Consider the following 144179-nt stretch of genomic DNA (forward strand, 5'->3'; position numbering starts at 1 on the left):
CCACACCTGGCGCTTTCTTTTTAAAAGTAATTTTCATTTATTTGTTTATGAGAGACAGAGAGAGAGAGAGAGAGAGGGAGGGAGAGGGAGAGAGAGAAAGAAAGAATGGGCACACCAGGGTCTCTAGCCACTGCAAATGAGCTCCAGATGCATGTTCCACTTTGTGCATCTGGTTTACATGGGTTCTGGGAAGTTGAACCTGGGCCCTTAGGCTTTACAGGCAAATGCCTTAACTGCTAAGCCATCTCTCCAAGCCTCTTTCTCTCTGCTTTCTTACATTCACCTTGTGCATGACACACGGACACTCACCACACACACACACACCCCCTTCCCTCACATACTGGCTTTTCTGGTTCTCTGGAAAACCATAATACAACTGTACAATGCTTAAGAGTAGAAGTAATGATAGAATTTTCCAGAGCATTTGGATGTTGAGAATAAAGCACCCAGCACTACTCACACGCCCGTCCCAATGTGGCAGGGCAATCACATCTGCGTTTTTCAAAGTGTGGTTCTAGGCCTGTCAGCAGCACTGCATCTTGAAAACTGGGGGGGGGTGGCTGGAGAGACGGCTTAGTGGTTAAGCGCTCGCCTGTGAAGCCTGTGAAGCCTAAGGACCCCGGTTCGAGGCTCGGTTCCCCAGGTCCCACGTTAGCTAGATGCACAAGGGGGCGCACACGTCTGGAGTTCGTTTGCAGAGGCTGGAAGCCCTGGCGCGCCCATTCTCTCTCTCTCCCTCTATCTGTCTTTCTCTCTCTATCTGTCTTTCTCTGTGTCTGTCGCTCTCAAATAAATAAATAAATTAATTAAAAAAAAAACTGGGGGAGTGGGGGTACAGCTCAGTGTGGTTCAGCGGCAGAGCTCTTGCTTAGCCGGCACAAAGTCCTACGTTCAATCCTCCAGTACTGCCAAAAAATTTTAAATTTGTTTTTACAATGGACTAGAATAGAAAATAGTGTGGTATGTCTGGGATGGTGTATGTTTTCATAAAACCTGTTTCAACTATTTGCTGGGTCACAGTATTACACATCAGAGAAGAGCTATTTTAGGGAGCCTGGCTTGGAGAGGAGGGGGATTTCACAGTTGTGGCTGCTCTAATAAGCCCTGGATGACTTACTCAGTGCTGGGCTTGAAGCCAGGACCTTGGGCATGCTAGGCAAGTGCTGTACCACTGAGCTACATCTCCAACTGACATCTTACAACTCTTTAGTTGAAGTCAGCCATCTCTAATTCATCACTGCCACCCAAAATGTGGCAATGGGTAAAGATGGAATTATATGGGAGCCAGGATGTCCAGGTCCTCTCAGAACTGCTAGAGCACCTCCCTGTCTCCTTTCCTAAGGAGCAAGGTCATCTCTACCCTGCTCATGTTATTTATTTGACAGAGAAAGAGCGGGGAGGGAAGGAGGGAGGGAGAGGGAGAGACAGAGAGAGAGAGAGAGAGAGAGAGAGAGAGAGAGAGAGAGAGAGAGAGAGAGAGGGAGAGGGAGAGAATGGGCACACCAGGCTGTTTGGCTCCTGCAAACGAACTCCAGACGCTAGTGCCCCCTTGTGCATCTGGCTTACATGGGTCCTGGGGAATCAAACCTGGGTCCTTTGGCTTTGTAGGCAAATGCTTTAACCGCTAAGCCATCCCTCCAGCCCCCTGATCATGTTTTATTTATTTATTTATTTTATTTTATTTATTTATTTTTTTCGAGGTAGGTTTTCACTCTAGTCCAGGCTGAGCTGGAATTCACTCGGTAGTCTCAAGGTGGCTTTGAACTCTCCTCCTACCTCTGCCTCCCGATTGCTGGGATTAAAGGCGTGTACCACCATGCCCGGCTTTGCTCATGTTTTAATGACTTATTTTCTGCTTCCGGTTATTTCGGTCAGAGACCTTGCTTTGCTTCACTCACACTCTGATAATGATGTAAAGGTCCAAATACTTGCAAGTGAAGTTAGTCTGAACTAACCTGAGCTCTATGGTAAAGTGCGGTGTGTGTGTGTGTGGGGGGTGGTTGGACCGAGGAGTCTTTGCTCTGGTTCCGCATCCCTTGTGCGCGGTCCGCCATTCCAATGCTTCTGGCCCTTGTACTGCCTGGTGGTTTGAATGGATGTTCCCCCCAACAGAGTCAAGAGTTTACCAAAGCTTTAGATTTCTAGCCGCCTGGAGCAGTGGGACAAGCTGAATCCCTTTCCTTTAAGCTTGTTTCAGGTGAGAACCAGGCCCCTCAAATCAAATCACACTCTCCAAACCGAGCGATGCAAGGCAAGCTGAGTCTGTCAGGTGCTCCTCTCTCCACGTTCAGAGCCACAGTACCCTGACAGCCTCCGAGAGCTTCGCAGCCCCCCACCGTGGAAGGGGAGCACTCACGAAGCCATGGCCCCTGCACCACAGGCGCTCCCGGACCCCACGGGTGGTAGCATATGAAAACGCCTTCCAGCTTTGGCATGAGCTCTGTGATTTGGTGGAAGGGGGTGTTCTCATTTACTCTCCTTCGAAATACAAGCACTTGGCCCCCTTGAATGTCATCTCTTATTTTTCCCACGAGGCACCATACAGAGAGGCATCTTTCTGGGACTAACAGGAAACTGTCAGCCTTGGGCTCAGCAGCTAAGGCACCTGCCTGCAAAGCCTAACGGATCTGGGTTCAGTTCCTCCAGTGTCCACATAAAGCCAGATGCACAGGATGGCACAGGCACCTGGAATTCATTTGCAGCAGCTGGAGGCCCTGGCACACCCATTCATTGTCTTTCTCTCACACACATACTGTTTCTCCCTGTCTCTCTCTCCTTGCAAATAAGGAAATAAATAAAAATTTAAAATGTCAGCCGCACTGTAATTGTTAAAGCATCTTAGAGTGGTCAAGCATCTTATTATGTAAGTTGGCACCATAAGTCTTGCTTACCATGCCTCATCTTGCATCTTCCAAATTTACCCAAGATTAAGAAGTTATTGGAAAAGGAGACATAAAGGGAAGAGAAAGGAAGGGAGAAGGGTACTTAATAGGTTGATATTGTATATATGTAAGTACAATGATTGAGATGGGGAGGTAATATGATGGAGAATGGAATTTCAAAGGGGAAAGTGTCGGGGGGGGAGGGAGGGAATTACCATGGGATATTTTTTTATAATCATGGAAAATGTTAATAAAAATTAAAAAAAAATTTTTTTAAAAGAAGTTATTGGCTGGAGAGATGGCTTAGGGGTTAAGGCACTTGTCTGCAAAGCCAAGGGACCCGGGTTTCATTCCCCAGTACCCACGTAAAGCCATATGCACAAGTTGGTGCATGTGTCTGGAGTTTGTTTGCAGTGGCTAGAAGCCCTGGAATTCCCATTCTACCTGCTCCTCTCCCTTTCTCTCGCTCTGCTGGCAAATAAATAAGTAATTCAGGCCAAGCATGGTGGTGACACTTCACAATCCTAGCTCTTGGGAGGCAGAAGCAGGATTAGCATGAGTTTGAGGTCAGCCTTGGCTAGAAAGCCAGAACCAGTCTAGCCAGGGTTACACAGCAAGGCCACGACTCCAAACCAAACCCATCTCCTGACTGCTTTGCTGGCGCGCGAACTCCTCGCTCACTGTCACCATTCCCCGTTTCCTGAGAGGCAAAGACCCCAGAGACAGCGAGGAGCCAACAGGCCAGGCGAGGTGGCTGTTAACATCGCATCCGAGCAGCACTCAAGCCCACCTGCCCTCGCTTGCTGCCACCACTCTGCTCCCTTCCGCCGCCAGGGAGCGCTTCCGGTTGTTTCTCACACCCGGTGGGGTGTCCCTGGCTGTCTGTCCTCTGCAACTGTACTCAATATTCTGAGCTCTCCCCAGAGGTGGTCGCAGCAGACAGCAGGCCAGTTACGTGACATTGGCAAGGCCCCCCCACCCCCCACCCCCCACCGTCATCATCCTTACTAAAACTGGGACATCTTCTGGTGGGCACCAACACACTTGGCGGCTTTTACAGACGAACTGAACCCCAACCCCTTCAGGCTGACTGGCTTCATAGGACAGCACCAACAGTGCAGGCCACTTCCTTGCTGGCAAATGCAGTGAGGACACTCACGGTTCCAAACGGGGGCAGGGGAGGGGGCAGAATACAGCTGCTATCTAAGACCAAGGGAAATGGACTCTCCATCCTTCATTCCCACCCCGACTCAGGCCAGCACAAATATATAGGTTTTTGAGGTAGGGTCTCACTCTAGCCCAGGCTGACCTGAAATCCACTATAGAGTCTCAGGATGGCCTCGAACTCACAGCAGTCCTCCTACCTTTGCCTCCCGAGTGCTGGGATTAAAGGCGTGCATCACCATGCCTGGCACAAATATATTTTTAAAGAAATACATAAAAGGACAATGTAGGGCTGGAGAGATGGCTTAGCGATGAAGCGCTTGCCTGTGAAACCTAAGGACCCTGGTGGGAGGCTTGATTCCCCAGGACCCATGTTAGCCAGATGCACAAGGGAGCGCACACATCTGGAGTTTGTTTGCAGTGGCTGAAGGCCCCGGTGTGGCCATTCTCTCTTTCTAACTCTTTCTCTGTCTGTCGCTCTCAAATAAATAAAAATGAATGAAAAAAAATTTTTAAAAAGGACAATGTAGTGAAACATTTTCATCACAAAGGCTAACATGGATTCAGTTTTCAAGTGTAAGCATACAAACCTGAAAAATTAAGCCTATCAAGGAATTATACCAGCAAGTTAAGACGAATAATTCTATGCCATTTATTCAGGTACTTCAGAAAATATTTGATCATTTCTTTCAAAATGTACATTTAAAAAATCCGTACAAAACTGTAGTTTCTAAAATCAGACAGAAACAGTGAAAAAGGATTCTGAAAAAATTTCACCAAAAGTAAAAAGACACCCTCCCTCCCAACCCTTTTATATGAAAGCATAAATACGGCAGGTACAAATTTTCCTTGAGTTCTTGGTTGAAATTTGGTCCGTAACATGAACAGGCTAACATAGAAAAAAAAAAAGAAAAAGTCGACTTGTCCATAATTGCATTGAGTTGCTCAGGGCACCAGCAGCCTCAGCTCATCCTTCAGGTGTTTATTAAACAGAGGAACTGAGAAGTGAGGTTTACATCTGGTCACACGTCACACACGCATCTGTACTCAAGGGAACAGCGGAACGGGGGACAGGGCTCTCCACTGTGGCAGATCTCAGAAGTTATCTCATTCCTCTCCACGGGAACAGGACACTGAATTGCTACAGAGTGACAATGCCACCATGAGCACCACAGCAGATCTTGTTCCCAGACACTGACAGCGTCCCAGCCTCAGGGGGGTGTTTTTGCTTTAAAAAAATGTTTTTTAACAGGGTTTCTTTTTAAACTACTAAGAACGTCTATGATGATACTATCCATTCTACAAGAGGGACGCCGACTTCCACGCGGGGAACATGACAATGACAGCAACGAGAGGAAAGCGGCTGACATTTCTTGTGTAAGGAATGATGACCAGCCCTCCCATGGGTCCGCTCTCTCCGCTACCGTGGGTCATGTCTTAAGGGACAGAAAGGCCCGTGGAGAAGAACCAGTGACTGGGAGGGCTATTGCACAACCCGGAAGAGCAGGACAGGCAGGCAAAGGGGGACGGAGGAGGCTGCGCTGCTGACAAGCGTGAATCCTGAACCAGGAGCTCCCTCTGCCTCGGCAGTCACCAGACACACCCACCGCCGAACAAGGCTGACCCTCAGAGCCAGGAGACACCTTCCTCACGGGAGCTCTGGGTTGAACAGAAGGGAAGCCACGGAAAGAGGCTGAGCAAGGGTTCTGTTTTCCAAGCCGGCGTGGTGGTGAGACTGGAGAGCAGAGCTTGCTATGCGAGGCCATGGACGGGGGAAGGGAGGAGGCAAGGGCTTCCTGCTACTGGGCCACCGCACAGGGGACAGGGAGACCAGGAAGCAAGCAGAGAACACACCACACTTACTGCCATGAGTGCAAGGGAGGAGGGGCGTGGTGTCAAGACAAATGAGGCAAACTGTCGACCACATCCCTTGTGCATGCGGCTGTACCAAGGTTCGGCACCCATCAGCCCTAGAGCCCTGACAGTAGGGGTCTGGCTACCCAGTACCAGCGAAGGCCACACGGCAACGTAAGGCACTAATTAAAGAAAAGAGCGCGGATCTGCTTGTCCTGCAAGGACCAAGTCTGCCAGGGTTACTGAGCAAGGAAGTCTGAACACTTTTCTTCACAGCAGTGCTGATCCAGGGTCTTGTCAGAGCTCAGGGAGGGAGTGAATACTTAGAAGGCTGAAGGCTGAGAAGTTGGCAATGGCTTCCTCCCAGGGCCAACCATGGGCTGGAGAGGGATCCTACCGAGGTCTTCAAAAGAACCAATGAATGCACTCTCCAGCAGCTCCCCAAGTCCCTTCCTGTGCAAAGAGGCTGTGAACTCGGGAGGCTGAGGAACAGGGAAGATCATCCCACTGCCCTGACTCCCAAGCCTCCAGGACGCTCCCCACCAGCGAAGAGCAGAAGCCCTAAGGGATCTAGAACGGAAGTCTGTCTGCCTGGGACATGGAGGTCTTCAGGCAGGAAGTCATGACTGAACTGCTCTACCTTCTCCCATTCCAGGCCTCGATCAAACCGAGAAGGCTGAAGCCTATACCAGCATCCACACCAAGCTCCTCCCCAGTGCCCAGGGGGTAGCAAGCCCTCTAGGCATCTGTGGAGCCCATGTGCACAATGGACTTGCCGGAGGCAAGTGCTCTCTGCTCCTACCATTTCCTTCTTTGCCACGTACCGGAGTCCGCAGGGTACTGAGAAGCCACAAAAGAAAACCTAGATGTACAATTGGCCCCACCTCCCGGGGCCTTTAGAGCCCGGGGGATGCAAGAGAAGCATCGTGATGGTGTCAGAGCACAGGTGTCTAGTTTACTAGGTGTGTGCTGGAAAGTTCTGCCTTGGGACAAGAGAGATGACATTGCAGCAGCCACGCAGACTAGATGCAAGGAGGACGTGCCAGTGTGGCAAAAATAATGAAAGCTATTGCCATCACCAATCATCCAAGGAGGAGGGGGCAGCTGGCAGCAGGGGAGCCTCCACAGGCTGCTCCTAACCACTGGCACCTGCTGGTGTCCCCCGCCAGAGAACGCCACTCAGGGATGTCGAGGCAGCAGCTACTGAGGTAGAGGTGGACATCTGCTCTCGGCAGAAGCTGTGGAGCCGGCCTCTTAAACCCCGAGGACCAGGGCTGATCCTTCACTGGGGCCTCGGTACTGCGTGGACAGGGAAGTCTGCACACAAGCGAAGTGTAGCCAGTGCCCAGATCACAAGCAGCTAGCCCAGCATGCTCACGGGAAGGCGCGAAACTCAGTGACTGCAATTCTGGCAGCAACGTGACAAGGTCTTAGCTTTGCTACAATACAGCGTTCCAGGAAGATGTGTGTGTGTGTGTGTGTGTATGTGTGTAACAAAGTCCCCTACAGTTACCTCTAAGGCCCCCAAGCATCCCCCAAGGCCAGGTCAGTGACACGTCACTATTATTGGCCTCACACTTTTTCTTTTAAAATCAAGTAAGATTTTACTAACTCCCATCACTAGCCAAACTTCTGTCCTTAAAAAAAAAAAAAAAAAAAAAAACCACCAAAAAACAAACTACATCGATTGCAGCCACTAAGCTCCTGGTACCACATCCAGGAAGCTGGCAATAGAGGGTGACTGTGAGAACCCAAGTGTTCTGGGATGTAGCCACAAAATGTCCTTACATGCTCTGCTGAGCCCAAGTCCTCAACTGCTCTGCCCGTGGCGACCTCTCCAAGCTCGCACCCACATGTCTCAAACATCCATCAAAGCTACAACTCCATGGTTCAGCCTGGACCCACCTTGGGGAGGGCCCTGGGAGGCTTCTGAGCCATTGGGCTGTACTTGGGAGCTACCACAGCACCAGGCAGGCCAGGCCAGCTCAGCTACCCCGGGAAGGCAGGGCAGCAATGGCTCAAGGTCTGCAGGGCGGCCCGGGGAAGGACAGGGAAATACGCTCTTCACAACTGCTGCCTGGCTTCCTACGAGCACACCGAAGAAAGCCCAGGGAGTTTATCCCTATTCTGTACGCTGATCCTGGACAGAGAGAGAATCACACTGTCATGTTTAGAAACAAATTCCTCAGTTACTGGTAAGACTCGGAAAAGAGGAGCTGCCTTGACCCATGCTGCCTTTTTTGGATTAAAAACCCAAAGTCTGTCTGGTGAGGACGAGGTGACATTAGTTTTCCTGTGCCACCAAGAACTGCTCCCCTTTGTCTCAACACACAGTGTTCAGGAGTCCTTCGTTAGGGCTCTCAAGAGCCCACCTCCCCTTCTGGAAAGCCTCACAAGGCACTATCATGACCTGGCGACCTCATCTTGAGAGGAAAGAATCCTGGAGGAGGTGGGGGGTGTGGGGGGGTTACAGGGCTCCTGTAGACATGGCTGGGTCTTCCCAGGCAACCTGAAGGGTGATCCTGAGACACCCCGGATTTCAGACTCTACGTGGTCAACAAATATCAGCAAATGACAACGTCAGAGAACACTCGACAAATGAGGCCCGGCGCAGGGTGGCCAGGGAGTCCTCCCTGGGGGACGGGGCAAGGCGCGGGGCTGGACCCCTGGAGGCTTCGTGCTTCTGCCGCGAGGGACATGAAGTCAAGGTAGCGAGTGTGGCCCTGGTGGGGCAGGCTGGTTCTGGACCTGGGAACTGCGCATCTCAGGCAGGTCTGTAGCTGCGATTTGGTTTGGTTTCGCTTTGAAAGCTGGTGAATGGCTGAAGAAAGCACAGGCAGCGGCTGAAATAAGGTCTGGGTGAGCTTTCTGGAAGAGCCTACTGGAGCTCCGAGTGCTCTCGCTGTGGAAAGACCTGTCTCCAGGGCACAGGCGGGCTCACTGCCAGTCAGAATGCAGCATGTGAGTTCTCGGGAGTCCTGGACTCTGGGTAATTAACACTGTCCTCGTGGGTTAAGTGACCATGTTCCAAAGCCCAACGCCTTGGCATCACACAGCAGAGACTGCTGGGGTGGCCTCAGGATGTTGTGGGTGGAAATAGAATCCTACATTGTGTCAGTTGGGATGGAAACAGAATCCTACATCTTGTCGGTCGGTCAGCACCAAGAAGGCTATGGTCCAAGAGGGCTGGCCTCTCCTTCCCTTGTCTGTCCACACAAGGGACCGCCAAGGGCCTGCCACTGGCCCCCGCTGAAGCTCCTTGGCACGAGGCACGCTGATTGACAGGTCCTGGGCTGATGCGCAGGACTGGAATCTCAGCTCCCTCCCCTTGTAAAAAATCAGACACGGGGAAATTGCACATCGAAATCAGGAAGTGAAGAGAAAAAGCAGCGGTCATGAAGGAAGAGAAGCGAGTGAGCAGAGAGACAACCATGGGGCTAGAGGATCCTGGGAAAAGCCAACACTGGGCAGAGGTGAGGCCATGAGGTGGTGAGAGAGAGAGAGGGAGAGAGAGGGGAGGGGAGAGAGGGAGGTAGGGAGAGGGAGGGGGGAGGGGGAGATTTTTGGCTTTGCTGAGAATGGTTTGTGGTAGAGGAGGAAGAGGAAGGCAAGAAGTCAGAGAGAACCCCTGTGGAGACGGAGGCGGGCTTCAGGTGTTAGGCGGAGCGTGGTGAGGAGCACGTGGAGAGGCAGCTCGGGCCGGGCTTTGTGCCATCCTGCTGGGCCCCGCCAAGAGGATTCCTGTTCACAACACTTTGGCCTTAGGGAGACTTGAGTTTCTTAGTCCGTGGGGAGGTTCCATTCTCTGCTTTCACCAGTCCATTTTCATGGTAACCTGGGGAATGGAGAAAGACCCAGATGGGGTTTGCCGTGGGGACTAAGGCTGCAGCCACCAGGCCCTGCACTACAGCAAGTATCCAGCAGGCTGCCCGTGGGGCACCAGCTTGCAGCTTCCCACAACCAACAGAATCCAGCAGACTCCTGCCTTGCCCGCTTGATCTCTCTCTTTTTATTTTTTAATATTTTAAAAAATTATTTATTTGAGAGCAACAGACAGAGAAAGAAAGAAAGGCCACTGCAAACAAACTCCAGATGTGTGCGCCCCCTTGTGCATCTGGCTAATGTGGGTCCTGGGGAATAGAGCCTGGAACTGGAGTCCTCAGGCTTCACAGGCAAGAGCTTAACCACTAAGCCATCTCTCCAGCGCAGGGGCTTGGTCTCTTATAATTGCCCTTTGGTGGGGCAGAGGGGGGCCACAGCCCACTGAGCTCTGCCATTTTCCTCAATCCCTTTCATGGCCCCGCGGGGCACCAGGCTGTCTCAGCGACGACTCTCAGGAATGGAGGCAGGAAAAGAGAACGAGCTGCTATGGAGAAAAGGCCTGCCGCTGCCCTGGCAGAAGAAGAGCTGCGCTACCTTGTACTGTGAAAAATCCCTCCACCACCACGTGTCCTGTCTGCCACGGGCACACTGCAATCTCTACCCTGCTCCACGAGGCCAGGCACATGCCCACTTCAAATGCACACAAACCCTTGCCAGGTGGGCGTTTGCCTAAAAGGCAAGGGGGGGGGGTCACAAAAGGGTCCCTGGTACAGACAGACCCCACCCCGCACCGCAGGCTGGGCAGGAAATATAAAACTAGGATGTCCTGTGGAGGATATGCAGGAGCCAAGGGGTACGGAGGCCCCCTCCTGCCATGGCACCCCTCCCCCCGGCGTCACTGCGAGTCACTGCTGAAGACAGAGTGAGGCGGGGCGGGTTGAGATGTGAGGACACAGGCTCTGTGTAACACAGGGTTCAGGCAGCAGCAGCAGCAGCAGCGGAATCTGGCCGCGATCCAGAAGCCACCAGGAGGACACACTTCCCGCCAGAGGTCCCCACCCAGCGCTGCCCCACCCTGGCCCCCAGTGGCTCAGGCTCCTGTAGGCCCTGCGGGGGGCCAGCCCGCCCACCCTGGTCCCTTGGCTCATGCCCAGCCACACGCACGCGAGTCAGGGAAGCCCCAGGCCCAGGGAAGTGGTCAGGACGGAGGAGGCAGCACTGGTGTGTGGAGGACCAAGAGCCAGATCCTGGCTCCTCTCCCCCCTCCCCACCCCCACCACAGCCCTGGCACTCACCACATTCCCTCTTGAGGAGCCTGGCTGGGAGCCTGGGGGCGGCTGGGCCTCTCCGCTTGGCGCTCTGCTCGTTCCAGTACTCCCGCCAGTGCCGCAGCTGGGAGTGGATGAACCGCCACATGAGCCAGGCCTGGGCAGCGCACACCAGCAGCAGCATGCAGAGCCTGTGGGCGGGGGCAGAAGGGGGCTCGAGGGTAAGGCGCAGGCCCATGGCTTGCGGGGCGCTGCCACCACCGGGGTTGGGTGTGTGTTGGTCAGTCAGCACATGCACACACGTGTCAAGCGGCAGAGGTGGTAACAGGTGTACACTCATGTTTACCGCCACGCACCATCCTCCATGCCACAGAGCCGCGGCGTGGCACACGGTAGGACTCGGGTGAACTCCACGCATATCAGAATTCAAATCAAGTGAATTAACAGGGGTGGAATAAAATAAAATAATTCTCTTCTAGCGTGCCATAAACCCCATGCCATCTGGAGCCTAGCTGGGCGGAACACACGACGTCCCGGCCCTCTTCCTTACGTATGGGGAGGCCACTGGCCAAGCCACGAAGGACGTGACGGTGACACGATCAGCTGAGAGGCCAACAGTATCTTACACACCGTGAAGCGCTGCACCAAGGTGAGGGCTTTGTACTACACACAAAGACCCCGGCTCCACCTGGGCACGCCGGGCTGGCAGCTGATGAAGGTTTTGATGGAAGTAGAAAGCTGGCTTACTTTATCCCAGGCCCAATGTCCAGAGATTACCAGCTCAATACACTGTGTGGGAGACTCAAAGACCTCCTGGCTTCCTGGGGAAGTTGTGCCGAGTTTCAGGAGAATCTAGCAGTGCTCAGAGAGCCCATGTTTGTCACCTTGGGCTCCTGCCCACTCACCTGCAAGGCAAGGTGTTGAAGTTCCCCTTCTCGGGGTCGAACATCTGGTTTTCCATGCGAGCCAGCCCGAAGCCAATGGCCAGCACGGCAAGGGTGAGGATGAAGAGGCGCGTGACCCCAAACACAGCCGCCCAGGCGTTAAACCTGTGCGCAGAGGACGAAAGGGAATGCTGCCCTTAAGGGTCTCAAAAGAACCTTCACCCACTTGTCCTGATGCCACCCTGGGCTGGCCTGAGGAAGGTGGGGATTCTGAGAGCTACCTAGACCGAGATGTTCCAAGGCACAATCAGCAGAGGGCGCTGTCTGTAGGCAAGTGGGCAGCGTACACCCAGCGTGCAACCCCTGGGGCCTGGGGGAGGCCGGGGCCCCGCCCCTCAAGGCTTCTGGGTACACCAGCTCTGTCCCCCCTCCCCCCCGGCCCCCCCCCCCCCCCCCCCCGCACACACCAGCAGCAGCACTTACAGCTTCTCGTTGTTCTCATCTGCAAAGTAGAAGAGTCGAGCCATGTGGAAGAGGAACTCGGTGGAATACTGCAGCAGCAGCAAGATCAGGCCCAGGCGGCTCAGGCTGGGGGGCGGGGGGGGGGGGTGGGGAGACAAGCCTTACTCTCCCCGCAAGGTGCCCCGCGGCAGAAGCCAAGATGCCTGATCCTGGGGACTCTCTCGTCCCCGTACAATTCAGTTTAACTGCTGTATGTTATCTCCAGGAAGATTTCCTGGACTGATTTCCCCACCTTGGACCTGTTTTTGTGTGCGCTGAGTACCCCTGTTTGTTCCCACAGTGAACACGACTCGGGCTCCAAACAGCATGTGGCACCTTGCGCTCTCGCTCAGCTGGAACCTACCACATTAAGGGGAGCCCAGAACTTGGATGGTAGAAACACGAAGGGATCCTGATGTCTGACTGACTTCCCACTATCTGGGTCCTCCCAGAGGCAGCCCCTGGCAAAGCAGCAAACTCTCCCTCAGTGTGATCCTCATGCATTCTGCTGAGAAGACGCAGGCTGGCCACGACAGACCTATCCTGCAGGCAAACTGAGTATCCAACACCAGAGCGCGACAGCCATGGCTCTCAGCCACCACAGAAAGGAGCCGGAGCTCAAGAGGACGGCTGCTGCCCTCCTGAATGCTGTCAACGCAAGTCAGTCATCCTCACAAGATGCCTGTTCTGAGGGCCGGGGCAAGGGACGTCCAGGCACCACAGAAAGCACTCAGAGGGCAGCCCAGACAAAGTGTAAGGGGTTCTAGCCTGCACGCTGAAAGCTCGAAGAAAGTCGAAATTATCAATGGCATGGCCATTTATTTATTTTGCTTATTAAAATTTTTTTACTTATTTATTTGAGAGAGAGAAAGAGGCAAGTGTAAATAAAGAGAATGAGCATGCCAGGGCCTCTAGCCACTTCTAATGAACTCCAGACACACGTGACACCATGTGCATCTGGCTTACATGGGCCATGGGGAATCAAACCCATACTGCTGAGCTCTGCAGCCAAGTATGGCCATTTATTAACAGGACTACATTCATAAAGACACCCTCAGGCTGGAGGGGTGGCTTAGCAGTTAATGCACTTGCCAGCAAAGGCAAAGAACCAAGGATCGATTCCCTAGTACCCCTGTAAAGCCAGATGCATAAGGTGGCACATGCGTCTGGAGTTCATTTGCAATGGCTAGAGGCCCTGGCGTGCCCTTTCTCTCTATCTGCCCTTCTTTCTCTCTCTCTCAAATAAATATAAATACTAAAAAAGAGACCCTCAAAATCTTAACACTATGGCAACTCGCTCTACTTCTAGAACCACCACAAAGCAAACTACTCTCCACTGTAAGAAAAGCCAGCCCCAGGGCTACAAGCGGCATCTTGGCACTGTGAGGCAGGAGCCCAGCTTCTCGCTGTCTCTGACCTGCATGCCTGTGGCTCAAAGGCGGTGAACTGGAAGTCTTCTCTGCCTCGGGTTGCGATGGTGAACGCGCTGGCATCCCATGGCCACCGGTACCCGCCCTATCGTGGGGCTTATCACACCTGCCCGACATCTAACCGGCCTTCTACCCTCTCATAGTCCCAAATCTTAATGGTTCCCAGCAAACATGGCATCCCACTGGGTGACAGTGGGCAGACACACGGGCATAAAAGGCCACAGAGGTGTGGCTGGCTCGGGGTCTCACTCACTTTAAGAGGTATGCTCCAGCTACGTGGACCAGATACAGGGAAATATACTGCAGCTGGCGGGGAATTTCCTCCTGGAAAGGAGAAAGGCAGAACATAAATGCGCTCATTCCCTAACTGAAGATGCAGGAGACAGAATACGGAGGGACACGTTAGGACTGGGTCCTTCTACCCTGTCCGGGCCTGGGCAGCTTGAACACATAGTCCGATGTCACATCAGTACCCTGTACGCTGCGTTGCGGAAACATCTGATGGCACAGCAGCGGGCAAGGGCCTGAAGACAGCACACGCCCTGGGGAAGAGGGCGGGGAAGGAAACTACTAACAGGATTGGGGATGACAAGGTCCTCTTCCACCCAGTGCCTAGAGGTTAGAGCTCGCCCAAAGCCACACACCTGGCAGAGGAGGCAAGATCCTAATGTTGGCGGTTGCCTCCAATGGGTGGGAGCTCCGTGCGGCACTTCCACACAGACTGTCCCAGTATTACGTAAGTCCTAACGCGTTCCCATCAGCAGCCACCGCTCCGTGCTTCCAGAGGGCAGGAAGGGAGAAGAGCAGGCGAGGAGCGGAAGGAAGCACAGGGGCCTCTCAGGGAGCGGGGGAAGCAATACTCACCTTCCGTACCTTCTGGAAGTAAAGCTCAGGAAACGCGTGCAGCCAGTAGGCCAGCTGGCACAGGTAGAAAAACTTCACCTGGAAGCTGGAGGCAAGGCAGAGAGTCACACAGATAGGAGGGAGCAGAACACCCCACCCCCGGCCCGGGGCGCTCGCCAAGCACACACGAGGAGGGGTCGAGGCCAAGCGATGAGTAAGTAGTTCCGAGAGCAAGACAGGGAGCTGGTGTGACACAGCGCTGTGGGTAGACATGGTGGCCATGAGACAGACTCAACGATGACAGACTCTAAGCTGTCCACTGCCCCATCCGTGGGCAGGTGCGTCAGCCCCGCAAGGATGGAAGGGAAGATGTGCTGTGAACATAAGGGGGCCAACCGGGGAGACAGGAAGCCACAGATCTTGATGCAGAGGCTTTGCATGTAGACTAGGAACATCTTTGGGGCTAGTGTAGATGATGCTTGCCTGGGATTTTACAGGCTTACTGAACACTACCCCAGTTCCTTTTTTTTGAGGTAGGGTCTCACTCTAGCCCAGGCTGACCTGGAATCCACTATGTAGTCTCAGGGTGGCCTTGAACTCATGGAGATCTTCCTACCTCTGCCTCCCAAGTGCTGGGATTAAAGGAGCGTGCCACTGCGCCCGGCCCCAGCCCCAGTTCTACAAGTTCAGGGCATAATCTGGTCTGCAGGGCGGCTGGCCACACCGAGTCTTGTCAAAAAATACTCACGAGAGGTACACGTGTGGGTAATCTTCCCAGAGGCTTCTTGGGTTCGTTAAGTATCCTTCCTATGATGGGTGAAGAGAGAGAATGTTTAGAGGTGTGGACGTGCAACATACTGAGGATCTGTGACTGGCCCGTAAGTCAGGAACAAGTCCGCCTGCATCAGCTCCGGACAGGAATGAACGGGAAACGGAAAGCAGAGTCGGTGTGTGTGGGACCCGCGGGCCCTCGCCCCACTCGCCCCACAGCACGAGTGCCATGACCCAGGGCAGCGCCGCGTTCTGAGGTCTGGAAACCCGTGTCTGACCCCAACGGGCCTGGCAGTTACAGCTCATTCAGTCTCCCCAGGCTTCCACTGGCTGGTATGTGAAGAGAGGACAAAAGCACTGCCCTTGGGGTTGGGGAGATGGCTCATGTGGGATCGCTTGCTGTGCAAGCAGGGGGACTGAGCTCAATTCCCAACACCCATGTAACAGGCTGGACACGCGTGGCTGTACTTCCACGGCTGAGGAAGGCAGACGGAATTGGACTGCCAGGGCTTGCTGGTCAGCCCGTCCAACCAAAGAGCAGTTCAGAGAGAGACTCTGTCTGAGGGAAATAAGGTGGAGGACCCAACGTCTTCCTCTGGCTGCTAAACACATGTACACAAGGTGCACACCTCTGCACACACACACACACACACACACACACACACACACACACTACTTTTACAGTCATTGTTGGAAATAATGTGATATTCATATGGCGATGTCAACGTGCCGTCTGACATGCGTGTACTCAGGAAATGTTTCCTCAATAAAAGAGCAAACGCACCACTATCACCACCCATAGGAGATGCTGAGGGCCTGGTGTCTTTTCACACCACCGCGACCTTTAAAACAATGGTAGGGGGCTGGAGAGATGGCTCAGTGACGGTACGGGCTTGCGTGCACACACACCCTGGTGACTTGGGTTCGATTCTCTAGCAGCCATGTAAACCCAGATGTGCCAAGAGACACAAGCATCACTCCTTGTCCCTTTCTGTCTCTCTCTCTCTCTCAAATGTAATTTCTTTTCTTTGTTTTTCAAAGGCAGGGCCTCATCCTGGCCCAAGCTGACCCAGAACTCAGGCTGGCCTCAAGCTCACGGAGATCCTCCTACTTCGGCCTCCCGTGTGCTGGCATGAAAGGTGTGTGCCACCACACCTGGCCAAAGCATTTTTTAAAAAACAACGGAAACAATGGCAGGACCTTTGGGTTCCCTATGTGCCTGGATTTTGACTTCTGGCATCACCATTGCCAGGAGACCCCATCACTCCAGAAGTTCCTTCACACTGGGGCACTTTCTTGCCTTCCTTTATATCTCTGGCTTCCAGCCTGGTGGCTTGTACACAGTGGAAGAAGTGAGCTGAAAACTCCATCACAAAACACTCAGACATGCTGGGTGGAACTGAGCACACAGAAGTTCCGATGCACAGGGAAGGTCACAGGAAGAAAAGGAACTCCCAGGGGTTCATGGCAGTCCAGGCAGTAGTGCCTCAGAGCCGCAAGAAGATGGTGCTCTGGGCAGCGGAACCCAAGTCATGAGCTACAACCGGGACCCTTAAAGGGCCACGGCGTCAGAGAAAGGACAGCCTAGAAGGTGTCTGCAGGCTCAGCCAGGCCCAGGACGAAAACAAGAACATTTCCTCTAACAGTCTGCAACACCAGGTTTGCCCTTACAAGGTTCAGGAGTCCAAGTACTTATCACCTGTGTGGTCCAGAAACAACTGGAACAAGAAATGAAGATTAATGGTGGTATGGGCCAGTGACTCCCTGGCCCACAACCCCAGCCAAAGATGCAAGCATTCTCAGAGATGGGAAAGATGAGTTTACAGTCCAAGATTACAAAACACAGGAGGAAACAATCTACCTCCAGCAAAGGTCAGCTGACCCAAGAGACCAACAACAACTGTTGGCTGAGAGGGCTGAAGAAGGCTTAGTGGTGAAGGCACTGGCCCGAGAAACCCAAGAATCCAGGTTCAACTCCCCAGAATCCACATCAGCTAGATGCACAAGGTGGCACAGGCATCTGCAGTTCATTTGTGGTAGCTGGAGACCTTGGCATGCCCATTCTCATTTATTTTCCTCTCTAATATTTTTTTTTTTTGAGGAATCCATGCTTTATTTGTCTATAATTATGAAAGTTGTCAATAAGAGGAAAAACTTAAAAATTTTTAAAAAGGATTATTGGTTGATATGGTTCTAAGAAGTGACAGAGGAGTGCTCAGCACTGAGACATCTCTATCACAACTTCCAAGGCTCAGGGTCCATTGTGGAAGAGGTGGCGGAAAGAATGTAAGAGCCAAAGGAAGAGCAGGACGCCTTACAATGTACTCTTCCAACTACAAAATGGCCTGGATATCCATGACCTCACAGAGCCTGACACTTATCTACACAAGGCTCCCATAATAGGAGGAAAAGAAGATGACATCAAAATAAAAGAGACGAATTGGGAGGGAGAGGGGATATGATGGAGGCTGGATTTGTGAAAGGAAAGTAGGGATGGGAAGGGACTAATTAATCATGGTCTATAATTACGGAAGCTGACAATAAAAAAATGGAAAAAATAAGATTTTAATATCAAAAAAGAACTGTTGGCTGAAAGAAGCTTTCAACACTTTCTCTCTTCTGGAGAAAAGAGGGGAGATGATGAGCGTGACCTCACATAGAAAAGAGGATGAGGGGATAGATATGAAAGACGTTCCGGAATGAGCTTTCGCAGTGACACAGCAGAAATCTGAGCCAGGCCCCCAACTTCCTGACCTCAGAACTTCAGGAAACCTGAAAATCAGCTGAGCTGGCAGCTTGGATGTGAAGGCTGAGAACCTCAGCTGTTCACCCCGAGATTCAGGGCTTTTCAAGGGTTTGGAGAAAGAGTCACAACAGCTAGTGGGAACCGCTGTTGTCTGTTGGATCTGGGGTTGTATTTCCAAGTGAGGGCTGCTCTCCCACCCTCACGTCACCGAGCACCCTCTGACCCACAGCGCTGTCCGTAGTCCCCGAGCCTCCAGCAGCACGGTGACCTGAGAGGGCCGATCAGATACCTGAACCAGTGTGGACACGGAACCGCAGACTGGAAAGACGAGGTCTCATCCCAACCCCCTACAGACTGGGTTATAAGCTCTCTTCATGCTGCCTTCCCCTCCCAGTGGTCACACAGACTTGGGGTACAGAGGTGACAGGCTCAGAATAACAGGGTGATGGTGGGGTGGTAGTGAGCTTTCACACAACCACACTGCTGCTGTCTGTCCTTCTAGATCTGCTGTGTGAGATCTTTGACCTCAGGCCCAGTGACACCTGGCCATGGCCACTCTGCCTCATTCCAGGGAAACCAGAGGGCGAGAGGCCCCTTCCTAGAGGAAGCAGCTATATACTTAACAGGAAGAGGGGTGCATCTGGGACTGAGCCGGAGAGAGGCACTTCTGCCAAGAATTCTAGCCAAGAGAAGCAGTGCGGCCTGGACGGGCTTGTGATTTTAAACAGGAACCGCTCGTTTGGCCTCTACTTAGAAGACAAAGAGGTCAGAACTTTGAAGACCACGAGCCAACAAACTCCTCAGAAACAAATGTTGCCTGCCTGTGACCGTCCAGTCGGCTGGGACTGGAGGAGGCAGGGCTAAGAGCCAGAGGAGAAATGACTCACTGCCCCGAGGACAGCCTTTTCCAGGCCTGAGTCTAGGCAGCTGTCTGCGGAGGGAGCCGAGAGCGGGCTGGGGGTGGGCGGCCTCCGCGTCCGGGCACGCCGAGGCACCTGGGTTCCAGGGTCACTGCGACACAGTGAGCACCTGTAACCCCTTCCAGCCCAGAGCCTAGACCCAGGGAGGCGGCGTTGGGAGAGCAGGTGAAGTCCTCTGTCCTCTCCCAGTTGTGCACACGAGCCCCGTGCACAAGCCTTCCATCTGGATGCTCAAACAAGGAGAGCCCCGACAGGACACAGCCAGCTGCGACCTGGAGTCACACAGCCCTGTCTGTCCCTCTTGTCCATCAGGAAGCACCAAGTACTGCAACCAGCCGGCAAGTCACAAACAGACCCGATTTGGAGTTCCTGGCAGCGGGTTCTCACCGGCCAGTGGATGGGGGCGGGGGGCTAATGCCTGCCCCTGAGCCTCCAGTGGGGTGTTTTGATTTTCCTCCTTCCCTTCCTCCTCTATTCCCCCTAAACAGTGAGCATTCTGTCAAAGACAGATCAGCCTGGGCTAGAGTGAGATCCTACCTCATAAAACAAAACAAAACAAAACAAAATTAGAGGCTGACGTTCTTAGAAAATCAATGGTTGGTCCAACTGCCCCCCCCCCCCCCCCCGCCAGCTCTCTACTTGTACACACGCCAAGAAAAACATCTGCATAAATACCCAAATGAAGCTGGTATTTCTAGCAGAAGGGATTTGGGGTACATTTTTTTTTATTTCTTTTTTAAAGACATATTTATTTATTTATGATAGAGAGAGGGAGAGAGACAGTGAGTGAGAATGGGCACACCATTTGCCACTGCAAATGAACTCCAGATGCATGTGCCACCATGTGCATCTGGCTTACTTGGGACGTGGAGAACTGAACCTGGGTCCGTAGGCTAAACCATCTCTCCAGCCCATTTTTTAAAAATTTCTTTTTGAACTTTCATATATTACTTCAATAAAACCTGCTTCTTCAATTCATTACTTACTTACTTACTTACTTACTTACTTAATTAATTTATTTTTTGAGGTAGGGTCTCACTTGAACCCAGGCTGACCTAGAATTCACTATGTAGTCTCAGGCTGGCCTTGCACTCATGGTGATCCTCCTACCTTTGCCTCCCAAGTGCTGGGATTAAAGGTGTGTACCACCGTGCCCAGCCTTCATTACTTTAAAAATTGGTGAGGTGCTGGACAGATGGCACAGTGGTTAAGGGGCTTGCCTGTAAAGCCTAACAACCCAGGTTCGATTCCCCAGTACCCAAGTAAAACCAGATGCACAAAGTGGCACGTGCATCTGGAGTCTGTTTGTAGTGGCTGGAGGCCCTAGTGTGCCTATTCTCTTGTCTCTCTTTCTGCTTGAAAATAGATATTTAAAAAACAAAGAAAGCATGAAAGAAGTGTGGGCTGGAGATATAGCTTAGCAGTTAAGGCATGTGTCTGTGAAGCCTAAGGGACCCAAGTTCAATTCCTCACTGTCCACATAAGCCAGGCGCACTGGGTGGCGTATACATCTGGAGTTCACTGGCAGTGGCTGGAGGCCCTGCTGTGCCTATTCTCTCTCTATATGCCTTTCTTAGTCTCTCTCAAATGAATAAATGAAATTGCTTTCAAAAAAGAAATGTGTTGGGCTGGAGAGATGGCTTAGCGGGTAAGTGCTTGCCTATGAAGCCTAAGGACCCTGGTTCGAGGCTCAACTCCCCAGGATCCACGTTAGCCAAAATGCACAAGGGGGCGCACGCGTCTGGAGTTCATCTGCAGTGGCTGGAGGCCCTGGCGCGCCCATTCTGTCTCTCTATATATCTGTCTCTTTCTCTCTGTCTGTTGTTTTCAAATAAATAAAAAATAAACAAAAAAAATAAAAAAAAAGAAATGTGGTAAGTTAAAAAAGAAAGCGGTTGAAAACTGGAAAAAGAGATGCCTGTGCAGCTTGCTCACTGTCCTCCCCGCAGGTGCCCACTGGGCACAGCAGGTGCCACGCGCGGTGCTGGTGGGCGGGCAGGGGCGGGGGCCTGCTGGCAGGCAGCCCTGTGTCTGAGGCACTTACACACCCAGTGTACCACGCGCACCCGCAAAGCAGCGGCCACGACAGGGAGGGTGCTCTGAGTAAGAGACGTTTAGAGGAAGACGGCGGAGCAGAGCCAGCCTCGGAGAAGACCGTGAGCAGAGCTCGGGAGCCAAGGAGACCTGCGGGCAAAGCCCAGGGGGCAGGAATGGCCGGCGGAACGGCAGGAGCCGAGGCAGCAGTGCACCCAGTGGCCTCAGATGCTGCCACAGGCCAGCGGGGCCCAGGCCACACCAGCAAGGAAGAGAATCTCACTGAAGCTGGAGGGGGGCTTATTTTAAGCAGGGGAATGCGTGGTCTGGCTTAGGTTTAAACAAATCCATGTGGCTGAGCAGACAGTGGACTGGATAGGAGGCCCCATAGTCGAAATGGCCTCTCTGGGAAGGGACACATCGGTGGGACAGACAAGAGGTAATAGGGACAGGGGTTTTGCAGCCTTGACACCAAGGGCATCTGCAGCCAGGGGAGTTTACCCTCCTGCCCTGCATACCCCAAGATAGGATCATCCCTAGGATACTAACTAGATGCCAGGACCATATCACCTACATCCTGCCAGGGCAAGGCCCACACACAGCACTGGGGGAGTCAGTGCAGGTAGAAAACAGAGGGAAGAGGGCTGGAGAGATGGCTTAGCAGTTAAGGCACTTGCCTGCAAAGCCTAAGGACCCAGGTTCAATTTCCTGTACCCATGTGTGGTAGTTTGAATAGATGGCTCCCAATATAGTCAGTGTTTTATTAGCTTGTAGTTTGCATCTGCAGCCACCGGAGGCGGCATCACTGGGCGGATTAGAGTCCAGCCCTAAGGTGTGGTGATGGGTTTGAAATTCCAATCTAAGATACGCAAAGTATGCCTAGCCAGAGTTCCTGAAGCATGCTGTGTAGCTTTTGGCTTAGGGCTTCTCTTTCTCTTTCTCTCCCTGCTTGGACCTTTAAGAGAGGGACAACTTCTATCATTATGGAACTTCCGCTGGATCTATAAGCCTCAATACATATCCCTTCCTCCATAACTGTGCCTGGTCTGGAAGTTCACCTCAGCGAACCTGAAGCTGTCTGCCACTCCACATAAGCCAGATGCAAAGTGGTGCACGCACTTGGAGTTCCGTTTGCAGTGGCTGGAACTCATGTGGATGGTCAGAGAAGAGGCCAGGGCGCGGGTAAAATGGTGGTGTTAGGAAGGGCTCTGCGTGGGCCCTTGGTCTCCATGTTGCACTGAGCACGTTGAGTGGGGAATAGGTTCTCACCGAAGTAAAAAACACAGGAGCTTCCCCAAGAAAAACTCTATATACTGGGGCTGGAGAGATGTCTTAGCGGATAAGGTGCTTTGCCTGTGAAGCCTAAGGACCCAGGTTTGATTACCCAGTACTCACGTAAGCCAGATGCACAAGGGGGCACATGTGTCTGGAGTCTGCAGTGGTTAGAGGCCCTGGCATGCCCATTCTCTCTCTCTGCCTCTTTCTCTCTCTGTCTCAAATAAATAAAAACTCTATATATCCCCAAATTTCCCACTGGACAGAGAAAAGCAGAGACACAGCAGTTGAGCAGTTCTCATTCTGGAAAAGCAGCTAAGAAACTTGCTTCTGGCTCCCTAAGCCTGGACTCCATGTGTCACAGCTGGAGTGGAATGTCTGGGGATGAGGCTGAGAGGGTAGAAGTGATTCTGAGATGAGGCCACGCTCCCCAGGAAAGCCCAGTTTTGAGGTTTTCAGAGGTGGGTATTGATTCAACCTCGGCAGGCTGGGAGAGCCCTGGGATCTGGAAAGCCGGCCAGCGGACCCTGCGCTCTGCACCAGGACGGGGCCCTGTTCGCGCAGGGTGACTCCATCCCCGGGGAGTGAATGCAGGAGGCTGGTTTGTGGGGATGTGAGCCTCAGTTCGCTCATTTACAACTCCTGAGGTACCGCTCAGAAAAACCGTTCTGTGATAAAATGGTAATAAAGGCAAAGCAAAACCCAAAAGGGACATGTTGGCTCATGTTTTGAGAATATCAATTCCATGTTTGGCTCTGGAGGAAAAAAAAAAAAAGAGTCCCTTACAGGGAAGCTGGAGGAGACAGGGGCAGGGGAGCGGGGGAGGTTCTGGGAAGGCAGAAACAAGAGCCTCAGCAGTCACCCCACAGTCTTGCTGAATTTTTCAAGCCCAGGCCTGGATTTCTCATGGGACCTGGCTATACACAAGAGGTGCTCCAGGTGAAGATGGGTGCTAAAATGCCTCCTAGAATAGGCAAGGTCTTGTGCATTGAACCCCTAAGCACTGTCTAGATTCTTTTAAAAACTTTTTTTTTTTTTTCTGGTTTTTCAAGGTACGGTCTCACTTTAGCTCAGCAGGCTGACCTGGAATTCTCTATGTAGTCTCAGGGTGGCCCCAAACTCATGGCAATCTTCCTACCTCTGCCTCCCGAGTGCTGGGATTAAAGGCGTGCGCCCCCATGCCCAGCAAAAACATTTTTTAAATTTAATTATTTGCCGAGGGGATGGGGGAGAGAACGTGGGTACACCAGGACCTCTTGTCACTGCAAACGAACTCCAGACACATGTGCCACTTTGTGAACCTGGTTCTAAGTGGGTACTAGGGAATGGAACCCAGGCTGGCAGGCTCTGCAAGCAAGTGCCTTTAACGGCTGAGCCATCTCTCCAGATCCACCTTCTTTGTATGAAGGAATTCTGCTCTATCAAAGGACTTCACGAGCAGAAGGGTGACCCTGGCCTCACATATGACGGGTCAACACTGTATAATACAAAGTGTGCTGGACTTTACTATAGTTAATACATGAAATGTCACCTAAAACTTATGCGTTGAGGGCATGGGCTCCAGCGTAATGTTGGGGGGTGGGGCTTTGGAGAAGTGCCTGAACCATCACTTTTGATTCATAATCTGATGACGCTACTGGGAAGTGGAAGAAACAAGGAGGCGGGGCGTGGTTGTAGGAAGGAGGTCACTGGAAGCTTGTCCACACACTGCCCCTGGTCTCTGCCCCCCTTTCCCTGGTTCCTGCCCACCAGGACATAAGCCACCTACTCTACCACACACTCCCCAATGACTCGATTCCAGCTCAAAGCAATGGAGCCAGCTGACCATGGAGTAACACCTTTGAAGCCGAGTCAAAATACATCTTTCCCCCTTCAGGCTATTTGGCGGGTTATTTTGTCACAGTCATACAAAGCTGTCTAACACAGTCTTGGAGCCAGACCTCCAAGTCCAAGCCACCTGTGACATTTGGAAATATGGTACTATGAGCACACTGCAAAAAAACTGAGCTTGGAAAGACGGGCGCGGTGGCGCACGCCTTTAACCCCAGCACCTGAGAGGCAGAGGTAGGAGGAGCACCATGAGTTCAAGGCCACCCTGAGACTACACAGTGAATTCCAGGTCAACCTGGACTAGATAGAGCAAGATCCTACCTCCAAAAACAAAGTGTGTGTGGGAGAACGGGGGGAAGAAAACAAAAAAGAACAAACAAACGAACGAAAAAAACCGAGCTTGGGACTCTTAAGTCAACATCAAGGGTACAGAGTATAAAATGCTTCTAGCAGGGGCTGGGGGTACAGCTCAGAGGTAGAGCATTTGCCTGGCATGTGCAAGGCTCTGAGTCAATCCCTAGCATCATGAGATGGTATTTACACAGGGCCAGGAAAACAACGCAGTGCTGTGCAGACAGATGGTGCCGCTGGGTATCATCACTGTTCGCATCAGGTAGTAATTACAACCAAGGGCTTACTTCTGGACAAGGGGACTCTCTCCAGCTACTAAGCTGTGTTTCCACCGTTTCGTCTAGCCCCTCACCACAATTCCAGGAGAACACCGAAGAATTTCAGTTCTAAGACACTTGCCCTTACCCTGCCTCCCCCAGGCCCTTCAAGGCGATGTCCTCAGCGATGGAGGGGCGGCCTGGCGGCTCCACTCCCCCCTTCAGCAGCCGGGAGGACCACTCACCGTCACCACCACGTACAAGCACCACACCACTGAGCTGAGATGAAAGATGACCAGCTGTCCAGACTCATTGAACTTGCTGTGTTTGACCTTGGAGAGATGAAGCCGTTTGCTGATTTTCTGAAGAAGAAAGAAAACCACACATATTAATATGTGACTACATTCAGATTGGGCGTATTTCGAACCCCTGTTTCCTCTCCATGAGGGGCCTGAGCGTTGTTAGAAGTTTGCAGTCTGCTACAGCGCACGATATTTAACATACGTAAGCTGACTGTGAGCACTGCTCTTAATTTCGGACGAGCATTTTGAGAAAGCAGCAAGATTAATGTCCTTAGCCTATACAGAAAGAAAACATTCTCCAGTCACGCTGCGTATGACAGACCCGTAAGGGTACAGCTTTCTCCCGTGTAATTCTGCTGCTCCATGTGCTGACTAAAGGCTGAAAAGGGGGATGGAGAGATGGCTTAGTGGTTAAGGCGCTTGCCTGCAAAGTCTAAGGACCCAGGTTCAATTCCCCTGTATCCACATAAGCCAGATGCACAAGGTGGCACATTTTGGCAGTGGCTAGAGGCCTTGGAATGCCCATTCTCTCCCTGCCCCTCTACCTCTTTCAAATAAATAAATAGAATACACACACACACACACACACACACACACACACACACACACACACATAAAAGGCTGAAAGGGGAGAAAGTACGGTGCAGAAGCCCAGCCTCTGGGATGAACCAGAGATACAAATTAGGGGGCAGAAGGAAACGGAGCTGTGGTTACCCACCTTAAATGTAGCCGCCCCCACCAGCTTCCTATCTCACACACCAGCCACATCACTTACGTCCAGTATGTACTCCTGAACCACGGCGTGCAAGATGACGGTGATGAAAACGTAGAACAAGATGGTGCCCAGGTCCTTCGGGCCGTAGTGGTAGTGGACCGTCTCGCCATCTGCGGGGTAAAAGGGTCCCATTAGCACCCTCAAAGGTGAAGAAGTGGGAACAACGTGGAAAGAGACGGGAAACATAAGGTGCTGTCCAACGCCACTGGTCAGTCACCTTCTTGCTGCTGGGACAAAGCCTCCAACCAAAGGCAGCTGATGGGAGGAAAGGGTTTATTTTGTGACTGTCTCGAGGGGAAGCTCCATGATGGCAGGGGAAAGCCTGGCATAAGCAGAGCCTGGGCATCACCTCTGCCACAGCGCGTGGACAACAGCAGCAGGAGAGTAAGCCCAACAAACACTGGGCTAGTAAACCTCAAGGCCCACCCGCAGCGACCCTCCTTCTCCAGCAAGTTGCCATCAGCTGGGAGCAAGAATTTGAAACACATGCATTTATGGGAGACGTCTGGTTCAAGCCACCACATTACTCATCGACAGACCAGACTCAGAAGAAAGTTTCTGGCCCGGCATCCTGCCTAACCTCTGGGACTTGGCCTCGGGAAGTGCTAGTGGGGATGGCCATGGGGAATCAAATGCATCATCTGACTGGGCATGGCTGTGCTCACTGCAAGGCTCTGGAATTTGGGCAGGAGAGCCCAGGGCTTAGGAATGAGGGGTTCAAGACCATTACACCCTGGTTGTATGTGTATGGATAAGTGAGTGACCTCAGCTGCCTGCCCTGTAAAACGGGAGTCTCGTCAGGCCTTATCAAGGAAGCACAAGGAGAGTTTTAAGGGGGAAGACCCGGAAGCTGCATTTGTATCCCAGCTCTGCCCTTTACTTCCTGAATGTGTGCGTGGGGCGCCTCGGTCTGTGAGTGTGATTTCTGTGCCTTTATAATATTTTATCTATTTATTTGGCAGAGAAAGAGGGAGGGAGAGAGAATGGGCGTGCCAGGGCCTCCAACCACTGCAAATGAACTCCAGATGCGTGCGCCCCCTTGTGCAGCTGGCTAACGTGGGTCCTGGGGAATCGAACCTGGGTCCTTTGGCTTTGCAGGCAAATACCTTAACGGCTAAGCCATCCTCCCATCCCTTCTGTGCCTTTAAAATGAGGGCCACAACGCCTTCATCACAGGGTTCCTGCAGGAAGGAGATGGATGACTATTAACCACTGTGAAGGTCAATCAACTTGGTGCACTTCTGGATGGGCCTACGCGGAAGGTGGTTTCCAAAACAGTTGGCCACCGTGCCATGGGCTGGGGTTCCAGACTGAATCAAAGGAGAGGGGAGCTGAGCACCAGCGCTCACCAACCTCGGCTTCCTCACGACAGATGCAACGTGGCCAGCCACCTCCTGCTGCCTCGGCCTCCCCCCCACGGTGGACAGTACCCTCAAACTGAGCTACATGAACCCTTCCTTCCCTTCCTTAAGTCTTTCTTTCTCTCTCTCTCTTTTTTTTTTTTTTTGTTTCTTTAGTTTAGCTTAGTTTTTTGTTTTTTTTTTTTGAGGCAGGGTTTTGCTCTAGCTCAGGCTGACCTGGAAGGCGCTATACAGTCTCAGGATGGCTTTGAACTCACAGCGATCCTCCTACCTCTGCCTCCCGAGTGCTGGGATTAAAGGCGTGTGCCAACACGCCCGGCTTCCTTAGTGTTGTTTACGTCAGCCCTTTTGCCAGAGCGATGAGAAAAGGAAAAGTGGTTGGTCTAGCTTTGGGCCCACAGTAAGTGTTCTATGTGCCTCTGCTGTTGCTTACATCGTTGAGCTACCGTAAGGATTCAAGGAGTTTCATTTCTACGTCGGATAATTATAATGGTAATTATCCAACTAGATGCCTGACTTATAGTAGGCATCTAACACATGGTGGGTTATTATACAATAGTATTGTTAGGCAGAATCTCGCCTACAGAAGGCTTGCAAAACTCCACCACTGAAGCCTTTCTCTGTGCTACACATTCTTTAAAATCTGAAGGCTGGAGAGATGGCTTAGCAGTTAAGATGCTTGCCTACGAAGCCTAAGAACCCATGTTTGACTCTCCAGATCCCACGTAAGCCAGATGCTCAAAGGTGAGGCAAGTGCAAAGTTACACATGCCCACTAGGTGGCACAAACGTCTAGAGTTTGATTGCAGGGGCTGGGGCCCTGGTATGCCAATTCTCTTTCTTGCTCTTGCTTAAACAAAAGGGGGGGGGGATGGAGAGATGGTTTATCAGTGAAGGCACTTGCCTGCAAAGCCTAAGGACCCAGGTTCAATTCCCCAGAACCCATGTAAGCCAGATGCACAAGGTAGTGCATATGTCTAGTGTTTGTCTGCAGTGGCTATAGACCCTGGCATGCCTGTTCTCTCTCTCTTAAATAAATAAATAAACTATTTGACAATTTTTTTGAGGTAAAGTCTTGGTATGTAGGACTTGAACTCCTGGCAATCCTACTGTCTCAGACTCTTGTGTGCTCGGTCACCTGATTCCAGAGCTGCCACACCTAACTGGCAGAGGGGTTGATGTCTGGGCTCCAGCAGACAGGCTGTAGGGTTGCAGAAGCTTGGCAACATCTCCCTGGGTCTCTGAGCTCTGTAAGTGCCCTCCCCCAGTGACACCCTGGCTGCCTCTCCAGTGTCCTGCTTTCCCCTGAGTCACACATGCATGAGTCATCTCTCTGCTGAGATGCATTTACCAGAAGGTAGGCTGGGGTCAGTTTGTTTCAGGGCAGCCAGAGAAAGAAGCAAAACAGAAGCGGGCTGCTCGGGGATTCACCACCAACCTCAAGCACCTCGGTTGGGAGGATGTGACAGTGGCCGTGTCAGGGGCAGGACATGAACTTTGACACCAGAGGCTTTCCTTTTCCATCTTCCTCCTCCTCCTCTCTACAAACACCTACTCTTGACAGGCACTGGGCTGATGTTGAAATAGCAAGATAAAAGGCAATGCCCCGGGGTCTAAGTCCAGCAGGGGACTGACAAACGCTATAGTCACACTGCAGACAGGCCATGTGGTCAAGAGACAAACAACAGGCAAGGCTGGGCTGCAGCTGGAACCAGCTGGGGCCACTGGCCAGCCAAGTCTAGTCTGGGCTGCTATGGCAAATCAGCAACGAGCAGGTGGTGTGGGCACCCAAGGCCCAGGCGGTGGCATCTGTGGAGTACTTGGGAAAGGAGCTGGAGATGGGCGAGGACGAGGCTGCCACTGTGTGCCACTGAGGGCAGCATAGAGATGTCCACCTAAACACGCAAAGGTGGGACTCTGCAGCAGTAAGCCAAGCAGGCCTGGGATAAGGGCCCGTGAGCCAGGGCCATGAGATCTGCACTCAAGCAGGAGAGACGAGACGGGAGGAAGAGGACTGCCCAGGATGGAGGAGAGGTAGCGCTGGCCACCTTAGGGGGTCCGGCACAGAGGAGGCAGCAGAAGAGGAGAAGACAGGCACGCGAGGTGTCATCTCCGTTCCACACCACCTGCAGGGCCCAGTCTCCCTGCTTCTTCACGGGAGAGGGGCAAAGGACACAGGTAGAAGGCAGCACATTTTGCAACTATTTAAAAACAAAACAAAACACTAAACATAAAAAACAAAAACCAAAAACTGGGGCTGGAAGGATACCTTAGCGGTTAAGGCATTTGCCTGCAAAGCTAAAGGACCCAGGTTCGATTCCCCAGGACCCACGTTAGCCAGATGCACAAGGGGGCGCACGCGTCTGGAGTTCGTTTGCAGAGGCTGGAGGCCCTGGCGCACACATTCTCTCTCCCTCTTTCTCTGTCAAATAAATAAATAAATAAATAAATAAATAAATAAATAAATAAATAAATAAATAAAAATAAAAGAGAAACAAAAACAAAATAAACATGCAGTTCCATCATCAAGACCATTGCTATTAGGCAAACTGGGATTTACACCCAACTAAATGAGCACAGTCTAAAATCGGTGAGCTAACACGTGTGTGGCGACTCATGCTTATCATCCCAGTACCTGGGCAGCAGAGGCAGGAGGATCATAACATAAAGAGTCCCAAGCCAGACTAGGCTACATAGTGAAATCTTGACTCAAAAAAAGAAACCCTGAATGAATGAATGAGTGGAAGAAGTAACACTTGAGACTTCACATTATCCATTCCAAAGCCTTCTGAGGGTCCTAGCCAGAGAAAATAAAGAGCAAAACGATGCGCGTGGGGCAACATTCCGGCACGGCTTTGCTACTGAGGCCTGCACACACGGCGTTCATCAGCCACAAACCACAGGCAGGGGTTCAGGGTGGGTACCAGGGATGTGTCGGTGGGCAGTGGGCACCACTGCTGTCCTCTGAGAGCGTAGCACCCAATTTGCATGCACTTAGCAAAACAGGGACCAAAGTGCCACCCACTCAACATAATAACTCAATTACACTACGGGCAAACATTTGAATAGACAGTATTTTCCCAAAGGCCCTCAGATGGCCAATAAGGACATGAAAGGGTCCCTAATACTGCTGATCACTAGGGACATGCACATCAAACCCCACCACAGCTGTAGTTTAAAAAATAAAGTTGAATGCAGAATGTGGTGGTTCGCATGTAATCCCCTAAAAGACTCAGCTGTTTTTTTTTTTTTTTTTCCCCCAAGGTACCATCTCACTCTGGTCCAGGCTAACCTGGAACTCACTCTGTATTCCCAGGGTGGCCTTGGACTCACGGCGATCCTCCTACCTCTGCCTTCCGAGTGCTGGGATTAAAGGCATGCGCCACCACGCCCGGCTCAAAAGGTCTGCATCCAGTTGCCTGGCTAGAGGAGGTCTCACCAGGAACAGATCTGATTCCCTGATTCCCAGCCCAAAGGCACTTCTTCCCTACTGACGTGCTGGTGTGACACTGGCTGTCTGATCCTGCCACACATTCTTTGCCATGATGGACACCCTGTTGAAACCACGAGCCAAAATAAAGCCATTCCTCCTCCCGTAAACTGCTTCTGACGGGGGGGGGGGTGTTGCAGCAATAATAGGGTGACTGATGCATACGGTTGGTGAGGATGTGGAGAAACTGGAACTGTGCGCTTTCTTGGTGGGAATATAACGTGGTGCAGCCACAACAGAAAAGCTTGCTCACAAAATGAAAAGTAAGATTCACTAGAGGGTTTGTGAATTCTACTACGGGGTATAACTTCAAAAGAATTGAAAACATGGTGTCAGGGACCAGAGACAGGTCAGTCATTGAGGTGCTGGTCATGCAAGCACGGAGACCTGAATTCCGACCCTCAGCTCCCACATACAAGACGGAGGCAACGGTGCGTACCCACAATCCTCGCACTGTGAAGGGGGAGACAGGGAGACATGCCCCAACATGGGACAAACCTTGGCATTATACTAAGTGAAAGAAGTGTCACAAAATGATAAGATGTTAGGGTTCTACAGATATGAGTTCCCTAGAGTGGTCAGATTCATAAGGGGAGTAAACAGAATGGTGGTTACCCAGGGCAGGAGGAAGCAATGAGGAGTAGCTGCTTAATGGCTAGAGCTTCACATTTTTCAAGAGGTTTGTGCGGAGATTGGCAGCACAAAAAGATGTGAATGTATTTAACATTAATGAACTATCCACTTAAAATGATTAAGACGGTAAGTTTCGTCAGGTATTTTGCCACAACTTAAGACATAATGCATGACAGTGGACAGGTATGGAAAGTACTCTGAAATGGGCTCCCATGGGGGTCCAGTGGCTTGTGACACAAAGCCCTTTACAGAGCTCTGTGGACGGCTCTCAAAGTGATGACAGTATGGAGGGTTTATGAAGACCAACTTGGGGTCAAAAAGCAACAAGGAGCTGGGCACGGTGGCATATACTCAGCACTTGGGGGGCAGAGGTAGGAGGATCACTGTGAGTTGGAGGCCACCCTGAAACTACATAATGAATTCCAGGTCTGCCTGGACTGGAGTGAGACCCTACCTCAAACAAACAAAAATAAAAACACAAAAACCAAACAATAGTAGTAAAAAAAAGAAAGAAAGAAAGAAAGAAAGAAAGAAAGAAAGAAAGAAAGAAAGAAAGAAAGAAAGACAGACAAACAAACCCAAGGCTGAGGAGCAAGATGGCAGTTAGGCAATGCCTGCACGTCTTCCAGGAGGAGAGGACACAGGGAGGTAGAGTATTATGTGATGTGATCCTAGGAACCAGTCACGAGATGGGCAAAGGCATCGGATACAGAAACGGTTCAGATTCAAGAGACACGCCCATTTCTCAGGTCTATTTCCAGTGCCACCGCCAGCCCAGCCTCCAAAATGCCAGCCTGAGGTCAACACAACCTGCCCCCACCCTGGGCTTCATTTCATCTCTGACAACAGGCTGCTCCTCTGACCTCATCCTTCCATTGCAATAATGAGCGTGACAACCAGATTCTCAAAGGCTACTCTCTGATTTACACAAATCATCTTCACTGATTCTCCCCACCTGCTATCTCATTTTTATTAGTTTATTTTTGACAATTTCATAATGCATATGTTTTGATCATATTCATTCCCCATCATTTTCCTCTCCCCCCTCCAACTAAACCTCTGCTTCCCACCTAGTTTTCCCTTTTTCTACTTGGCCTAGTTTGTTTTGTTTCTTTATTTATTATGGCTCACTGAGTTTAGTTAGGGTTGCTCGGATGAGCACGGGTAAAGCGTCACGTGCTGGAGCATGGACAACTTATCAGTGACTTGTTTTGCTCAAGAAAATGTCTCCCCTCCCTTAAAACCATAAACTGCCAATATCCTTCAGGAGCGGTGGAGCCTCGTGACAGACTGCTTACGCAGTCAACTCAGAGTTGCTGTGAGCTCATGAGTGCCAAAGCCATTCCACAGCACTCCTCCCCAGCCTCCAGCTCTTACCATTCTTTCTGCCCCCTAAGCCTTGGAGGGAATGTCTACTTTGCAATTAAGCACTCATGTGAGTCTCTGTAGTAACTGCTGCCCTCTGCAAAAAGAAGTTTCTCTAGGGCAGGAGGGATGGCTCAGAGGTTAAGACCTTGTCTGCAAAGCCAAAGGACACAGGTTTGATTCCCCAGGACCCACTTAAGACATATAAGACACAAGGTGGTGCATGTGTCTGGAGTTTGTTTGTAGTGGCTGGATGGCCCTGACATGCCTGTTCTTCTGTCAAATAAATAAAAATTAACAAAGATGTTTCTCCAACAAAAGCTGCAAGCAACACTCAACCACAAGCATGGACATGGATATGTTGAAGGCAATTGGATGGGCTTAACATGTCTTTTAATAAAACAACAGTAATCGCTTCCCACGAGTTTACGGAACCAAGAATGAATTACTTGCTCTCGAGCAATGCTCAAGTCCAACTAGAAAGCAGTTGGTCACCCCCGTAACGCCACACCACTACCGCATCAACGGACGCATCTTGCCTCTGACGCTTTCTTCCTTATCTGCCATGTTCCTAATTTTGATTAGAGTTGAAAAGCAAACTGGTTTGACAATGCCTTTCTAAAGAGCCGTAGGGACAGGACTTTTGCTTAAACAAGGCGATAACTGCTGGTTTTAATTTAACATTTTCTATTGTTTACTGATTTTCATAAAACTGCTCTCATGGGGCTAGGGAGATGGCTCTGTCAGCATACAAATCTGAGTTCGGATTCCTACCACTCGCGTACAAAGAGCCAGTCTCAGCACTGCCCTCCTGTAATGCCAGCACTGGAGAGGTGGGGCTTACCGGCCAGCTAGTGTAGCCAAATCAGTGAGCTCCAGGTTTAGTGAGAGCTCCTGTCGTGGGCTACAGAGATGGCTTAGTGGTTAAGGCGCTTGCCTGAGAAGCCTAAGGACCCATGTCCAACTCTCCAGATCCCACGTACACCAGATGCATGAAGTTGAGGCAAGTGCAAGGTCACACATGCCCTCTAGGTGGTGCAAATGTCCAAAGTTCAATTGCAGTGGCTGAGGCCCTGGCACGCCAATTCTCTCTATCTTGTCTCATGCTCTCTCTAAAATAAAACAAAATAATTAAAATTAAAAAAAAGATGGCTGGAGAGATGGCTTAGTGGTTAAGCACTTGCCTGTGAAGCCTAAGGACCCCGGTTCGAGACTCGGTTCCCCAGGTCCCACGTTAGCCAGATGCGCAAGGGGGCGCACGCGTCTGGAGTTCGTTTGCAGAGGCTAGAAGCCCTGACGCGCCCATTCTCTCTCTCTCCCTCTATCTGTCTTTCTCTCTGTGTCTGTTGCTCTCAAATAAAAAAAAATTTTAAAAATTTAAAAAAGAAGATCCTGTCTTAAAAATATTAGGTGGCACACGCCTTTAATACCAGCACTTGGGAGGCAGAAGTAGGAGGATCACTGTCAGTTTGAGGCCAGCCTGTAACTACATAATACAAGGCCAAAAAAGAAAACGATGCCATCACAGTAGAAAAGGACTAGCTGGAAAGAAGGGATTCAGTAGAGGGAAGATTGGGAGGCAGAAAAGAGTGGTGGTCGGGGGAGATTATGATCATGGTACATTGTCCATGTTATGGAAGTTTTCAATAACAAAATTTAAAAGAGAATAGCGTGGCAAACAACTGAAGAAGACACCCAGTGTTAACTTCTGGCCTCTGCCTGCCCATGTCCACACACCTCTCCAACACACACAGCAAATCAAACAAGTCTGCTTGCATCCCCAAGCTAGACTCCTGGTCCTGGCAGATCATCCGTGTCCTGCATGGTGGATTTTCATGAAGCACGTTAGTGACCTACTAGAAGTTTCTAGAAGGGTAAATTCAGTCTACCTCTGGACTGCTGGATCAGAGAGATCATGAGTCACAGCAATGCCTACAGGGATAAGGAACAAGCTGGTCCAGACGTCTTCAGGCACACCACACTTCGGACATGGAAGCCTACTGTACAAAGAGCAACACTCGTTACCATCTGGCTCTTCCATTCCTTTTACTTCTGTACTGCTTCTCTGAGAGAGAAACAACTTCAAGAAAGACTTCTTTTTTAACATTACTAAGGGAAACGTAACAGTTCAGATGGGGAGAAATGGCGAGTGACTGCCTCAGCGTCAGGGACACAGGGAAGAAGAACGGATGGAGACCATGGAAAATGGCTGAGCCCGGGTCAGTGCGTGAGGAAGCAGTGAGGAGCTTCCCATCCACTGCGGCCAAGAGCAAGAGCCCGCGGTGGGCCAGGGCCTGCTCTGAAGAGCAAAGGGAGACCACTGGTTTGAAAATGTTGGTGACTAACTCAGAAAATTTAAGAACACTGTCTGGGCCAGCAGTAAACAGGCCAACAAAAGCACATCAGCAGGACAGCTCTGACCACAAGCCACCAGTTAACCTGTGGCCTAGCTGACCCCTGACACCTTCCCAATGCTTAGTCTTCTTGCTGCAGACGCTGGTGGAACATGTGGATACGCGCTCGTGTGAGAATGCACCTCGTTCTTGAAAAGGGCACTGGCGGCCCGCTCCAAGGGAGGGGATGCATCCTTGATACTGCAAACCTACAACAGGGGGAGCCATGAGCCCTAGGGGTGTAATGTCTGCTGCTGTCTGGCTAAATGTATGTACTATGCTCACCACACTGCCCAGTGAGCACTTCTCTTAATGTTCATACCCTTATATTAATGCTACTCTCACTTTTTTGTTAGAGAACTTTCTCTTTTCAGATGGCAGTGACCTTGGGATGACTCAGAAGGCACCATGGTGCTAAGAAGAAGTGACAGAGGAGTGCTCAGCACTGAAATATCTCTATCACACCTTCCATGGCTCAGGGTCCATTGCGGAAGAGGTGGTAGAAAGAATGTAAGAGCTAAAGGAAGGGTAGGATTACAACGTGTTCCTTCAGCCACAAAATGGATATCCATGACCTCACAGTGCCTGTGACACTACCTACACAAGACCATCATAAGAGGAGGAAAAGACGATGACATCAAAATAAAAGAAAGACTGATTGAGAGGGGGAGGAGATATGATGGAGAGTGGAGTTTCAAAAGGGAAAGTGGGAAGAGGGAGGGAATTACCATGGGATATGGTTACAATTGTGGAAATTTTTAATTATATACATAAAAAGAAAAAGGTACCTTCTCAACCATAATCTTCCCCCGCAGATGGTCACATCACATCCTATCAAATAGCTCTGCTTGTATCTGGTCACAGTTTAAGAGACCTTGTGACCAGACATGGAGTGCAGGTCTTTAATCGCAGCACCTGGGAGGCTAAGGCAGGGGGATCCTAAGTTCAAGGCCAGTTGGGACTACATAGTGACCATCAGCCCAGCCTTCATTATGTAGCAAGACCCTGTCTCAAAAATAAACAGGTCAACAAACAGGTCCTGAAAAAAAAAAAAATCAATGATCACTAAGAGGCTCAGCTATTCTGGTGACCTCTATGAACAGCTAGCCATGCCTTTGATCAGTATCATTAACCTTGACTTCCTGTTTGTTTCCTAGGACCAACAGATTTCTGACTTCCTTTAACCTTACTACTGGTAAGCAGCCCTCACACGGTCCAGTCCTGTCTGCATCCTGCCCTCCTGTCTCTCAGGCTGTCTCCAGGCCTGGGCAGCAACTCACCTGTTCTGTTACCCCATCTTCTCTTCGTTCCTCACAGGCTCCCTCTCTACCAGTGAAGTTCTTCCTTGGAAAGGGGGCTGCCTGAAGACCATCTGTCTATTCTCCCTGCCTTCGCTACCTCCAATCCCCACACTGCACTCACGCATGTGGCGATAGTAGAGTTCTGTGCAGACAGCCAACTTTGTCTCACGTCACTTCACACCTTTTCTTCTATATATAAATCCAAAATCTAAGCCAGGTGTGATGGCTCAAGCCTTTAATCCCAGCACTCGGGACACTGAGGTAGGAGAACTGCGGTTAGTTCAATGCTAGCCTGGGCCACAGATCAAGTTTCAGGTCAACCCTCCCTAGAATGAGATGCTGTCTCAAAATTCGAAAATATTACTTTTTTTTCTTTTTCTTTCTTTTCTTTTGAGGTAGGGGCTCACTCTAGATCAGGCTGACCTGGAATTCACCATGTAGCTCAGGGTGGCCTCGAGCTCATGGAGATCCTCCTACCTTTGCCTCATGAGTGCTGGGATTAAAGGCATGTGCCACCTCACCCAGCATGAAAATATTATGTTTTAAATTCAGATTACAGATGAAAAAATTACCCTGAGCAAAGTCAAGAGGCAAATGGGGGAGGGGAGAGCTGGAGGGATAGTTCAGTGGTTAAAGGCACTTACTTGTAAACCCTGATAACCCTGGTTTGATTCCCCAGTACCCATGTAAAGCCAGATGGCAAAGTGGCAATTGCAGTGGCAAGAGGCCCTGGCATGGCCCTTCTCTCTTTCTCTCTCTCTTTCCCTCTAAAAGATAAATATATTAAAAGAGAGAGAGAAAAATGGAGAGATGGCTTAGCAGCTAATGTACTTGCCTGTGAAGCCTAAGGACCTATATTCAATTCTCTAGGTCCCATGTAAGCCATACATACAAGGTGATGCACACAGCTGTAGTTCGACTGCAGTGGTTGGAGGTCCTATTTTGCCAATTTTCTCTTGTGCACGCACATTCTCATTCTCATTAAAAAAAAAATAAGGCCACTTGGATTTCCATGAGAAAGAGTTGATGAGACCCTAGTATATAGAGCTAACAGGTGAAACTGTATCTAGGGTAAGCATCGAGCCCAAGATCTTAAAGGGAGGCACAGTTTGAACTTTCTCAGGAGCTACTTTAAAGCTGTGAGTATGAAGGATAGTTAGACATTAAAAGTACAAGCCTAAAGCCAAATGGGTCTTTTTTTTTAAATCTAACAAATAATTATAAAAGGCCTTATGGTCAATAGTGATGAAAGCCTCGGCATCTCCAAGGATATCTTGCCCTAATAAGTTAGCTGAAGAGATAGCTCAGCCATTAAGGCATGCCTGCAAAGCCTAACAACTGGGGTTCAATTCCCTGGTACCCACTTAAAGCCAGATGCACAAATTGGCACATGCATCTAGAGTTCATTTGCAGTGACTGGAGGCTCTGGCATGGTCTCTTGTCTCTTTCCATCTCTCCTTGCAAACAAATAAAGGAAAGATCTGATCAGAAGCTGGACACATCTCTAATGAGTGCATGCTAGAGCATGGTGGTGCACGCCTTGAATCCCAGCACTGAGGAGGCAGACGTAGGAGGGTTGTCATGAATTCAAGGCCACCTGAGACTACAGAGTGAATTGCAGGTCAGCCTGGGCTACAGCAAGACCTTACCTTGAAAAAACAGAGAAATGGAGAGGTAAAGACTTAAAAATAAATAAATAAATAAAAAAGGTAAGGTAGGGTTCAGGTCAAAAGTCATTTGCAGGGTCAGGGAAGTAAGATGTTCCCAGCCATCTCAGACTTCAAGCGGGTTAACCATTAGCCCCAGCAGCTTTGAGGTTCTGCTCCTTTAAGCCCATAGAAGCAACACGCTGCATAGGAGAAATGCTGTAGGGAATTCAATCAAATCAAGCCCAGGCGGGAAGGAGACAGTTCTAGATCGCAAGGATATGTTCCATTTGTGAAAATTCATCAAGCTGAGTATTTGCAACTTGTCCAGCCTTCTTTACAACTGTGATTCTGTTGTGGGGATGAGGAGTCAAGTCCAGACTTAACTATAAAACCTGGGTTGAGGCTCCGCATGGCCATATTTACAACTGTGGTTATTCTTTTTTCTTTTTGTGTGTGTGTGTGTGTTAGGTTTTTTGAGGTAGGGTCTCACTCTAGCCCAGGATGACCTGGAATTCACTATGTAGTCTCAGGGTGGCCTTGAACTCACGGCGATCCTCCTATCTCTGCCTCCCGAGTGCTGGGATTAAAGGCATGTGTCACCATGCCCTGCTTTCTTAACTTTTTTTTGAAAAAAATATTTATTTGTATGTGTGCATGAATGTGTGTACATACGTGACCATGCCAAGATCTCCAGCTGCTGCAAATAAATGCCAGACGCATGTGCCACTTTGGGTCAAGCTTTATGTGGACGCTGGGGAATTGAACCTGAGTCAGTGGGCTTTGCAAACAAGTGCTTTCAACTCCTGAGCCACATCTCCAGCCCTGTATTTTTCTCTTCATCAAATAGCTCTTGGTGGCCACTCTGCACCTCCCTGGTTGGCACCGCCACGTGGTAAGCCTGGCCCTTTGGTTGCTTTCCCCAGGCTCTGCTACTGTGTGGGCAATGAGCACCCCAGCCCTTCCTCTGTTCGTACCGGCACATCCTAGCAAATGTCAACCAGCTCTCTGAGCATAGTTCCACCCACAAAAAAAAAAAAAAAAAAAGAAGAAGAAAGAAAGAAAGAAAGGAAAAAGAAAAAAAAAAAAGAAAAAGACCAGGCCAGTATAGTCTGGGTGTCTCAAAATCTCACCCTGTAGTAAGGGCCACAGGTCCAGGACTAGTAGTTGGACGTGGAAATCAGGCTTCGCTTCCATCCCCACAGCCACGGCTGCACACCTGTCTCTTCCCTTTCTTGTCATCCCTGAGCTCATCTTACACACATCAGTGAGGAACGTAATAATGCCAGCCTTTCAAGGGTATGGCATAAGCGGGTGACGGCTCTAATACCAGCCAGGCAGCAGAGGAACAAGAACCGCTCTGAACTCTTTAGACAGAGGCCTTGGGCTGAGTGAGGCTTTAAAACCATCTGCCTGAGGCTGGTTTTACGTGTGTGTGTGGGGAGGTGGTCTTACCCCAGAAGGGGTTAGGAGGACAATAGCCAAACTATGGCATAGGAGGGTCCAAGCCTTCTACCTTTACCTGCAGATAAGCCCAGCATGGCAGATGGAAATGATCAAGCTGACAGAAATTATCAGGGCAGGCGATGGAGCCCTGTCGCCTCTGACCACTGCAGAAGCAGCCCTTGCCTGGGAGAGATCCTTCTACGTAAGACCTTTGGGTCTAGGCGTACAGTGGCAGGTAGATTTGGCAAGGTAAGGTAAAGCCACCTTTCCACCCTGGATTTGATGAAATCCACAGGGAATATTCCCTGCCTCTCCCATTCCTTCCCACATGAAACAGGCATAGGAAAACCAAAATTGGGAAAGGACAGGAAGATACAAATGGGTAACTGGATTTGATGGGTATCTTTTGAAAGCAAAGGGAAAAACTACACTGGCTTCTCAAACCTTATTGAGCATAAAATCTTCTCAACTTTGGATGGGCACCTGAGGATCCTGCTTCAGGTAGAATCCAATGCAGAAGGCCCGGGAGAGTCTGCAATTTCAGTGAGCTCCCGGTCTTGCTGGTGGTGTTGGTATACAGAAAATGTGTGGTTGCCAGGCGGGTGGCACACACCTTTAATCCTAGCACCTAGGAGGCTAAGGTAGGAGGACGTTACGAGTTCCAAGGCCATCCTGGACTACAGAGTAAGCTCTAGATCGGCCTGGACTAGAGTGAGACCTTGCCTAAAATAGAAAAGAAAGAACAGGAGAGATTGCTCAGTAGTTATATGCGCTTCCTGCCTAAGTGTGAGGACCCAAAGGGACCCGAAACTGGCCACGTTTGAATCTCCAGAGCCCACGTAAACAACTGTGTGCAGCTGTATGCGCCTGTCATCCCAGTCCCGCGAAGGACAGAGACGGGGAACACCCAGACTGGCCAAAGGCTGCAAGCTCCGGCGTCCGCAAGAGAGTCTGGCCCAAAGGAGCACAGGCAGAAGAATGAATCCTGCCCCACAGGTGAGCACATGGGGAGCCCCCAGGGTACAGGCACGTGCATACAAAACACACATGCCACATTACATACACATAAGCAAAATAATAAAGAAAATGTGTGTTGTAAGTACTTAGAGGACTCGAAGTTGAGACAGTCGTCACGGGTTTCCATTTTGCACAAGACAGACCTCAGGTGCCCAAGACAATCTGGCATATCAGAGGCACAGGACCGATACCCACGCACACAAGATACTGGGCCTCTGGGGCTCACCTCCGCTACAGCAGAAGGGGGGCCAGCAGGCCTTGAGTCTGCCTACCAAAAGAACCAAACTACTATCATAGTCTTAAATATTTTTGGCCTTGATGCCAGCTATTTCATAGCATTTTATTTATTTTTAAATTAAATTTAATTTTTATATGAGAGAGAGAGAGGACAGAATGGGGACACCAGGGCCTCCAGCCACCGCAAACGAACCTACTCCAAATGCGTGTACCACCTTGTTCCTCTGGCTTACATGGGACTTGGATAACTGAATCTGGGTCCTTAGGCTTTTCAGGCAAGCGCCTTAACCGCCAAGCCATCTCTCCTGTAGCACTTTAAAGAAACAAGACTCAAAAGTACCCAATGAAAACTGGCCGTCTGGTCTTTGCCAAAGCTGGCCAAGAATGTATGGGCTGTAAGATAAAGCGCCTGCCAGTTAAATTAAAATTTCAGATAAACAATGAATGACTTTCCCTGGGCATGGCAGCATATACACATAGCACTCAGGAGGACTGCCATGAGTTCAAGGCCAGCCCAGGCCACTTAGCAAGATCCAGCTCTCCCGCTGCCCATCTTTAAGTCAACCTCAAGGACACCAGGGAGCCCTTTCCATGTCCATCTCTGTGCAAGGAGCTCGGTGTTCTTAATTTGCTCAACAGGATGAATCCAAATCATACGGTTACAGCTGCTGGCATGAGCTGGACTGTTTCTCCTAAAGTTAGTATGTTGATGTCCTACCTCCTAGCACCCGAGAATGTGACCCCACTTGAAAACAGTCTTCGCTGACGTATTAGTTAAGATGAGGCCACTGTGGAGAAAGGAAATTCGGATGCAGAGACTGACATGCGCATGGAATGAACGTCATGTGATGGCCTGAAGCAGATGGACGGACCCTAGTACCCTCAAGGGAGAGTGGCCCTGGGTCCCAGGGATCTCAGACATCTCTCTCCAAACCAAAAGACAATAAAGTGTGGGCATGCTTTTGTCAGGTATCCCTAGGAGGTCAAGGTTTGACGCTGGAAGGGAGGGAGTAGAGAAAAGCAGACTTAAGGGAAGACGACCAGGTAAGAAAGGGTCTTACTAGTCCCACATTACACGCTGTCTTCCACAGAACTTGCAGACATCAGCCAGGAAGGCTCAGGGATTCACAAATGAGCTGGAGACTGCAGCTCATGCCAGCTGTCCAGAGACTACAATCCTAGGAGAGCGGAGTAGGAGGATTGCTGTGAGTTCAAGGTCCACCTGGGCTACATTGTTTCAAGCCATCCTGTTCTGCCCTATGAACCCTTGTGCTAAAACAAAACAAATAAACAAACAACAAACAACAGGAACAGACCACTTTGTATAGAAACAGTCACTCGACTAAAATTCAGGGTTTTTTTTTTTTTTCTTTTTTTTTAGATAGGGTCTCATTCTAGCCCAGGCTGACCTGGAATTCACTATGTAGTCTCAGGGTGGCCTCAAACTCATGGCGATCCTCCCAACTCTGCCTCCCAAGGGCTGGGATTAAAGGTGTACATCATCACACCTGGCAAAATACAGGGTTTTTTGTTTGCTTGCTTTTTAATATTTTATTTATTTTCAAGGAAAGAAAGGGGGAGAAAGAGAGAGAGAGAATGAATGAATGAATGAATACAGGTGTGCCAGGACTTCTGGCCACTGCAAATGAACTTGCTATATGCACCACTTTGTGCATCTGGCTTTATGTGGATACTGGGAAATTGAACCCAGATCCTTAGGCTTTGCAGAGCCTTAACCACTAAGCTCTCTCTCCAGCCCTCAAAATTCAGTTTTGAACTTTTCTTTTTGACTTTTGGTATTTGAAGGTAGGGTCTCACTCTAGCCCAGGCTGACCTGTGGAATTCACTATGTAGTCTCAAGGTGGCCTTGAACTCTTAGTGATCATCCTAGCTCCCCTCCTGAAAATTCAGTTTTAAAAACCAAAATCTTATAAGTCAGAGTTTACCCTGGGTCTACAAAAATTTTTTTTTTCTAAGGACTTCTAGACTTTCTAAAGACATTTAAAAGGGAGAGGGTATTAGAAATCACAACCTTAACAAACCCATTATTGTAAAAGTATGTGGGTTCCCCCCCTCCCCCGGTGAGAAGTTTGCTTTCTTGCAGGTCTAACCAATGAAACATTACTATATTGGGCTGGTGATTAAGGTGCTCAAAAAAACGTAACAAATTATGCAGGCTGTTCTGATTTCATTGTCTCTCTTGATTATTTGCTTGTCATATTTCAAATAACCCCAAATGGCAAGATTTAAAAAGCAGATAGACAACTGAACAATACTTTATCTTCCCCTTCTAAAGTAACTGAAACTCCCTCGGTCCTGCAGAGATTCTAATGAGCTTGTACCCAGGCCTGTAGAGGTTTCCAGAAGCACGATTCAGTTGTTCCATCCTGGAAACTGCCAACCCTGGCTGGCTCCTGGCATGCTGGTTGGTATTTAATCACATACCAGGTTCTTTCTTTCTCATTGAGGGTCTTTCCATAGGCTGATCCCTGTGTTAATTCAGGAATGTTCTTTCTTCTATGCTCCCAACAGTTCCCTCCCGCCCCTCCTCCCCACCTCAAAAGTCAGTTTCTGAGAAACATGTCTTCACACATACTCTTCCTGGCCATGTGGGTTAGTGTGTTTCCTTTACCTATTGCAACTATCAGGGCTGCCTCCCACCCCCCGCACCCAGGTAGGGTCTCACTCTGGCCCAGGCTGACCTGGAATTCACTATGTAGTCTCAGGGTGGCCTCGAACTCACGGCGATCCTCCTGCCTCTGCCTCCCTCCCGAGTGCTGGGATTGAAGGCATGTGCCACACACTTCCTCCCCTTAAATTGCTTTACAGCCAGGTCACGATAGGCACAGACGTATTTCTCTAGCTTAACCAGTTAACTAAAGAAACCAATGAGGGCATGGCAACAGCACAATGGAGACTCCGTGGGAAGCTCGGGCTGAGGCTGGAACGCGCTGCCCACACTTCTCAACTGAGACGGGTGCCTGCAAAGGTATTCCTCATTCATTCACTTCTCTAGAAAGGCCCTTACTGCAGCAAAAGGATGAGCAGAACGCATGCGTGTCCACTTGCATTAGGCTCTTCTGGGCTGCCATGACACTACCTGACAGAAACAAAAGGCCAGACAGGAGGACCGCAAGGTAAGAGGCCAGCCTAGTCTACATAGAGAAGCCCAGACAAGCCAGGGACCATATGATCTCATCCCCCAAACACAAAATAATTTCTTGTAGTTTATCATAGAATAATCTAGAAAAATCAGTAGCAAAAAAAAAAAAAAATCACAGAAATTACATAAATACTTGGAGGCTGAACAATGAACTCTTGAATGAACACTGGATCACTGAAGAAACCAGGGAGGAAACTAACAATTACTAGAATCCAATGAAAATGCTAGCTGAACATACCAGAACTCCAGATACAGCTGAGGCAGTTCCAAGAGGGAAAGTGTACAGTTATAAGCACTCGTTAAAATAAAACAAAACAATGCCGGGCGTGGTGGCACATCCCTTTAATCCCAGCACTCAGGAGGCACAGGTGATAGGATCACTGTGAGTTCGAGGCCATCTCTGAGAGTACATAGTGAATTCCAGGTCACCCTGAGCTAGTGTGCAAATCTACTTTGAAAGAAGAGAGAAAGAAAGGAAGAAAGGAAGGAAGAAAGAAAGAAAGGGAAAGAAAGCAAAACAAAACAAAACAAAACACAAAGATCTCAATAAATAACTGAACAATGTACCTCAAGGTCTTACTTAGAAAAACAAGAACAAGCCAAACCCAAACAAGTGATTAACCCCTAGCAAACTTTGGAGACCGAGGGAGTTTAGAAAAGGGAGAGAGAAAAGGTCCACATTAATAAAATCACAAGAGAAAAAGAGAATATTACAACAAATTCCAAAGAAATTCACAGATTATTAGGTAATACTTTGGAAACTTACATTCAAAAAAACGGAAACTAGGAAATATATAAATCCCTAGAAACATATGGCCTAACAAAATTAAATCAGACACATGCAACTCAAGCAGATTCCTAACAAACAAGATTGAAAAACAGTATTAAAAGAATCCCCATAAAAGATACCCTGCTTGGAAAGCCCTATGGAAGCCTCTGGAGAACACACCAACAGCATGAACCCTGCAGACGACAAAACCAACCAGTGGGACAAGAAGTGCATACTTGTGGCCGGAGAGATGGCTCAGCAGTTAAGGCACTTTCCTGCAAAGCCAAATGACCTGGGTTCGATTCCCCAGGACCCATGTTAAGCCAGATACACAAGGGGGCACACACATCTGGAGTTTGTTTGATGGCAGAGAAAACAGAGAACCAAGATCCATCGGTCATACAAGAAGATAGCAAATTGCCTACCATGACATGTGTCACCACTACCACAGGTGCCAGGGCCCAGGAGAAACTAGAGAGGAAGTGGTGACATGAATATTGCTCTCGCTGCTGGCCTGACAATCAGTTCCAGGGTGATGATGACAGACACAGTGATCAATCAACAACTATCAAAGCAGCAATCTAGAGGCTACAGAGAACTCAACACTAAACCAGACTGCCAACAGGCCTGCCATGGATCAGGGACATTGTGGAAGAGAAGGCAGAAAGGTTACAAGAGCCACAGAGTGGGTAGGGATACCCTTAGGCACAGTCACCCCCACCCTCTGCTCCACTACCCTACCAGGACTGACTGAGGCCTTCATGACCCCCACAGTCAATACGATAACCCCACTGAAGAGGAATCCCAGAGAAATGGGAGCAGGGGTAAGAGGATAAAAGTATAACCTGTTAGAAATATATATATATATAAGAAAGAGAGAAAGAAAGCCCTAAGTCATATGGATTCCCTCCTGAATCCTACCAAATCCTTAAGGAAGTGCTAACACTAATGCTCCTCAAATTGTTACACAAAATCAAAAAATAATGAACATTACCACACTCATTCTATGAAGTCAGCATTATCCTGAGACTAAAACCAGGTAAGCATACAACAAATAAAGAAAATAAGCCAGAGGCTGTGGTGCACGCCTTTAATCCCAGCATTTAGGAGGCAGAGGTAGGAGGATTGCTGTGAGTTCAAGGCCAGTCTGAAACTACATAGTGCATTCCATGTCAGCCTGGGCTAGAGTGAGACACTACATAAAAAAAAAAAAAAAAAAGATAAAGAAAGAAAATGATATAGAACAATTTCCCTGAAGAACATAAAAAGTTCTCAATAAAATTCTTGTTAATTGTATTAGAAACATAGTAAGAAGATTATACATTATGGCAAAGATGGTTTCATCCTAGGGATGCAAGGATGGTTCAAGATAAGCAAATCAATAGATGTAATACTTAGACTTAGGATAGAAACCACATGATCCTCTCAACAGATGGAGAAAAGACCTTGGACAAAGTTAAACATTCTGTTATTATAAAAGCTCTGAAGAAACTTAGAATGCAAGAAATCTCAGCATAATAAGGCTATACCTACCTAATAAACCTGTAAGCAACATTATGCCAACGTGGAAAAGCCTGCCCTCTAAAATCAGGAATGACACCAGGGTGCCTACTCCCTCGATTCTTATTTATTTATTTATTTATTTGAGAGCGAGACACAGAGAGAAAGACAGATAGAGGGAGAGGGAGAGACAATGGGCGCGCCAAGGCTTCCAGCCTCTGCAAACGAACTCCAGATGCATACGCCCCCTTGTGCATCTGGCTAACATGGGACCTGGGGAACTGAGCCTCGAACCGGGATCCTTAGGCTTCACAGGCAAGCACTTAACTGCTAAGCCATTTCTCCAGCCCCAAACTGATAAATATTTTAAGCAAAGTAGGATGCAAAATCAACATACAAAAATAAGCAGCCTTCCTATAAACCAGTATGAACTTTCCAAAAAGATAAATCGTTCACAAAATAGCTTCCAAAAAAGAAAAAAATAGGGCTGGAGAGATGGCTTAGCGGTTAAGCGCTTGCCTGTGAAGCTTAAGGACCCTGCTTCGAGGCTCGATTCCCCAGGACCCACGTTAGCCAGATGGACGAGGGGGCGCAGGTGTCTGGGAGCGCATGCATCTGGAGTTTGTTTGCAGTGGCTGGAGGCCCTGGCATACCCATTCTCTCTGACTCTCTCTATCTGCCTCTTTCTCTCTCTCTCTGCCTGTTGCTCTCAAATAAATAAATAAACAAAAGTAATTTTTTAAGAGAAAAGAAAAAATAAAAATAACAGGCTAGAGAAATGGCTCAGTAATTATGGGTGCTTCCTGTGTAGGCATGAGAGTCTGAGACCAGCTGAGTTCAAATCTCCCAGCCCCATGTAAACAGCTGGGCATGGTCACACATGTCTGTAACCCTAGCTCTATCTATATTCTCTATTTTTCTACTTCCTTTATGCCATGAGGCGAACAGCTCTTCCCTGTCACATGTTTCCACCACCATGATGGCTCAAGTGACCATGGTCTGAAAACTTAGGCCAAAATCAATCTCTCCTCAAGCTGTTTCTTTTCATTATGTGCTTACACTGATGATAAAAGTTACTAACACAGCCATCTCAATTTACTGGTTATGGGCCAATAGCTGGCTGCAGGTGAGTAGCGGCCCCCCTTTCAGAAGGACCCTTTCTCCCCAGCCCAGCTGCAAATGTATCTGGCTCTGCTGCTCCCTGACTCACAGTTACACTAGACAAGAAACTGCTAGTGAGGGGCATGTGGTACCTGGAACCATGCCAGCTAGCCTCCCTGCAGCATCTCAAACACAGAGGGCTGGAGGGATGGCTTAGCGGTTAAGGCGTTTGCCTGCAAAGCCAAAGGACCCTAGTTTGATTCCCCAGGACCCACGTTAGCCGGATGCACAAGGGGGCGCACGTGTCTGGAGTTCATTTGCAGTAACCTGGAGTGCCCCCCTTTTTTCTCTCTTTCTGTCTCTGTCAAATGAATAAATAAATAAAAATAAAATATTTTAAAAAATATTCCCAGACTGCAGACCACCTTAGATGCAACAGCTAGGGCCAGTGTCCTTCATGCCACGGTCCCATGCCAAGACGGTTTACTTCTCCACCCAGTCAGAGAACAGCACTCCCTGCCCTCCATGTTTCCTTGCCGTCAAATACAACATATGGCCTGCTATCCTCAGTGAGTAACTTAAAAGGAAGTCCACCCTCCGAAATTGAATCAGTGGTCACAGGGCCTCAAATCTATCCCCAACAGAAGTCAACTCCACATGCATTAGGGGAACAAGACAGAATCATATGAAACACTCATGGTCACCACTATGCTTCTAGTCACTACAGACGGGGAACAGGGGGCATGAAGCTCATGGCTAAAGACACCACACATCACTGTGACCCCGAGAGTGGGTGCAGTCCGGAGGTTAATGTAAGTTTCTGAAAGGTCACGGGTACAGAAAAAAGGAAGTTTTCCAAGTCCTTTGGGGTGAAGAGGGCCAAGAGAGATACACACCAGTGTTTTTCTTACCTGCTGTAGGCACGCTAATGTTATACTGAGGTAAAATAAATAGAAAGGCAGTCTTGGCTGTGACCTGGAAAACAAAGGGAAAAGTTCCAGTTTATTGTCATGGTCACATTAAAAGAAACAAGTAGAGCCTCCTCCCAGCTCTGGGGACCCATCCCCTTTACATGCCAGATCCCAGACCTTATAGAAGGAAGGCTTTCTTTTTAATATTGATGAATTTGTTTGCAAGCACAGAGAAGACAGGCAGAGAGAGAATGCGTGTGCTGGGGCTTCCAGCCCCTTCAAACGAACTCCAGACGAATGTGCCACTTTGTGCACCTGGCTTTGCATAGGTACTAAGGAATCGAAGCCTGGGTCATTTAGGCTTTGCAGGCAAACACCTTAACTACTAAGCCGACTCTCTCCAGCCTGGATGAAAAGGTTTTATCTAACAGAGTCAGCACCAGTTTTTATTCCAGGTTTTCTTAATGACATCCTACCCAATATTTACACTAAAAACAAGCAAACAAAAAAACCTTGGGTCCCAAACGTATTCACTGCAGTTGGCATGGAACAGCTGGGCTGGGCAGGCTGAGCGCTCACAGCAAGGCGTACACATTCTCTGACATCCACCCACCCAGGCTGTTTCAGTTCTACGCACCCAGCACCGCACAAGTGTGCACCACAGCTTCCTAGAACTCCCACGCTGGGACTTCCCCAGCCTTTCGGTTCCTGCACACCACACACTCCTGAAACCTAAACCTGACCTTCAGGGACACAGTGTTCCAGCTGCAAATTTCACATCTACCCTGCTGCGGGGCGAGGGGCAAGAAGACCTCACGGCTGGGATGTGTTTTCGAAACTGTCTTTCAGTTTTAGTTGTGCTGTGAAAAGACTGTGGTCATCATCTGGGCTATTAATAGTCGACTCAGTACTGAGAGACAGTTCAGCCAGCAGGGATGAGATGATAAAATGTGGGGATCAGAAGCTTAGACTCAGGAATCCACTACCTGAGTTCAAATGCTAGCTCTGCCATCTATGTAACCATGAATCTGTTTGCATTCCAGTCTAGCTCCTTGTCCATAAATCAGGGCCATATGTAGTCCTTCAGCTGATCTGGGTACTGTACAGGCTGGGTTAGCACTGGCTCGTCTACTGGCAATGTTTAAGACTTCATGGGGGAGCTGGAGAGATGGCTTAGTGGTTAAGCGCTTGCCTGTGAAGCCTAAGGACCCCAGTTTGAGGTTCGATTCCCCAGGACCCACTTTAGCCAGATGCACAAGGGAGTGCACACGTCTGGAGTTCGTTTGCAGTGGCTGGAAGCCCTGGCGTGCTCATTCCCCCTTTCTTCCTATCTGCCTCTTTCCCCCTCTCTCTCTTTCTCTCTGTGACTCTCAAATAAATAAATAAAAATGAACAAAAAATTTTTTAAAAAAAGACTTCACAGGGGGCTGGATAGATGGCTCAGCAGGTTAAGATGTTTGCCCGCAGAGCCTAACAACCCAAGCTGGACTCCCCAGTACCTATATAAAGACAGATGCACAGTAGCACATGCATCTGGAGTTCATTTGCAGCAGCTGGAGGCCCTGGCGTGCCCATTCTCTATGTCTGTCTGTCTCCTCTATCTTTCTCTTTCTCTCCCTGCCTGCAAATAAATAAAAATACTTAAAAAATAAACAAAACAAGCAAAAACAACTCCAAGGCCTGAGAGATGGCTTAGTGGTAAAGGCACTTTGCCTGTGAAGCCTGAGGACCCCGGTTCTATCCCCCGTACCCATGTGAGCCAGATGTAGTGTGGTTCATGTGTGTGGAGTTCATTTGCAGTGGCTAGAGGCCCTGGCATGCTCATTCTCTCTCTGTGTCATAAATGAATGAGCAAATGAATAAATAACTCTGCAGGGGTGAAAACCACCCCACTCCGCTCCACACTGCTGAGGCATGCATCAAGGCCACGTGAGGAGAAGCCACCTCCCCAGAGGCCTCCGAAGAAATCCCACCAACAAGAGGCTCTTGGCTCTTTCCCAAACATGAGGTTAGAAGGACGCAGACCGGAAGCAGGGAGAACGCACGCTGTAGCTGAAGGGGTGCAGATGTAACATGAAGGATGTACCACACAGACCCCCAACTCTAGACATGCCAATGAGAGCTGACTGTCCTTAGCCTCTCTATGGAGATAACCCACTCCTTTAAAAAGTAAAGATCTTCACAGTTAAGAAGACCCATTATTGTGCAGTGAGAAGTCATTAACTTCTCTTTAATTTTTTAAAAATTATCTTATTTTTATTTATTTATTTGAGAGAGAGCAAGAGGCAGTGAGAAAGAGAGAAAAAATGGGTGTGCCAGGGCTTCCAGCCACTGCAAACAAAGTCCAGATGTGTGCGCCACCTTGTGCATCTGGCTTACGTGCATACTGGGGAATTGAACTGAGGTCCTTTGGCTTTGCAGGCAAGCACCTGAACCGCTAAGCTGTCTCTCCAGCCCCAACTTCTCTTTTTATAAATTTATTGTTATTTATTTGAGAGAGGAACAGATAGAGACAGAGAGAGTGGGCACACCAAGGCCTTTAGCCACTGCAAAGGAACTCCAGACACATTAGCCACTGTGTGCATGTGGCTCACGCGGGTACTGGGGAATGGAACTTGGGCCCATAAGGCTTTGCAGGGAAACGCCTTAACCAGCTAAGCTATCTCTCCAGCCCTTGTTGACTTTGGGTAGCAGCAAGGTATGCAGTCTTGCTGTTATTTGTGTGAATGCCTTAGACATGGTCTGCTGAGCTTGCAAGGAAAGCCTGGCTGAGATTAGACATCAGAGGAAGCTGTAGGAAACAAAACATTATCCAAACACACAGGTCCTTCCCAGGCCCCCTTTCCCCAAGCGTCATTACTTTGCTTCTTGAAACCTTGTTGGACTTTGTCTACCCCCCCCCCCTTCCTGTGCAACTGCCTATATTCCTTACAGTCAGAGCGCCCGGCTTCAACCACAGAGCTCGAGTCACTACTTCTTGGTGGGGGAGGGGCTAGCCCCTCTCGCTGTGCATCTTTCTTCTCCAACACCACTCCCTAGAGCTCATCAGCCAGAATCTCGCTTGTCCTTCAAGACCACCCTCAACAGTGACCCCTCCTCAAGGCGTTCCCTGGGTGTTTCCGGGAATGGCCTCTCTTTCACTGGAAGCAGTCTGTACCACACACCCCGGCTCCCTTTCCACCCGGCTGTCATGGCTCTCACCAGGCTACCCAAAATTTCTATTTCCAAGCCATACCCCAGCTCCCAGAGGTCCTGCCACCTGGTTGATCTTCATCAGATGCCCATGTGCAGACAGCTAGTGCTCCTTGAATGAGAAATCACAGGTGAGCCTGCTGCATTAGAATGCATCTGTCCCCACTGTCTAGTGGGGGGCTGCCCCTGGGGCCACCACTCAGTCTGCCCTCGGTCACCAACAGCCTCGAGGCTTGTCCAGTTGCTAACGCCCCGGCTCCAGCTTCGCCACCAAGCCCCTGCTAACCGTCCCAACTCAGCAGCTCCCGCTCTCTGCATATGGCCCCCAGTGACTAACCCTGACCCCAACAGCTCAGTGGTTCAGCAACAACTCCTTTCAGTGTAAACTCTTCCTCACAGACTCAAGGCCCTTCGGGGAAGGGTCAGAGGAACAAGAGGAAAAGCAGAAGAGAGGAGAAAGGCGTGCAGAAAACAGTGACCAGGCATTCCACCAGACCACAGCATTTGTCACTGAAGATGCAGTGGAATGGGAGGTTCTGCAGGGTTTTCGCTATCTCTCATCCACTCTCCCCTTCCTAAAAACACCACCAGTTTACTGAAGGAAGCACCTCTACCTAGCTGAGTGCGAGAATAGGGTATGTGTGGAATCCCTTTTGGTACCATTTTCCTCCTGGGAGAATAGACAGAGAGAGAGAAAGAGAGAGAGAGAGAGAGAGAGAGAGAGAGAGAGAGAGAGGGAGGGAGAGAGGAGACCCTCTCCCCAAGACAGAGTTGAGCTAGTCAGACACCCCTCTCGTCTTGGGATCCCCTGAGTGGGGCTGGAAGGTGTACAGTTCATTGCCACAAGGCCACTGTGGTTTCTGCTGTCCTGACCCTGGAGTGCCCGCGGGTCATCGGCTCGGTGAACTCTCCTAGAGAGCCTCCTTCAGCTGGCTCAAGTCCATTACTAAGAAGCACAGTTACTCAACCCTGACTCCTTGCAAGAGCTTGCAAAAGTTCTATTTCCAAGCCATACCCCAGCCAATTAAACCGACCTTTGCAGTGGTGCTGGGTCAGCACCCTTGCTCCTGAGAGTGTTCTCACATGCGATGCGGCCAGTTTGACATCATGACAATAAAAAAAAAAGAAAAAGAAAAAGAAAAAAAAAAAAACAGGGACACAAGCATGTGGTATGTGGACTCCACATAACCTTTTTTTTTTGTTGTTGTTCATTTTTTTAATTTATTTATTTGAGAGCAACAGACACAGAGAGAAAGACAGATAGAGGGAGAGAGAGAATGGGCGCGCCAGGGCTTCCAGCCTCTGCAAACGAACTCCAGACGCGTGCGCCCCCTTGTGCATCTGGCTAACGTGGGACCTGGGGAACCGAGCCTCGAACCGCGGTCCATAGGCTTCAGAGGCGAGCGCTTAACCGCTAAGCCATCTCTCTAGCCCTCCACATAACTTTTGATCTAGCCCCGTATATAGTTAATTCTCATTAGTCACAGGTCTACTAAGTCACTGCGGACAATGAGTTAGTGGACGCTGAAGAACTGCATTTATGAGGAGTAACACAGGGTTTGGTTCCTCCAGGATCCTGGCCACATTTCACCCACAGGTCAACAGACCCCTTTGCTTTATGTAAAGTCCTACTGAAACCCACCTCACTTATACTTAACACATGCAGTTAGTTCACTAACACTGGGCTTGCAGTCAACAACACTGCAGCTCAGGCCGAAAAGCAGCGGCCTAACACAAGTATTTTCCCTCTAAGGCACATCACTGCCTTCCTGGGCACTAGACAGCACTTCAGTATGACATTTGGCGGTGGTGCAGGGCTGGTGGAGGTCATCGTAAATAGTGAAATCCCAAGAAAAAAGACAAAAGAGCAAAAACGATGGCACTAAGCAGACTGCAATAAATAAACAAAATTAAATTAAATAAAATGAAATAAAAAAGACAGCTCTTTTGCAGGATGAGAGCGGATCAAGAAGGCAGGCGGCATAACCTTGTGTCCTGCGCTGGGGAGGTACAACATTGGGTGACTCAGTTGTTTGCACCTGTGTACATCTGCGAATGACTGTGAGAGGCAAGTAATGATTTGGGGGATACAAGTTAAGTCTCAGTGAGTAAGCAAATATGCAAGACTAAAATCCACAAATAGTGAGGGCTGAATGCATTAGGGCAAACTTGAATGTCAGTACCATTAAAGTCAAGAGGTTCCCCCCCCCCCGCCCCGAGATTTAGTAAGCAGAATATACTCATAATATAATTTTCCTGTTTTTTTTGTGCGCGCGCGCGTGTTCGACTCTATGGAATTTTACTTGCGTTTTCTAAGCACACGTTTCTTCACGGGAATACGTGTTGTAGAAAAGTGGCACACTTGCTTGCCTTGATACTCTCCAATGCACGCATCACACGGACACAGCCGTCAAGCAGGAGGGAGAGCTCGTGCTCGGCGATCTGCTCCACAGCCTGTCACCTGCCCACGGGGTTCTGTGCAACTCTTTTTCTCACTGGGTCCCTATTTCAGTGCTACCCATGGAGTAGGTGTCTCATAAGATACCCGTTTGATGAACTCATAGTGCAGGCAGCTGGAATATCTGGTAACCACAGATGAATGCTTAACACATGTTTTCTGAACATGAGTCTACAAGAACAGAATGTGGGATCCCGAATTAAGGCGAAAATACTAGATTCCAGTAGTTTTCCAGTGCTACCATCCTGGTTGTGGCGGCAGAAACCGACTGTAAGTGATGCCAGCCCTGGCGGTAGCCTAGCTCAGCCAGGTGGTGCGAGGTTCACCGTCTCACAGGCGGAAAAGTACACCAGGCGCGGAGAGGTGAAGCGGCCTCCCAGACCTCCAGAGCACAGGCAACAGTCAACTCGATGGTTCACAAGCCTGCTGAAAACAAGCTCAGCAGACACACAAGACAGCACATAACATAGTCACAGAAAAAGAAAAACTGGAAGAATGAAACCAAAACAAATAAAGCATACAGCAAAGGTGGGAAGAAGGAGCCAGCAATGAGGCTGATGTACAAAACTGCATCCCGAGCAGTCCGACTCATCACCTGAAGTTGGCCAGAAATTGCAGTTTAAGCTTTTTCATAGTCATCTGAAGGGGGAAAATGCGATGAGCCCCAGAATTCACCACACAGGAGAGAGAAGAGGAGGAGAGGAAGGGAGAAGGGAGAGGAAGTGAAAGAGGGGGGAGGGAGGGAAGAACAGGAAGAGGAGGAGAAAGGGGAGCAGCAGCACTTGGCCAAACAGAGCAACCCCTCGTAAAAACCACTCTGCTTTGAAAGGCCCCTCTGGCCCCCCCAAATCTTCACCCTGTTACTCCCTCCTGACCTTAGGTCAGGGACCAAACAGCTAACAAGTCCCTCTGTGCCGGGCTGGTTGGGTTCATGAAGTACAGAGGCTGAGAAACAGGGGCCTATTAAAAATGTCATTCCAATTATTTCTCATTCCTTCTCAGGCTGTTTATAGGAAACAATATTGAGTTTAATAGCATGTTAAATGCCAAGCTCAGTGGGCGAAAGGTTAAAAGTGACAACCTGCTAATATACTAATGCAAAGGGAAAGCACTAAATTACATAGGAGGGGCCACTCTCTCTCTCTACACACACACACACACACACACACACACACACACACACACACACACACATATGCATGTGTACACTCACACTCACTCATGTGCACAGAGTTTCATTGTAATTTTAGCAGGCAGCACGAAACACAAACACCAAGGTGTCCAGCATGTTTGCGTAGCTGTAACAAAACCCAAACGACCCAACATGCCGTGTTCTACCAGGGACACATGGACCTGAGCTCTGGTTGCAACAAGACTAAAGATGTGGGCTGGAGAGATGCTTAGCGGTTAAGGCGCTTGCCTGCAAAGCCATAGGGCCTCAGTTCGATTCCCCAGGACCCACGTAAGCTGGATGCACAAGGGGATGCTTGAGTTTGGAGTTCCTCTGCAGTGGCTGGAGGCCCTGGTGTGCCCATCCTCTCTCCCTCTCTCTGCCTCTTTCTCTCTCTCTCAAATAAATAAAAGTAAAGCTAAAAAATAAATAAAAGACTAACGATGTCGAGAAGCCACTGCTACAAGTGAACTGCACTGGCTGTGGACTAGTTCTGGGTCAGCTGTGGGCCGGCCGGTGACCAAGGGCTCAAGACCTGTCAACCTCTGTCTCCCCACCCATCAGCCATCGCCACAGCTAGTGGTGCCGAATGCCTACTCAGCATCCGGCGCATTGACCTGCCAGCCCTGGGCACTGGGCACACCTAGGCGGATATCCACATGTTCGGTTCGTTCTTTCACTCCGAGTTGACAGCAGGCACCAAAATCCTTCAGTGTGGTTGGCTCTGGTTTTCTCAGCATCTCACCGCCACTGACGAGGGGCTGTTACAAAAGTGCCAGGAGCCACTGCTGTCCCACGGCCACCACCACTCCCACCAAACGGACAAAAACAGCACCCCCGCAACGGCGTCCTGCTGTGGGCTGGAGAAGTTCCCCGCCTCCCCCAGCCCAGCCCAGCTCGCAGAAGGCAAATAAGCCAGGCAGTCTCTACTGAAAATTGATTTTGCATCTTGCTACTCAGGTGGTGAGTAGGAAAATCTCCGTCAGACAGGAAAGCACTGGAAAGTTACATCCAATTGGTGAGGAAGAGATTTCACTTTTAAAATGAAAGCCTTCTTTAGCTTTCTTTCCCTGAAGTCTGAGTGCCCCAGGCATCTTGCTCCCTGGGAGCCCGGTGGGTCTCCCATCGTCCGCGTTTAAGACAGCTGCGGCGGGCCATGGTGCCCGTGGCCTTCCATCACCCAGCAGAAGACGAGACTGCTGGGACAGAGAGGCCGCTCCCTCCTGCGCTCTGAAGCCGGCCATTCTGCACGACCAGAGGCGGACACAGGGGTGACCGGGTGACCGAAATGCGGGGGGCAGAGTGGTGACAGAACCTTTCAGGATGACTTGCGGCAACATCTGGTCATTCTGGGTTCTTTGCCTGAAAACAAGCTGCCCTACACAAGAATGGAGCAAAACTAAACACAGAGGTACCCGGGCACTCCCCAGAGCTGAACAGACTCGCGGTTCACAGCCCCGGACACAGCCTTAGAGACAGTGCAAACTGACAGTGCAGGAGAATGAGGCCTTGCTACTAGCCTGGCTGGGGTAAAACGGTATTCCCTGCTTTATTACATTTGCCTGGACGCAAGTCTAAACTAAATGAGGGCAAAAAGGAATTTGGAAAGAACACATGAAAAGGTATGCATCTGGTTGGTTGGTTAGCTGGTTGGTTTTAGAATCTTGCTATGTAGCACAGGTTGCCAGAGTGGCCTTAACTTGTGGTCCTCATCCTCCTTAATACTGATACCACAGGCATGCCCCTCACACTCAGCTGCTGAAGAGTTATTATCTTTAAAGTTGGGCCTTAATAAAAGGTACATATGAAGTTTGAGGGTGATTTTCTTTTTTTTTTCTTTTTTTTAATGTATTCTTTTTTATTTTATTTTATATTTTTATTTTTTTTCTTCAGCCCCAAATTAATTTTTTTAAAATTTTTTTTATTTTTATTAACATTTTCCATGATTATAAAATATATCCCATGGTAATTCCCTCCCTCCCCACCCCCACACTGTCCCATTTGAAATTCCATTCTCCATCATATTACCTCCCCATTACAATCATTGTAATTACATATATACAATATCAACCTATTAAGTACCCTCCTCCCTTCCTTTCTCTTCCCTTTATGTCTCCTTTTTATCTTACTGGCCTCTGCTACTAAGTATTTTCATTCTCACGCAGAAGCCCAATCATCTGTAGCTAGGATCCCCATATGAGGGAGAACATGTGGCGCTTGGCTTTCTGGGCCTGGGTTATTGAGGGTGATTTTCTATACTACACCACCCAATTTCAAGTGCAAAAAAACCCAGGAGATTACCCAGGGACAGCTAACCTCATTTCCTTCATGTCTATCATGTGTAACCTTGAGATTGTAGGTTGTATATTAATGCAATATACGCTTGCATAGACCAAACTCAACTTACCTACCTACAGGAAGCTTTACGGAAAATACAGGCATTTGCATGAAGTGAATGCATTCCTTCTCTGAAAGCACACATACACACACGCATCCTCAATTTCTCCACAAAGGAGCCCTGTGTAGATAATTTCTAATGTTATTTTTAATTAACTAATTAATGTATTTATCTGCACACAGAGAGACATAGAGGAAAGAGAGACAAAGAGACAGAACAGGTATGCCAGGGCCTCCAGCCACTAAAAACGAACTACAGATGTACCACTTCGTGTGTCTGGCTTTACGTGGGTACTGGGGAACTGAATCCAGGTCATTAGGCTTTGCAGGCAAGGGCCTTAACCACTGAGCCATCTCTCCAGCCCATTTCTAATATTCTTTATTTGTACATATACTGCACCTTCCTTCCCACCTAACCCCCAACAGCTTTTTTCTTTGTTTAGATAAAGGAACAAGGTCACAAACTGTTACTTGTAGGAGCTTAAAAGTAAATAAAAACAAAGAATTGTTCATGTAAAATCATTGTTAAGAACATCAGTGATCTCAAAACACATCTTTCTCGCATCACATGGAAGGTTTAGAATACAGGTTATGTGTGTGGACATTAGTAAAACACACACACACACACACACACACACACACTGGTCAGAACAAAGTTACTTTTGGCCTAAAGATACACTAAAAATAAATAAGTAAATAAACTTAAAAACAGAAAAAGGGGCTTTGAAGTATAGAATTTTAGGTTTTTTATTTTTCAGTGATTGGGTGACTTTTTTTTTTTTTTTTTTTTTTGAGGTAGGGTCTCACAGGCTGACCTGGAATTCACTATGGAGTCTCAGGGTGGCCTTGAACTCACAGCGCTCCTCCTACCTCTGCTTTCGCGCGTGCTGGGATTAAAGGCATGTGGCACCATGCCCGTCTTTTGGGTGACATTCTGACGTAAGGAACCATGTCCCCGGTATACCACAGTGTTGTTTTAACTACAGTTCTTAAAGATGTCTCCCTGAGGCAAGGCAGGAAGCACTGATGTTACAGATGGCTCTGTGATGGCCTAATGTCAACAAGTATGAAGAGTGGACACCAGGCGTTCCTGGTCTTCGGGGGATAAAAGCACAATTCAAGGATTCCACAGGCCAGGCACGGGCAGGCAGAGAGCCCAGGTGTGTTTGCCTTCATGTGCCCGTTTGCACTTCAGAAGACGCATGTCTGCAGTCACCTACAGAGGTCACTTTTAGCCACTCAGCCACCTAGAATGCTCCCTGCTCAGAACCTCGGCACGCCGGACCCTGTGCTCGAACTGAAGGAACCAGGCGGATGGATCAGAGCTTGCTAAGAAAATGAACTTTGAGTCCAGAGGGACGGAGCAAAGGGGATCTGTCTCCAGGGATCTGTCAGCAGAGCCAAAGCCATTCTCACAGGAAGGCTTCACTCTCACCTAGGTGTTTGTGATGGGCTGGTGGAAAGGGTGTTCACCTCTACTGCCGTTCAAACAATGGCTGCATGGTCCCTGCTGTCACAGCTCTCACACAAGCTCCATCAAAGGTGGGCACGAGAAGTGACCGGTGCAGGGAGTTAGGGGACACCATGGCCAGACAAGCAGCCGTGGTCTGTAAGCCTTCATATGAATGACTTCCTTTGCCTACCACTCTCTGGGTGACCACAGTATGTCCTGCTCGTCGGAAGAGGCATCGGAACATGTGGGCTGGCCCTTGCTTGAGTCTGCAAAGACCCTGCATGACCATTAACAAGAGGCACTTGTCAGCAGCACTCAATGGTGATGGCTGAATTTGGGTGACTTCAGCCAAGACCATGAAGGTTACTGAGAAATAGCCAGAAAACACCCTTGTTTGGATGCAAAGTATAAGTCATAATCACCTTCAAAGGAGAGAAGAGGAGCTGGAGAGATGGCTTAGAGGTTAAGGTGCTTGCCTGAGAAGCCTAAGGACCTAGGTTCAATTCTCCAGAACCCACTTAAGCCAGATGCATTTTGAGGCATGCGTCACCATACCTGACGTATTTTTTTTCCCCCTTTGTTGTTGTTGTTTTAAATTTTATTTAGTTATTTATTTGAGAGGGAGAAAGAGAGAAAGGCAGATACAGAGAGAATGGGCACTTCCGGGACATCAGGGGCCTATAGCCACTGTAAGCAAACTCCAGATGCATGTGCCACCTTGTGCATCTGGACAGAAAGGTAAAGTTCTTGCCATGCAAGCATGAGGACCTGAGATCCCCAGCTACCACATACGATGCCACACATGGCAGTATTATAATCTCAATACAGGAGAGGCAGACACAGGAAAATCCCTGAGCTAGCCACTGTACATCCCCCCCCCCCCCCCGGGATCAAAGCCATGAGCACACAAGGCAGATGAAAGAATGACCGTCGAGGGGAACACGTCCCTGATACTGAAAACTTAAAACAGGGGTAGTCATGAGCCCTAGGGGTGTAACATCTGCTGATGTCTGAAAAATGTATATACTATGCTTATCAAACTGCCCAGTAAGCACTTCTCTTAATATTTATACCCTTATATTAACGCTACTCTCACTTTGGGTAGAGAATCTTCTCTTTTCAGATGGCAGTGACCTTGGGATGACTCAGAAGGCATCATGGTGCTGGAAAGAAGTGACTGGAATACTGAGTAACATCTCAATCACACCTTCCAAGGCTCAGGGTCTAATGCGGAAGAGGTGGCGGAAAGAATGTAAGAGCCAAAGGAAGGGTAGGACTCCTTACAACGTGCTCCCTCCAGACATACAATGGCCTCACAGTGCCTGACACTACCTACACAAGACCATCATAAGAGGAGGAAAGATCATGACATCAAAATAAAAGAGAGACTGATTGAGAGGGGGAGGGGATATGATAGGGAATGGAATTTCAAAGGGGAAAGTAGGGGGAGGGAGGGTACTACCATGGGATATTTTTTATAATCATGGAAAATGTTAATAAAAATTGAGAAACAAAAAGAATGACCCTCGAATGCCGCTTCAGCCATCTCCCTATGACTAAGACTGAGAAAGAGCAGAACCAACTTCCTAAAATCATCACTGGCCTTGTCCCGTAGTCCCCCAAGCCTCCCTCCTGCCAGGGGAAAACCAGGACCCCGGCCTGCGTTCCAGCATTCCATGTTGCCCAACCTCACAAGCCTCGTGTATTTGAATGCTTAGCCCCAACTGGTGGCACCATTCAAGAAGGCCGTGGAGCCTTGCTAGAGGAAGTGTGTCACTGGCGGGGGGTGGGGGGAGAGAGCTTGAGGTTTTATGGTCCAGCCCCTCCCACTCTTGCTACTTCCTCCCTGGTGATGTGAAGACGTGACATGGCCGTCTACTCCTGTCGTGCTTTTCCCATCACGATGAAACTCCCCGTCAAAGCTTTGAACCAAAAGAAACCCTTTCTTCCCATAAGCAGTTTCCAGTTGGATATTTTATCTCCAAAACAAGAAAGTAACTGATATATCCGCCCCCCCAAAAAACAATCACACACAGAAATACTGGCCCCTCTGCCGGTAGGACAGGAGTCAAACTGCAGACCGGTCAGACAAGTCAGTATGCAAAATACAGACTGATCAGACAAATCAGTATGCAAAATATCACTTATATAACCTGCTATGGTTTGGGTACAATTTAAATGCTTCCCAAAGACCCGTGTCACAACCCTGGTCCCCAGAGTAATGCAATGGGATGTGGTGGCTCATGAGAAACACACCTAGGTCACCAGTAGTGTATCTTCCAAGGGCCTCTTTCCTCTGTGCTCTGGCTCTTGTGGAGGTGGGCAGTTTTGCGGTCACGGGCTCCTGGTATGATGTGCTTGCTCTCTTGCTACAGACCCAAAGCACAGGGAGCCACCTAAAATCATGGACTACAACCTCCAAAAATGTGCATCAAAGCACACTTTTTAAATATATAGGCTAACTGCCTCAGGTATTTTGCTATGGTGAGGGGGAGCTGACTCGCACAACAAGCATTTTGAAAGGGCACTTTCGGGGCCTCTCACTAACACAGGCTCCAGGGCCACCCCATTCCTCACGGAAATCTGCAAAGACGAGGTTCTGCAAATGGTGCGGGCTGAGCTAGCTCCCACGGTGGAACAACGTGGAAGGAAGGGCAGAGGGTGGAAATGGGGCCGGCGCCAGGGCCTATGGAAGGCCGTGTGTGGAAGGCATAAGGACGAGGCTTAGCCTGGATGAGGTAGGGAGCTACTTTGGATTTCCAAGCACTTAGGATGTTTAAACACAATGTGATTTACACCGCTGACCACTCGTCCCACTCAGGGTATCGGGGATGGGCTGCAGCCTGGGAGGTGAGGCCACCAGCAGAGAGACCAGCCTGAAAGGCTGCTGCGTCCAGGAAGAGATCACAGAGACCTGCATGAGGAGCTGGCGACAGGCGCAAGGCAGGGCTGTGAGGCGAAGACGCAAGGCACATGAAACGAAGGTTAGAGAGCAGTCTAGAGTGCTGCTCAAGTCTCCTGCAGGGCAGGCACGGGAACGTATGACGCGTGCTCAGTGTGGTGAGAGTCACTTGGACGGCCCTGTGGATGGAAGAGGACACAGAGGCACAGCCGGAGGGCCCACAGGGCACCAGGAGGAGCCCAGTAGCCAAAAAGAGGACGAGGTTCCGAGAAGTCCACTGGGCACCTGTAGGAAGGACGGGTGAACTCCAGCTGCGGTGGGAGCTGAACATGGTGATGGCTCCGTGAACGCGTCGTGTGCACTGGGAAGGTGAGTCACCGGCACTTGCAGAGTCAATGCTGGAGAAGAGGAGGGCAGGAGCTGTGGGCTACATGCCTACTGACAAGGGAAGGGGATGGGGCACTAGAGCAAGCGGAGAAGCCTGGGCCTGTGTGTAGAAAGAGAGAGGCCACTCAGGGAAACCTCCAGCTCTGCCAGGTTCGACCCTGGCACTGTCTTACCACCGCACAGATGCTGATCCCCCTGGAGGCAGTAAGCGAGGCTCAGGCCACTCGAGATACTTGCCCAGAGGCACCCAAGACCTACTCACCTGAGCTGTCACATCTCTTAATCCCCACACTACTTGAACAACGTGCCCCAAGTCTAATGACCAAGGTGTGATTTTCTGCACAAGGTCAGCGAGACACAACTGCACCAAGCAAAACACCAATACCAGCAAACACCAACCTCCAGAGCTCAGACTGCTCTCTACAACTTAGGGGCTGGAATTTAGATCCACCCCCAAACACACCTTAGGGCTGGACTCCAGGATCCACCCCCAGTGACATCTCCTCTAGCCAGAAGGCTGGCTACCCAAATTGCAAGTTTATTTATTTATTTATTTTTTGTGGCAAGCCCAGCAGTCTTTTTTTTTTTTTTTTTAATAAGAGTAGGCCCTCCAGCCACTGCGATCCAACTCCAGATGCGTGTGGCCCCTTGAGCTCACGTGCCACACTGCGTGCTTGCGTTACTGTGTGTTTGGCTTAGGTGGGACCCGTAGAGTTGAACATGAGATCTTAGGCTTCACAGGCAAGCACCTGAGCCGCTAAGGCATCTCGCCAGCTCCGTAAGTTTAATTTTAATAAAATACCTGAGTCTGGGCCAGGTGTGGTGGCGTACGCCATTGATCCCAGCACTCGGGAGGCGGAGGTAGGAGGATTGCCGTGAGTTCGAGGCCAGCCTGAGAGTACAGAGTGAATTCCAGGTCAGCCTGGGCTGGAGACCCTACTTCGGAAAAAAAAAATACCCAAGTCTACGGGGCCACTCACTGACACTATCACACTCAAACTACCACAGCAGGCAAGAATGATTGAAGGCCTGAAAAGGCCTAAGCTGAATTTCCCAGCACCCACGTCAAACAGCTGGGCATGGCCACACACTTCTGTAACCCTAGTCTCGTCAGAGCAGGGATCAAAGAACCCCTAAGGAAGCTCCGGAATCAATGGCAGTCTCGTCTCAAGGAAACATGCCAACAAGTGACAGTGACTCCCAACGATCTAGTCTCTGCAAATACACATACATCCCCTACACACGTCACCACCACCAACACGTTCTACATACAAACAAACACGGAAAAAAAATGCCAGGGGCTGGAGAGACGGTTAGCACTCAAGTATCTGCCTGTGAAGCCTAAGGACCCCGGTTTGAGGCTCGATTCCCTAGGACCCACATTAGCCAGATGCACAAGGTGGCGCGTGTGTCTGGAGTTTGTTTGCAGTGGCTGGAGGCCCTGGTGCACCCATTCTCTCTCTTTCAAATAAATAAATAAATAAAAATAAACATAAAATGTCAGGTGAGGTGGCACACACCTTTAATCCCAGCACTAGCGCTCGGGAAGAGGAGGCAGAAGGATCACTAGGAGTTCAAGGCCAGCTGTGGTAGTTTGAATGGATATCCCTCAGTAGGTTAAGGAGTTTTATTCAAGCTTGTAACTTGGAGTCACTGTGGGTGAATCCTAGGTCCAGCCCTAATGTGTCTGGGGGGTGGATCTGGAAATTCCAGCTAAGATAATAATGCAAAATGCTTGAGTTCTGCCTGGGGTGCTGGAGTTTGCTTGTTTTTGGTGGTGGTGCTATTTCCCTCAGAGAGGACCTGCGAAAGGGGGCCAGCTTCTGCTGCCATTATGGAATTTCCCCTGAATCTGTAAGCTTCAAGAAACTCCATTCCTCCTATAAACTGTGGCCGGTCTGGACGTTCATCCCAGCAGCTGAAGCTGGCTACAACACCCACCTAAGACTACACAGTGAGTTCTAGGTCAGTCTGGGCTAGATCAAGACCCTCCCTCGAAAAACAAAACAAAATAAAACAAAAAGTGCCAGGCCCCAAGAAGACTGTCCGGCCTCATCTGTGGGACACTATCTGTTCCCCCATACCTCAAACACTGCAAAACTTTGCAGCACAGAATGAACACGTCTGTGATAACTGTTTCCCTCAAAGTAAAGGAGGCCATATCATAACAACCTTTCCAAGGCCCCTGGGCAGTTGTACTGAGTTTAAGTCTCAACACTTCCCTTCATTGTATGACTTACCAATTAAGCATTGTTGTCTAACGGACAAGCGAATCTAAGCTTCCCTGTGAGGCTGTGCCAAGGGAGAACTTTCCATTAGCCACACACATTCCAAGACTAGTGGAAACTACGCAGTGACCAGGGTCCTATGGATGCTGCACGCAAGTTCATACTGGTCCCAAGGGTGCATGTGCACAGCACTCAGGCGAGAGAGGATGCAGGTGGAAGTGACACTGACCATCATCTCAGACAGGTTTAAGAAGCATGGGTGGCTCAGCAGTTAGCCTGCTTGCCTGCAAAGCCTAATGACCTGGGTTCGATTCCCCTGTACCCATGTAAAGCCAGATGCACAGGAGGTGCATGCATCTCGAGTTCATTTGTAGTGTCTACATGCCCTGGCGTGCCCATTCTCTCTCTCAAATAATTTAATTAAATAAAGAGGCAAGGGTGATTCTTGTCCCACCACGAGCCATAAAACAAGTAACTTAACACAGATGAGTTACAGTATTTGGCTCATGACAATCAGGAAACATCTGTCCACAGAGTAAACAGCCCTGGACTGTAATATTTCGTGAACATCTGTGTGGGTTGCCAGCCTTGCTGACTGCTCGGGAGGTAGAGCCGGGGCTCTGTTGGTGCTCCTGGCCTGAGAAGTGCCCGACCCTGGCCTGTGAGCCAGGACACAAAGCTGGCCTTCTCACCACGGGCATCAGGCTGGAGCCACAGAAGACTGTAATCCCTGCCCCCCCCTTCCCCACTGGACAGCTGTGGCAGTGTTCTGGTTGGCTTCCACCGCAGCTCTCAGGGTACAGCCCCCCTTCCATCTGAGCTCTGTAGCCCCTCCAGGATCTGCCAGCCCCCACCCCCCGCAACCACCTTTCCAAGTTCATGACTGTTTTTACCATTTATGAAAGAGAAAATATGCAAAAAGAAAAAAGAAAAAAAAACACCCATCATGAGTGGGAACTGGCTATATATGGATAAATAATGTCTTTTAAATATTGTCTGAGGCAATGCCCTTCGTACATTCAAATGCTCTACAAAGGGTTGTCTGGGGTGCCTCCTCTCACAAAGAGGTTCTGTTACTCTTCAGGACAGAATAGCAATGGGGTAAGGTGGGCATTAGGGGGGAAGGTGGCTGAGGGGGGAGAGGGAAAGCTGCAACAAGAGGCTGGAGAGATGGCTTGGCGGTTAAGGCATTTCCCTGCAAAGCCAAAGGACCCAGTTTTGATTCCTCAGGACCCACGTAAGCCAGATACACAAGGTGGCACATGCATCTGGAGTTCGTTTGCAGTGGCTTGAGTCCCTGGCCTGGCCATTCTCTCTCTCCACTCTCCTCTCTTTCTGCTAGCAAGTAAAATAAAATGGAGCAAAAAAAGAGAGTGGGGGGGGAGGCCATTTATCTTGAGGTTGTCTTTCTTTTAGACTCAGGTGGGCCTCAAACTCATGACAATCCTCCTGACTCAGCCTCCCAGATAGGAGGATTCACAGGCGTGAGCCACCACGCCTGGCGTGGGCTGTCTTGCTACCTTTTCCTCCAGCTGAGTAGCTTGAGGGCAAGTTGTCTGCCAGGCTTCCCGCCCGTGTAAACACTCTGGCACCAGCTGGGGTTTGGAATCTGCTGAGACTCAGCCAGCTGGCGACCTGGAGATGGGTCAGATTAAAGGAATGCATAATGAAGGAGCGGAGACACAGGCCGTATTTACACAGAGAGGGTCCGCGGGGGTTGGCAGGGCCTGGCCAAGGGGGCTGTGGAGGTGGAAACTAGGAAGTGAAGGGAAAGGGGTTTCCATGTGCCCAAGCACCCTGCCCCACCCACATGCCCAAGGCTGTTTTTTTTTTTCTCCTTTTAAAAACTGACTTCTTTGTCCCTGTCCCAGCCTCCTCTCTGCAGCATCTCTCAAACTAATTACACACAGTCCTTTGAAGAGCTCGCAGCTGGCCACACGGGAGGGCTCAGCGCGATCACACAACATGGACACTTGATCCCCTGCGATCCCAACTTGGGAATGGTAACATGGACACTAGAGCCAGGCGCTGACCAGCGGGCCCCGGGCCACCACTTGCCCCAACTGAGGCTGACAGAAAGAGCTCTGTCCAGACGGCAAGGGCAGCCGGCCATGCAGGTGCCAGGGAGAGGACTGGCTGAAAACAGGAGTCCTGGTGGGCAGGGGGTGGGCACGCCTGCTAGGAAAGCCACGTTGCAGGCCTGCTGAGGCACCTCCACGGGCCACATATACACTCCAGCTGCACAAGACAAGACGGGGAGCAGTGCTGAGAAGAGACATGGCCGCTCCTCTCTCGCTCCCAGATGTCCTCCTGGTCTCTTGAGGGACGCGTTCTCAAGCCCCTGCTGGGGTTTTCTGGGATGTGGATGCACTCTAAGTCTCCACTCCTATTGCTCCAGTGACCACCTCTAGTCCAGGGACACCTGCCTGACAGGGCTTCCGTGCCCACCTTTCCTAGATAGTGCCTCAGGAGCCCTCGTGGCACCTGGCCACGCTAGCGCCCAGGAGACGGTGCCACATGAGCTCCTTCGTGGCCAGGCTGCCATCGAGTGAGAGTACCCCAGCTTCCCTCACGGCCCCCCGTGACTTTCCCCTCACTATTCTACCTCATTCATTCCTCCCACTCCCAGAGCTACTCCCAAACCACATCAACCCGAAAGCAGAAGCAACTAGATTCTCTGCTCGGGGCTCAACCTGCCCTCCCCCGTCCTGCTGCCTAGAACTGCCCTGCAAAACACACGTATGTATCAACAGACACATGTCTAAATGCACACACCAAACAGCCCCTCCCGCCACTCCCCACTGCCTACGAGATTAGGTCTCCCTAACTCTCTCATTTGGCATTCCCGAACTTCCGTCCTCCTCCATCCTTGCTGAGGAGTCCCCACAGACTCAGTACAACCGCCTAGGGGTATCAGGAAGGACATCCTGATGATATTATGCCACGAAATACTGTCCACGATCAATGAATATGCTTGCTGCAAATATGCAATACACATCAGTACTATGTGAAAGGCTCTGACAAATCTGGCAACCAAGAAACATGTTCAAGCCGGGGTGGTGCTATTTCTCTCTGAGAGGACCTTTAATCACGGCACTTGGGAGTCTGAGGTGGGAGTATCGCTATGAGTTCAAGGTCAGCCTAGTGCATAGAGTGAGAAGTACCAGGTCAGCTTGGGCTAGAGCGAGTGAGACCTTGCCTCAAAATAACCATCAATAGCCAGGCGTGGTGGCGCATGCCTTCCATCCCAGCACTTGGGAGGCAGTGGTAGGAGGATCGCTATGAGTTCAAGGCCACCCTGGGACTACAGAGTGAATTCCAGGTCAGCCTGAGGTACAGTAGGACCCTGCACCAAAACAAAAAATAAGTGAATGAATGAAGGAAGGAAGGAGCGGGGGAAGGAAGGAGGGAGGGAGAAAAGGAAGGAAGGAGGGAGGGAATAAAGGAGAGATGGAATAAGGGAAGGAAGGAAGGAGGGAAGGAGAGAGGGAGGGAGGGAAAGGAGAGAGGTAGGAAGGGAGAAGGAAACAGGGAAGGAGGGAGGGAGAGAAGGAAGGAGGGAAGGAGGGAGGAAGGGAAGGAGAGAGGGAGAGAGGGAAGGAAAGAGAGAGGGAGAGAGGAAGGGGAGGGAGGGAGGGAGGGAAGGAGGGAGGGAAACAAGCGCAAAAGCAGCCAGGCAGGCTGGGCCTAGCAGCTCCGTACCCCACCCAGCCCAGGAGCCCTTCTGTAGCAAGAGGCCTCCGAACTGTTTGTGGTGACGTTCTGAGCGCTTTGCAGTCTGCTCTCCTTCCACTAGCACTTCTCATGGCTTCACTCTGAGGAATACCTCTGGCCTCTGCAAGTGTCTCCCCATCCTGCCCGCAGCCCCGTGCTGCCTCCTTCCCTCCAGAGGAAGTGCTCCTCTCCCGACCTCCCGGCCCAGAGGAACGCAACCCACGGCGCTCTGCTCGGGTCCAACTCTCCCCTCCCAGCTCCGAAGCCAAGTTGTACAGCCACTCTGTGGAGAGAGAGGCTTCGCTCAAAAGCATCGCTGACGGGACACTCAGGATGAGAAGGTCAAGTCCTGCACAAAACCTAGCACATTTCAGGTAAGGAATATTTTGTTTGTTTGTATGTTTCTGTTTTGAAACATGGTCACCCGCTGTAGCCTAGGCTGGTCTGGAACTTACTATGCAGTCCAGGCTGGCCTGAAGCTCACAGCCAATCCTCCTACGTCAACCTCCCAACAGCCAGGATTGCAACTGTGAGCCACCACACGCAGCTTCATTTTTCTTTCTCTTTTCCCTTATCTTCTTCTTTTTTTTTTTTTCTTCTGGTTTTTCAAGGTAGGGTCTCACTCTAGCTCAGGCTAACCTGGAATTCACTATGCAGTCTCAGGGTGGCCTCGAACTCATGGCGATCCTCCTACCTCTGCCTCCCGAGTACTGGGATTAAAGGCGTGCGCCACCATGCCTGGCTCCTTATCTTCTTTTTCTTTCTTTTTTATTTTAAGGCAAACCCAACAGACTGCCTTGATTTGTGTGTGTGTGTGTGAGAGAGAGAGTAAGAGAGAAAGAGCAAGACAGCATTGACGTGCCAGGACCTTCCAGCCACCGCAATCGAACTCCAGACGCGTGCGCCCCCTTGTGGCACACGTGCGACTTGGCGCACTTGGGTCACTGTGTGTCTGGCTTATGTGGGACCTGGAGAGTCTAACTTGAGTCCTTCGGCTTCGCAGGCAAGTGCCTCATCCGCTAAGCTCTCTCTCCAGCCCTCACCTACCTTTTCTTAAACCCGCTGCTTTGTCACATGAGACCTCAGCGTTGTCACCCACACGGGTAGCACCTTGGCACTTCTCACTCTCTGTGCCTGCTTCACACACTAAGTGTGACAGACACGTGACCAGGTGGCACCACCAGCAGCCCCCCTCCCCCACTCTGAAGCAGCGAGACGCCCCTTCTGCTTGCTGGCAGGTGGTGACGACCTTTCAGAAAGCTGGATGCTCCCTGGTCTGTCCACCCCACAGAGAGAGGCTGTTGGCCCTGAGGTGCTCCTGAAACTTCCCAGAACCCGTTCTTCCCACTGCACCCCACTGGCCACAGCCTGGCTGGGGTTCTTTCTAGAAACCAAGGGGAACAGTCCTCATGGACAAGATAACTGAATGGTCCATTCCCACAACCCCCTCCCCATGTGATGTTTTATATTGACGGTCACCTTGACAGGACCTAGAACTGCCTGTGAGAGATTATCTGTGGTTTACTGAGATGTGAAAACCCACCACGTATGTGGGCAACACCGTTCCCTGGGGTGGGATCCTGGGCAGTATAAAAAGCTGAAGGCTGGCGAGCAGCATTCTCCCCTCTTGTCGGCTTCCTCACCATGGACTGAATGCGACCAGCTCCGCCTCAAGCTCCGGCTGCCATGGCTTCCCACCACGAGGGACTGGACCTGGAAGTGTTAAGCTGAAACAAACCCTTCCTTTCTTAAATTGATTTCTGCCAGGTATTTTGTCCCAACAATGAGAAGGTAACTAATACACCTCACCAGGCAGCAATGGACAAACTGAATTCTCAACTGCTGAGTTTTGAAAGCTGGAATTCATGAACTGTTTCATTCCTGTAACCTAAATACTTAATATCTGGAACTCAGAAGTTTCATTTCCACTTCTAGCCACTCTCCAGTTTTTCTTGATGCTTTTGTATAGGCCCCACTGAATGATTTTAAATCCATTTTTTTTTACCCTCTGAGCCACTCTTCCAAACCTCTGTAGAAAGCCAAGCTTTCATCTGTGATAGGTGAGAATTCACCTGAAAGATCAAGGGTGGCTCCCCTTTCCCGGCCCCTCCCTCCTCTCCTCACCTTCCTCCATACACCTTTCCTCTTCTCTAAGCATGCGCTTGGCCATGATTCCAAACTTTCTTCCCTCCATGTTCCAAGAAGAAATAACCTTAATGAGATAAGATTTGTTTTTTCCTGATTGTTACCATTGGGAGTATGAGATGTCTCCCACTGTCGAATACTTGGGCCCCAGTTGGTGGGGCTATTTTTTGGAAGCAATGGAAACTTCAGGAGGCGGCCTAGCTGGAGGAAGCAGGTCACCGGGGTGCTATACCTGGCTCCTGGCCTCTTCCCCTGTCTCTCTGCTTCCCACCCATCATGAGGCAGGCAAGCAGCCTCTGCCACACGCCACTGCTGCCGTGATGCTCCGCCGCACCTCAGCCCAGAATCAAGAGAGCCGAGGACTACGGACTGAAGCCTGGGGAAGCCTGAGCTAAGGTGAATTCCTCCCCCTGAAGAATGTCACATATTGGGACTAATGCACTGGTCACTAAAGTCACGCGCATCTGGGGCTGGAGAGATGGTTTAGTGGATGAAGTGTTTGCTCTGCATGCGTGAGGATCTGACCATGTCCCATGTTAAACTGATCTACCCGATCCCCTCCCAGTAGGGTTTTGGAAACAACCCATCTTTAAAAGAAAAAGGTAATGGCCAGGTGTGGTGGCGCACACCTTTAATCCCAGCACCCGGGGGGCAGAGGTAGGAGGATCTCCGTGAGTTCGAGGCCACCCTGAGACTACATAGTGAATTCCAGGTCAGCCTGGGCTAGAGTGAGACCCTACCTCAAAAAAAAACAAAAAAGAAAAAGTTGCAGGGGGTGGACTCAGAATTTAGTCTGTGTATTTTGATTATAACCATTTCAAACCACAGCATAGCATACAGGCATTAAGACAGAGTGGAAATTAAATTAAATTGAACTCAAGGAAATGTGTTTAATATTTCAATTTTTTGGTGGGGGACAGTTGAGGTAAGAAATGTGTTTATAAACCAGGCGTGGTGGCGCATGCCTGTAATCCCAGCACTCGGGAGGCAGAGATGGGAGGATGGCCCATGAGTTCGAGGTCACCCTGAGTCTACATAGTGAATTCCAGGTCAGCCTGGGCTAGAGTGAGACCCTACCTCAAATGTCTCCCTCCCAAACCGAAAAAAAAAGAAAGAAAAGGAAAAATACCAAGTGGTTCAAAAAACAGCTACTTAATCACAGCTACATAGAATTAATTTTCAGACACACAAACAAATCATATCAATTAAGCCCATAAGTGTATCAAAGTCTGTAAAAATGCCATATATATGGGCTGGGCTGGGGAGATGGCTCAGTAGTTAAAGGTACTTGCTTGCTAAGCCTGCCAGCCTAGGCTAGATTCCCTAGTGCCCTCACAAAGGCAGAGGCACAAAGCACTGCAGATGTCTGGAGTTCATTTACAGTGGCAAGAGGCCCTGGTATATCTATTCTTGTTATCTCTCTCTCTCTCTCTAATAAATAAATAAAAACATTTAAAAATTCCGTGCATCCATTATTAGCTTACTTAATCCTCTTGAAGATTTAAATGCGGTTAAGAAAAGTATATTTATCCCCTTCTGTCTGACAACAAAACTGAGGCCCGGTTAGGTAAGTTGATCGAGGCAGCTACTAGAGGAGGCAGCAAAGAGTCAGGCACTCTGAAGCCCAGGTGACACTTGCGTGGTGTCCACGTGGCAATGAGACCTAGAGACCGAACGTGCACATCCAGACAGGGAAGGCAGCGGAGCCTCACACTGTGGCCTCTTTTTCTTAGGGAATTTCCTTGGGGTTGCAGGTCCTAACAAACCTGCCCCTTCCATGGGAGCCCTCTGCACTGTCTTCCACTAGAGCCAGTTGCCAACTTAAGCTACCCTCTCCAACGCAGCTCTTGCCTGGGACTACCGCGTCTCCATGGGCACTCTTTCTTTGTTTTGTTTTGTTTTGTTTGTCGAGGTAGGGTCTCACTCTGGTCCAGGCTCACCTGGAATTAACTATGTAGTCTAAGGGTGGCCTTGAACTCACGGAGATCCTCCTACCTCTGCCTCCCGAGTGCTGGGATTAAAGGCGTGCGCCACCGTGCCTGGCTACCACGGGCACTCTTTCAACACGAAACAGAGAGGAGGCTCTTCAGAATACCCCCCACCCCCCCGTTGTTCCTGGAGGAAGCTGAAACCTCACACTCAAGGACAGTATATTTAGCTTAAGCACCATGAGGGAAGGTCCAAGATACTATATTTGGGCAAACTCTTGATTTGGGGTTTGGTGAAGTTCTGGTTTGGGCAGAAGCCCTTCTCCTACCCTGCCCCCCTGCCAAGCCACATGGGGCCCAGCTGCAGAGCACAGCTCTTGGCTCCCACAGAAGCCAAATCTGCCCAGTAGGTCTCCCCAGGGTTTCATAGAACAGAGCGGGACAACTGCTCCATGGAGTAACTGGGTGAGGGACAATCTGGGCAAGCCAAGCAGGGAGTCAGAGGACAGGCAGCTCAAAGCCCCTAAGGGTGCAATGCCGTAAGCAGTGCACCACAGCGCACAGTGAACTACAGCCGCGGGCTCGGGTCCACTCGTCCTAGACTGAGCACAAGGATGTCTTTTGGCTGTTTCGTTTGGGGACAGGATGGCCTGAAACTCGCTACGTAGTCCAGGCTGACCTTGCACTCGAGCAATCCTCCTGCTTCAACCTCCAGAGTGCAGAGATTACAAGCAAATCTACCTTAACCCTCTCCTGGGAGATGCGCAATAGATGTCTATGGGATGATGAAGAATTGTGGAGACTAGCTAGCTGTCCACACAAATGGTGTGGTGGTGTGATTCAGGGGTCCCCCATACACTTAGGTGTTCTGAATGCTAGGCTCCTAGCTGATGGAGATTTGGGAATTAACGCCTCCTGGAGGGAGTTTATTGTTGGGGGCTGGCTTATGGGTATTAAAGCCAGTTTCCCCTTGCCAGTGTTTGGCACACCCTCCTGTTGCTGTGGTCCACCTTATGTTGGCCAGGGGGTGATGTCCACCCTCTGCTCATGCCATCGTTTTCCCTGCCATCGTGGAGCGTCCCCTCAAGTCTGCAAGCTAAAATAAACCTTTCCCCCAAAAGCTGCTCTTGATTGGGCGATTTCTGCCAGCAATGCCAAACTGACTGCAACACAGGATTAAGATAGTGGGTTCTATGTTACATGTGTTTCCCCACGTTTTATTTAAAAACACACAACATTATATATTACAACCAAAAAAAAAAAGAGGTGGCAGGTAGCTCTCACTGTATGAAATGTGCTAGACTAGGTTGAAAATTTTAAGAACTGTGGTGAGAATCACTCAGACATCTTATCAGCAGTGAATCATGATTTACGGAAACAAAAGGCCACAAAGAGATGAGCTCCTCCCACCCAGGCTGTCACACATGTCCTGAACACAGAACCTTAGCCCGCTCGGCCCGACAGGAGGCTTTCCCACATGTCAGAAAGTCTCAATAAAACACAAAGAGGGAGCCGGGCGTGGTGGCGCATGCCTTTAATCCCAGCACTTGGGAGGCTGAGGTAGGAGGATTGCCGTGAGTTCGAAGCCACCCTGAGGTTACATAGTAAATTCCAGGTCATCCTGAGCTAGAATGAGACCTGACCTCAAAAAACCAACCAACCAAACCCAAACAAACAAACAAACAAAAAAAACACAAAGAAGGGCTGGAGAGAGGTCTAAATGGTTAAGACACTTGCCTACAAAGCCTGACAACCCAGGTTCGAGTCCCCAGTACCTACATAAAACCAGATACACAAAGTGGTGTGGTGCATGCATCTGAAGTTGATTTGCAGTTGCCAGAGGCCCTGGCGTGACCATTCTCTCTGTCACTCCTTTCTTCACCTCTCTCTGCTTGCCAATAAATAAATAAAAATACTTTTTAAAAATACACAAAGAAGGCAGGTGTGCTGGCACACGCCTTAAATCTCAGCACTCAGGAGGCAGAAGTAGGAGGATTGCTGTAAATTCGAGGCCACCCTGACACTACATAGTGAATTCCAGGTCAGCCTGGGCTAGTGTGAGACCCTACCTCAAAAAACCAAATCACAAACACACAAAGAGGCTAGAAACATGGTCCTAAGCCTATCCAAGAAGTCACTTCCATTAGTTCTACCCATTACTCCAACTTCAACCCAGGCCTGAGAGCCTTATCTCAAGCACCTTTTGTTCCCCAGAACAGAATTGGGGGAGGTGAAATAAAGTTAAAAGCTAAACATACCTACTACTAAAGGGGAACAGTCTTTTGGGGCTGGAGAGATGGATTAGCGGTTAAGGAGATTCCCTGCAAAGCCAAAGGACCCAGGTTTGATTCCCCAGAACCCACGTAAGCCAGATGCACAAGGTGGCGCACATGTCTGGAGTTCGTTTGCAGCAGCTGGAGGCCCTGGCGCGCCCATTCTCTCTCTCTCAGCCTCTTTCTCTGTCTCTGTCTCTATTGCAAATAAATTAAAAAATAAAAACACAAAAAAATCTTTTAAAAAAGTCTTCTGTAACCTGTCTTAGGGAAGTAAAACAACTGTTAACAATCTGCTGTGATCTTTCCAGGACTTGCCTTTGCATATATATGACTAAGGGCTTTTTTTTTGTAAATAAAAATAATTTTATTTATTTATTTGAGGGAAAGAGAGAGAGAGAGAGGCGCAGATAGCAAGAAAGAGAGAGAGAATGGGCACGCCAGGGCCTACAGCCACTGAAAACAAACTCCAGACACGTACACCACCTTGTGTATCTGGCTGTACCTGTGTACAGGGGAATCGAACCCTGATCCTTTGGATTTACTGGCAAGCGCCTTAACCACTAAGCCATCCCTCTAGCCCAAGCATAAGTTTTTGATGAGGGGCTCATCCCATCCACGCTAATCAGTAACCGGTGTTCTTCACAGGCAGTCTGCATCAACACACCAAGCCAAATCCTCTCTTAAACACCAACAGTGTTCTGCTGTGAGGCTATAACAGAACTTTCCAAAGTGGTTCGCTACAAGGGTTATTTATAATTGTTTGTTTGAAATAAGTTACAATAACATGTGCACACATGGCAAGCAATAAGTCCTGTCATATGTACTCTGACCTCTGCCTCTGAGTTTCAGATAACTGTCCCACAGGCCATCAAATATAACTCCACTAAGTGCTGTTAGCCAGAATAATGAACCATGTAAGTATACATCATACTAGCTGGGCAATACAACTCTTTATCATCATTATTTTATTTTAGAGTGAGAGTGAGAGAGTTGGCATGCCAGAACCTCAGCCATTGCTGAACTCCAGATGCTTGCGCCACCTAGTGGGCATGTGAGACCTTGCACTTTCCTCATCTTTCTGTGTCTGGCTAACATGGGATCTGGAGAGTAGAACATGGGTTGTTAGGCTTCTCACACAAGCGCCTTAAACACGAAGCCATCTCTCCAGACCCAGCACAATTTCTGATTCAACAAAACTCAAAAAGACCAACTGTTGAGTATAGTTTCAATACTGGCTCTTTGTTGTCTATATTAAAATTATTCAATGGCCCAGTAATTCCACTTCTAGGAATCTACCTCAGAGAACTGAAAGTGAAACCCACACAAAAACTTACACCTGGCTGGGCATGGTGGTACACACCTTTAATTCCAGCATTCGGTGGGGGGAGGGGCAAAGGTAGGAGGATCACTGTGAGTTTGAAGCCAGCCTGAGATGACATAGACAATTCTAGATCAGCCTGGCCTAGCGCAAGACCCTACCTCAAAAAACAAAACAAAACAAAACAAAACAAAACAAAAAAACGCCTGAATGTTCAGGGCAGCATCATTCATAATTTCCAAGAAGTAGGAATAGTTCAATGTTGACTCACTGACGGATGAACAAAATAAGATTATTTCCGTACAATGGAAGACAAGCCAGTCATCAAAATGAATTAAGGATGTGATACAGGCAACAGCATGTGTAAAGCTCAGAACCATTATGTTTAAATACAAGCCAGACACAAAGGTCACATGTTGTGAATCCGCTTATAAAAGAAAGGTTCAGAACAGTCAAGTCCCCGAGGAGGAAAGATTAGTGATTGCTGGGTGGTGGGTTTGGGGGTGGGCAGTGGAAAATGAATGCTTCAGAGTTTCTTTAGGGAAGATGAGAATTTCCTGTAATGTGGTCATGGTGGTGCTGTGATACTTGGTGGGATAGTTCAGGAACCAGTGAGCTGTACATGTTACAAGAATAAATGTAATAGTGAGCTGGTATATCTCAATTAAAAATATAGGCAACATGGAGAGATCATGAATTTTATGGGGGGTAATACTGCTGTCTGGCTAAAGGGATATGTTGTGCCCACCAGACGGCCCTCTTTATGCCCATATAGTAATGCCACTCTCACTTCGGGTTAGGGAAGTTTCTCTTTCAGATGGCGGTGACCACTGGGGGGACCCCAACCTCGGCAAAGAGCTGAGAAGTGACAAGCGGAGGGTTCAGCACTCAGTCAGACCCCCGTCACACCCTCCAAGGCTCAGGGCGCACTGAGGCGCAGACGGTGGTAAGGATGCAAGAGCCCAAAGAAGGGGAGTGTTTCGCCGTACGGTCTTCCACACACAAGGTGGCGGTGGTATTAATGACCTCGCAGTAGCTGACATTACCTACACAAGGCCTGCAAAATAGGAGGGAAAAAATGATGACATCAAAATAGGAAGGAGACTAGTTGGACAGAAGGAATTCAGTTGGAAGGGGGATGCTGAGAACAGCAAAGAGGGTAATGGAAGGGGATTACGATCACAGTATGTTGTCAACAGTATGTTGTCAATAAATTTTTTTTTTAAGGCAAAGTTTTAAAAAGGAATTACTAGTGCCGGGCGTGGTGGCACACGCCTTTAATCCCAGCACTCGGGAGGCAGAGGTAGGAGGATCACCATGAGTTCGAGGACACCCTGAGACTATGTAGTGAATTCCAGGTCAGCCTGGGCTAGAGTGAAACCCTACTTTGGAAAAAAAAAAGGGGGGGGGTGAGGGGATTGTCAATTGGTGAATCTATTTCACCAGTCATTGACTGAGTCTTACATGAGAGTCACCAGACCGCAGAAGGCTCTGCTGAGTGCGAGACATGACAAAAGCGAGACCATGCGCCCGCCTGCCACCGCCAAGCTGAGTAGGGGGCGGCAAAGGTGGGGTCACCGCAAAGGAAGAACAGAGACCTTCCGGGCTGAGGAAGGAGCAGCCTCCCAACAAACCAGAGGGAAAAGAAAGACCTTCCTGAAGAACCTGTGCTGCGGCCTGAGGTAGGAGGAGGAAGAGCTGCCGGGGGGCTTTGAAAGGATGCGTGTCCGGAGGGAGGGTCACCGTGAGTTCAAGGCCACCCTGGGACTACGTAGTGAATTCCAGGTCAGCCTGGGCTAGACTGAGACTCTAGCTTGAGACCCCCCCCCAAAAAATATACAAATACAAATACAGTCATACTGCGACCCAATCGCCCCACCTCTGTGAAAATATCCTGTAAAATGTGTCTGCCTACAGACAAAATGACGTAGGTGCCATGAGAGTCAATAGCATTGTTTACAAGATGAGAAACAACTCAAGTGTCCATCAAAAGGGGACCCATTCAGCAGACTGAGGTGAACATGTACGATGGGAAAGTACTTGCCCATGCATGTGAATGAGGAAATTCTCGGTGTACTGACAAGGGAAAATGAGAAGACCAGGTGCGAAATGATGGAGGTAATATGTTTGTTTCACTTTGTGTCAGAGGGAGGGGACCAAAGTATACATGCATACAGACATGCGTATAGATACTGATATGCTGTATTTATATCACACACTTACAGCTGCTTGTATTTGCATAACCAAATCCAACAAGGAAACACGAAAATCAATACAAGTGTTTCTCTGGAGGTGGAGAGGGGGAAATGGATAAGAACAGGGGAATGAGGAAGAGCATTTCCCCAAGGCATTCCTTTTTATGTGTTTTGATTTCTGAGTCATAACTGTATCGAATGGTACCTGTTACCGTTTTCTTTCCTGGGCTTGGAAAGCTAAGATTGCGGGTTCTCCAACGGCGCATGCTCACACAGGGAACGTGGGAACCCCTAACAGGCAGCTGTAGGGCCATGGAAGAGCACGGGACAGTTTCTGGTAACCTCACATCCTTGGGGGCACTAAGAAAACAGAAACTACTTCCTCCTTTGGGGTGGAGGGTCCAGTGCTGTGCAAGGAGCAGCGCTGGCCCTATTAGCCCATAATATGAACATGTCACAACGTCACACCCTGCTCAGAAATCTTCCATGGCTCCCTATTACCTAAACAGACAGCCAAGTCCAGCTGGCCTACAAAGTCAGGTCCCTGTCCAGACACATCTTCCATTGCGTCCCCCTTAACCTCTCCACCCTAACATGCACTTTGAAGGCAGGTGTGATGGGGCATGCCTGTGATCTCAGTGCTCAGGAGGCTGGGGCAGGATTGCATGTTCAAGACCAGCCCTAGCTGCATAGCAAGACCCTGTGTCAACAACATTAACAAATAAAACCAAGACCAAGGAGTGATAATATGGACATACTCGTCACACTCCCCACCCTCTCCCTAATCAAGTTGGCCAGCCAACACCCCTCAGGCCTCAAGGCCAGACAAATATCTCCTTTCTAAAGAAAATCATGGTGAGCTGGGCGGGGTGGCGCACACCTTTAAGCCCAGCACTCTGGAGGCAGAGGTAGGAGGATCATCCTGAGTTTGCGACCACCCTGAGACTACACAGTGAATTCCAGGATAGCCTGGACTAGAGTGAAACGCTACCTCAAAAAACCAAAAAGAAAACCATGGTTTTATTTCGCATGGGTACGTACATGGCATACGTGTGTGCTGTATCGGTCACCTTCTCATTACAGTGAACCAATACCTGACCAGAGGCACAATGTGGCGCATGTGTCTGAAGTTCATTCGTTTGCAGTGACTAGAGGCCCTGGTGTGCCCATTCTTTCTCTCTGTCTATCTGCTTCTTTCCCCTTCTTTCTCTGAAATAAATAACTAAAATATTTTAAGATAAATAAGTAAAATTTTAAAATGCACGCAAGTGTTTTAAAATTTTTATTTATTTACTTATGAGAGAAAGATTGAGAGAGGGAATGGGCGCACCAGGACCTCTAGCCACTGCCAACGAACTCCAGATGCATGCACCACCATCTGCACCTGGCTCACGTGGGTTCAGGGGAATCAAACCTGGGCCCTTAGGCTTTGCAAGCAAGCACTTTAACCCCTAAGCCATCTTCCCAGCCCAGCATACAAGCTCTGTGATGTGGCGCTTTCCATGCTGCCGTCACATGAGTGTTTGATGCTGGCTCTTTCTCCTGCACTGCACGCTCTACGTATCCCCGGCGATGCAGAATGGTAATCATGACCAAGTCTTCCAGTGCGCACGTAACCCTATTTATAATCACCTGAGAGCTTGCTGCAGCTGGGGTTGGCGAGAAGACTCACAGGTAAGAGGACGTGCCGCTTTAGCATGAGGGCCTGAGACCCATCCCTTCAAGTTCCACTGCGTGTGTGCATGCGCATGCGCGCGCACACACACACACGCACACACACGCACACACATGCACACACGCACATACACACGTGTCATCCTAGTCCTGCAGGGGGAGCAGGCACCAGGAAATTGCTGGAGCTGACTGACCAAAAACAACCCAGGAGCTCCAGGTTGAGGAGACTCCTCTCAAGAAAACATGCTGCTGAGTGACAGAAGAGGGTCCCCAATGTTCTCTGGCGGATGCAAGCGCACACGGGGCCCACGCATCTGCACATACACACACGTATACGATACCTACACATGCTGCACCACACACCAAAACAAAAAATTACTGTAGTTGGGCTAGAGAGATGGCTTAGTGGTTAAGCGCTTACCTGTGAAGCCTAAGGACCCCAGTTTGAGGCTCGATTCCCCAGGACCCACGTTAGCCAGATGCCCAAGGGGGCGCACGCGTCTGGAGTTCGTTGGCAGTGGCTGGAGGCCCTGGTGTGCCCATTCTCTCTCTCTCTCTGCCTCTTTCTCTGTCTGTCGCTCTCAAATAAATAAATAATTTTTAAAAATTACTGTAGCTATTTGCTCACATGGTAAGTAACATCACCAGGTTCTTTTTTTTTTTCTTCTTTCATTTCTTATGACCTAAATATAGGTTTTTTTGTTTTGTTTTGTTGCTTGATTGTCAAGGTAGGGTCTCACTTTCAACCAGGCAGACTTGGAATTCACTGTGTAGTCTCAGGCTGGCCTTGAACACACAGTGATTGAGATTAAAGGCGTGTGTGCCACCACGCCCGGCAACGAGTTCTAAATATTTAACAATGGATTCCCAGCCGTCAGCTACCACCAGGTTATCTGTTCCACCCCAGCCGGCCTTTATTCTTTCTTCTCCTGGAAGCTGAGGAAACATAACCAAACTTACTGAGACAGCATATGAGCCCACAGTCCCAGCTACTTGGGAGGCTAAGGTAACAGGATAGCAAGTTCAAGGCCAGCACAGACCACTTAGCAATCAACAATAGGAGAAAGGAGGGGGAGCTGTGAGGTGGGACACTTGACTTAGCACAATGAGTGCCTTGAGCTCGACCCTCAGTACGGGGAAGAAAACAAAACCAGCCAGCTGACCAACCTATCAACAAGCAAACAGCTACAAAAACACACGGAAGGTGGGACGTTCCTGGCACCAGGGCAGGGGTTTAGGACCAACACAGGGCTGCTCTGACCTGCAACCTGTTTCTCAGCCATGCTCCAAATGGATGAGGAAGCCACACAGAGGGGTGAGGTTTCACTCTTCCAGCACCTTTTTATTTTTTATTTTTTTATTTTCACAATTTCTATTGACATTTTCCATAATTATAAAAACGATTTCCAGCACCTCTTTAACGTGACAGTAACAAAAGGGAACAGGCATGGGGCTCTTGTGCAGCACCAAGCCCCCTTCTAAGTGACACAGCGGCATTCACAGTCCCAGGGCTCCCAACAGTCTATGACACACTGTCCCACTTTATTGATGAGAAAAGTGAGGTGAAAAGAAGTCAAATAGTGTGCCTAGGTGACAGGGTGCGAACAGAATGCGAACTATGGCATATTAGGTGGGGGTCTACGTACGAACTTAATCTCTGTGACCTACAGCCTCTGGTGGTTTCCTGACAGAGCTAGGTCACCAGGATCTCTCCCTATCTGTTACTAGAAAAACAAAGAGCGAAGTCACAAAGCCATGTGTAGAGAAGAGCTTTCTACATCATCAAAATACTACGTATCTGGGGCTGGAGAGATTGCTCAGGGGTTAAGGCGCTTGCCTGCAAGGCCTAACAGGTTCGATTCCCCTGGACCCCATATAAAGGTAGACCTACAGAGTGGTGCATGCATCTGGAATTTGATTGCAGTGGCTAGAGGCCCTGACGCATACCCATATTCCTTCCTCCCTCCTTCCTTCTTTCTCTCTCTGAATTTCTTACTGTATTTCATTATTATTAATTTACAGTCAAATATTACCTAGAAGCTTCTGTTTTGGTGGGCTTAGGTATGAATTACTTGGAGTTAGTAAAAAAAAAATGTGGAATTTTAAACCTTAGGAGTAACGGTTAATTCTTACTTGAAACCAAATGTATGAAGACTTTTACTAAATACTTATGCAATCAGATGACGGTATGAGCCTGTAGCAGCACTCAGGGGGGCTAAGGCAGGAGAACCACCATGAGTCCATGGCCAGCCTGAGCTACAGAATGATGTCAAGGCATCGAATTACAGAGTGAGATCCTGTCTCAAAATAATTAATAAGGAAGCCAGGTGCGGTGGTGTGTGCCTTTAATACCAGCAGTTGGGAGGCAGAGGTAGGAGGATCACCATGAGTTCAAGACCACCCTGAAGCTACAGAGTGAATTCCAGGTCAGCCTGAGCTAGAGTGAGACCCTACCTCAAAAAAAAAAAAAATAATTAATAAGGGCTGGAGAAATGGCTCAGCAGTTAAGGTGCTTGCTTATAAAGCCTAACAACCCAGATTCGATTCCCCAGTGCCCACACATAAAGTTAGACGCACAAAGTGGTGCATGCATCTGGAGTTTCTTTGTAGTGGTTGGAGGCCCACTCCCTCTGTGTTTCCTCTCTACTTGCAAATAAAAAACAATAATGAATGAACATAAATAAATAAGGCTGATGCACCTCTATCCCCACCCTTGTGCTAATCCATTCCCACCTTTCTGAAGAAGAAAACACACACTATTGGTCAGAGTACCTGACGAGGCCAGAGGCAGTGAGAACTTGGGGAGCTATATGACTAATTTCATCAGCAAAACCTTCACAGAGCATTGCTGGGGGTCACAGGCCAGGATCACATACCTACTGATCTCAAAAACCTAAAGCTAGGGTTGGGGAGACAGCTTTCCTGAACAAGCATAAGGGGCCTGAGATTTAACTCTGCAGATCCCAGCTGGGTGTGGCCTGTAACCCAGCCCAGCAGCCAAGCAGAGAACAGAAATCTTCAGGCCCTTCGAGCTCTGGAATCAGTGAAAGGAGACTCTGGCTCAAAACAAAACCAAGTGGGAGAACCATGGCATGGGACACCTGACGTCCACTTGGGCCAGTGCGGGTGAGTGACCCCTCCACAGTTGAGCGTACGGGACACCACAAAATGACATGCATGTGCATACACCACACCACTCAAAATGAGAAAAGCAAGCTACAGAAAGGGGTGAGGGCAGCATATTACCCAATATGAAGCACCCCTTAGGCCCAAGGTCCCTGAAAACATTCAGAGGCTAAGGTGACCTGGCCCACCAGATGACGTTAACCAACTGGCCCAACTGGCAGGGACTATACTGTACTCTTCCCAGGTCCACCTCGGAGAGGGCCTTAGGGACTGGAACACGAAAGTCACACAGCCAAACCCAGCACTTTTCGACCACAGTTCCCTTCTAATACCCGAACCTGCCCTCTCCTTCCCAACTGTCTCCTCCTCTTGCTAAGCTGCAATTAGATGCCAAACCTAAGTTTAGGCTGGAAGGAACCTGATTCCATCTCAAATAAGGAAGGAAACCAAGGAGCCGGGCATGGTGGCCCACACCTTCAATCCCAGCACTAGAAAGGCAGAGGTAGGAGGATCAATGTGTGTTCAAGGCCAACCTGATACTACATGGTGAATTCCAGGTTAGTCTGGGCTACAGTGAGACTCTACCTCAGGAAAGGGAAGGGAAGGGGAGAGAAGGGGAGGGGAGGGGAGGGAAGGGAAGGGAAGAGAAGGGAGGAAAGTCAGACAGACAGACAGATAGGCAACCAAGGGCTGGAGAGATGGCTCATTAGTTAAGGTGCTTGCCTGCAAAGCCTAATGACCAGCGTTTGATTACCCACATAAAGCCAAATGCACAAAGTGGCGCCTGCATCTGGAGTTCATTTGCAGCCCTGGTGTGCCCATTCTCTCTGCTTGCAAATAGATAAAAACATTTTTTAAAAAAAGGAAACCAAGGGCTGGAGAGATGGCTTAGCAGTTAAGCACTTGCTTGTGGAGCCTAAGGACCCCGGTTTGAGGCTCGATTCCCCAGGACCCACGTTAGCCAGATGCACAAGGGGGTGCACGCATCTGGAGTTCGTTTGCAGAGGCTGGAAGCCCTGGCGCGCCCATTCTCTCTCTCTCTCTCTCTCTCTCTCTCTCTGCCTCTTTCTCTGTCTGATGCACTCAAATAAATAAATACAAAAGAATAATTTTTTTTAAAAAAAAGGAAACTAAAATAAGAAATTAGAGGCTCTTAACAGAGGCACACTCCTCCTCTCCTCTACCTGTGTGATCAGAAGTGCCTTTTCCCTCACCTCCCTCTTCCCGACCCGGAACTTGAGGTCTGGACACACATTCTCCCCGTGGTACAAGTCCCTGCTACGAAGGCACAGCTGAGCCAGAGGACGGCCAGGAAAGAAGGGGAGTCCAGAGAGCGGAAGGGCCTTGCCTGGGTCACACAGCTCTCTCCTGGGGGAGCTCAGGCCCCGCTCTCCAACCACACAGCTCACTCCCCGCTGCACCAGCCACAGCTCGCCCCTCAAGGACTCCAAAAGAGGAAAACACGCTTTAGCCTTCGTGCCCAAGCCCGAGACAAAACTGCTACTGAAAGAAAAATAAATAAAGAGACAGTCATCGACCGTTCCTTTCACTTCACCATCACAGTCGCAGACTCCATCCCAACCAGTCACTCCTTGCCCGTGGAGGTCAAAAGTTGACCCAGTACAAAGTCAGACCACAGACGGAAAAACACACCCGGAGCTCCAGAAGTGGACGGTCTGAAAAGTGCATCTGCTCCAAGTTCCAAGGAGTTCTCAGCTGGCAGCCTGGCACAGTGGGGCAGTGCCCGCCGCTTCCTGCAGGCCTCTAAGGACTGCTGGTGGGGAGGCCCAAGTGCCCAAGGACTGGGCTTCTAAGGGGTCAGGAGCCCCCAGACTGCTCTTCACCTCTGTCCCTGACACCTCCTAGCCCAAGCCACGCTCCCCCTGACTTGAAGCCACCTCTGCGAAGATTCCAGCACAGAACCACCTCCTGACCACAGCCAACTCTTGCTGGGGAACCTGTGAGGTCCGAGGCATTCCTCCCTGCACGGGGCAGAGGTCAACAGGGGAAGGAGGGGCGCGGCTGTGTAAATTCCATCATGGGTATCTACCAGTGTCCTGAGCACGGCCCATCCCTCGCCCCCTCAGCAGTCACTGTCCACCCTAGTGGTGGGTCATACAATAGAATTAATTCCCGGTAAAAAGGAAATTCTTAAACCCTCTGAAAAAGAAAAATAAATAAATAAAAATACTGTCCTTATGATAGTATGCTACACCTATATAATAAAGACATGAAAAAAAAAAAAACCTGACTGAATAATACTCTGTCCTTGCAAAACTGAGGAGCTTTATTTACAAATCCTGGGCTGAAGGGATTGTTGGGGGAAGGGGGTTAGAAACACTAACTGCACGAGCATGACCACCAAAGGGGAAATTAGGGTGCAAGAGGTGCCTGCGCCCGAGGCACCGGGAGGCAGAGTTCTGAGGCGCTCAGGCCTCGTAGTTTGGCATTCACCACGGCAAGAAAAGGAGGAGACCCTGTCTCAAGGTGAAAGACGGGACACTCCAAGGTTGCTCTCTGACCTCCACACGTACGACATGGCATGAATGCGCGCGTGCACATACATGCGTACACACACACACACACACACACACACACAGTCCTCCCATAGGGTACAGTCATTCATGTCTGCAATCCCAGCACTTGGGAGGGTGAGGCAGGAGGATCGCCTGGGGTTCAAGGCCAGCCTTTGCTATATAGTGTGCTCAAGTCACTGTATATAGCAAGACTCTGTCCCAAAAAACAATTAAAAATTTTTTAGTACTTTTATTTATTTGAGAGTGAAAGACAGAGAAAGAGGCAGAGAGAGAGAGAGAGAGAGAGAGAGAGAGAGAGGGAGAGAGGGAGAGAATGGGTGCGCCAGGGCCTCCAGCCGCTGCAAACGAACTCCAGACGCATGCACCCCTTTGTGCATCTGGCTAACGTGGGTCCTGGGGAACCGAGCCTCGAACCAGGGTCCTTAGGTTTCACAGGCAAGCGCTTAGTGCTAAGTCATCTCTCTAGTCCTCAAAAAGCAATTTTTTTAAGGACTGGGAAAACAATTTTTTTAAGGACTAGGAAAATTTCTCAGTGGTTAAAGACACTTGCTTGCAAAGCCTGCCAGGCCAGGTTCAATTTCTCAGTACCCATGTAAAACCAGGTGCAAAGTGGTGCACATATTTGTTATCCAAAAGTGCACAGGACAATGGGAGGTGGATCCAGGAGGCAGGGAGGAGAGGAGGCAGGGAGGGGGAAATACAAAGAAGGAAAAGGGAAGGGGAAGGGAAAGGAAGAGGGGAGAGATGGAGGGAAAAAGAAAATCATGGGCAGGGGAGAGCTGAGTGAAAGAGCATGTGCCTAGCATGGGTAAGGCCCTGCACTTCATTTCCAGCCCTAAAAACCAAACTTGTTTTTAAATTTTATTTATTTATTTATTTGAAATAGAGGCAGATGGGGAGGGGTGCCAGGGCCTTTAGCTGCGGCAAACAAACTCCAGACACATGCACCACCTTGTGCATCTGGCCTTACGTGGGTCCTAGGGAACTGAACCTGGGTACTTTGGCTTTGCAGGCAAGCGCCTTAACCACTAAGCCATCTCTCCAGCCCTGAAAAAAACAAACTTTTAAGAAAACATGTCCATGTGGAGCTGGGTGTGGTGGCTCACTCCTTTAACACCAGCACTCAGAAAGAAGGCAGAGGTAGGAGGATTGCTGTGAGATCAGCCTGGGCTAGAGTGAGACCCTACCTCAAAAACCAAAAGAAAAGAAACCATGTGGCCAAATTCTCCTAACCTCAGCTAGTGTCTCAGTACTATATTTAACACTTGCACATGTGTGTACACACACGTACACAGACTTGCCCGTTATGGAATGGAACATGCATGTGTGTCCCTCTAAAAACACATTCCTTGGCTGAAATTCCACATCCAGTGCCATGTCATTAGGAGGTGTGACATTTGGGAGGTAACTAGTCATCGGGATAAGGCCTGGTGTATGGGTTCAGTACTCAGCACCGTACCCAGAGACAAAGAAGGGGGGGAGGAGACCCTAGAAATCAAGCACCCATTTCTCTCTTCCCCTCCCCCTTCTCTGCAGAGGTGCCACTTCAAGCAGGAACTGGACCCTCCCAGGACAGAGAGTCCACCAGGACACAGGATGTTGGATTTGCCCAACTAGAACTATTCTGATTGCTTAAGCCCTCCAATCCGGAGCATTTCTGTGATACTAACCCCTACAGACTGTCTTCAAGGAGCGATACGTGCTTAAGAGTGCCCGCTGAGCCTCACCAGATCTCTAGGCATGACCGTTACTCTGACAGACTGGACGGGCCAGGGAACTCGGTCTCAGCTCAATAAACACCTTTCCACCGAGCGCCATGGCTTAGGGTTGAAGCCCAGGAGTGTGACGTTGTACCTGCCACACACATCAGGTTTAAGGCCAGATTCCTATCCGCAAACACTGAACCTAGGGCCCTGTGCATGCGCTGCAGTGTTCCATGACTGCGCCGTATCCCCAGTCCACATTTTACTTTTATTTTTTTTCCTGACACGTGTACGTGTGTAGTATGTACGGTGTGGCACGTGTGAGGTGTGTATGTCTAGCGTAGGCGTGTGTGTGTGCAGAAGTGTGGGCCTGTGCGTACCCATGTGGAGGCCAGAGAACACTGGATGGCTTTCTCTACTGTTTCCTAGAGCTGAGGTCTCTCACTGCACCAGAGCTGCCATTTTCTTTCCCCCCTCAGCCGGGCTGACCAGTGAGCCCCAGAGCCTCCCGGGTCTGCCTCCACACAGGACTGAGTTCAGGAATGCAGGGCCACACCCAGCCTCTTATTTCCCACGGGTGCTGGAGATCAGACTCGGCTCACCTCAGGCCCTCTTGGGCCCTCATGCTGGCACGGCAAGCACTGTAAACCGCAGACCCAAACCCAGCTTCTTACTTCTTGTCTTTGTGTTTTTGAGGTAAGGTCTCAACTCTGACCTGAAACTCACTCTGAAGCCACAGGCTGGCTTCGAACTCACAGTGGTCTTCCTAACTTAGCCTTCCAAGTGCTTGAGAGAGAGGCCTGTCCCACCATGCCCAGCTGTTCTACTTTTGTTGTTGTTGTTGTTATTTTAATTTATTTGAGAGTGATAAGACAGAGAAAGAGGCAGACAAAGAGAGAGAGAGAGAGAGAGAAAGAGAGAGAATGGGTGTGCCAGGACCTCCAGCCACTGCAAACGAACTCCAGATGTGTGCGCCCCCTTGTGTATCTGGCTAACGTGGGTCCTGGGGAATTGAGCCTCGAACTGGGGTCCTTAGGCTTCGCAGACAAACGCTTAACCGCTAAGCCATTTCTCCAGCCCGTTTTCTACTTTTTGAGACAGTATCTCACTATGTAATCCTGGAAGGTCTTGAACTCTCAAGTCTCCTGCTTTAGCCTCCTGAGTGGCTGTGGTCACAGGCCTATGTCTCCACACCCAGCTTAGTTCATGAGCTTTAAGCGACCATACCTCTGATGAGGCGGGGGCACCTCACTCACTTCCGCATCTGCAGCGGCACTCACACGGGCACACAGCAGGTACTTGGGCACTCCATAAACAGCTGCCAAATAAATGAAGCTATGGCTCTTTAAAATATTTTTATTTTATTTATTTGAGAGAGAAGGAGGCAAGGGGGTGAGGAGAATGGGCACACCAGGGCCTCTAGCCACTGCAAATGAACTCCAGATGCATGTGCCACCATGGGCATCTGGCTTCACATGGGTACTGGGAAATCAAATTCAGGTCCTTAGGCTTTGCAGCAAGAGCCTTAATGCTGAACCATCTCTCTAGCCCGAGTGTATGGTTCTTTAAAAGACTTAATTAGGGGCTGGAGAGATGGATTACTGGTTAAGGTGTTTGCCTGCAAAGCCTAAGAACCCAGGTTTGATTCCCCAGTACCCATAAAAAGACAGATGCACAAGGTGCCATATGCATCTTGAGTTTGTTTGCAGTGGCTAGAGGCATGCCCATTCTCTCTTTCTCTCTCAGATAAAAAAAAATATGTTAAAAAGACTCAATCAATAAATGAGAAGACATCTATACACAGACTGATATCGAAACAGCCTAAAATTCAAGATAGAGGTATAGAAAATGTGTGGTATGGAGATAAAAGTGATGTAGCCCCAGGTATGACAAAAAATTCACTTTACTGTACTGAGCAAATCTCCCAAGCCCTTTGGTGGCACAGACGAACCTGGGAGGCAGAGACAGTCGATAACTTTTTAGGTTACCACCTAAGGTCTTGAACCCGAGATAGGAAAGATCGCCTTTGAGCTATGATCACAGTATTAGCTTGATGATAAGGTCAATGCACATGGACAACCAGAAGCCCTTCATCTTACACAGATGAGGTAATGGCAGGCAGTAACTTCAGCGGTCAGGAAAGCTTCTGCTCATTCGCCTGTGTTCACATGAAGCAGACATACACATTTGGGTCACTCTCTTTAGTTTCTTTCAGACAAATGCAAGTTTCAATGGTCATTTCAAGCAGAAAAGCCTCCAAGTGGAACCATGACCCACAGACGTTACTTCCAGGTAGTAAACAGATGCCACTCAAAGACAGATAAAGCAGCCTGTGGCAACATGCATTCCAGAGGCCCCATTCGTGGAAGCATCAGGACTGAGCCCTAAATATGAGCCAGACGTTGCTGACTTTTTATTTTGGCTCCGACGCTTAATATGGAGTGGATGGTCCTTGGCCAAATCTCTCCTCTAGAAGCCAGGCTTTGGATGAGTTTGACAAGCCCCGTAAACCATCCTGATTACAGGGTGAGGCCAGTAAAAGCAGTTCATAGATATAAAATGCTGCCAACCCCTCCGGACAAATGAGAGAAGACATCAAGAGGCAACGTGGCTCTGTGGTTAAGAGCTGAAAAGCTGAAAAGTTCCCTCGCCTAACCTGAGCTCCCCACTCACTAGAGGACGCAGAGACCTTGGTGCCCACCCCCCATCAACTCACAATGTAGGCAGGCACATTTCCTGTGCTGAAAAGCAAGGGAAGCTGTGCAGAAAAATCCCTTGCAAAGGTCTTTAAATCACAGTTAACTCACAACATTAACCAGCCGTGACTAAGTTAGGTTTGGTTCCCCTCCACTGCAGGACATTCAAGACTGTGGAGGTAAATTAGCGCAAAGCAACTGAATGTGCAAAAGATAAAGCCTGCCCGTGAAATAAGAAGGCTGTTCCGGAGCCCTGTTAGTGGATGTGCTGGTCTCCTGCCCTTCCCCCTTTCTTTCTTAAACCATTAGGTACCAATGGATACCAGATACACAGCGCTGGGTAAGAAGGGAGAGAGATAGTATCGGAGAGTTTCCCACCAAACCCAGCTAATAGGACCCTTGATGATTAGAAAGTACTCCTGTCATTTGGGAACTCTAAGCTGCTCTTATCAGACCTCTGGCTTCCTCACTTATCAGGGTGGGAATTGGAGGTACGTCAGCTATGCCACGGAGTGATTTCTGGGGCCCCTGTCCACGAAGAAGCAGATCAAAAAAGGAGTTCGTGCCTGCCAGAGGGAAGCTTTCACCATAGCAACACATGTTATTCTACAAACAGCCAGGCTGAAGGCGCTCTGTTGTGACCAGTCTAGATAGTGCCTCTGAGAAACGAGCCACTGGGGATCCAGACGACAGACAGAGCAAGTGAAGAGAGGTGGCACCGATTTCGCCTGCTGGGCGGCCTCCTCGTGGTCTTTACGTCTCCAAAGAGCTTGATAACAGCAGTACCAGGAGGCCCCCCTTCCCCCCAACACACACACCTGGTACCCACAGCCTGTGCTCTGTTAAGATGTGGTTCGGAGCAGCCATACCACAAGGATCCCTGGAGGAAAGAAGGACTGGACTGGACTGCGTCAGTGATTGACCCATCTGGAATAATGGTGATGCTGGAGAACTTGGGGCGGGGGGGGGGAACCAGTCACCTCTCAAGTGCAATACAGCCAGGGCGCCCCAGGAGCTAACCAAGGGTGGAAGGAGGACTCGCATACCCAACAAGCCGGGACGACAGTCACCAGTGGGGCTGCAGAGGGCATCAAAGAAGCACCATGTGGCAGCCACAGGGCTGAGTATCTGGGCACGTATTAGTCTCCATCCTGCACTTACCATTCACAAACTCACCACCTGACCAATGCCATCTTTCTGTATGTCACACTTAAAAAAAAATATTTATTTGCAAGAGAGAAAGAGGCAGACATAGAGAATGGGCACACCAGGGTCTCTAGCCACTGCAAAATGAATTCCATACACATGCGCCACCTTGTGCATCTGGCTTATGTGGGTACTAGGGAACTGAACCTGGGTCCTTAGGCTTTTCAGGCAAGAGCCTGAACCATTAAGCCATCTCTCCAGCCCCCACACTTTTTGGGGGGGAGGCTCAAGATAGGATCTCACTGTGACCCAGGCTGACCTGGAATTAACTGTGTAGTCTCAGGGTGGCCTCAAACTCGACGATCCTCCTACCTCTGCCTCCTGAGTGCTGGGATTGAAGGCGTGTGCCACCACACCCAGCACCCCCACACTTTTAAAAATAATTTTATGTATTTTTAAAAATTTTAAATATTTTATTTATTTATTGGGGGGTGAGAGGAAGAGGCAGATAGAGACAGAATGTGCATGTCAAGGCTTCCAGCCACTGCAAATGAATTCCAGATGCATGTGCTACCTTGTGTATCTTGCTTACATGGATACTTGGGAGTTGAACCTGGGTCCTCAGACTCGGCAGGTAAGCACCTTAACCACTAAGCCATCTCTCCAGCCCCAAAGCATTTTTATTTAGTTGCATGCAGAGGGGGAGAGAGAGGAAAAGCACGCCATGGTCTCTTGCAACTGCAATCAAACTCCAGATGCATGTGCCACTTCTGTACTTCTAGCTTTATGCGGGTACTGGTGAATCGAACTAGGAACGTTAGGCTTTGCAAGCAAGTGCCTTTAACTGTTGAGCCATCTCTCCAACCCCCTGGAGATCACAGTTTTGCCAAAGGAGGAAAACAAAGAGTAATGAACATGCCCTTACATCCCATAGGATAGGGTTACACTGGAGGTCTAATCAAGAGAAGAGAAACTCTAGCTCCAAATTTCTGTTCTGTTGCTCAAATCACTAAGCCCTGCATGCAGTTATCCAACCAAACAAGGCACTCAAAAGAGTAAGTGACCCTTCTAGGTTTCCTCGAGCCACCTTCTCTGGAACAGGTGATAGACTGCGTCCCCCACTAAACAGGTAGGTGCATAAACAGGAACTGTCAAAGCTGGCAAGGTGAATTCTTCAAAAGTGCTTTAGAAGTTAAGTCAAAGAAAGACAACCAGCACCCGCAGGGTTTGTAGGTTCTATTTACATCCTTTCTATTAACACAATAGAAAAAGAAGCATTTATGCCAGGCGTGGTGGTGCGCACCTTTAATCCCAGCACTCGGGGGGAAGGCAGAAGGAGGAGGATCACCATGAGTTCAAGGCCACCCTGAGACTACACAGTGAATTCCAGGTCAGCCTGGGCTAGAGTGAGACCCTGCCTTGAAAAAGAAAGAAAGCAAGACAAGAAAAAGAAAAAGAAGTGTTTCGCACTGCTGAAGAGGCAGGACCAGAGAAGCCTGGCTGCAGGTTTTGACGGCTACAGGTGTGTCCGAGTGGCTCTGTGCCTGCAGGTATGTCCAGGAGGACGTGAACTGGTGCCACAGACTCCTTGTCCTAATGCCTATGACACATGCAACGGGCTCCCATTTTATGTGCTGCAAACATTTCATGCTGACAAGTCAATCATGATGTTAGGAACAGGGAAGAATACAGTTCCTGGAGAAAAGGAAGACTTGTCATACCTGCCTCCGGGACAGCTGAAACACCAGCCACTGTCCCAAACTCCTGAGTCCTGAACCCTTAAGTCATCACAGACCAAACAGAAACCAAACGCCAAACCTACGAATGGCAGGCTCACAATTTCACAAACATTTCTTTGCAGCTGCAGAAACTGAACAAACAAACAAACAAAAAGTGCCTGTCTCAAAAATGACATTTTAAAGGTAGTATAAAACCCGCTGCCTCTCTTCCAGGCACCCTGTTTTTCTCGTTCCCTGTTTGCTCATGGAAGAGTTTTCTTCTTCCCCTGCCGGTTTTGGTTGGAAACGTGGCACAGAAAGGGAAGGGAGGGGGGAGGCTGCTTCCAGATCCGACACATACGCCACCCCTCCCCACACTGTCAGCCCACACCGCACCCCGAAGAAGAGCCAGCAAGCCCCACTCCACCTAAGACAGGACCAAAGGACCAAGCTGTGGAGAAAAACACCCCTCCCGTGCCACCTCTCTCAAAGCAGTTAAGAAAAGAGATGGAAAGGAGGGGGGGAGAATGAAGTTCCACATTCCTGACATTTTTTTAGCCAAGTGCAGCCACTGCACAGAACAGCTCCACTCCAGGCAGCCCCTATAGAAGCGGGTAGAAACCCCCGAGTTGGGGGTGGGGGGGAAGCTTCCCACACCTTGGAAATAAGACGAGCAAAAACTACACCAAAAGTGTACGCATGTTGTATTAGGCAACAGGGGCCAGACAGCCTTTCATGTGTTCCCGAAAGGAAGTGTTCCCAGGGGAAGGAATTTGGCGTCCACATCTCCCTGAAGGCACAGGACTGAGGCCCTGGGGTTCCTGAGAGGGAAACTGAAGACCCCGGGTTCCGCAGGGGTGGCACGCAAGGCAAGGGCAGGGCTGCTGTTTGCTAGGGTGTGGGCTCATTGGGGGCACAAGGAGCAGCAAGCACACTGGCAGAGGCAGGGCAGGGGACCCCAGGGGGAGGAGTGACCAAGAGTCATTCTCTGTGGGAAAAATGATAATTGAGTTTTCCCGGCTCAGCTTCTGAATGAAGGAACCCCAGCCTGGCCTGACACTGAGGCTCAGGGACCCAAGGGCCTTTCTCCCTACTCCCCAGCACCCTGTTCTCGCTTCTAGGAAAACTCCCCACCATAGGCACTGCGGTAAACACTCACCAACACTAACACCACCCCCAGCCCCACAGAAGACCCTAGGCAGTACCCGGTTTGGAGGTGCCTTCTCAGTCCCCATCTCCCAAGCTCCTCCTCCTCTTACTCCAAGTGTGAAGATGCTCGGAATGGTTTCTCTGAGGTCCTCACAGTTTCTGCTCTCATCTGGTAAGGACAACAGAATTCCATTCCCACTGACAGACACATGTGCACGCGCGCGCGCGCACACACACACACACACACACACACACACTCACACACCTATCTCTACACAGAGTCAGTAGATGTAAAGAGACAGTAACCGTCTATCTATTATGGGCCCAGAACAAGAATCTTTCCCACATTTGGGGCAAATCCTTCTTCCTCCCAGACCTGCAAAGAACCACAATCCTGTTAAGCAGGTCCTGTGGAGTTAAGGTAGGACAGAAAGAGGTGTGGGTGGTGGGAAGGGGAGTCGGCTGACACTTCCATCAACCCCTTTCCATACCCGCCAGTGCACTGCTAAGACGGTGAGCAGATGTCTTCGTACCTTGGCCCTTTCTCTTCCATCAGGTACCAGGAGTAACAGTTCCCATCACTTCTCAGCGGACACTGAATCTGAGAACTCTCCCCAAGATTACAGTCAGGCAGGGAAGGAGCTGCAGAACATAGCAGGCAGCTTTTTCTGCACCAAGCTAAGGCATGTAGCACCCAACACCTTAGCAAATTCTACAGATGCAGCAGGCCACCACAGAGTATGCAAGAGCCATACGTGCTGGCCAGCTGCACGGTGCAGCTCAAGAGTCAGGCCATGCCCTGGGAAACCGCTTAGAAATCAGAATGGAGGACAGCAAATCGACACAGGGAAACTGGCTGGGCAAGACAAGTCCTCCGCTTTCTCATTAGGCTATTAAATAAGGCCAGGAGTCTGGGAGCAAGAAACTTGCTTTCTCGCCAGTAGGAAAGGTAGGCTTTTGTTACTCTCATAATCTCTTTTATAATCACCCTGTGAGGAAGATAGGTTTTAGCAACTTCAACGATGGGGAAACTGAGGCTGCAGTGGGACACAACCCTATCCAAAACCCAAGGGAGAGCGGGGGGGGGGGGGGGACGGGACACTGACGGTTGGCGTGGCAGGGGTATGTGAACTGACCCAGCACTACCAAAACGGTGTAGACACCAATCCCGGTCTCCAGTTTCTCTCTTGCACACCCCGCAGCCTGGCAGAAGGCATGTTCACACATCAAACCCTGACCTGGCCACTCCAAGAAATGGCACCAGCTGGGAGGCAGTTCCACCAGCCAAGTTAGGAACTCCCCCTCCCCTCGGGTCATCAAGAGAAAGGAAGGAATCTGGGAACCCAAACAGAGAGAGACACCGAAGAAGAAATGAGCCGCTCTAGGAATCTTCCACCTCTAGGAAGCTCTTAAATGGTTACAGCTTCCTAACATCCCTCAGATTGCAGATAAACAACCCTAACCGAGAAGGGAGAACAAGGGAGCTTACTTATTCAGAGTAACCGGGAGACAGCTGCGGTGAGAGCAAGGGGAGTGTCACTTACTTACTTACTATCACACTCTTGAGACAAGATACACCACAGCACACCCATACTCTCTTTCCTCCAGTCCTCTGCACTTTTGCACATCGCACTGCTTCTCACTCTTGTAGGATAGGGGCTCCTTCCCATCAGCCCTCTGGGTTCTGACCCCTGGGTGGATTACGCTGCTCTGAGGCCTACACCGGTGCGACACGGTGGGTGTGGGGTCCCATTCTGTCCCCCGCCTTTTGCAACTACAAGAGGAACTACCCATTCTCTAAAAACAAAGGGTTACCCCTCCTTGTCCCGGTTACGAGGATGAGGCTCCGGGTCCACCTCGCGTGGATCGAAAGGAACGGTCTCACAGCGACAAAGGGGAACTGAAAACTAGCCCTGCGGGCTATAGAAAAAGGTCTCGGAAAGGCTCTCGCTGGGGTGGAGCCAGGGCCACATGTGAATACCTGGAGCACATCCAGAGGTGAGGATGCAGAACGCCCATGAAACCAGAGGTGGAACTGGGCCAGGCTCCCTGGCCACTGGAAGGGTCCAGAAAAACCAGCGGCCCCCACTTGGGAGGAGAGGGGTTGTGCAATAACTGCGGGTCTGGGAGTCTCCCAGCTCGCCTCCCGGATGCCAGAAAGGAAACCCCACGCGTCGGGACAGGGTGGCAGCCGCAGGGGGTCGTTCGAGGCCAGGCTTGGGTTTCGGGACAGTCCAGGGCGCTGCAGGATACAGTGGGTACCCAAGGGGGTGGAGAGGGGCGACAGAGAATGGCACAGCCTAGGAATGGCAAGGGGGCTGGGGGTGCTGTGCGGGCTGACCCGGGGACAGCGCACAACGCCGCAGATGAACGTGCAGGGCAGCCGGGCGCGCTGCAGCTCAGATGAGTGAGGTTCCCCGGAACCGGGCACCGACCCGGCGGCGCACGAGAGATGGACCTGCCCGCCACCCCGGCGCGCCTCTCTCACCTCGAACATAAGCCCGATGAGGACGCAGAGCACCAAGCAGAAGCCGATGTCCGCATGGTTGTGGATGACGAACTCCTGGCTGAAGAGCGGGTAACTTTTCGTCCTCCGACGGAAAGCCATGGCAGCGGGCGCGCACGGCCGGCGGGGCCCGCACCGTCGCTCGGCTGCCGCAGCGCAAACTTCTCCGGCCCCCGCCCGTCCGCCAGCCCGCCTGCCCGCCCGCCCCGCGGCCGAGCGCGGAACAACTTCTGGGCCCCGCCCCCTTCCTCCGACGGCCACGCCCCCTCCAGGGCCCAGACCGCACTCGGCGCGCGCACGTCCCTGGGCCACGCCCCCTTCCCCTCGAAGGCTACGCCCCCTCCCGGGCCAGGCCGCGCGCGCACGTCCCTGGGCCACGCCCCCTTCCCCTCGAAGGCCACGCCCCCTCCCGGCCCAGACCGCGCTCGGCGCGCGCACGCCCGTAAGCCCCGCCCCCCCTGCACGCTTAACCCTCGGGTCGCCGGGGCGGTGGCCTCAGGGCGGGTGGCCCAGGTCCGCTTCGTCCCGCGCCGCGCCGGGCTGCATGGCCGGGCCGGGTCGGAACGCGGCGTCCCGCGCGCGCCGGGAGCAGGGCGCGGAGGAGGAGGAGGAGGAGGCGGCGGCGGCGCGGGCGCGCGGCCGGACAGGAAGTGCGCCCGGGCTCCCACGCCTCGCGCCGCGCTCCTTCCTCCGCGGGAAGGAAGCAAGGGAGGAAGGAAGGAAGGCCGGGTGGCCCATCGCCGGATATTCCCCGGGCGGCGGGTGGTGGGCCGAGAGCCGCACGCGCGTCGGGAGCGTCCGGCCGGACGGGCGTGGAAGGCCAGTCCCGGGCGGGGGAGCCTGTCCCCGCGGCCTCCGCAGGGCTCAGCCGCCCGGGGCATCGGCGGCGAACAAAAGGCCCTTGCCCCGCCGGAGCTGACCGTCGGTGCGGGGAGTGCACATAGCCCCCCCCCCCCAGTTAGACCTTCTGGACATTGGAGACTTAACCCTAAATCAGTTTTCCACGTCCCGCCCAGGCTCAGTATTAATTGCCCAGAAGTGGAAGAATAAACACTGTTGGAGCAAAAAAGAGCTTTCTTTCAGAGTTGTCGTTCAATATTAATTATTAAAAGGATCCCGGGGAAAGACAAAAGGTCTTGTTTTAATAAATTACATTGGCAAATATTGGATGTAATCCTACCGGTAATGAAGGAGTAACTAATCACTTTCTATATGTACGGAAATTCAAGAGGGACAAAGAACTGTTTAATTTCAGTTTTCTAATTAGGTCCACAGATACTCCCCTTCTAAAGTAAATGATGGTTTCTTAACAATGGCAGTTGGCGGTGTCTGAAATGTGATTGAAGCTCGATGGTAGTCCTAGAAAAATTTGACTTCCTTTGTATGCACTGCTAGGTATTTAACATACAGCTCGGAGTCTTTAATTCCTCTGTCTGACTCAAGGAAAGGAAAAAGTATACTATTTGTCTCCATTGGAGAAAACATCATCGAACATCAAAACTGGCTCTTCTTGAACGTGCGACCCAACCTTATGAGGAACAGAAAGATTTAAGAACTCAACTGTCTTGACTTTACCTGAGCAGAAATGTTCTCTCAACCTACAGCCATGTTACTTAAAGAAACTGATCTAAAAGGGAAAATTATACCACCACATTTTTCGGTTTGTTTTTATTTTTCAAGGTAGGGTTTCAAAGGCTGTCGCCCACCCTAACGTAGAATTCACTACGTAGTCTCAAACTCACAGGATCCTCCTACCTCTGCCTTCGGAGTGCTGGGATTAAAGGGGTCTGCGTAACAGTTCCCCCATGTTTCATCATGACCATTTGCAGATGATACTGTGGTATTTCCTGTGAAATGGAGGATATTATCAATCTAACATTAATACTTGAGGCCTGAAAGCCCTGGAAAATATGTATGATGACTTCTGTACTTACAAATAAGAAACTTGACGTGAAGGAAACTGCTTAGACATTGGTCAAAATGCTGACTGCCAGCCCTGCCCTGTGTTGTATAACATATATGGATGTATATGGTTGGTTCAAACATTCGTGTTCAAGCTGGAGAGGTGGCTTAGCAGGTAAGGCACTTGCCTATGAGGCCTAAGAACCCAGGTTCGATTCCCCAGAATCCACATATGCCAGATGCACAAAGTGGTACATGCATCTGGAGTCTGTTTGCAATGCCTAGAGTCCCTGGCACACCCATTCTCTTTTTCTTTCTCTCTCCAATACATTTCTTAAAAAAAACAAAACAAAAACAAAGATTTGTGTTTGATAAAAGTTCATCACACAGAAACCTGCATAGGAAGAGCCAAAGGCCTCCTCCAGCTGTCACAGCCATGTCTAGTTCAAGTTAACAAAATCAACTTCAATTCAAATGATGGTGTTACAGTCACCTTCACATTGCGGGCGGAAAACACCCAACCAAGAGCAGCCTGTGGGAAGAGAGGGCTTATTTTGGCTTACAGACTTGAGGGGAAGCTCCATGATGCCAGGGGAAAACGATGGCATGAGCAGAGGCTGGACATCACCTCCTGGCCAACATCAGGTGGACAAAAACAGCAGGAGAGAGTGCCAAACACTGGCAAGGGGAAGCTGGCTATGATACTCATAAGCCCACCCCAAACAATGCACTCCCTCCAGGAGGCTCCCAATTCCTAAATTGCTCCCAGCTGGGGATCTAGCATTCAGAAAACACAAGTTTATGGGGGACATCTGAATCAAACCACCACAGACGGGTTAACTATTTCCTAGTATGTTCAGAGCAAACTTTTAATATTGGGATGGAAACACCTCTCATTTTGCAGGGACTTTGCCTACCCCTTCCCACTCTTCTTCCTGAGTCACGGAACCCTAATGAATTCTCATCTCAGAATTTCTCCTATTAATCCCCATCTAGGCCAGTCTACTTAAGGCCCAGACAAATCACCTGCTAATTTCCCAGTCACCATTATCTCTTGCCCCTTTAAGAGCCATTCCATTTGGAATATCCAAGGAGCACCTGGCATGTGGCTGACACTGTGGCAGTAACTGGGAACATATGGTGGTTTGAAAATAATGGCCTTGGGCTGGGGAGATGGCTTAGCTGTTAAGCACTTGCCTGTGAAGCCTAAGGACCCCGGTTCGAGGCTTGATTCCCCATGACCCATGCTAGTCAGATGCACAAGGGGACGCACGCATCTGGAATTCATTTGCAGCGGCTGGAGGCCCTGGTGCGCCCATTCTTTCCATATATATCTGCCTTTCTCTCTGTGTCTGCCACTCTCAAATAAATAAACAATTAAAAAAAGAAAATAGTGGCCTCAAAGTCAACTCATTCTTCTTCCCTTGAATATGGGCTAGACTTTGTGGCTCACTTCTAACAAACAGAATACAGTTTTAAGGCCTGGTATGGTGATACACTAAGGAGGCTAAGGTAGGAGGATTGCTGTGAGCTCAAGGCCACCCTGAGACTACATAATGAAAGTGAATTCCAGGTCAGCCTGGGCTAGAGTGAGACATTACCTCAAAAAATTAAAACAGAATATGGTTTTGGTGATGGCTTCTTACTTCCCAGGCTAGATTCTGAAAGGTATTTTGAGTTTCTTCTTTTCCTTGGATCACTCACTCTGGGACCTATGGCAGAGTTCATATGGCAGAGTTGAGTCCTCTTGTCAGCAACCAGCACTAACTTGCCAGGGATATGAGGGAGCCACTTGGGAAGCAGATTCTTCAGCCTCATGATGCCTTTGCTGGCCTGTTAACCACAACCTTGTAAGAAATCCTAAGCCAAGACTGGAGAGATGGCTTTGTAGTCAAGGCACTTGCCTGAAAAGTCAAAGGACACAGGTTCAATTCCCCAGGACCCACATAAGCCATATGCACAAGGTGGCACATGTCTCTGAAGTTCATTTGCAGTGGCTGGAGGCCCTGGTGCACCTGTTCTCTCCTCCCCCCTTCCCTCCTTTATGTGCCTCTTTCTCTTCCTCTCACCCTTTGCTCAAATAAATAAAAATATATATATATATTAGGGCTGGAGAGATGGCTTAGGGATTAAGGTGTTTGCCTGCAAAGCCAAAGGACCCAGGTTCGATTCCCCAAGACCCATGTAATCCAGATACACAAGGGGACTCATGTGTCTGAAGTTTGTTTGCAGTGGCTGGAGGCCCTGGCACACCCATTCTCTCTCTTAAGTAAGTAAATATATAAATAAATAAAATATTAAAAAATAAAAAAAGAAATCCTAAGCTACCCCAAATTCTTCGCTTACTGCAATGATGAGACAACAAATATTTGATATTCTAAGCCACCAAATAGGGTCTGTTCTGTAGAAGGAGAGAACTAGTACATACTTCTGGTGCTTAAAATATTTTAGAATTGGCCAAGGGCTCATTATAATTCAGTAGATTGATCAGAACTAAAGATATTGGTGGCTTCTCTTCAATGGGACGGTTAAATAAGTGTTCCCAGGAGAGCAAGGAAAAGACGGAGGTGAGTACTGAACCCGAACACTCAGAAGGGAGTAGAGGAGGTGAAGGAAGTGGTGGGAGTGGAAGCTTGGACACAAGGACTTCTCAAGTTCAGGTGGAAGCAAATGGGATGAGAATAAGATGACGGCCACAGACTTAGTGTCACCAAGGGCCTTTAAAATAAGACGAGTGGAAGCCGGGCGTGGTGGTGCACGCCTTTAATCCCAGCACTCGGGAGGGAGGCAGAGGTAGGAGGATCGCCGTGAGTTCGAGGCCACCCTGAGACTACAGAGTGAATTCCAGGTCAGCCTGGGCTAGAGCGAGAGCCTACCTTGAAAAACCAAAGACAAAATAAAATAAAATGAGTGGGCTTCATAGTCAGCCTATGAGAGGGAAGGGAAAAGCCATCTAGTGTTTTAAGTAGTTTAATGAGAAAGGAGTAGGGATTAAAATCTGGAGGGATATAGAGGGCCTAAGGAGGCTATTTATTCATCTTGGTCTTTTGAGACGGGGTGTCGTGAAGCCCAGGCTGGCCTCAAACTCACTGTGTAGCTGAGAATGACCTTGAATTCCTGATCCTTCTGCCTCCAACTCTCAAATGAGCATTACAGGGGCATGCCATTTCATGCTGGTGGTGGTGCTTTATGTGTATTTTTTAAAATTTATTTAATATTTTCATTTATTTGCAAAGGAAGAGGGGAGAGAGGGAGGGAGAAAGAGAGCACTAGGGTGACTTGCTGCTGCAAATGAACTCCAGACTCAGGAGTCACTGTGTACATCTGGCGATCTGTGGGTAGTGGGGAGTCGAACTCAGGCTGGTAGGCTTTGCAAGCACATGACTTTAGTCATGGGCCATCTCCCCAGTCCTAAAGTTTTAAATTACATTTAATTTTTGAGGTTGGAACATGTTTGGATGAGGAGAAAAAAAAAAACTCAGAAATGGAGATATTGCCAATACTAGAGATGCAGGAAATGACTAACAAGCCAAATAAGGAAGCTGGAGGGTAATTCCTCAAGAGGAACGAGAAGAAAAACTTGAGCTAGCCAGGCAGGGTGGCGCGCGCCTTTAATCCCAGCACTTGGGAGGCAGAGGTAGGAGGATCACATGAGTTTGAGGCCACCCTGAGAATACAGAGTGAGTTCCAGGTCAGCCTGGGCAAGACCCTACCTCAATACAACAACAAAAAGAAAAAAAGAAAAAAAAAAAAACAAAAAAACTCAAGATTGGTGAGGAGGATCCTTGTGAATTTGAAGTCAGTCTAGGTTACAGAGGGAGTTGTAGACCAGGCAGAGCTATAGATTGAGACTCTAATGCAAAATAAAATAATAAAAATTAACAAAACAAAACATTAAATAAAATGAAGGAAAACTCAGAGACAGGGACAAGGACTGAAAAATGGGGGGGCATATAGTTACATCTGAGGGTGGAAGAAATAATAACCCCTCACATTCATAACTGCACTTTACAACTGCCCTGTAAGGAAGAAAGATAGTGATTTTCAACTTTTCTTATAGTCGTTCCGAGATACACGAGTGAGCAGCGGCCGCATAATTAGTGGGTGGCTGAACCTGGACTCAGAGCTGCGGGTCAGGCTCTGAGCACCGGCTCCCGTACTGGACCACACTGTAGCCTATCATGCATACTGAAGCAGGGCTGTCAAGTAAGTGCCAGGGGTCCCCCTGTACCGACCCAGTCATGACGGCAGACAATTTGGATGCATCGGCTCATCTGAATTGGGCCAGTTCTTTCCACAGCAGACCCCGTGATTCCCAGTCTCTGTGTCTTTTGTTCTCCTCACAGTGTCCTTGTTCCATGCCCCTTTGCCTAAGGTAACCAGCCTTCAAGATAAGATAGACTTCTTCCTTTGCTAAGCTTCTTGCAAGTACCATCAGGGTCACCTGCATTAGATGTGCTTGCCTCTAAGTTTTAGGCCCTGTTGGATGGTGTGACATTTCAAGATAGGGATGATGGTTTGGAGATGAAATATCCCCTCAAAAGATTCATGTATTGAGGCTAGAGTGATAGCCGAGCGGTTAAGTGCACTTCCTGTACAAGCACGAGGGCCTGAGGGGGGCCTGAGACTTTTTGAGTTCAAATCTGCAGATCCCATGGAAAACAGCTGGGCATGACAATGCATGCCTGTAGCACCAACCTGTCCCACAGGGGAGCAGAGACTTGAGAATCCTCGGATCCCCACGAGCTCCAGGATTTGTAAAAAGAAACACCTGCTCGAAATAGGACAGGGCAGGGCTAGAGAGATAGCTTGGCAGTTAGGGTGCTGGCCTGCAAGGCCTAAGGACCCATGTTCCAACTCTTCAGATCCCACATAAGCCAGACCCACAAAGGTGAGGCAAGCAAAAGGTCGCACATGCCCACGAGGTGGCGCAAGCGTCTAAAGTTTGATTTCTGAGACTGAGGCTCTGTCGTGCCAATTCTCTGCCTCTCTCTTTCTCTCTCTCTCTCTAAAATAAATTAAAAAATAAGACAAGGCAGAAGAGCAGCAGAGTAGGACACTTAACCTTCACTCTAGCCACCACAGGTAAGAAGCAAGTGAGCCTACCATGGGCAAGCATATGAGATGCAGCAAGGGAACATACATGTGTCACACATACACATGAGAGAGAGAGAAAATCGTGAATTGAAGGCTTGGCCTCCAGTTGGTAGTACTATGAAGAGATGATTAGATCATGGGGGTGATATTCACATCCACTTATTATTCTAATGGTGAGCTTAAAGCTGAGGTGGGGACCCGTTGGAGAAATTCCATCAATGGGGCCAACCTTTTAAGGGTATATGTTCTCCCTGGACAATGCTTGTCTTCCTGCTGCTTCCGGAGGCCATGAAGTGAGCAGTCTGGATTCACCACAGTCATCCACCAGTGGTGTTTGGTGACATTCTACCTCCGTCACAGTCCCAGAAACAACGGTGCCAGCAAACCATAAGCTAAAACTCTGAGCCAAAAATCAAACTCTTGGCCGGGCGTGGTGGTGCACGCCTTTAATCCCAGCACTTGGGAGGCAGAGGTAGGAGGATCGCCATAGGTACATGGCCATCCTGAGACTACATAGTGAATTCCAGGTCAGCCTGGGCTAGAGTGAAACCCTGCCTCGTAAAAACAAAAAGAAAGCAAAAATCAACCTCCTTTTAGTTCATTCTTCTAGATATTTCATTACAGAAAGCTGACTAGCATAGCAAGAATCCTGTCCTAGAATACTGTTGTGTTTCTGCAGTACCAGGCACAGGTGTCCCACACCTGTGTGATCCAGGTTTGGTTGGCTACAGTGCTGAATAAGAGTTGCTAATACAATGCAATCTGTGAACATTGATCTCCACCTCGAGTGTCGCGTATATGGGGCATAGCATGCATTTGTGTTGAGAAGTTCCTTCCAGTTATTATCAGTAACTAAAAGTTCCCCCCAAAGAGGAAAACATGGGGGAGGTGTTTCACTATTTTTCCATTTTGGAACATAATATGTGTCCATCGTGGTTATAAAGTAGTTGCAACAGCTCCAGGCAGCCTATCTTTCAAAAAAGGATAACTCTAAAGCCGGGCGTGGTGGCACACGCCTTTCATCCCAGCATTCATTTGGGAGGCAGAGGTAGGTGGATTACCATGAGTTCGAGGCCACCCTGAGACTGCATAGTGAATTCCAGGTCAGCCTGAGCTAGAGTGAGACCCTACCTCAAGGAAAAAAAAAAGAAAAGAAAAGAAAAAAAAGAAGGAAAGAAAGAAAAAAGATAGGATAACTCAACCAATAAAATCCAAAATTCAGACAAAAAGGGGATGGCATTCGAGGAGGACAGGAAACTTTTTCTAGAAACTCCAGACTTCCCCTCATATCTCACTGACTACCCTTGCATTACAAGCCCATTCCTAAGACAGTCATTGGCAAAGTGAGTGGAATGGACACGATTGGATTAGATTCACTAAGGATGCGTCCTCAGAGTATCCAGCCCCCTTTAAGAGCCTGCCTACGCTTACCAAGCAAAACAGGAATCCTGACTTTTAGAAAATCTTCTTATTCATTGATTTGAGAGAGAGAGAAAAAATAACGTGTATGCCAGGGCCTCTTGCCACTGCACACCAACTCCAGATGCGGGTGCCGTGTTGTGCACTTGGCTTCATGTGGGTACTGGGGAATTAAATCCAGGCCATGCTGAGCCATCTCTCCAGCTCAGGAACCCTGATTTCTGTGTACCACGCACACAATCCTCGCAAATGTCACTCGCCTAAGAGTCATCGTCCGAGCGTCAAGCTGCAGCATCTTCAGTTGGACAGTAGATGTTTGTGTGCTCTGGTGGCTGAGGGCGAGGTTGTTGGGCTCAGCAGCCCCTTTTACCAGGGTATGGGACTTGTTGGTCTGCACGTCTCTCCACAACACTGCACAATTCACAGAACTATTTGTACAGCAAGAAATGGGAGTACTTGGAGGAATCATCAGCACAGGACAGACAATAAGGGGCTGTATATGTGCAAAGGACTGGAGAGATGGCTTAACAGTTAAGGCACTTGCCTGCAAACCCTATGTTCGACTCTCCAGATCCCACCTAAGCCAGACGCACAAATGGGAGGCAAGCGCAAGGCTGCACATGCCCACTAGGTGGCACAAGTGTCTGGCATTTGATTTCAGTGGCTGAGGACCTGGTGCACCAATTTTCTCCAGGTAAATAAATAAATTAAAAAAATAATTTTAAAACAGTAATGAGTCTATAGTTGCAAGTTAATGCCTGGATTGAACCCTACAAGAGAAAGGAGGTATTATTGGAAATATTGATGAAATACAAATAAAGTCATAGTTTGGTTACTACTATTGCACCAGGATTAATTTCTGTTTTTTTAAATTTTTTTGTTTATTTTTATTTATTTATTTGAGAGTGACAGAGCGAGGAAAAGGCAGAGAGAAAGAGAGAGAGAGAGAGAGAGAGAGAGAAAGAATGGGTACACCAGGCCTCCAGCCACTGCAAACGAACTCCAGAGGCGTGCGCCCCCCTTGTGCATCTGACTAATGTGGGTCCTGGGGAATCGAGCCTCCGACCAGGGTCCTTAGGCTTCATAGGCAAGTGCTTAACCCCTAAGCCATCTCTCCAGCCCTAATTTCTGTTTTGATTAAGGTACCATGGCTATGTAAACTGGGAGAAGATACATGGGAACTCTCTGTACAATTTGCGTATTTTTTTTCCCTGTAAATCTAAGGTTATTCTGAAGTAAAATGCTTTTCAGGCTAAAATAGGCAGAAAGTGGTCTGCTTCTCTGTCTGCACCACGAACTGCTCATCATCAACATGAGTGAGAAGTCCTTTGTTGCAGTCACCTTCTCATTGCGGAGACAAAGCACTCTACCAAAAGCAGCTGGTGGGTAGGAAAGGACTTATTTTGCCTTGCAGTCTCAAGGGGAAGCTCCATGATGGCAGGGGAAAGCATGGCATGAGCAGAGGATGGACGTCACCTCTGCCACAGCAGGTGGGCAACAGCAGCAGGAGAGTGAGCCGCGTTCTGGCAAGGGGGAGCTGGCTATAGCACAACCCAAGCGTGCCCACAGCATACCTCCTTCAGCAGAAGGCTCCTTCCTCTGCCCTTAAATCTTTTGATCTAAGTTCTAAACAATTATACCTATGGTTGAGATTTCTGTTTGTTTCGTTTTGGAGGGAGTTCTTTGGGGGGAGTGTAGTGTGTGCGATGTGTATGTAGTATGTGGTGTGTATGTGTGTGTGGCTTATGGACATGTGTGTGCAAGTGCACGGCAGAGGCGCACACGTGTGGAGGTCAGAGGGAAGCAGTAACCCACTGAGCAGTCTCCCTTGCCCTGGTGGCTTGGTTTTCTGAAACAAGGTTTCACTGGATGGCCTAAGCTCACTTGGAATTCGTGATCCTCCTGCTTCAGGCTCCACCATGCCCAGGCTTGAGTCATATTTAACCTTCTCAAGTTTACTACTCATTTTTTTAATAAACACTGTATTCTCTAGGCAGGTTAATCCCAAGAGCTCTCATTTGCGTAGTCAACCACAAGTGCTTCTGGTGTCAGATGTCTGTATCCATTCATGCCCCATTGGATTCATCTGGTTTGGCTTGAGGCACAGTTTGTGTCTCACCCTATGGTTCTACATATTACTGTGTTTCAAATGAAAATTTGAAACAAATGATTATGAAAATGAAAATAAACAAACAGAAACTTTATTTCTGTTGGTCTTATGTGACTAAACTTTTATTTGAAGTTAAAGCTTCATGGGTTGGAGAGAGATGGCATAGCAGTTAAGGCACTTGCGTTCAGAGCCTAACGATCAGAGTGTGAGTCCCCAGTACCCACGTAAAGCCAGATGCCCAAGGTGACCCATGCATCTGGAGTCCATTTGCAGTGGCTGGAGGTCCAGTCATTCCCATTCTCTCTGTCTGCCTCTCTTCTCTCTCTGTTAGCTCGCAAACAAATAATATATATAAAATATACATTATTTAATTATATTTATATTAATTTTTATATATTATTTATATATAAATATCATATATAATAGTTAACAGTTAATATTTAATAATATATTTAATAATATATAATATCTATTAATATATAATATATTATTATATAATATATGTAATATAATATATACTAATAGATATTATTATATATTATTAATATATAATAATATATAATAGCCTTGCGCTTGCCTCTCCTTTGTGTGTCTGGCTTAGGTGGGATCTGGAGAGTCAAACATAGGGTTTGCAGGCAAGTGCCTTAACTGTTAATATATATATATATTATATAAATATATTATAAATATAATAAAGGAATTATATATTATATAAATATACATATTTATATATATGTATGTATGTGTATGTATATATATATATATATATACACACACACACACATACATATATATATATAATATATATATATATATATATTATATATATATAAAATTTATTTGAGAGAGAGCATGGGCATGCCAGAGCCTCCAGCCCACTGCAAATGAACTCCAGATGCATGTGCATCCTTGTGCATCTGGTTTATGTGGGTCCTGGGGAATCGAACTGGGTTCCTTTGGCTTTGCAGGCAAAAGCCTTAACAACTAAGTCATCTTCTCCAGCCAAATATATATATATTTAAATTCAATTGTTCTGTAGGATGGTTGTTTCTGGAATTATGTGGCTTGTCACAGGGAGAAGCCAGGTGTTACACAGGATCTGTTCCAGTTATCAATGACCCCCACCTTATAGGTCATGTAGCCACTCCCTCACTTTAGAGGCAAAGGATGACCCAGAACTTTGCTGGCAGCAATAAGGATCTGAAGAGTTGGTTGAGGACTGGACTGCTGCGTTCTGGGCTGTCACTCCCAGCACTGCTCACATCCAGGGCTGGCTCTCCCTGCTCAGACAGGCAACGGCAAGGGACAGGCTAGTGACTCTGCCGCAGAGTAAGGCATGGGATCCAGAACTCCTGACAGCGCCAGGGCTCTAACCACCACTACACCCCGTTTCCCCTTTCCAGACCAATTCCAAATGACTAATGACTGCACTGCCTGACTTCCAGATGGGAAGAGGGGAGCATGTTTACAGAGAGCTGCAATTCCATATTAGAGATGAGTAAACCAGTGACAATTCCCACCACCAGTATAATATGAAACAACGTTTTCAAAGCCAGGGACAATTTCAGGGACTGTATTCCACTGAGTGTTCCAATTAGGAGGTGTATTTTTTGGGGGTGGTGGGGGTGGAGGGTTTCGAGGTAGGGTCTCACTCTAGCCAATGCTGACCCGGAATTCACTATGTAGTCTCAGGGTGGCCTTAAGCTCACAGCGATACTCCTACCTCTGCCTCCCTAGTGCTGGGATTAATGGCGTGCGCCACACCCAGATCAAATGGGGGGGGGGGATGTTTTATAGGGAGGTAAACCATACTGGGAGCCTAAACTGCCCATTAAAATGCTTCTTCTTTAGTTTTAGGAGAAAGTAGCAATGATCAAACTGACACAGTGCAGCAGTATGTCAATTGGAGGAAAAGCTCTTATATAGAAAAATGTCTATGGGGCTTATTCCTAAGGACCCAGGTTCAGTTTCCCCAGGATCCACAGTAAGCCAGATGCACAAGGTGGAGCACGTGTCTGGAGTTTGTTTGCAGTGTCTGGAGGCCCTGGTGCACCCATCCCCCTCAAATAGATGAATAAAAATAAGTAAAAAGAAAAGGAAAGGGGCAGGGGCCTGAGTGACGGCTTAGTGATTAAGGCACTTACCTGTGGAGCCTAAGGACCCATGTTCGACTCTCCCGATCCCACGTAAGCCAGATGCACAAGGTGACGCAAGTGCGCAAAGTCGCACGTGCACACGAGGTGGTGCGCTCATCTGGAGTTTGACTGCAGTGGCTTGAGGCCCTGGTGTGCCAATTCTCTCTTGCCCCTCTCACTCTCCCTATCTTAAAGGCATGTGCCACCACGCTCAGCAAAATAAGTAATTGAATGAATAATAAAAATTTAAATAAATAAATAAATAAAAAGAAAGACGTCTATGGGAAGACTTTCCTAGGACAAAATGCAATTCCAGTGTGTGACTGTTGTACCTGGCTGCACTAAGCAGTGCGCTCCCAGATTGGGAGAGCTAGTTAAGCTTGGGCAGCCCCGGGGCCACCTGCCTTCACAGCAGCCCCTGATCTTGACTCGGTGGGAATTCTTTTCTTTGTCACTCAGGACAGGTCAGCCTGGGATAGGGGGAGACTCTACATTGAACCCCCAACCCCCAAAAAAAAGAAAGAGAGAAAGAAAGAAAGAAAGAAAGAAAGAAAGAAAGAAAGAAAGAAAGAGGAAAGGGAAGCCAGCCTGGCAGCTGATGCAAAAGAATCATTGAGAGCTGAAGGCCAGGCTGGACTACCTATTAGAACTTTTCTCAAAACCATCAAAGAGAGCTGGGCACGGGAGTTCATACCTTTTTTGTTTTGTTTTTTAAGGTAGGGTCTCACTCTAGCTCAGGCTGACCTGGGATTCATTATGTAGTCTCAGGGTGACCTTGAACCCATGGCGATCCTCCTACCTCTGCCTCCCGAGTGCTGGATTAAAGGTGTGCGCACCACAACCGGCTATGGCTCATACCTTTAATCCCAGCACTTATAAGACTGAGGTTGGAGGATCGCCTGGAATACCAGGCCGTTCTGGGATACACGGTGAGTTCCAGGTTAGCCTGGGCTGTAATGAGTCATTGCCTCAAAACATGTATCAATAGAGGGCAGGGAAAGAAGGGGAGGGGAAGGGAGAAGAGTAGAGAGTAGGGGAAGGGGAGAAGGGGAGAGGGGGGGAAGAGGAAAGGTAAGAGTAAGAAACAGCACAAAAAGAAGGAGGTCACATAGTAAAGACAGAAAGGAGGGAAAGGGGAGGAAGCTGAACATGAGCAGGGTGTGGGAGAGATAAAAATAGATGATATTTGCAGCACAATGCCCCTAGTAATAATATTATCATTATCTTTCCTGAACAGACGTGTACGGACTCCCATCCTCTCGTTATCCAACATGAAAATGGAACGCGTTTCTATCAGCTCCATCGGAAATCGTGGCAGATGCTGTCAGAAAATTCACACTGGTTCTGAGATGGGATTTTCACTCCTTTAAAAAAAATCTCGGGCTGGAGAGATGGCTTAGCGGTTAAGCGCTTGCCTGTGAAGCCTAAGGACCCCGGTTCGAGGCTCGGTTCCCCAGGTCCCACGTTAGCCAGATGCACAAGGGGGGCGCACGCGTCTGGAGTTCGTTTGCAGAGGCTGGAGGCCCTGACGCGCCCATTCTCTCTCTCTCTCCCCCTATCTGTCTTTCTCTCTGTGTCTGTTGCTCTCAAATAAATAAATAAATAATTTTAAAAAAATCTCTATTTTTGTGGTGCTGGGGATCGAACACAGGGCTTTACACATGCTAGGCAAGCATTCTCTCACTATGCTACATCCACAACACTTGACATGCGATCGGTTTTCAATAGCACATGTACTTTTTGATTGGAGTTGGGAAAAAGAGAAGGGATTTGGCTGTGCTGTGTTTTTTTTTTTTTGATTTATTATTATTTATTTATTTGAGGGAGAAGACACAAGGAGAGAGAGAGAGAGAGAGATAAAGAATGGGAATAGGTACACCAGGGCCTTTAGCCACTGCAAACAAACTCCAGATGCATGCGCCCCTTGTGCATCTGGCTAACGTGGGTCCTGGGGAATCGAACCGAGGTCCTTTGGCTTTGCAGGCAAATGCCTTAAGCACTAAGCCATCTCTCCAGCCCTGTGCTGTGGTTTTGTTCCACATTGAGCTCCTCTGAGTAGGTATGCCATGGTGACCTTAGTGTGGGGATGGCCAACAATCTTTTGTTAAAAAAATATTTTTAATTGGGCTGGAGGGATGGCTTAGTGGTTAAGGCATTTGCTTGCAAAGCCAAAGGACCCAGGTTCGATTCCCCAGGACTCACATTAGCTAGATGCACAAGGGGGCACATGCGTCTGGAGTTCATTTGCAGTGGCTGGAGGCCCTGGTGCCATTCTCTCTTTCTCCCTCTCTGTCAAATAAAAACAAAATTTATTTATTTATTTATTTGAGAAAGGGAAAGAGGGGGAGAGAGAGAGAGAGAGAGAGAGAGAGAGAGAGAGAGGGAGAGAGAGAGAGAGAGGGAGAGAATGAGCATGCCAGGGCTTCCAGCCACTGCAAACAAACTCCAGATGCATGTACTACCTTGTGCATCTGGCTTACATGGGTCCTGAGGAATTGAACTGACGTCCTTTGGCTTTTCAGGCAGGCACCTTCACTGCTAAGCCATCTCTGCAACCCCCAGGGCCAACCATCTTAGAGTCACGCTGCAGCTCTGTGCTGGGGACCCCTCCTCCTCGCTCTCACCTCCCCGCCCCTCTGCGCCTCCTCCGCCCTGACTCCAACATCCCCGACTTGCAAAGGCACCCGGACTGTGCGCTTCAAGGAAAGAGCCTGTCTGTCCCCAGCCGAGCAAGGCTCAGGGAACCGGGCAGTGCCAGGGGAGGGACAGACAGCCCTTGCCTCTCTGCGCTACGGCCGCGCAGCGTCCAAGTTGCCCACAGCAAACACCGCCTTTCCCTGGGAAGGCAGCCAAGGCCTGGAGCCCCGTGTAGGAAATGCCCTGTGCGAGGCGCTTCCTGAGCCCCACAGAAAATGGTTCTTTTCATGGGCTCCGAGTCTCCTTCCTTTCTAACCATCAATGCCCACATCACACACACACACCCCTTCCTGGTCTTCTCCACCTCGTGCACATGCCAACATCCCTCACCAGGCGCCTCTTGTCTCACAGGCCCCTTCTCCTTCCCCTGCAGCTCTCCGCCGACTCCCCCAGGCCTCCTAAAGTCTCTTCCCTCCCCCGGCTGGGCTGTCGGCTCTCCAGCCGGCCCTCGATGTCCCTCTCACGTGAAACGGCTCCATACCATGACCTACCATCTCCCGAGGCTCCTCGTGGGTTGACTGGGAATGATTTATTGACTTTGCCAGAGCAGCAAGGAAAGCAAATTCCATAGATGTCTCTGTCCTGTAAGTCTCAAAGGTCAGCCTTCAGTCATGATAGCAGAGCTCCAAGGAGGTGTCGGGAAGACTGTCAAGAATTGCTCTAGCTTGATCCTATGGCCCAGGCCAAAACAGCTCACTCTGCACATCACCTTAATGCTCAAACCTTGCGTCTTCTTATTAAAATCACTAGGGAACAAGCTCGTCAGATAGTCAAACAATGCACAAACTGTGTCACCCTCCTACCCATTCCCCACTTAGGCGTAAATCCTAGAGGTTTAATTCCCAATGAGATCTGGAAAATGGATGTAACACATGTTTCCTCATTTCATCATCCACAGTACCACCATGTTACTGTGGATACCTTTAGTGGATTCATTTTTGCCAGCCTCCATGCTGGAGAAACTTCAAAAAATGTCATTGCTCATGTACTCTATTGCCTTGGTGTCATGGGAAAGCCCCAAATTATTAAAACTGATAATGGTCCTGGATATACTGGGAAAAAATTCCAAAATTTCTATTATAAACTACAAATTAAACATATTACAGGCATACCATACAATCCCCAGGGTCAAGGAATTGTTGAACGAGCCCATCAAACTATTTAATATGCCCTCCAAAAGTTAAAAACGGGGGATTTATATCCCATAAAAGGCTCCCCAAAAAACATTCTTCATCATGCTTTGTTTGTCTTAAACATTTAAAAAAAATTTTTTTTAAATTTATTTATTTGAGAGCGACAGACACAGAGAAAAAGACAGAGGGAGAGAGAGAGAATGGGCGCGCCAGGGCTTCCAGCCTCTGCAAACGAACTCCAGACGCGTGCGCCCCCTTGTGCATCTGGCTAACGTGGGACCTGGGGAACCAAGCCTCGAACCGGGGTCCTTAGGCTTCACAGGCGAGCGCTTAACCGCTAAGCCATCTCTCCAGCCCTGTCTTAAACTTTTTAACAGTTGACGCTCAAGGAAAGTCAGCTGCTGATCGCGTTTGGCACACAAACACAAAAAATACCTTCGCCAAAGCTATGTGGAAAATATCCTTTAACCTTAAAATGGAATGGCCCAGACCCTGTCCTCATTTGGGGCTGCGGATCAGTTTGTGTGTTTGATACTCAAAATGATGCCGCAAGATGGCTACCAGAGTGTTTAGTCAAACAAGTCAATGAACCTATAAGTTCTCAGTAAGACACGCCCAAGAACATCCTGTTCCTGAGGCAACTTCCTCTTTTCTCTTCCAGGTTTCCAGTGCTCAAGATTCAAGATGAAAACAGTCGACCCCCGACATCTACTGCTCCTTTGCTCCTTGTTGCCTATCGTGCCCCTAACTACTGCTACCGTCTTTCAATGGGAGTTTCAAGTAAAGGAGGGCCCCATCATACAGGATTCCACCACCCTTATCGGTTCAGGGCACTGCCCTCTTACAGGATGCCAGTCAGCCCTCACCTTTAAAATCACTCCCAAAACAATTACTGCTACATATAGTCCTTACGCCTGCTTTTCTTATGACAATAAGGGCAGTTGTTTAGATTATGTATCCACCTATGGAGGTTGTAGATATTGGAGCTGCAGAATGCATGAAGTCTATGGTAAAAAGGGTATTCTCCACCTTCAAGGAAAAGAGTTCATCCTTGTTATCTCTGACCCTTGGCATGAGCACTGGGAAAAGGGAGTCGCAGGCAAACTCTATAATGATGGCTGGTCCTCCTACCCTACAGGGGGAAAAAAAAAAATATATATATATATATATATATATATATATAAAATATATATATATCACATATATTATATAATATAATATATATTATAATTATTATATATTATAATTATAATCGTAATATATTATAATTATATATATTTATAAATATTTATATATAAATATAAATATATATATCCAGACAATTAGTCCCTGCAGACTCCAAGGATCAAGTAAATCAAATAATTTTAGAAAATGAACAAAACCTCCACTCTGCCCTCCAAAATCATGACAAGGTAAACTGGGACTCTTGGCCAATATATCTCCAATATGCTGTCCATCTACTTAATGCCTCCCAGGTCAATGCCTCTTCTTGCTTGCTTTGTGCCTCCCTTTCGTGTCCAATCCTTGCTGCAACTCCCCTAAATGCCTTCTCTACCCTCAGCCTTTCCTTTAATCAATCTTACTATAAGACCACTCCTCCTATCTCCCCAGTCCCACTACTCTCTCACCATCTAATTAACATTTTCACGTTGCGCTGCTTCCTTATTAATGAATCACTACCTACTGACTTAACTTGCACACAAAACACCTCTGTAATTACGGAACTTATATCCCCCCCCCCACTGATTTATTTCTGGTGCAATGAAACCCTGTTTACTCACATGAATAGCACCACCCCGGGACCTTGTATTCTGGTAGCTGTGGTCCCCCAGCTCACCATGTACAGCCCTGATGAATTTGCCTGGCTATTCCACACCGCTCATAAGAGAGTAGCCTTCCTTCCATTAGTGGTAGGTGTAAGCCTGGCCACATCAGTTATTTCTGCAAGGATGGCAGGTGGAGCATTGGGGCACTCCTTGTATTCTGCCAGCGATTTCTGAAAAACTACAACAGATGATTGATTCCACCATTAATAGTCTTGAATCCCTCCAGAGACAGATCACCTCCCTAGCCAAGGTCACCCTACAAAATTGACATGCTCTTGACCTCCTTACAGCAGAAAAAGGAGGAACATGTATGGCTGTCCAAGAGGAGTGCTGCTTCTATGTCAATGAATCCAGAACCATTGAGGAAAACATAAAAAATTTGCAAAATCTTAGTCGAGAGTTACATTCTTTGTTCATTTTTTATTTATTTATTTGAGAGCGACAGACACAGAGAGAAAGACAGATAGAGGGAGAGAGAGAGAATGGGCGCGCCAGGGCTTCCAGCCTCTGCAAACGAACTCCAGATGCGTGCGCCCCCTTGTGCATCTGGCTAACGTGGGTCCTGGGGAACCGAGCCTCGAACCGGGGTCCTTAGGCTTCACAGCCAAGCGCTTAACCGCTAAGCCATCTCTCCAGCCCGAGAGTTACATTCTTGATATGGTCCCTCCTCCTCTCAATTTTGGACCAATTCCCTCTTCCTCTCCTGGTTGCCATCAGTACTAGGACCTCTACTTATTTTAATCATCCTACTCACAATCGGACCTATTATTATAAATAAAATCATGTCTTTTATACATCAACAGATTGATGCCACTAAGATGCAGCCTTTGCAGGCTCATTATCACAGACTGGAGCTGGCGGATCCAGGAGTTGCCACTGAAGACCTACCACCTGCAGCTGTCACTCTCCCTTGATCTTACATTCTGTACTCATTTACTATACTGCTGTCCTCTACACTTCTGCTATTGCTGCGGTCTACCTATCATGGCCAAATAGCTACCCCTCCTACAGGAGCTGCATAGGATTCAGACCTATGCATATTAGCTCACAATAAAGTGGGTTTGATATGGGCACCAACATGGGTGCAAGGCAAAGCACCGCAAGGAAAGGTCCCTTTCTGACTGCTTCTGAATTCCCTGAGAGAAAAACCTGACTTACATGGAGGTTGGTACCATGACTGTTATCACTAAGGCCGTGCCTCACCCTCTGGCCACATAGGACCTGCCTCCCCTCCCCCAAAGGTACTAAGGGCCAAAGATTGTGGGAAAAAGACATCCCATGGGAGGAGTTGGGTCCCTACTTCCCCAGTTGGTTAACGCCCACTGCTACAAAGTGGGCCTCCCCCTCTTTTTGTATAAAAGAAGGGAGGAGATGTTGGGAGCTATGAACCAAACCTCGGCCATGTTGACCGAAACCGCCATATAGCAAGTTAAGTTTCTATTTCCTCATCTAATGATCTATTACCAGAAATGAAGAAGCCGTTACGCCTGGGTGATAGCCTCTCCTGGAGCTGCCGGTAATTGATGAAGAAACAAAGAAATTGCATTTAGCCAGTAACCCTGTGATCTCTGGCCTGATTATGACTCCTTTCCCCTACAACAGTATAAAAACCTATGTGTAAAAATAAACTTCAAGACCTTGACAAATACCTAGCTTGGTCTCCTTCTTGTGTCTGTTTGCCTTCCCCCATTCAGGTTAACTTCCCCTCGAGTCCTTGTTTGACTCCCCACTGGCCGGGGCAGGAAGGCAGCCAAGGCCTGGAGCCCCGTGTAGGAAATGCCCTGTGCGAGGCGCTTCCTGAGCCCCACAGAAAATGGTTCTTTTCATGGGCTCCGAGTCTCCTTCCTTTCTAACCATCAATGCCCACATCACACACACACACCCCTTCCTGGCCTTCTCCACCTCGTGCACATGCCAACATCGCCCACCAGGCGCCTCTTGTCTCACAGGCCCCTTCTCCTTCCCCTGCAGCTCTCCGCCGACTCCCCCCAGGCCTCCGAAAGTCTCTTCCCTCCCCCGGCTGGGCTGTCGGCTCTCCAGCCGGCCCTCGATGTCCCTCTCACGTGAAACGGCTCCATACCATGACCTACCATCTCCCGAGGCTCCTCGTGGGTTGACCGGGAATGATTTATTGACTTTGCCAGAGCAGCAAGGGAAGCAGATTCCATAGATGTCTCTGTCCTGTAAGTCTCAAAGGTCAGCCTTCAGTCATGATAGCAGAGCTCCAAGGAGGTGTCGGGAAGACTGTCAAGAATTGCTGTCTGTGGAGCAATCACCAGCCCCAACTGTCCTAGTCTGTCATATGATATCTTTTGTTGTTGTTGTTGGTTTGTTTGTTTGGCAATAGGGACTCTTTTTTTTTTTTAATTTTATTTATTTATTTGAGAGCTACAGACACAGAGAGAAAGACAGATAGAGGGAGAGAGAGAGAATGGGCGCGCCAGGGCTTCCAGCCTCTGCAAACAAACTCCAGACGCGTGCGCCCCCTTGTGCATCTGGCTAACGTGGGACCTGGGGAACCGAGCCTCGAACCGGGGTCCTTAGGCTTCACAGGCAAGCGCTTAACCGCTAAGCCATCTCTCCAGCCCTGGCAATAGGGACTCTTTAGCCCAGGCTAATCTGGAATTCACTATGTAGTCTCAGGCTGGCCTCGAACTCCCAGCGATCCTCCTACCCCTGCCTCCAGACTGCTGGGATTGGAAGGCGTGCACTGCCATACCTGGCACGTGTGAAACCTTAAAGTTAATCCTCACTAAGTTTGGCAGTAGGTAACCATGAGTAGCCCCGTTTTATAGCTAAGAAACTGGGTGTTAAGGGACTTGCCTAAGTCCCCAGGTCAGTAGGACATAGATAGGCCCAGAATGTGCCCAAGGTAAGGGGCCTCTGCACCAGCTGGCCATCTTCTGCCATGCCCTGGGGTGATAGGAAACCTGGATTCCACCTTGTTCTGCCATCTCTCAGATGAGTTATTTCAGACCAGCACAAACTTTTCATTTCCCTCAGTTTGGTAATCAGAAAAGAAATTGAGGACACGTGATACTTTCTTAGATCCCTCTCCATAGCTGTGATTTTTTTTTTTTTTTCCTGTTAAGTATAAAAGTTCTCAGAAAGAGCTCCAAATTTTCTGGATTCAGGGCGAAGTATGAAGAATGAGGGAAACTGCTCTTAGGTGGGCCTTAAAGGTTCCCATCTGAACCACGTTCCCTCTGTCCAGATCAAGTCCCTGGTGCTGTCTCAGCTATATCTCTTTGCACCCCAGCACAGTCCCAAGGAGGGTGTGAAAGGGGCTTGTCCATCACACATGACTCAAAGGACACACACTCCCAGCACTTCAGGATGAGGAAAAGCAGCTGGCAGAATGTCTGACGTTGACGGAGAACCAGCCAGCAGAGCAAATGGAGTGCAAAGAAGGAACCAAAGACCATCTTGGGATTTCCACGGGAGCCCAACATTCCCGGAGTCGCTATCTGGTCACTTAAGGGCACGCTGCTCGTCCGCACAAACCCAGATGCCTCCCAGAGCGCAGCTTCAGGTGTCTGTGGAGTTACAGGGGAGCCAAGCTTGAGAGCTCATGGCAAGGAGCAGCTGCTCAGCGCTCAGAGTTCAAGGTAAAGCAGTCCCAGATGGTCAAAGCAAACCCACAGCCTCCAAGTGCACAAGAGGAGAGCGAAGAGGAAAAGACTGATGAAAGGTGTGGACGCTAAGGACATAGGATTGGCCAGGTCACTAGAACAAAGACCATCTGAGGCCTAAAGAGCAATCGTTAGGATATTTAGAAAGCTTGATAGAGAATTGAAAGGAAAGTTAGGATATTTTTCTTTTTTGGTGTTTCCTTTATTTTCTCAATGTGTGTGTGTGTATACATACACAAGAGAAAGAGAGAGGGAGAGAGAGAGAGAGAGAGAGAGAGAGAGAGAGAGGAGAGAGGAGAGAGGGAGAGAGGGAGAGAGGGAGAGAGGGAGAGAGGGAGAGAGAGAGAGAGAGAGAGAGAGAGAGAGAGATAGAGAGATACAGGTATGCAGAGGTGAGAGGTCAACCTTGGGTGTCAACCTCAGGAACACTGTCCACCATTTTTTTAAAAAAATTATTTATGGGGCTGGAGAGATGGCTTAGCGGTTAAGCGCTTGCCTGTGAAGCCTAAGGACCCCAGTTCAAGGCTCGGTTCCCCAGGTCCCATGTTAGCCAGATGCACAAGGGGGCGCACGCGTCTGGAGTTCGTTTGCAGAGGCTGGAAGCCCTGGCGCGCCCATTCTCTCTCTCTCCCTCTATCTGTCTTTCTCTCTGTGTCTGTCGCTCTCAAATAAATACATAAATAATTTAAAAAATTATTTATGTATTTAAATAAATACATAAATAACTTAAAAAATTATTTATGTATTTATTTGAGAAAAACAGATAGAGAAATAGGCAGAGAGAAAGAGAGACAGAGAGAGAGAGAGAAAGCAAGCCATGGCCTCTGGCCACTGCAAATGAACTGCAGATGCGCGCCTTTAATCCCAGCACCTGGGAAGCAGAGGCAGGAGGATTGCCGTGAGTTCCAGGCCTCCCTGGGGTTACAACGAAAATTGCAGGTCACTTCAGGCTAGCGTGAGACTCTTCCTTGAAAAACCACACACACACACACACACACACACACACACACACACACACATGCACACACACAAGATATGAGCCTCAGTATTTCTGGGGAGATGACAGGGTAGGGTCGCTACTGAAAGTCACACTTCTGTCCTTTCACTCCCTAGTTTAACACTTTAGAAGAAACTGTGTCCAACCAAGTCTTGAAAGTCTTGTTTTCTTCAACACTGAGTACCCTTAGGGTAGCAATTGAATCCCATTTGTTCCTGCTCAGCAATGGTCTGCTTGTACTGGTGGGCAAGTGGTCTGGAGGGGCTGGGGGCTGGCTCAGGTCTAAGACAGTGGGATAAACCCTCCCAGCTTCCTGCTTTCAAACTACCGGTTTGAGTAGGACACTGAACAAGACGTCAGGGAGACATGCGCAGTGACACGCCAGTATGCAGTACTTCCACCAGACTGGTGTGACTCGCTGGCGATCTCAGTGGTGAGATAATGGGAGGTGATGAGTTCAGGTATCTATGACTGCTTTTTTTTTGGTTTTTCAAGGTAGTGTCTCACCCTAGCCCAGGCAGACATGGAATTCACTATGTAGTCTCAGGGTGGCCTTGAACTCACGACAATCCTCCTGCCTCTGCCTCCTGAGCGCTGGGATTAAAGGCATGCGCCACCACGCCCAGCGGGAACTTAATCTTTAACAGTTATATTTAACAACCAAGCCCTGAAAATTACAAAACAAAAATTCCTGAAAACGTAACAGTTAGACTGGAAAACTGGTTTTAACCCGCCACAGCACCCCACTACTACAGTCTATTACAGCGCTGTGCGTTTAATAGGCATGGGATGGTGGAGAGGATGCTGGTGAAGAGACCACGGCTATCTGCTTGGGAGTGTTGATAACCGCAGTTGTCTCTCGTCTGTCTGAGGACTCTCAGCTCCATCCTTCATACGTAAAAAAGTCACACAAGGGGCTGGAGAGATGGCTCAGCAATTAAGGCTCTGGCTTGCCTGCAGAGCCTAATGACCTGGGTTCTATTCCCCAGTAGTCACAGAAAGCCAGATGCACAGAGTGGTGCATGCATCTGGAGTTCATTTGTAGCCGCTGGAGGTCTTGGCATGCCCATTCTCATTCTCTCTCTCTCTCCTCTCTCTCTGCTTGCTAAAAATAAATAATTTAACACACACACACACACACACACACACACACACACACACACACACACACACACAAACCAGGCGTGGTGGCGCACGCTTTTGATCCCAGCACTGGTTAGGCAGAGGTAGGAGGATCGCTGTGAGTTCCAGGCCACCCTGAGACTACATAGTGAATTCCTGGTCAGCCTGGGCTAGAAAAAGACCCTGCCTTGAACAAAACCAAACCAAAATAAAATAAAATAATAAAATAAAAGCCACCCAAATAAAATGTAGTTGAGGGTGCGATACTAAAGAATAACTACAGCTGCAAGCGCGGGCTATGAGGACGGACTTGCGTCCAGCGTCGGGGTGGGGCTGAATGCCTGGTTTCCAGTTCGGAGCCGAGCTCTGCCCTGGGGCTTGGAGCGCGCACCTGAGCTACAAGGGTCTCCTCGCCCCTCGCGCCCTGACCTCGCCCACGGCGAGAGAGCGAGCGCGGGAATCTTACTCCATCACGCTGCAGAAAAGACAGCTCCCCCGGGAAATGGGGATCCTACCAAGAGGCAGGGTCCCAAAGGCTCCGAGTTGGGGCGTCGTGCCCTTGGGCCGTCTTAACCTTTTTGTTCTGCGCGCAGCGCTGACCTCAGTGGAAACTGGAGAGGGCCAGCCCGGCGCAGGGAGCCAGAGGGCCAGCTGGTGAGGTCAGCTGTGTCGCATTAGAGCCTGTGCTACCCCGTCGTCTCCGCTCAGAGCTTGTACCATATATGGATTGCATTTGGGGGGATTAGGTCACCGTTAGCAGCGGAAGGGAGACCTCAGAAAGGCTGGTCAGTAGGAAGAAATCAGGATAAATTGTGGTCTGGCAAAGATGAGGGAGGACGGTCAAAAGTGCGTGGCCAAGCCGAGAAAGCTGTGGGAGTGATTCTCAGCAGCGGTTGCAAGTGGGAGGGACCCAGGCGGGGACCAGCACCCCCTCTCTCACCCTCGCTCCGGCCTCTCACTGTCCCCTGGCTGCCTGAGCTCCAGCCTGAGCCAGAGGAGACCCAGACTCAAAGAGACTCACTCCATCTTTTTGTTTGTTGTTGTTATTGTTTCGAGACAGGGTCTCACTCTAACCCTGGCAGACCTGGCATTCACGATGTAGTCTCAGGCTGGCCTCGAACTCACAGCGATCCTCCTAGCCCTGTTCCCCCCCCCCCCCCCCCAGTGCTGGGATTAAAGCCATGCACCCACCACACCCAGCAGGGACTAACTCCAAAGGGTCACATGCAACAGGTAGCTTTTCTAACGGTGGACGACACTGGCTATATTGCCAAAGATGCAGGAATTTCACTGGGCCAGCTGGGGAAGGCAAGGCTCTGAGTTTTTCTGAGGGCAAGGTGGGTTCGTTCAGGTACAAGAATACTGTCAGCCCCCTCCCCCAGGTCTATTCAGACAGGGTCAGCTTAGTGTGACACAACCCAGGGCTGTAGGAATGTAAGGAAAAAGGAAAGGGAACAAGGATGGGGCAGTGATCTGGGAAAGTGACTTTTACTGGCTGGCCATTACATTGTATTTAATTTATAAATGAGACAACTGTGTGTGTGTGAGAGAGAGAGAAAGAGAGAGAGAGAGAGAGAGAGAGAGAGAGAGAGAGAGAGAGAGAGAATTCAGTAACTTAGTTACTTTAACTTTTTTAAAAAAGATGTATTTATTTTATTTATTTATGAGAGAAACAGAAAGAGGGAGAATGGACACGCCTTGCTGCTTCAAACAAACTCCAGGCATGCATGCCAGTTTGTGCATCTGGTTTTATGTGCTTCCTGGGGAATCCAGCCCTGGACAACCAGGCTCTGTAAGCAAGTGCCTTTAATTTCTGGGCCATCTCCCTAACTCTTTCACTTTTTTTTTCCCCCTAAGGTAGGGTCTCACTGTAGCCTAGGCTGACCTGGAGTTCACTCTGTAGTCCCCAGGCTGGCCTCGAACTTAACTACCTCTGCCTCCTGAGTTCTGGGATTAAAGGAATACACCATCACATCTGGCTTCAATAACTTTATTTATGTATTTAAGAGAGAAAGAGAGAGAGAGAGAGAGAGAGAGAGAGAGAGAGAGAGAGAGAGAGACAGACAGAATGGATGTGGCAGGGCCTTTGCAAATGAACTCTGGATGTATCCTTGGGCATCTGGTTTTATGTGGGTCCTGGGGAATTGAACCTGGGTCCTTTGGCTTTGCAGGCAAGCACCTTAACCGCTAAGCTATCCCTCCAGCCCTTCACTCTCCATGTACCTCTGGATTTGGCTTAAGAGCATGGGAGTATGGAATACTCTACCACAATTCAAATGAACTACCCGATATGCAAAACATAGGCAAATCATACGCACGTGTGGGGCAAAGAAGCCAGACACAAAAGACTACTGTGACATCCCGTTTATGGCAAGCTCAACACCGGGCAAAAGCAATCTGTGACGTTAGAAGTCAGGATAGCGGTTTCTTTGTTGATCAGTGGCTGTGAGGGGCTGGAGGCTCCAGGGGTGTTGGTAATGTACTTGTGTGTGTATGGGGGGCACTGCTTACACAGATGTGGGGCCCACTAAATGTCCACCGTGCCCATTTCTGTATGTTTGTTATGTTCAATGAATAAGTTCCAGGAAAGAAGAAAGGAGGGAGGGCGGGAGGAAGAGAAAGAAGAAGAAAGGAAGGAAAGAGAGAGAGAGAAAGAAAAGCTAACAACTTGCTAATCTGAAACCTCAGTACTGTGTCTTGTACCCCAGCTCTGTGAAAACTGAGGAGGAAAGATGCAGAGTTTGAGGCCAGCCTGGGCTATGCCAGACACTGTCTTAAAAAAAAAATCAAATAATAAATAAAAATATGGCAGTGACCTTGGGATGACTCAGAAGTCATCATGGTGCTGGAAAGAAGTGACCGGAATGCTCAGCACTGGAAATATCTTTATCTCACCTTCCAAGGCTCAGGATCTATTGCGGAAGAGGTGGAGGAAAGAATGTAAGCCAAAGGAAGGGTAGGACTCCTTACAACGTGCTCCTCCAGACACAAAATGGCCTGGATATCCATGACCTCACAGTGCCTGACACTACCTACACAAGACCATCATAACAGGAGGAAAAGATGATGACATCAAAATAAAAGAGATGGGGAGGGAATATGATGGAGAATGGAGTTTCAAAGGGGAAAGTGGGGGGAGGGAGGGCATTACCATGGGGTATTTTTTATAAACATGGAAGTTGTTAATAAAAAAATTGGAAAAGGGCTGGAGAGATGGCTTAGCGGTTAAGCGCTTGCCTGTGAAGCCTAAGGACCCTGGTTCGAGGCTCGGTTCCCCAGGTCCCACGTTAGCCAGATGCACAAGGGGCGCACGCGTCTGGAGTTCGTTTGCAGAGGCTGGAAGCCCTGGCGCGCCCATTCTCTCTCTCTTCCTCTATCTGTCTTTCTCTCTGTGTCTGTCGCTCTCAAATAAATAAATAATTTAAAAAAAATTGGAAAAAATAAAAATAAAATATTTTTTTTTTTTAAAAAAGGGCTGGAGAGATGGCTTAGCGGTTAAAGTGTTTGCCTGCAAAGCCAAAGGACCCAGGTTCAGTTCCCCAGGACCCACATAAGCCAGATGCACAAGGTGGCACATATATCTGGATTTCGTTTGCAGCATCTGGAAGCCCTGACACACCCTCCACTGATTTTTATAAAAGTTCAAGAACTCTGTGAGCAAACTGCACACTGTGGCAGTGTGATGTCTGAAGTTTTTAAAAGCTGATGGAAAGGTGTGTGTGGGGGGGTGGGCAACAAGATGTGTTTATTCATCAACATGCTTCCTGCAGGGAGCATGCTGGAGTGAGATGACTCTGAAGCATTGGAGGAGGTGACCCTGGGCTCAACTGAAAATATGTGAAGTTTACGTGTAAGCAGGGATTCTGGGCTGGAGATCCATGATCAGCTAGGATCATCCTGCAGTAGTAGTGGAGGTTTTAGGTGATCACTCTGGGGAAGGCATGAAGTGTGAGGAGTGAAAGAAACAAGATACACAGGAATCCAGGCACATAAGTGGTTAAAAAAAGGGAGGGGGTTAAAGAGATGGCTCAGTGGTTAAAGGCGCTTGGTTGCAAAGTCTGATGGTCCAGGTTTGATTCCCCAGTGCCCACATTAGCCAGATGCACAAAGTGGTGCATGCATCCAGAATTTGTTGGCAGTGGCTAGAGGTCCTGATGCATCTATATTCTCAGTCTCTCTGTATGTGTCTGTATCTCTCTGAATGCAATTAAATAAATTATATATAATTTATATATGAGACTACATAGTAAACTCCAGGTCAGCCTGGGCTAGAGTGAGACCCTACCTCAAAAAAAATAACAACAACAACAAGGTAAAGAAAAAAGGCAATATTGCTTCATTTGCAGAAATTTTGGGAAATACAGAAAGAAATAATAAACTTTGCTTCCTGAGGTAGGGTCTCACTCTTAGCCCCAGGTTAACCTGGAATTCTCTATGAAGTCTCAGGGTAGCCTCGAACTCATGGCGATCCTCCTACCTCTGCCTCCTGAGTGCTGGGATTAAAGGTGTGCACCACCATGTCTGGCTTGAATACAAGTTTTTAAAAATTTATTTTTGTTTATTTTTATTTATTTGAGAGCGACAGACAGAGAGGAAGAGGCAGAGAGAGAGAGAGAGAGAGAGAGAGAGAGAGAGAGAGAGAGAGAGAGAGATGGGGCTCACCAGGGCCTCCAGCCATTGCAGATGAACTCCAGACACATGTGCCCTCTTGTGCATCTGGCTAATGTGGGTCCTGGGCAATTGAGCCTCGAACCTGGGTCCTTAGGCTTCACAGGCAAGCGCTTAACTGCTAAGCCATCTCTCGAATACAATTTTTTATGATGGTCTGAGCAGACAGCACAGAGCAATGTTAGGAAATCAGCATCTATTTCTATTGGCAGCAATAAGGTTGTCGGAGAGGTTTGGCTAGACTTTCACTCTCCAGCCTCCGCGTTTGTCACCTGTAACAAAGGAATAGTGAAGCGACAAGATTTGAGATGACTGAAACGCCAAGACATGCTATAAGGAACATAGAAGAGGCAACGCTAAAAGCAGAAATTCCTTCAGTAATTAAAGCATTGAAGATGGCTATACAGGTATTCAAGAACTCAACTTCTTTTTTTTTTTTTTTTTTTGGTTTTTCAAGGTAGGTTCTCACTCTGGGCCCAGGTTGACCTGGAATTAACTCTGTCACCTCAGGGTGGCCTTGAAGTCATGGCAATCCTCCTACCTCTGCCTCTCGAGTGCTGGGATTAAAGGTGTGCGCCACCACGCCTGGCAAGAACTCTACTTCTAATAGCTCAGAAAATTGAATTCCATGCGAGCCCCTGTCTTAGATCCCTCCAGCGACTGTCTGGGAGTGAGGACTGGCTCTGTCACACGCAACGCTGGCTGTCATGTCTACGGCACTCCTGTGAGTCTCAGTTCTTGATCATCTTTCATGCTTTGGGCTGCAAAGGTGAATGCAAACACCATTTGTCCCTTTTGTCCCCTGTCCTCATTCTTCTAGCTACTTTTAGCCAACCACGACCCTTCCCTCCGAATGTAGCCTATATTTTCCTGGCTTCTTTTTATTAAAAAGAAAGAAAGAAAAAACAGAAACAAGGACCAACATAATGAATGAATATATCAAAGTAGTATATTGTTGCAGTCAGGTTCGCATTGCTGGTAGGAATCACCCAACCCAGAGCAGCTTGTGGGAAAAAGAGGCTTATTTTGGCTTACAGGCGCAAGGGGAAGCTCCATGATGGCAGGGGAAATGATGGCATGAGCAGAGGGTGGACATCACCCCCTGGCTCACATAAGGTGGACAATGGCAACAGGAGGGTGTACCAAACAATGGCAAGGGGAAACTGACTATAATACCCCTAAGTCTGCCCCCAACAATATACCACCTCCAGGAGGCGTTAATTCCCAAATCTCCATCACCTGGGAACCTAGCATTCAGAACACCTAAGTTTATGGGGGACACCTGAGTCAAACCATCATAGGTATATTAGCAGGCCAACCCATGGTGGACAACATTTGTGTCCTACAAACTTCAGTGCGTTTGTAATCCCTTGTTTCCAGTGACTTCCCAGCTTCCTCCGTGTCGCAGGCAAGGCCCCCTATTTACAACTTTACCTTGACCGCAGACTTCTCCTCGGTCAGCTCAGCATGCCTGGGACGAATATCCAGCCAGGCACAGTTCATGGGAGGAAGGGATTTATTTCAAGATGACAGATCCAGAGGAAGTTCCATCAACGGCAGAAGAAGCAGGCTTACTGCATTGCACACCAGCGCAGGGGAGAGACAAACCACAGCCAGCACAAACCACCAGAGTTGAACCTGCTGCCTTCACACCTTTTGGCTAGACTCAGATCTGCTCCTAGTGACATGCCCTTCTTCATTCAAGCAGGAAGCTTGCCCCAGTGACATGCCCTCCCTCATTTAAGCAGGAAGCTTGGCCACAATTTAACATACCTGGTGCTATACCAGGCACGGTGGCACATGCCTTTAATTCCAGAAGTCAGGAGGCTGAGGTAGAGGGTCCTGTGAGTTCGAGGCCAGCCTGGAACTAGAGCGAGTTCTAGGTTTGCCTGGGCCAGAGTGAGATCCTACCTCTAAAAAGGGGGAGATGAAGAGATGGCTCGGCGGTTTAGGTACTTGCCTGCAAAGCCAAAGGAGCCATGTTTGATTCCCCAGGACCCATGTAAGCCAGATGCACAAGGACGCACATGCCCCTGGAGTATTTTTTGCAATGGCTAGAGGTTCTGGCGTGCCCATTCTCTCTCTCTCTCTCTCTTTCTCTCTGTCTGCTTCTTTCTTTCTCTCAAATAAATAAAAAATCATTTTAAATAGTATCTCTGTGGCATGTTGACTTAGAGTCCTTCAGGAATAGGATGGTATAGCTGCTTCACATGGTAGCTCTATGCAGTTTTTAAAAATAACTTTAATTAGTTAATTTATTTCCAAGCAGAGAGAGTGAGAGAAAGGGAGGAGAGAGACAGAGAGTGAATGGGCGCACCAGGGCCTCTAGCCACTGCAAAAAATTCCAGATGCATGGACCCCCTCGTGCATCTGGCTTATGTGGGTCCTGGGGAATCAAAGCTGGGTCCTTTGGCTTTGTAGGCAAACACCTTAACCACTAAGCCATCTCTCCAGCCCCTCTATGCTGTTTTTAAGGGAACTGGCACACTAATTTCCATTGTGCTGGATTACTCTACATTCCCACCAACAGTATATAAGGATTTCCTACCCTACCTCTACTGTTCCCACCTTTCTTGTTTTCTCTGTTTTAAAAAAATCTTTTTTCTTTATTTTTAAGCAGAGAGAGAGAGTTGGGGGGCAGGAATGGAAATGGGTGTGCCAGGGCCTGTTGCCAAGAACTGTAGATACATGAGCCACTTTGTGTATTTGACTTTACATGGGTACTGGAGAATCGAACCTGGGTTGTTAGGCTTTGCAGGCAAGCACTTTAATGGCTGAGCTATCTCTCCAGCCCCAATCTTGCTTACTTAATGACAGCCATTCTAACTGGGGTGAGTGCAGTTTTAATTTGCATTTCTCTGATGGTCAAGGGTATTTAATAATTTTCGCATATTTACTGGCCATCTGCGCTTCAACTTTTTAAAATTAAAAAAAAAAATTTATTTACTTGAGAGAGATAAAGAGGCAGAAAGAGAGAGAGAGAGAGAGAGAGAGAGAGAGAGAGAGAGAATGGGCACACCAGGGCCTCAAGCCCCCACAAACAAACTCCAGATGCATGGTCCACCTTGTGCATCTGCCTTATATGGGTCCTGGGGAATCGAACCTGGGTCCTTTGGCCTTGCAGGCAAGTGCCTCAGCTGCTAAGCCATCTCTCCAGCCCTGTACTTCATCTTTTGAGAATTGTTCATTGGCTTCATCAGCCCGACATGTGCAAATATCTGGTGTTTAATTTTTGAGTTCTTTCTATTTTTTTTGATATTAATCTTTCCATGTAGACCCTCTGTCAGATGTATATCTGTGATATACTTTCTCCCATTTTGTAGTCTGTTTTTTCACACTGATGGCTATTTCCTTTGTTGTACAGAAGCCTGTTAATTTCATGCAATCACCTTTGTCAATTCTTGGTATTATTTCCTGATCTATTACTGTCCTTATCAGAAGGATCTTGCCTATGCCTGTTTCTTGAAGTGGTCTTTGATTCATTTTGAATTGATTTTTGTACAAGGTTAGAGATAGGAATCTAGTTTTCTCCTTTTTTTTTTAAGGCCAGCCCAACAGAGTGGCCTTTTTTTTTTTTTTTAATGCAGGAGAGCAAATGCAAGAAAGAGAGAGCGAATTGGTGGACCAAGTCCTTCAGCCATTGCAATTGAACTCCAGACACATGCAGTGTCTTGTGCACATGCGTCACCTTGTGTCACTTTGTGTGTCTGGCTTACATAGGACCTGGAGAATTGAACGTTGGTCCTTAGGTTTTGCAGGCAAGTGCCTTAATTGCTAAGCCATCTCTCTGACCTAGTTTCATTCTTTTCCACATGTGTATCCAGTTTCTCCAGAACTATTTGCTAAGGCGGCTGTCTTTTCTCCAGGGAATGTTGTCAAAGAACAGGGAGCTGTGATGGTGTACGCTGATTTCTGGGTCCTGTGTTCTATGCCATTGGTCTGCCTATCTGTCCAAGTATCATGCTGTTTTTGTGACTATGGCTCTGTAGAATAACTTGAAATCAGGCATGGTTCATTTTACAATCAGCATTGTTCTTTTTATTTTTGTTTCATTTTATTTACTTGAGAGAGAGAGAAAAAGAGGGAGAGAGAGAATGGATGTGTCAGGGACTTCAACTGTAAACGAAATCCAGGTGCATGCACCACCTTGTGCATCTGTCTTATGTGGGTCCTGGGTAATCAAACCCAGGTTTCTAGGTTTGTACTTTAAGTGCTGAGCCATCTCCCCGGCCCCATCATTGAAGTTTTAATGGCAATGGCATTTGAAGGGGATGAATCTGTAGATTTCTTTTGGTAACATAGCCATTTTCACAATACTAATGCCAATTCATGCATGTGGGAGATCTTTTCATCTTCTACTGTTTTATTTCTTTCTTCAGTCTTTAAACATTTTATTGTAGATAGTTTTCCCTTCCTTAGTTAGATTTCTTCCAAAGTACTTTTTCAATTACAACATATTTATTTATTTATTTATTTGAGAGAATGAGAGAGAGGAGAGAAAGAGAGAGAGAGAGAGAGGGAGAGAATGGAAGCACCAGTGCCTCCAGCCACTGCAAACAAACTTCATATGCATGCACCACGTGGATCTCATGGTTCTCACCCATATACCACTGCAACCAGCGTTGTCAAGATAGCAGGCAGGTCCTCTGTGCACAGAAGGCTCTCTTCTAGAGTTGAGACACGCTTAGCCCAGTCTGAGAACAGCCGCTCATGCTGCCTTCGGTAGCAGATAATGACCTGGTACTTTCCCCAGCTGCTGGTCCTAGCATCTGTGCATATGCTTACTTGGGTCCTGGGGAATCGAACCAGGGTCCTTTGGCTTTGTAAGCAAACACCTTAACTACTAAGCCATCTCTCCAGCCCTGTTAAATTTTTTTGAAGCAATTATGAGTGGGATTGTTTCTAATTTTTTTTCTTATTATGTTTATTATTGAGCTACAGGAAAGCTCCTGACTCTTGTATATTTGTTTTGTATCCTGCTACTTTTCCTGAAAGTATTTATCAGTTCTAAGAGTTTTCTGGTGGAGTCTGTAGGGTCTCTTTCCTATAGGAGGAGCATGTAATCTGCAAATAGGGATAAAATGACTACATCCTTTCCTGTTCACACCCCTTTTATTTCTTTCTTTTGTAGTAAGGTTTTTTTTTTTTTTTTTTTTTTGTTTTTGTTTTTTTGTTTTTTTGAGGTAGGGTCTCACTCTAGCCCAAGCTGACCTGGAATTCACTATGTAGTCTCAGGGTGGCCTCAAACTCATGGTGATCCTCCTGCCTCTGCTTCCCAAGTGCTGGGATTAAAGGCATGCACCACCACACCTGGCTGTAAATTAAGATTTTAAGCCTGTTATTGAATGAGAGTAGAAAGTGGAAATGTTTGTCTCATTCCTTCATTCCTGATTTTAGTGCAAATACTTCCCCTTCTCCTTTATTCAATAAAATGTTGGCTATAGTTTGGCTGTATATAGGCTTTATTATGTTGAAGTATATTCCTTCAATTTCTAGGTTCTTCGGGTTTTTTTTTTAAATCATGAAGGGATGTTTATTGATATGACCATATGACTTATATCCTTGAATCTATTTATATGATATATTACATTTATTGATTTGTGTTTGTTGAACCATTCTTGCGTTTCTGGGATTAAGCAAACTTGATCATGGTGTGTGAGTTTTTCCATGTGTTGTTAAGCTAGGTTTACCAGTGCTGGAGAGATGGATTAGTGGTTAACTCACTTGCCTGCAAAGCCTAAGGACCCAGGTTTGATTCCTCAGTACCCACATAAGCCAGATACACAAGGTAGTACATGTGTCTGGAGTTCATTTGCAGTGGCTAGAGGCCTTGGAATGCCCATTCTCTCTCTACCTGTCTCTCTCTCAAATAAGTAAATAAATAATATTTTTTAAAAGTAGGTTTATCAGTGTTTTCTTGAAAAATTTTGTGCCCATTTCATTAGGGAGATTTACCTATAATGTAACATTTTTGTTGTGTCCTTGTCCAATTTTGGTATCGAGGTAATAATGGCTTCATAAAATGAGCTTGTCAGTGTTCCTTCCCTTTCTGTTTTATGGGTTAACTAGAGGAGCATGGTGTTAGTTCTTTTTTAGAGGTCTGGTAGTATTCAGTGGTGAATTCATTCTTTGTTATGGTTCTGTTTAAATTGTTGAGATCTTCTTGGCTTAAGTAACCCATATGCATCAGGGCATATATCCATTTCTTTTAGATTTTCCAATATTGGAACATAGGTTTTCAGAATGTGTCCTAATGAGCCTCTGAATTTTACTGGCATGGTTGTCTTCCTTTTCATGTCTCATTTTATTAATTTGGGTCTTTTCTTGCTTTTGACAATTTTGTTTAACAATCTTATGTCTCTGCTCTTTGTTTCACTGGATTCTTTGTTTTGTTCTTTTCATTTCCATTTCATTAATTCATGCCCTGGTCTTCCATCTACTGGTTCAAGCACAGATGCTAGGACCAGCAGCTGGGGAAAGTACCAGGTCATTATCTGCTACCGAAGGCAGCATGAGCGGCTGTTCTCAGACTGGGCTAAGCGTGTCTCAACTCTAGAAGAGAGCCTTCTGTGCACAGAGGACCTGCCTGCTATCTTGACGACGCTGGTTGCAGTGGTATATGGGTGAGAACCACAAGATCCACGTTGAGAGTGCAGGCAGGAGTCTGGTTAAAAGCCTGAGGTGAGCTGGAGAGATGGCTTAGCGGTTAAGCACTTGCCTGTGAAGCCTAAGGACCCCGGTTCAAGGCTCGATTCCCCAGGACCCACGTTAGCCAGATGCACAAGGGGGCGCACGCATCTGGAGTTCGTTTGCAGTGGCTGGAAGCCCTGGTGCACCCATTCTCTCTCTCTCTATCTGCCTCTTTCTGTCTCTGTCACTCTCAAAAAAAAAAAAAAAAAAAAGCCTGAGGTATGGTAGCCTATACAACTTCCTAGAAGTTTCTAGAAATCTTCTGAACCAACAGCAACTATGGCTCATTTTTAGTCCACTTAAGAGGATTGACAAGAGCCGGGCATAGTGGCGAGCGCCTTTAATCCCAACATTTGGGAGGCAGAGGCAGGAGGATCATCATGAGTTGGAGGCCACCCTGAGACTACACAGTGAATTCCAGGTCAGCCTGAGCTACAGTGAGACTCTACCTCAAAAAAAAAAAAAAAAAAAAAAAAGAGAGAGAAAGAGAAAGAGAACTGACAAGAGGGTCTTTCCATCTGATCATGTACATTGCGGTCACCTAGAGAAACATGCTTGGAGGCAGTGTGTATCACCTACTTTCTGACAGGAAAGCAGATTGATGACCACCCCTCCAAAAAAAAGAACCTGGGAGGGCAAGCATAAATGTTATTAGTTTGCTAACCTGTCTTAAAAACCATTTTTAGAGCTAGAGAGATGGCTTAGCGGTTAAGGCACTTGCCTGCAAAGCCTAAGGAACCATGTTTGACTCTCCAGATCCCACGTTAGCCAGACACACAAAGGTGAGGCAAGCGCAAGGTTGCATATGCCCATTAGGTGGCACAAGAGTCTGGATTTCAATTGCAGTGGCTGAGGCCATGGAGGACCAATTACCCACTCCCCCCACCCTCTAAAATAAAATAAAGTATTTTTTTAAATTTAAAAACCATTTTTAGTTAGGCATGGTGGCATACACCTTTAATCCCAGCACTCAAGGGGCAGAGGTAGGAGGATCATCATGAGTTTAAGGTAACTCTGAGACTACACAGTGGGATAGAGCAAGACCCTAACTTGAAAAACAAAAACAAACAAAAACAAAACCAACAACAAAAAACAGACATGGGCCTCCTAATCTATAAAACCAATAAAAGCAGGGGGTCACCAAGATTCCTTCCTGAAGCTCCAAGACTGCAAATTCTCACTTAAGAAACATTTAAGTCACAACGTTGTCAACTTTCCTCCCAATGACTCATTCGTTGAGTAATTTGTGTTGAATCCTGATGATGCGACAGGAATGAAGTAGGCACCAAGAATAAAATGGTGATTAAGACAGCCTCTCTGGAGAAGGGTTCACAGGGTGAAGAGCTCACTGCATTGCAATGCAGTGAGCAATTGCAGGGGCTGGCCACAGAGTAGCGATGGCTCACAGGTCGGTCATGAGATGTTCTTTCTCAAATAATTTTTTAAAGATTTTATTTTCATTTATTAATTAGAGACAGAGAGAGGAAGAGAGAGAGTGTGTGAGAATGGACACGTCAGGCCTCTAGGCACTGCAAACGAACTCCAGACACATGCACCATCATGTGCACCTGGCTTACATGGGACCTGGAGAATCGAACCGGGGCCCTTAGGCTTCGCAGGCATGTGCCTTAACCACTAAGCCATCTCTCCAGCCCAGTCATGAGGTATTCTAAGCTCTAGTAAAGGATCTTGTCTGTGAACTAGAGGTCTGGTGGGGCCTGTCCCTGAGGTCTTTCCCTTGCATCTGGAATCTCTCTGTCACACTGTTGGCCATAAGGATCCTAGAAGCCCTTTCTCACTGTGCTCAAACAACTGTCCTAGGCACTCAGCAGAAAGACTTCCGTTGTCCGCCCAGGTTCTAGAACAATCACGGTGCTGGAAACCTTATACGCTGCTTTCATTTTCTCATGGTTTCTGGACTGAGAGAAGAGCTGAGCACCTTTGTACAATTCTGTACTTAGATGTGTTTGTCCCGCTCGTGGGAAGGAGTGACTGAAGACATGGCATCCCATCTGTTGTATTTCTTCCCTTCAGAGCTCGGCACAGAGCGCGCAGTGGCGGCCTCTGACCTCTGTGCCAATTTCAGAATCCTGGCACTGAGAGGTATTCAAGTACATGCAAATATTTTATTTATTTGAGAGAGAGAGAGAGAGAGAGAGAGAGAGAGAGGGAGAGAGAGAGATAACGTGTGACAGGGCCTCAAGCCACTGTAAATGAACTCCAGAAGCACATTGGCTTTATTTGGGTACTGGGGAATCAAACCCGAGTCCTTAGGCTTTGCAGGCCTTAGCCACTGAGCCACCTGTCCAGCCCTATTCAAGTATGTTCAGTTGGTTTATTGGAACCTTCTTGGTGGGGCTTAATGATCCAGCATTCTAAAATGAATGGCAGCCAGGCGTGGTGGCTCACTTCTATAATCCCAGCACTTGGGAGTCTGAGTTAGAATTGCTGTGAGTTCAAGGCCAGCCTGGGGCCACTGAGTGAGTTCCAGGTCAGCTTAAGCTATTGTGAGACCCTTCATCAAAAAAGGCACATGACTTTAATCTCAGCACCTGGAAGGCAGAGGTAGGAGGATCACCATGAGTTCAAGGGCACCCTGAGACTACAGAATGAATTCCAGGTCAGCCTGGGTTAGAGTGAGACCCTACCTCAAAATACTCAAAATAACATACAACAACAACGAAACACATTTGGGAGCTGGAGAGATGGCTTGGCAATTAAGGCACTGGCCTGCGAATCCTCACTACTGGAGTTCGATTCCTCAGTATCCACATAAAGCTAGATGCACAAAATGGTGCATGCATCTGGAGTTATTTTGCAGGAGCTGGAGGCCCTGGGGCACCCATTCTGTCGGTCTCTCTTCTCTCTATCTCTCTCTGTTTGCAAATAAATAAAATATTTTTTTTAAATGAACAAATAAGCAACAGGGCGTGGTGGTGCACACCTTTAATCCCAGCACTTGGGAGGCAGAGGTAGGAGGATCGTTGTGAGTTTGAGACGACATAGTGAATTCCAGGTCAGCCTGAGCTAGAGTGAGACCCTACCTTGAAAAACAAAAACAAACAAAAAAAAAAGGATAAAATAAAATAAAATAACAAATAAACAACAAAAAGTTTAAGATGAATGGACTTGTATTGGCTGGTTAGTCACCTGGGGATTTGACCAACTATTCAGAATGACAACCAAAAGCCTGCCACCAGAGCTATAACAATAAATTCAGCGCACGTGAAGCCTTAAAGCAGGAAAGGATGCAATAGCAAGCTCATAGGCTTTAGCGCAGCATCGGAACCCAACATTCGAAGGAAAAGACTTAACGTTGGCCTGTCCTAGCCTGACAGTCTGTGGTTTAATTGCTTTGTCTCTTGGTGACTCACTGGGCATCTTTCTGCTTAGCCTCAGGGGAAATTAGAATAATAACAATGAGAGGCCGTCTGAGCCCGCTCCTCCTCCTCCGTGCCTCCTCCATCTCTGTTCCACACACTCTGTCAAATTGCAGCATGGTGTCTCTGGACACCTCCTATAATGCCTTGTTAGCATTTTGTGCTATTTGCTTTCCCATACACTGGACCTTCCAGACTAGGTTGTGAGGACTCACAGAGCTTTGCCTGCATTGATACTGTCTTCTCCCATCTCAATACGATAGCACACCTCATACAGAAGTTGATACTCTATAGATTATTTATTTATTTATTTATTTATTTATTTGAAAGGAGAGAAAGAGGACTGGAGAAATGGCTTAGCGGTTAAGGCATTTGCTTACAAAACCAAAGGACGCAGGTTGGATCCCTTCATTTGCATTGGCTAGATGCCCTGGAATGCCAGTTCTTTCTTTCTTTCTTTCTTTCTTTCTTTCTTTCTTTCTTTCTTTCTTTCTTTCTTTCTTTCTTTCTCTCTCTCTCTCTCTCTCTCTCTCTCTCTCTCTCTCTCTCTATCTATCTCTTTCTCTCTCAAATAAATAAATAAGATATTTTAAAATTACACAAAAAATTTTAAAATATCTTATTTATTTATTTGAGAGCGACAGACAGAGAGAGAAAGAGGCAGAGAGAAAAAGAGAATGGGAGCGCCAGGACCTCCAGCCACTGCAAATGAACTCCAGATGTATGCGCCCTCTTGTACATCTGGCCAACTTGGGTCCTGGGGAATCGAGCCTCGAACTGGGGTCCTTAGACTTCACAGGCAAGCGCTTAACCACTAAGCCATCTCTCCAGCCCAATAAAATATTTTTAAAAATAATAGAGAGAGGGCTGGAGAGATATGGCTTGGCAGTTAAGGCACTTGCCTGCAAAGCCTAAGGACCCAGGTTCAATTCTCCAGGACCCATGTAAGCCAGATGTACAAGGTGGTGCATATGTCTGGAGTTTGTTTGCAGCAGCTGGAGACCCTGGCATGCCCATTCTCTCCCTCTCAAAAATAAATAAATAAATAAATAAAAAGGTGGGTATGATGACACACGCCTTTAATCCCAGCACTTGGAAAGCCGAGATAGGAGGATCACTGTGAGTTCAGTGCCATCCTGAGACTATATAGTGAATTCCAGGTCAGCCTGGACCAGAGTGAGACCCTATCTCGAAAAATAAATAAATAAATAAATAAATGAATGAATAAAATCATGGTGCACCAACCTCAGGGGCCAGAGAGTGGCCAGGTGTGCACATTTGTTGGGGAAAGACCTGACAAGTCATTTGGAGGACAGCCTGTGGCTCACAGCTACCCTACAACCTCCAGGCCAAGTATGAGTGAAAGTTAACATCTTTAGGCCTCGCGGGGGGTGGGGAGACATCTGATTAAAATTGCATAAAGGGCTAGAGAGAGAGAAATGGCTGTGTGGTTAAGGCACTTGTCTGCAAAGCTTAACCACCCGAGTTATTTATTTGAGAGAGAGAGAGGCATACACAGAGAGAGTGAGTGTGGGTGCTGCAGACCCCTGCCACTGCAAATGAACTCCAGATGCATGCACCACTTTGCGCACCTGGCTTTATGTGTGCACTGGGGATTCGAACTTGGGTCCTTAGGCTTTGCAGGCAAGTGCCTTCACTGCTAAGCCATCTCTCCAGCCCCTGGCTTTTCTATTTGGTGATGGAAACTGTGGATGCCAGGCAAGCTTGCTGTCACTGAGCTACACTGCCAGCCCCAGTGGGACCTTCTATTTTCCTGGAGTTAAGCAAGCAAATGTTTATCAAGTCTTATTTTATTTTATTTTTTTGTTTTTCAAGGTAGGGTCTCACTTTAGCTCAGGCTGACCTGGAATTCAGTATGGAGTCTTAGGGTGGCCTTAAACTCACAGTGATCCTCCTACCTCTGCCTCCCAAGTGCTGGGATTAAAGGCGTTCTTCACCACAGCTGGCTTCAACTCTTCTTTTCCAAAGCCTGTGCATCTATCCATATTCTTAAAAATTCACCTCATAATTGTCTTAGTGACCATGATGAGCATTAGTGAAATGCAGGCAGTTGTTACGATAGATGAGACTAAGATCATAGGATTAAGAGTAGGTTCACACCATTAGAAGCCTAAAATATTTGAGGATTACAATGATCAATCCTTAGGGCTTTCTTCCCATGCTGGGATTGAAATTAAAATATAATCTCCCACATACACTCTCCTATTCATTTTGTTGGTCAAGTTCTCTTCCTGAGTAAACATTTAATACATTTAGTTTTGAGACAGGAGGGCATGCTATGTAGTCCCGGCTGACCTCAAACTTATGAACCTCTGGCCTCAGCCTCCTGAGTGCTGAAATTCCAGGTGGGTGCCACCATGTGCAGCCAAAATAAATATCCAATCATGTTATTTTGCAGAGTTAAAACTTTCCACAGCTCTCCACTGACCATAGGTCAAGGCCATCTCTTTCTTTTTTTAAAAAAAATATTGAATTATTACACTTATTCAGGGTAAATTGTGGAACAAGGGAAAGAGAGTCCCTAAAGGAAAGGAGAATGGATGCACCCATGTGTTCTGAGAGCCCATGTGGGAGCCAAGAGTGGGACTGGGCAAAAAAAAACATGAAAAGGGATTTTAGAAAGACTTTAGAAGCGGGCGTGGTGGCGCATACCTTTAATCCCAGCACTCGGGAGGCAGAGGCAGGAGGATCACTGTGAGTTCGAGGCCACCCTGAGACTACAGAGTGAATTCCAGGTCAGCTTGGGCTAGAGCGAGACCTTACCTTGAAAAACCAAAAAAAAAAAAAAAAAAAAAAAAAGAAAAAGAAAAAGGAAAGGAAAAGAAAAGAAAGAAAGACTTTAGAGAGAAAGTACAGAGAGCTCCTGCCACAAGGAAGGCAGGAGGGGATGGATGTAGGGATGGGGGCCCCACCTCAGCCCAACTGAGTAGGGGAGGGTCTTACCAGAGCAGAGACAGGAAAGTCCAGAAGTTAAAACAAAACAAAAAGAGTAAGAGTAAGAGCCACTTCTCTCTCTCTCTCTCTCTCTCTTTTTGAGGCAAACCCAACAGATTGGCCTTTCTCAAAAAATATTTTTTTATTTTTGTTTATTTATTTGTTTGTGAGAGAAGAGAGAGAGGGAGAGAGAGAGAGAGAGAGAGAGAGAGAATGGGCATGCCAGGGCCTCCAGCCACTGCAAAGGAACTCTAGACATGTGTTCCCCCTTGTGCATCTGGCTAATGTGGGTCCTGGGGAATTGAACTTGGGTCCTTTGGCTTCGTAGACAAATACCTTAACTGCTAAGCCATCCCTCCAGCCCAAGATTGACCTTTTTTAAATGCAAGAGGGAGGGAGGGAGGGAGAGAGAGAGAGAGAGAGAGAGAGAGAGAGAGAGAATTGGCACCCCAGGGCCTCCAGCCACTGCAATCAAATTCCAGGCACGTGCGCCCACGTGTGCATGTGTGACCTTTTCATGCTTGCCCCACTTTGTGCATCTGGCTTTTGTGGGACCTGGAGACTTGAAATGGTTCCTTAAGGCTTTGCAGGCAAGCACCTTAACCGCTAAGCCATCTCTCCAGCCCAAGATCCACCTCTTAATTTGAGTGTTCCAAAGCTCCCAAAATCCAGAATGAACTTATTTGCTGATGTTGCTTCCACAAGTTCCCATTGTAAAAGGTCTGCTGGGTAAGATTAATGATAGTCCTACATTAAAGGTCACCTCCGTTTCTACACTCCACTCTATTGATTCATAAAGTCAAGACGGTACTGGGTGCCTTGTGTGGAAGTGCTGTGAGCAGGGATGAGGTATGGTTTCTGCACTCAAAGAGCTTATTGTTCAGTCCAGGGTCTGGTGGACACATGGGCTGGCCATGGCAATGATGGAGGGGCCGGGACGGGAGCACACAGGACTGAACTTCACCCAGCCGTGGAGGAGCTGAAGAATGTTGCTCAGAGAAAATGACAAATCAAGCGAGACACAAAGGTGGAGTAGCTGCTTATTTGTCACCAGTTGAAGAAAGCACGTACCAGGCAGGAAAACTGTATTCAGTGGCCGGCCGTGCATTAACATGTAGGTTTGAGTAACTGAGAAAATTTGACTCCGGGTGGAATGTTAAATACAAATTGCATGTGCATGCCTCTGAGTCTGTAGGGTACAGCTGCAAGCAAAAAGGCTGGGGAGAGAAGTGGGCCAGATAAGTGGAGCGCTCAGAAGCTGCTCAGCATGGAGCCACCGTGCCACGACTACGTTCCACTGTCTTGTGAAGAACACCTTAGCTCTCTCTTCTCTTCTCTCTCTATTTCCACAAATCTTCCCCACTCTTAAAGCCCAAGCTCAAGCCCCATACTCTAGGTTGACTTTTTTTTTTTTAAAAAAAATCATTGGGCTGGAGGGATGGCTTAGAGGTTAAGGCATTTGCCTACAAAGCCAAAGGACCCAGGTTCGGTTCCCCAGGACCCATGTAAGCCAGATGCACAAGGAGGTGCACGCGTCTGGAGTTTGTTTGCAGTGGCTGGACACCCTGGTGCACCCATTCTCTCTCTCTCTCAGATAAATAAATAAATAATGAAATATTTAAAAATTATTTATTTCCAAGCAGGGAGAGCGATAGAAGAGACAGAATGAGTGTGCCTGGGCCTCCAGCTGCTGCATACAAACTCCAGATGCATGCGCCACTTTGTGCATCTGGCTTCATGTGGGTACTGGGGAATCGAACCTGGGTTGTTAGGCTTTGCAGGCAAGCGCCTTAACTGCTAAGCCATCTCTCTAGCCCAGTAATTTATTTTTTTTTAGCCATTGTAGCATGAAAGCATCCCTTCTGGTTTTCCTTGACAACATTTGATCATACATAGGCTTGCATTAATATTCAATATGGTGTGCTTGTCTCATGTTTACAACAAAATTGTTAATAGTGTGAAGGGAGAAGCATGTCTATAAATTTCCTCAGAAAGAGTATTTTTTAAATTTTCTTTTCTTTTTTTTTTTTTTTTTTTTTGGTTTTTCAAGGTAGGGTCTTACTCCAGCCCAGCCTGACCTGGAATTCACTATGGAGTCTCAGGGTGGCCTCGAACTCACAGCAAGCCTCCTACCTCTGCCTCCCGAGTGCTGGGATTAAAGGCGTGCGCCACCACGCCTGGCTTATTTTTTAAATTTTTAAAAAATATTTTATTTTTGTTTGTTTGAAAGAGGGAAAGAGGCAGACTGAGAGAGAGAGAGAGAGAGAATGGGCTTGCCAGGGCTTCTAGCCACTGAAAATGAACTCCAGATGCATGTGTCACCTTGTGCATCTGGCTCACGTGGGGAATTGAACCAAGGTCCTCTGGCTTTGTAGGCAAGCACGTTAACCACTAAGCCACTTCTCCAGCCCCGTCAGATAGAGTTTTAAATAAAGATTCCAGGAGTAACGCAGTAGTGTTTGTGGGCCAGAAGAAGGGAGAGGAAGTGAGAGAGACAGACAGACAGGCAGGCAGGCTGCGGCAGCTTGAATGGATGTCCCCCAGTAGATCCAGAGCTTTACTGAAGCTGCAACTTGGATCTCCAGCTGTCTGGCAGGAGGAAGTATTACTCGGGGTGGATCTGGAATTCCAGTCTTAAGATTCACAGAGTGCCAGAGTCCTGCCTGGGGTTCCTGGAGGCTTTTCTGTGTGTGTGTACCTGTGAACGCAGGCCAGCTTCTTCTGCCACTATGGAACTTCCCCTGGATCTTTAAGCTTCAAATAAATTCCATTCCTCCTATAAACTGCGCCTGGTTTGAAAGTTCACCCCAGCAGCCTGAAGCTGACTGCTTCACAGGCAGGCAGACAATTAGAAGGGTTTTGCTATGTAACTCAGACTGGCAACCCATTGGTTATGTTCCCCATACTGGCCTGGAATTTATGATGCTCCTGCCTCAGTTTCCTGAGTTCTGGGATTAGAGGTGTGTGCCACCACTCCCAACTTCATACGGCAAGCATTCTAAACTTATCAGGGCCACGCATTGTTTCCATCACAGCCGTAGACAACGCATAATAGATGTTCTGATAAAGCTTCATTGATAAAAGCAGGCAGCAGCCAGCTCTGCTCTGCAGGATGTAGTTTGATGATCTGTGATTCTTCACATCCACACAGTGACCAACATGCAATCAATGCTTAATTAGCATTTACTGGATGGCTGAAGTAACAAGGGCTGAAAGTCCTGGAGTATTAACAAGTGAAGCTTTCATTTCTGGGATTATTATTAATTATCTTCTTTAAAATCTTTGATTCATTTCTCTGCATTAATCCTGAAACTGTGAGAATTCCAATGGAACCATTCCTTGGGCTTCAGGCTCATAACGTCAAAGAAGAATGAAATGGGAGTCATTCCTAAGTCGACACAGAGCCAAGACCACCTGGTGGTATTTTATACTCTGTTCCTATCATGGAGATAATATCTCCACCAGGTGAATGATCAGTGCTTATATATTTGTATCACTGTGTGTAGACATATGTTACCAGACATCCTAGTTCATTACTTATTTTAGTTTGGTTTGGTTATTTTAAAATATTTATTTATTTATTTATTGGAGACAGAGAGAGGAAGGGCACGCCAACCTCCAGCCACTGCAAATGAACTCCGCATGCATGCGCCACCTTCTGCATCTGGCTTATGTGAGACCTGGAGAATCAAACCTGGGTCCCTAGGCTTCGCAGGCAAGCACCTTAACCACTAAGCCATCTCTCCAGCCCTGGTTTTTTAAGGTAGGGTCTCACTATAGTCCAGGCTGACCTGGAATTCACTGTAGTCTCAGGCTGGCTTCAAATTTACAGTGGTCCTCCTACCTCTGCCTCCCAAGTGGGGAGATTAAAGGTGTGCACCACCACACCCGGCTCATTACTTATTTTTAATTCCTCCTTCCACAAAGCCCTATGAATGGACTTTTTAAAAAAAATTTTCTTTTAATTTATTTATTTGAGAGCGACAGACACAGAGAGAAAGACAGATAGAGGGAGAGAGAGAATGGGCACGCCAGGGCTTCCAGCCTCTGCAAACGAACTCCAGACACGTGCGCCCCCTTGTGCATCTGGCTAACGTGGGACCTGGGGAACCGAGCCTCGAACCAGGGTCCTTAGGCTTCATAGGCAAGCACTTAACCGCTAAGCCATCTCTCCAGCCCTTTTTTTTTTTTTTTTTTTGAGGTAAGGTCTTGGTGTAGTTCAAGCTGACCTGGAATTCACTATGTAGCCTCAGGATGACCTCCAACTCACAGTGATCCTCCTGCCTCTGCTTCCAGAGTGCCCAGGAGAACTTTTGCAATTGCAAACAAAGATGGCTTTTACTTCCATTTCTACTACCTCATTCCTCATTTCATAGTTGACTTTACATCTATATTTCTTTTTCTTAATATTAGTATTTATTTATTATTTTAGAGTGAGAACAAGAGGAAGATAGAGAGAGAGAGAGAGACGGAGAGAGAGAATTGGCATGTCAGGGCCTCAGTCACTGTAATCGAACCCAGATGCTTGCACCACCTAGTGGGCATATGTGACCTTGCACTTGCCTCACCTTTGTGCATCTGGCTTATGTGGGATCTGGAGAGTCGAACATGGGTCCTTAAGGCTTAACCACTAATCCATCTCTCCAGCCCTACATCTGTAATTCTACCACTGTCCTTATCATAACCATCTCCTAATTGCTAAGAAAATGCAGACATATAGCATTTCTTCTCTTCCTCTGAGTCCTTACAAGAGACACATTACCCCTTGCTTAGGATAATGTAGCCGTTTTCTAGCCTGGGCTCTTAAATTCTTTCAAACAATGCCCATTATCCAGTTCCAACAACAGAGACTTCTGTTCCCCGCCCCCCAGGTATTTGTTATAGTGACAGTCTGACTTCTCAACACAAATCTTCCATCTTAGTATATTTTGTGTTGCTATAGCAGATTCCCAAGACTCGACAGTTTATCAAAACCAGAGTTAACTCTTACAGTTCTGAAACTGGGAAGTCCAAGTTTGGTGGGAGACATCTACCTATGGTTTTCTTGCTTATCATCATAGCAGGCAGAAAGGTGAGAGAAAGGGGGCTGGAGAGATGGCTTAACAGTTATAGCGTTTGCCTGCCAATCCAAAGGACCCAGGTTCAATTCTCCAGGACCCATGTAAGCCAGATGCACAAGGTGGCGCATGGTTCTGGAGTTTGTTTGCAGTGGCTGGAGGCCCTGGCATGCCCATTCTCTTTCTCTCTCTCTCCCTCTCTAATACACAAATAAAAATATACTTTTTAAAAATACGAGAGAAATGGAAGGAGGATGGGACAGACTGAATGAATTCATTATGAGGATAGAGTCTCTTAAAGACTGTACCTATCCATATTATTACACTGGGGATTAAGTTTCAGGCACATGATCTTTGTAAGATACATTCAGACCATACAAGCCACAGACTATTTTGCAGTTTGCAAACTGAGTGTCCAATAAGTAACTGGCATGAAATCTTAGAGTTACTTGTAAGTATTTGCTTATTTTTGATCAGTTAAACCTGGGATTTGAATTTGCACTTCCTGGCTTTAAACTATACATAAGTTTAAAGCTTTATTTAGTAAAAATTTATATCAATCAGAGGTATTTTATTTATTATTACTATTATTATTATTATTATTATTATTATTATTATTATTGGTGTTTTCAAGGTAAGATCTTACTCTAGCCCAGACCAGCCTGGAACTTACTCTGTAGTCTCAGGGTGGCCTTGAACTCATAGGGATCCTTCTACCTCTGCCTCACAAGTGCTAAGATTAAAACCGTGTGCCACCATGCCTGGCTTTTAAATCATTACTTTTACAAGTCACAGTTTGCCTGCAGCTCAGGCTGGTCTGGAACTCACTATATAGCCCAGGCTGGCCTCAAAGTCACTGTGATCCTCACATTCAGCCCTTCAAGCACTGGGATGGCAGGTCTGAGGCAGCCTACCAGGCTTCAAAGATATTTTATTATCTCTCCTTTCCATCACTGTTTATCCTAAATGTAGACCACTATGATTTGTTGAAGGCAGCAGACATACAACCCATCCACATAGCGTTGGATAAAGAAATGAAAAAAGGCTGGGGAAATGGCTCAGTGGCTAAGGTGCCTGCCTGCAACGCCTAATGACCTGG

General features: G+C 48.5%; 1 protein-coding gene across 2 annotated transcripts; it reads right to left on the bottom strand.

The window, feature by feature from the left end:
• Positions 1 to 4850: 4850 nt before the first annotated feature.
• Positions 4851 to 96402, bottom strand: Tram2 (translocation associated membrane protein 2). Of its 2 annotated transcripts, none has more exons than XM_004649445.2 (11): positions 96243 to 96402; positions 48242 to 48305; positions 25910 to 26019; positions 25078 to 25194; positions 15397 to 15455; positions 14670 to 14754; positions 14059 to 14129; positions 12358 to 12462; positions 11896 to 12039; positions 11018 to 11181; positions 4851 to 9735 (listed from the first exon to the last, which is right to left on the bottom strand). In XM_004649445.2, the coding sequence occupies exons 1-11, from the start codon at positions 96360 to 96362 to the stop codon at positions 9662 to 9664; spliced, it is 1113 nt and encodes a 370-aa protein (XP_004649502.1). In that variant the 5' UTR covers positions 96363 to 96402; the 3' UTR covers positions 4851 to 9661. The 2 variants fall into 2 exon arrangements, with proteins under 2 accessions (XP_004649502.1, XP_045012196.1); XM_045156261.1 differs by lacking the exon at positions 96243 to 96402 and adding an exon at positions 93811 to 93855.
• Positions 96403 to 144179: the final 47777 nt, after the last annotated feature.

The sequence above is a fragment of the Jaculus jaculus genome, chromosome 8, assembly GCF_020740685.1.
Source record: "Jaculus jaculus isolate mJacJac1 chromosome 8, mJacJac1.mat.Y.cur, whole genome shotgun sequence".
NCBI lineage: Eukaryota > Metazoa > Chordata > Mammalia > Rodentia > Dipodidae > Jaculus > Jaculus jaculus.

Excerpts from the sequence above, each read along its gene's own strand:
- Tram2 (XM_004649445.2), bottom strand. The coding sequence starts at position 96,362 with ATGGCTTTCCGTCGGAGGACGAAAAGTTACCCGCTCTTCAGCCAGGAG. Across the intron at positions 25,195-25,909 it reads TTCAGGAGTACATACTGGAC|AAAATCAGCAAACGGCTTCA; the intron begins GTAAGTGATGTG and ends TTTCTTCTTCAG. Across the intron at positions 15,456-25,077 it reads GCTTGTACGTGGTGGTGACG|GAAGGATACTTAACGAACCC; the intron begins GTGAGTGGTCCT and ends CACCCATCATAG.